The 119,335-nt window shown below is 41.7% G+C and overlaps 1 protein-coding gene across 13 annotated transcripts; it reads right to left on the bottom strand.

The window, feature by feature from the left end:
• Positions 1 to 32,562: 32,562 nt before the first annotated feature.
• adgrl3.1 (adhesion G protein-coupled receptor L3.1) lies at positions 32,563 to 114,765 on the bottom strand. Of its 13 annotated transcripts, XM_085776704.1 has the most exons (24): positions 114,600 to 114,765; positions 108,736 to 108,949; positions 95,049 to 95,158; positions 88,029 to 88,043; positions 86,105 to 86,893; positions 73,783 to 74,229; positions 72,276 to 72,379; positions 71,205 to 71,390; positions 69,407 to 69,445; positions 63,584 to 63,767; positions 59,485 to 59,607; positions 59,084 to 59,289; positions 57,318 to 57,494; positions 56,139 to 56,348; positions 50,935 to 51,155; positions 48,126 to 48,192; positions 46,925 to 47,016; positions 43,959 to 44,127; positions 41,112 to 41,291; positions 40,441 to 40,534; positions 38,004 to 38,132; positions 37,191 to 37,208; positions 36,225 to 36,533; positions 32,568 to 35,283 (listed from the first exon to the last, which is right to left on the bottom strand). In XM_085776704.1, exons 1-24 carry the CDS (start codon positions 114,757 to 114,759, stop codon positions 34,640 to 34,642), a joined length of 4,887 nt encoding a protein of 1,628 aa, XP_085632830.1. In that variant the 5' UTR covers positions 114,760 to 114,765; the 3' UTR covers positions 32,568 to 34,639. The 13 variants fall into 13 exon arrangements, with proteins under 13 accessions (XP_085632737.1, XP_085632728.1, XP_085632760.1 ...); XM_085776611.1 differs by lacking the exons at positions 95,049 to 95,158; positions 108,736 to 108,949; positions 114,600 to 114,765 and having other exon boundaries at positions 32,563 to 35,283; positions 38,004 to 38,042; positions 88,029 to 88,049; XM_085776602.1 differs by lacking the exons at positions 95,049 to 95,158; positions 108,736 to 108,949; positions 114,600 to 114,765 and having other exon boundaries at positions 32,563 to 35,283; positions 41,163 to 41,291; positions 88,029 to 88,049.
• Between the last annotated feature and the right edge of the window lie 4,570 nt (positions 114,766 to 119,335).

Below are 119,335 nucleotides of genomic sequence, written 5' to 3'. Positions count from 1 at the left end.
CCTATGAGAAAATCAAAACCAATAATGAACTGTTACCACAACCATGTGTATTACTCTTTTCACAGAGGACACAAACACAAGTCAACAAGTCTGCTGTGATAGTGCCCCATTGTTGTCCAGAAGTATTATTAAAAATCACATAGAAAAGTCCATCTTAAATGTTTAGACAAATTATATTTTAAAAGGTCAGAATGACTGAGTCATCCAAAGCGTATCACTGTTTTATTATCTGCATTGCCACATTAGGGGTACATCTAATCAGCTGTTAATAAAATGATAAATATATAAAAATCACACAGTTTCACTAAAGCCACTAAAGCCACTCATTTCCACTCATCTACTTCTATTCTGGGCCAACTCACTATCATGTTTTTGTGAATTCCTCTTATGTTCTGGATCATTGTGGCTTTCATACTCGACCAACTGGACTCTGTGGTAGCAGATGCCGTGGGAATAGTAAGGGTCAGTTATTTCTCTGTGTGTGTGTGTGTGTGTGTGTGTGTGCGTGTGCGTAGTTTTGTGTGTGCCTGCATGTTTATACTTGTCTGTGTGTGTGTTTTCTGCTTAATTTATTCAGGAATTCCCCTGATATTAGCTGGCACACATTACTTTCCCAGCCTCTCTCATAATCCTCTTCTTCTTCATAAGTGTTTCCCAGACCAAAATGGAAAACCAACTGAATAATGAAATACAATCTGATACAATACTTCACATATTTTTCCTCTTATCATCTTCACTAATGAGGCAAACAGGGTGGCTTAATAGTCAGTTTAGGTTGGACACATTGTAGATCATTTAAAGGCCATTCCTTTAGAAAACGAGACATATTCATATTCTATCTAGTATCTTTCTACTTGTTTCAATAATATTTAATAGTTACTGGGTGATGTTTTTCTATAACCCACATTGTGTATGACATATATCTCCTAGATTCATGTTCAAGCATATTCTCATATTATAAAGTATTGAGATAAAACATTTCAGCATACTACCAATCCTGTCACACCCACGAATACTGGATGTTTGTTTTTGTTGTTTGTGTACAGTAAAGTATATATTTTTTAATATTGGTATTTTTAGATTTTGTATTGTTCATTAACCTTATCTGTCATTTCTGCTAAGGTTTGATACACACAATTTAAATCATGAATAACTGATAGAGCTAATAATAAAAACTGGAATGTAGACTGGGAAAAAACAAATTAATCTTGATCCTCTACTGTATATCTGAGACCAAGCATTCTTGAGAGATATTTAAATAGTGACATCTAGCAACAAATGAAATAACCTTTAGGTCAAACTTGATTGAAGCTGTGATTCTATAAAAATGAGTTATGGATACTGGTATTTACATTTTTTTAGTCACAGAAAACTTTCTATGTTTTTAAAGTTGCATTAAAAGCTAGAAACTAGAAATGCAACATCTGGCATTAGCACCTCATAAAGTTGTTATATCATGTTTGCGACATGATATTGACTTGGAGACATCTCCGTCCACCTAATGACGGTACATCAAACATTTACCATAGAGAGACATTGCTTTAAGAGAAATGCTACTACTGTACATCCATTCTGATGTCTATCACATTGTCAAGTGGCCCTCACTCTTGTGAGGTTTGACCCGCAGTTTCCCCCACTTGAAAGGGCAACTTCGGAAAATTCATAAGGCCAAGAACAGGTGAAAAACCTTAAACACAGACACAAAAATGAAGTTCAAGGAAAATGTAACCCAAGAAATCGTAATTAATCAACATAACCTATGATTAAACTTAATTTTAAACTACTACTAAACTACGGTACTAGAAATTAATCTTGAAAACAAGTAGAAAAAACCATTTACAGCACCCAAAGTAAATGAAAGACATTTTAATGCACTGTTCAATGATGATTTTAACTTTAAAGCTATGGTCTACCATTTGGAAGATTGGTAATTATTATTAACATCGTTTATACGGCGATTATGGTCCTGTAGTCCGATCTACACAATATGAATAGCAAAAAGAACCACAAAAATCCATTCAGTCTATCAGCCGTAGGCCTGCATAGAAATTGACCAATTCTATCCATCCGTCACGGAAGGCTCCCTTTGGCTCGTACCCTCCATCCAATCCCCTCGTCTCCGCTGCTCCTCCTCGTCCCGACTCGACCCGCCTCGTCCCCACCCCCTTCCGCCTAGAAACTACAAGTAGTTTGTAACCGCCCTGAGCTGCTCAGCCACAGACACATGAACCCATGAATTCAGCGCCTGCTGGCCCCCCACCCCCGGTTGGTCTGCCACTGAAAACCCCACTAGGACTCAGAGAAGCTCAGTACAGAAGCACAGCATGTGTTGCCGCCGTTATTACTGGTACCCGTGCCGCGTCGCGTCTCCCTGCTCTTCTCCCCGACACACAGCCGCAGCTGCAGCCTGAGCGGGGTCGCTCTGCACACAGTACAGCCACACCACAGCTCCACAGAGCTATAGACCCCGGTCTTCCTGCTCCTCTCCCCCACACACAGCACCCTGTCCTGGGCCGCGTGGCGAGCAGCCTCCCTACAGCTCTGGAGCTTTCCACGGCACTGCAAATAGTTAAAGTAATAGCTACATAATGATTTATTTTTCAGAGTTATGAATAGTTTTTTTAGTGCAGAGGACAGGATCACCCACCTGAACTAATGCAAGTGTCTGTGCGAGTTGCCCGTCCCAATATGGCCGACTGTGAGCTATGCCTGTGCGTAGTCCGATCCACCCCCTTGGACACACCCAGCCTGCAGCCCTGAGCCAGAGAGGCGTGGCCCGCAGCTCAGCTCAACACAACACACATTCCTTATATTACATGTTCATGTTAGCATTCCAACATTTGCTAATCATCACAGTCATCAAGATTCCTCCCCTGTAGACCAACGCCTGTATAAACTTTCACAACAATCTATAAAGTAATTGTTGAAATTGACTGACACACCAAAGATGCCATCCCTACAGCCACACCACCAGCATTAGTAAAAAATATTGATTGAGTGCAGCTCTGAGTCATTAATATGCTGTAAAGATATGGACTGCTACATGGGCAGAGTGATGACTAAAACCCACAATATTCAGATCACCACGAGAATGGTAATGGGAACCATGTGCATGCTGTTGCATAATGAAGACAGTCATCTAAAGTTAGTGTTCTGGCCTTGCAGTCTGAATGTGGAGGATCAAGCTCTCTTCCATTTTGGGTGAGATTTAATAGTCATTATGAAGAGATGATTGCCTCTGTCCAGCGTTCCTCCCTCCTCCCACACTCCCCTTCATCCCTCTTTATTGAAGCTTCCCCAGCAAGTCGAGGACATGCAGCCGCAGATCCTTCAGGAGACGCTGCAATAACTACTCATTCACCACTGTGTAGATACGTCGTGTATATGTGTGTATATGTGTGTTAACCGGCATATGCACACACACCCACACTCCACTGTGAAAATGGATTAACACACAAATAGATAGACTCAATCACACACACACACACACACACACACACACACACACGGTTACACACAGGGTCTAAAATATCAATCCAGCTAAGTCCCAGAAATCACCAGGCACTTTGGCGTCAATGGATGACTATGTAGAAGAAAAGTGTTTGTGTATGTGCAGGCAGGAGAGGGAGAGAGGGAGATGAAGAGAGAAAGCGAGTGAGAGAGAAGCTGACAGACATTAAAAAAAGTTGTACAAAAACACTTATGGACACTTGTTCAGGTGAATCGCTTATCACTTATTTTGTGTAGGAGTGAATTTACATATCACATGTAATCTTATTACTAGTTACCAACTCCCTCCAGCTCATATTCTCCATCGCACTCTCCCTGGCCGTGTTGGGTGTGTGGTGTAGGCAGCACTGATATCTTAGTTGTGGGTATTAGTCTCTATAGAGTCTCGAGAGCTTCACCAGTAAATAAGTCACACACTGGAATTTATTTTCCAAAACTAGTCTCTTTTTTATTAATCACACCTCCTTTAATATAATGATATGATGCTCAATGGAAAAGTTTGCAGCAACAGTGTCCAAAGGTAAGAGACATTTACGATACAAAGTCAAAGTCATGATGTGATTGTGTGTGTGTCATGATGGTCAACGTTTCAATTTGTCAAAACATAAAATGGCAAATAAACTGAATCTTGAATCTTAAAAAAACTAATATGTATGACATGTTAAATCGGCAGAACAGGGAGTTTCTCCTGATGGGTTGATGCTGTTTTAATGTTTAATCCTCTGTGAAGTTAAAATATTTCCAACTTGTCAGCCCTAAAGATTCACAAAACCTTAGCATGGACACTAAACCTAAACAAAGTAAAAAAAAAAAAAATTGAAGTGTAGTCTTTTAAAATATTGACACAATTAATCCTGTTCTCTCAATTACCACAAATGTCCCGCTATGCTAGCATTTATAAACTGTAACCATAAATTAAATGTTTCATTATAAGCCAATATAGCTGTGAGGGCAGTCTTCATTATAATTGTTTTAGAAAGCCGTGTTTCATATTAGGAAAAATGTGTTGTAGTTGTACTACTCATTATCTGTACAGCAGCTTCTACTTAGGGGTGCTGACAGGAGGAGTTACAGATGTTGACACAGAAATGCAGGAAACAGAAGATGCCTTCGCCGTGTTCTTGCCCTGATTAATTTATTTCAGATATGTTGACTTGTTTATTATGACATTGTTTTCAAATCAGCTGGTGGTGAATTTACGTTATAGCCAATGTTGTTTGTGCCAAAAGAATACGACTTAGGCTACTCATTAAGATGGTATTGTGGGTATAATTTCATCTTGCACTACGTTCAAAATCTGCCTGTGACCTCCCTTCAATGTAAGCGGTAGTTTTAAGGGTTGAAAAGCACTTCCCGAGTGCTAGGGCCAAACTCGAGTGGACGTGGGTAAAATGGGACAGGGCCTTTCACACTTAAATCTCCTCAGAATTACATTATTTAATGTTTAGAAATGGCCGTTTGTCCCAGTTGTCGCGCCTCCTTCCACAATTTTCCATGAGTTGCCGCACAAGTTTATCCGAGTAGTCCTAAAGAAAACAAATTTGATTGGTCGTTATCGAGCAGGCGGGATATTCAATGTTTGGGGCAGGACCGATCTCGGTGTGTGTAGCTATGTGTGTGTGCGAGTGTGTTTAACTAACATAGCTAACTGTTAGCTAGTAGACTTGCTACATTATATATAGGCAGCTTGCTAATTTAGCTTGCGTGGCTAAGTGATGGACCGCAGGGATCTGGAGGAGGAGAGTGGAGTTTTTCTCGGACGTTTGATTGACAGATCCTGATATCATTGGTTGATGAATCGTGAGCAACGTGATGCACAATTTGTGTGCCTGCATTATCCAATGCAAAAAAAACCTACCCCACTTTCAATCTGGATTTACTCAAAAATAGAATTTAATAGTTTGGGCTGCATCGTCTGATGAGTGAGATCAAATTCAATTTTCTTTTCTGAATACCGTTAAGTAAAATGTTGCCATTTTCAAAACAACTGAAGCACAGTAACTAACCCTAATCTTAAGAACTCAATATCTGCAGATAGAAAAATTTTCCATGAAAGAGTGAGTTACATGGAAACGTTAAATTGGCAGTGAAACAGATGAGTTGTAGGCCTATGTAGTAAACATTTGTATATTCAAATGAAAATCTAAAATGTATTGATTTCTTCATGATTAAAAGACAGAATACTGAAGTGACATAATATGACAATCGCAACTTTGCAAAAATGTTGCAAATTTTTTTTTTTAATTGGACATTTTAAATGCAAATCTAATTAATCATGGCCTGTTTCAATGTATGAATGAATTAATCAATTATAGCTAAGCACTGACAAAGTTTATAAATATTTTAGTGGCACACTTAAGCCTCAATACAAATTGCCCCCAAGGGACAAAAAAGATATATGAAATTGAAATCAACCTTGGTTATTTGAAGCACTGTTGTCCACATGGTCCGCTTTAGCTCAGGAGGCTACAGGTCTCTAACTGAGTCACTGTCACAACATGTGGCAGCTGGTAGCAGAGACAAAGGTGATACTGAACAGGAGTTTTCATTTTTCTGGTCACGGAGAGAGCAAGGGAGAGAGAACACAAAACACCGGATCAAATTGGCGTGTGTGGTTTTGGTTACTTACTAAATTGCAGATGACAGACTTGTTCATTTCTGTCTTTTCTGTCTCTTCTCCCAGTTGGGAAACAGCTGATTTCTGGGGTCAGTTGTTAAGGTTGGGTTTAGATTAGAGTTAGGCTTGGAAAGGAGGTCAACCTACAGACCCCGAATGTTGATAACTGGTAACCCCGGACTCAAAGGGGAATAGCACTAGCGTTTCGCGAAAGATAATGTGTTATTTTGAGGGTGCATTCCGCTGCCCCGTATACTCGCATTAGCCTATATGGATATACGTGGCTCTCGGCTGCATCTAATTTCATCAGAAGGACTCGTAATGACACCATAGTTATCTGGATGAGTAAATGATCATATTTTATGCTAGAAATAAGGTCCAGATTGTAAAAAAATTGAAATTCCCCAAGAGGAACTATGCAAGATTTTTACCTTAATTAAATATTTGCTGGAACTGTCACATTCTGATAGTCGGACATTAAATGGGTAATTTAGGACAAAATCCAACTCCTCTGGCTCCACCTACAGCCTGTAATTGTATTTGCCAAAATCCACCGCGACAGACGATTGTCCTCGTCAGGTAGAGGGAGCAGGAGGAGCAGCCAATCGCCACTCCTACACCTCGTAGTAAACCGACGAAAGTGAAAGTAAAGTCGACTTGGTCGGACATTTCAAGACGATACACCTTCAACTCCCTCTTTTCACCTCTGTCAACCCCCTCCCTCCCTCCACACACACAGACACACACAAGAGGTTACACCCCGCCTTTCCGAAAATAGACTTCCATTCTTCATAATAGCGGGGTTTCCTATTTTTTTTATAGACCCCACTATTCTGAAAAGGCTATTGGGGAAAACCCTCCATTCCGAACACCCCCCCCCCCCCCCCCCCCTCGAACGGACAGACGGACGCAATCAGAAAGGAAATGGAGGCTGCGCATTGATCCTTTTTTCCTTTTTGGGATCAAACAGATCATGTGCATAATTAACTGCAAAACAAGCACTTCATATTAATGACATATAACGATCATTATGCTTCTAGCCTGTCTAGCCTCTACCTGGTCTTTTTTTTACTAAACTTTTCTTCATTGCCTAAACCAAAGCAATTTTTTTTTCTTTTCTCCCCCAGTCTGCTGTCAGCAGGAGCGGCGGCTGCTGATAGATAAAACTACAAAAATATACACATTGTAAAACGTTTAGGATATAATGTTATCCACCGCTACATGGATTGCCTTCCATATGGCAAAACAGCGGAAAAAAACGGCTGGACTTACATAGTTCTCCTTTAATGACAAAAATTAAACAGGGTAAACTAATAGTAGGACTGTGTGGGTGAGCTATTGCAACTTGGATTTCAAGTTTTTCTTTAACTGCATTCGTTGCTAAAGCAATTTCTGGACTCAGCTGAGCTGAACACAGCCTCTGTGCTTCAGACATGTCATACTCACAACTTCTGCCACCCAACCTCCACTCGCTTTTAACTCCTGCTTTCTAATCCCTTTCACTTTTGCTATCTTCACGCATCTGTTAGCGCAACCATCTCTTTCACTCTGTCACATGCACGCACACACACACACACACACACACACACACACACACACACACACACACACACACACACACACACACACACACACTCACAAACACTCTTTCTCTCACACGCACACACTCTTTCTCACTGTCTCATTTCCTCACACACCCCGCAATCTTTTGAAAATCACTTCCTTGATTCACATCTTTGCCCTCCCCATTTATGAGCACTTTATTGAGAAGCAGAGAGGTGGCAGAAAAACAGACATAATTGCCTAGGGTGGTGAGTTATTGGAGAATGGATGAATTGGTTTCTTCAGGGAAGAGCTGTGAGAGTGTCAAGAATAAAGGAGCCTCCTTAATAACACTGAAGGTCAGGTGCAGGGATGTTGGGGGGTGAATTCTTTATGCTGCAGCAATATGGGGGGGATGAATAAACACACATCGCATTCTTCCCCCCTCTCTGCATAAGCAATTTACCAGTGCATTTTGAGTGTGTTTGTGTGTATGCAGCGCATGGGTTTGAGTTTGGCTTAGGGTGTGTGTCAGGGCAGAGGACGGGGCAGCTGATATTGTTATTCTTCACCAGCTGGGCTTGGCTGAGTAAGGTTAGGGCTCCCTTTGATAGGGTCCTTCAAGTTCATCTCCATGGTTACAGTCACACACCCACAAGGTTGTTCCGTTTTGTTATGTGAGAAGATATTGAAAACAAAAGAAAATTGCAAGAGAGGCACAGGGAGCCGAAAAAGAGTATCAATCTGTTGATTTTTTTTTGTGTGTGTATGTGTTTCATTGTCTCAATTTAAGCTATTTCAAACCTAGGTTTAAAGTTTGAGAAAATGCATCACATACTCATTCTGCTGCCACTGCCACATTTATATGTTGGTTAGGCTACATCTGGAGCTGCAAATTGAAAACTTTTTCTTTCTTTCTTTCTTTCTTTCTTTCTTTCTTTCTTTCTTTCTTTCTTTCTTTCTTTCTTTCTTTCTTTCTTTCTTTCTTTCTTTCTTTCTTTCTTTCTTTCTTTCTTCCTTATTCATTTCCATTGAATCTTGTTCTGTTGCGTCACAATACTTGCTTTCTTGGCGGTTATTACCAATTATATTACTAGGTTAACAACCACCAAGAAGAAAAACAAAGAGAGATGTTCTTATGGGAACATTTCTTAGTGTAGTAGCACGCTATCCGAGTGTAGCCGATCTTGTATCTGGCCCTCTGCGTTGTGTTTCTCACGGCCTGCCCTAGGTGGGGTTCGAAGCCTGGTCTCCTGCACAGCAGACAAAAAAAGACAAAAAAACATAGGCAGGATCAAATGTTGGTCTTGTTCTGTTGTTCTGTTGTTCTCTTACAGGCTCCTGACTCTTTATTGCTATTAACCTGTTATCCCAGTCAATAAAGATCAATATGTATAATGTCATTTACATCAAAAGAGATGATGAGAATGTCATAAGACCAAAACCACATGTTTGTGGTTTGTCAGTCCATCCTTGAACTTTGACCTTAAATCTATTGTTTCACCTCTGTGTCCTGGTGAATATTTGTCAAGTCCTGTCAAGATTTTACAAAGATATTATGTCCACAAAAATTTGACAGACAACTGTCGAAAGTTGTAGCGGTATAAATACACGAGAGTAAGTCACAGATGCAGCGAGCAGATAATCTCTTTGGTAGCAACATAGTTACTCTCAGCAATAAAGATGCAGGGATGTTTGTATTAGTATTTGAAAAGATTTAACTTATGCTGAATAAAAATGGACTCTATGGATATTCTCATTCATCCAGGTCAGCGTTATTTCTGGGCAACAAACTGAATCGAAGGTCAGACTAGTGAGGACTCGTCGGATCGATGCGTTGCAAACTGATGAAGCCCCTTAGATAAGAGGTGAAACGCCTTCCTAAAGTCCAGTTGCCTTTGATTCAATTTTTTTGCCCAGAAAAAAAGACTCTTCTTGAAGGAGTTGACAACCCACACAGCCACAGCTGACACGACAGTGAACCTGCTGAGTGTCCTCTGATTACTAATTATTATTTTAAATTGAAAACACTAGATAGAACCTGTTCTAGGGATTGGGTAATCTGCCATGGCAAATTACAATTCAATTTTCTTTCATTGTTCTAAATAAAGCAACGAAATAAGTAAGTAAAGTGTAAAATATTCCCAATTCTTTGACTCGCTGAATAATTCTAATGTAGAAAAACAGATATTAATAGCATCTCCAAACAATCACTGTCTCAACACAGTGGTTACTGTTCTTGTTCTCATTCAGTCATTTCAGTGCAGAGTTCACATGTTGTCTGTTTGCACAGGTTTTCCACCAGATGCTCTGGTTACAGCTGATGTCCAGCAGACTCACAACAGACACCAATCTGTGAGAACCTGAATTGCTGTAAGCAATTTAAAGATGAATGGATCTGTTGTCTCTAATTAAAAATGTATAAAAAAGGATGCCCATGTTGTGTTCTTTTGAATGCCATGCAAAATTATATGGAATCTATTACTCATTTAATATCAGCTCTATGTCTATTTCTATTCCCCCCATTTTCCTCACTGAGCCTACACTCTATCAAATTAGTCAGTGCTGACAGATGGATATGCGATCAAAATAGATGTAAAGGCAGTGATCTGCACATCCAGCAAATCCTGCAGGCCAGAGACAGTCAGCACATTGCTGCCATTCTGTGGGTGGACTACATGTGACCAATCGCTAAGTGCCTGGGAGCACTGGAGTTTCGAGCTGCCAGAAGTTCTTTTTTTATTTAATTTATTGCTGTCTTTAAATTATAATGACTGTTGTAGTTGTTTCTTGTTGTTACTAAATCAATAAGGAATTACTTTATTTCATGTTCCCGTTGATCCATCTTCAGTCATCTGTCATCGGTAGCTTGTTCCGAATTTGAGAGATGGTGTAGACATGGCGGCATCTCCTCCATTGCGCAACCTGACATGAGGCATCATTCCCCTCTTCTGTTACTGCTGCTCTACCTGTTGAAAAATGGATTTCAGCCTGTTCGACAGCTGCGGAGGAATCATCCCTGTTGCCCATAGCAGGACCACACTGTCTCTGCCAATGTAACATTGACATGTTTTCTGATGAGACGATTCTGCGGATTGTATGTTGAGCTTGCTTCTGCAGATACAGGATTTTTTTTTTTTCTCACATTCGTCTGTGATAGTGACAGTCAAGAGGTGGCAGGAAATGAGAGCAGAGAGAGTGGGGGGGATTTGAACCGTGGATGCTGCAATTAAATGATCATCATCTTACCTAAACCCTGAGGCCACCAAGAAACATAGATTCATGCACAAATTCAAATGGTGACATTATGTCTGACAGTTAGGACAACAAGCCAAGTCAAATACATTTTCCTTGATGGTTTTAATTTAAAGGAAATAACTAAAGTTACTGGAAATAAAACAGCAATGCCTCATACTACAGTGTGATTATATTAATGTCAAACAATTGTTAGAGGTGTCGCTATACATTCCTCTAACTTACGTAACACACAAAATTACACCGGTAATGACTTCAGCTCAGGGCAAGTCAAGATGGTATGTTAGGATTATAACAACATGATGTAGAGTAGAGGAGTGTGTGTGTGTGTGTGTGTGTGTGTGTGTGTGTGAGAGAGAGAGAGTGAGAGAGAGAGAGAGAGAGAGAGAGAGAGAGAGGGATAGACTGTCAGAGGAAGGGATTCACAGGGACTGAAGCCTATCACAATTACATGCCTCGCAGACAGCCCCGAGACCAAGAACAGCAAGCAGCTCTTATGTTGTGTGGCTCTGAGAGTTTGGCTCTTTTTTATCTGTAGGCAAGCGACGCCTGGTGCCGTCTCTGTCTGATCCCCAGGGGGGGGGACGCGAGGCCTGACATCATTCACACAGAGAGAAACACAGCGACACCTCAGTGTACACATATACAGTCATTTAAATGCCTTTACATGCCCACACGCGTGCACATTTCCCAGCAAACTCTATAAGAGTTTCTCAGTGGGAAACTGGGACAGACTGTTCTGGCAGGGGAAAACGTCTGTGCTCAGAGAGCAAATCTAACTGTTTGGCAACCAACGAAGCGAAGGGGCAGGCTAGCATGTGCACTGGATTGGCTACACACACACACACACACACACACACACACACACAAGTGTGTATTAAAACGTAGCAGGCCATAGTGGCAGATGTAAAATGGATGACATCTGGCTGTAGCAAGGTTTTCTCTTTGTGCTCATGTTTGTCCTGAGAAATAGCAGAAGTGGCTAAATTTGGCACAAGTTCTCCAGATCCAGAGGTAAACAAAATTTCTGTCATATTGGAATATATAAGTATCGCCTTGGGGAAAAAAATAGTACCCTGACATATGGTGGATGTGAAAGAAAAGGAGAGGTGAAAAGACAATGAAAAGAAGCAAAAGTAGGCGAGCAAAAATAGGACATTGAGGAATACAGAATACAAGGTACGAGAGTAGAAAGAATTTAGAAAGGAGAGGAGGAGAAAACAGAGGAAAGGAAATGGAAACAGAAGAAAAGAGAAAAGAGAAGAGAAAAAGTTTTTTTTTTTGCTCATCTTTTCATTCAATCTCTCTTTCTATTTCTCTCCCCTACTGCCGCTCTCATGGGAACTAAGTTCTGAATTGCTTGAGCTTTTTGGAGGTGCTGTAAATGTTTACCAGTTTCTATGTGTGTGTGTGTGTTTGTGTGCGCATGTGTGTGGGCGATGTGGTAAATTGAGCACGTGTATCAGGAACAAAAGAGCAGGGAAGATCAGTGAGTCAACTATCTCCAGTGCAATGTGTGTTTTGGTGTGTTTTTGTGCATACGTGCATATGACTATGTATGTGTGCGTGTCTGTGTGACAGAGAAAGAGGGGGAATGTAATAAAAGTGTCGACCTGGGGGATTTGTCAGGGGAAACAACACAGAGTGAATCCCACTTATGTGCAACTCAATACACACTCACACGTAACTCAAACATGGCGACACACACACGCATGCACACAAACACATTGGATTATGCTGATTTTTGTAAATTCCAGGAGGCACTCAGTGATGCAAATATGCTTCTGACTGATAGATTCTGGGTTTGAGGTTAAAAAAAAAAGAGGGGGGGGGGCTCTTGATAAATAGAAAGCCTTAGTATATTTTGAAAACCAGGCTTTATAAACTGTTCGTATTCCTTTGAAGACACATGACATTGTCTGCCACACATGGCACAGGGGCAAACAAATGACATAACATTATGACAGCTCAGTGTTCACTTATTGTACAGGACCAAATGTGTGTGTTACAATATGCAAATCCTATTCAAAAGCAATAACCTGAACACGAGTGAGTCAACAGCATTATTCAGTTACTCCAGGTAGAGGGAAAGAAGAACTCTATCTACTTAGGAAGTAAAGAAGCCATTTTCTCCAAAATGGTTTATTTGCCAAGTATCAGACATATAAATACGATGCACACTTTGGCAAAAAAAATAAATAAAAGGAAATCATTTATTTTCTTACTTTTTTTCTTTCTTTTGATCCCTCTGTTTCAGAACTTTAATGAGGTGCAGCGTGGGTGCTGCTTTTCTTTCTCTCCGTCGTTCTTCCCGCCTCCCTATACACCCACTGTATTCTTTTTGTCAACATACCCCAGACCAGTAAACTGCCTCCAGTTTCCACAGGGGGTACTCAGAGCAAAATGTTATCTGTTCCTTATTGACTTGTAATGAACTGTTTTGAAAAGTCCAAGGCACAACATTAAACTGTTGCATAAAGTAAATAACCCGGGTTTATGCATGGATAGTCTAGTCAGGATAGACAATGTCTCCATTGTCACACCACCGCAAAATTATTTATTTTATTGTTTTTCTTTCTTTCTTTCTTTCTTTTTTTTATCAAAGAAGGTATTTGCGAGTTTTAACATTAGCATTAATGGCTGCTTATTGTTGCATTTACAATAGGCTACAAGAGGTTATAATTTGCCCTATAGGCTACTTCCTCAGGACAGACTTACAGACATTACAGTGACTCGTTATCGGAAAGTGACAAGACTGACCTTGTGGGGGTTAGCATGCTAACTTCCACGGAAGAGATGCGGTAGAAATAGAAGCAAACAAAAAGTGTTGCTTACCACCCACGTGGCTTGCATGAAATTGAATTTGATGTTACAGTAACATGTTCATCTTAACATGCTACATTTCCTCAAGACTGGTAAGTAAACAGAAACTAATGCTAACACCAGATTAGTAGCAAAAGCAGAATTTACGTTGGTGTGTGCCTACAGTAATACACATGTTGGATTTTTTGTTTTTTTGTTCGATATTTCTTGGTGTGTTTTTCCAGTTGCGTGATGTGCACTTCTTTTACAGTAACAGTGCTGGGATTCAATCCATGTTTATCACATTCTCCAGTGATTCAAGAGGCAGCAAGATAATTGTCACTAGTGATGAGCACACGAAACTCAGAGAGAAAAATAATGGAACGGGAAAATAAATTTACACACAACTTTGTGTTATTCACCACACTTTCCTTCTTTGAGACCAGCTGAGTGAAGTCAGATTTCAGGGGTGGAATTCCTGTATCAACATGTTTCTACATTACAGTAATTATAATATGTAGCCAACTGCACTGAGATCAACAATGACAGGGAAGGCAGCACTTTTATGTATTATTACACTTCCTGTTTGTGTGCGGGTTACTGTGTTTGTGTGTCCTGCACCAGTCACACATTAATGCAACTTCCTCTGCCAAGGATTATGAAAAGTGCCGCATCAAAAGAAAAATGCCATTATTGGTGTAAGGTTCTCATGTGACAGAAGGGATGTGGGTGTCAATATCTCAGCCTGTACTGGTGCCTTTATATATGCATGTACTGTAGGCGTACAGCCCTTCTTACCTGACTTCTCTCTCTCTCTCTCTCTCTCTTTCTCTCTGTATGTTCTATCCTCCCTCCTTTTCTCTTTAGCTATATGCAGCAAATTTCCATGGTGTAGTGCAGATAACTCAAGGTGGGAGGGAGAGTGTGGTGCTATAGGTGGGTGTTTAAGCAGGGTGGATAGCAAAGATGGAGCAAGAGAAAAAGAGAGGCAGATAGAGAGTGAGAAACAGAGGTATGGATAACATGAGAGTACTGAAGAGAGAGATTTGTGCTCAGCCATCTGTTCAGATTATCCAGTTGGTCCAGGTGTGTGTGTGTGTGTGTGTGTGTGTGTGTGTGTGTGTGTGTGTGTGTGTGTGTGTGTGTGTGTGTGTGTGTGTGTGTGCGTGCATGCATGCGTGCATGTGTGCGTGCGTGTGTCATATGCACTTATTTTAATGTTAATTTATGTTTTTGCTAATTAAGCAGCAAAATGACCGTAATTACATTATTTTTCTCAATTTATCCATGACAGTAAGATCACAGTTTATTCAAGAGAGGTATTTGCACCACTGACCCCTGGGTCTAACCTGGGTGACCATATAGGCGATTTGTTGCCACTGCCTCTACCTATTACCTCACAGAGCATCTATGATTGCGGATGACTTTTATCATTATGGATACATTGACAAACACATACTGTTGTGGAACAGCCATTGATAAAAGAAACAATAGCACAGTACTCCTCTATCAAAAAGCTGGGTTTGTGGTTACATCCACGCCGACCTTCCTCCCCCATGGTTTCATATTATACAGGAGGACAATCTGTTGGAGCAGTTGAAATAATCTGGCGAGAGAGGTTAAATAAAAGTGGATTGTTCCACTCAGCTAATAAACCATGTCAGTATCTTCTGGTCTGACTCTCAGGCTTTCCACTCCCTCAGAGGTCAGCTCTCCCTGGATAGTTTACTGCTGTTAAATGATGCAACTTTACATGTCATGCTACCAGCTGAAATGAATCAATTTTGCTGCAGCACCAGCAGCAACAGCATCTGGCAATGCTGCCTTAGACTCAAGTCACAAAGCTCTGCAGCAGCCAAAGGAATTTTCAAATTTTCAGTTTTGTTTGCTGAGAGAAAAGAAGGAGGTTAGGTGATGTTTTTATAGCAGGGGGAATCAGTGCTCATTTCCCTTTTATTACCAATAGTCTGTGTTTCTCTTAACCTTGATCACAATCATTCCCTGACCTTAACCATGTAGTAAAGTAGGATCTTTAACCCCAAATCTCTGTCAAGATATTTCCCAAAACCTATCCCAGTTGTTTTTGTGCCTAAATCTAATCATAAAACAGCGATGTTAAAGGTGTTTAGAAATGGCCGTTTGTCCTGTTTGTTGCGCCTCCTTCTACGAGTTTCCACGAGTTGCCGCACGAGTTTACCCGAGTAAGGAAAACGAATTTGATTGGTCGTTATCGAGCGGGCGGGATATTCAATGGGCGAGACCGAGCTCGGTGTGTGTGTGTGTGTGTGTCTCAGACATTTGATTGACGGATGACAGATCCAATATCAGTGGTTGATGAATCGTGAGCAGCGTGACGTATAATTTGTGCGCCTGCATTGTCCAATGCGAAAAAAAACTACCCCACTTTCATCCCAGATTTACTTTTGCACAAAGTTTGGGCTACATCGTCTGATAGATGAGTTATTACACTAATTTTATGACCCAGAGTGGAATCAAAATTTCTTTCTGCTTTAACATTTTTATCAAGCTCAAATAGATGATGCAATCCTGCCAACAAGAGGCATCAAATCTGTAAATGTTTTTGTGTCACTCTGGTGGGCAGGCAATAACAATGTAATTTTTCATTTAATTTGGAATTGTTTGTATGCTTTTTGTCGTCATTTTGTTAAGACAACTCTGGCATTGATATCAAGACCAACAGACAGTGCTGAAGCTCAGTTGATCTTTTCTTTATGTATAGGAGTTAAATGTTCTGTTTTTGTCAATGTTCCTTTGCCTGCTGGGATCTATGGCGTCTGTAGGTGTGACTCTTTCAGGCCTGAGGTGTTGTTTTGTGTGTGTTGGTGGACTGTCCAACTTAAGCTGAGACAATTTGTAGGCTGACAACAGAATGTCTGCTTTTAGCAAACGTCTGGATTCATATGGCTTTTGAGTTGTGCCAGCCACCTGGACTGTTAACCTCCACATGCCATATGTGCTACTTAACTGTTCTGTTTAGTTAAATTGAAATGGCTCATATCAGCAGCTTGGGTATAGTATTCTTTCTATATTATAATAAATGACAGTGTTTAGTTTGTGGGTAATTGAGTCCAAGGGCCAATTCCAACGATTGGCATTATTCTTTCAAGCTTTCAGAGGAGCATTATATACAGGGCATTTTCCTATCGTCTAAAATGTGTGTGACTCTAACCATCTGCAATTCAGTCAGTTTTTTTTTTTTACAAAATAAGAACATAAGAATGATTAAATAGTCAATCCAGTCCAGTTATTTCAGATAAGTATCACTTCAGGATTGTGGTCCAGTGACAAATCAAGCTTGCCAGTTTTATTTTGGCAAGTCTTTGGTAGGAGGCTCTGCCATCCAAGGTCATTTCATTTGAATCGAAGTTACAAAATATTAAGTGGGACAACTCGGTGTGGTGGAGTGAGGTCAGTGGAAGTACAGAGAAACAGAATATCAGGGAAAAGACAATCCAGACTGAACAAGTTGTTGATTCTCTTGAAAAAAAAAATTGTATTGCATGTGCTAAGACATAAACAGTTATTTTTCAAATAAGGACAGACAGTAAGATGACCAGTGGCCAAATGGACTCTTGCATATTGTTTTGGTTTGGCTTAGTTGCTTGTTGTTTCCAAAATGTGATTGTATTTTCCTTTTTTTTTTCCAAGAGAGGAGAGAGACAGGAAAGGCAGGACAACATGCAGTGATGGGCCTGGGCTGGATTAAAAGCTATGTAATGTTACTGTAGCAGTGACTCAGCTTTGCTATGTGGTACAAACTCTTTGTTATGCTCGTCATATTTTGTTTTCAAATGAATGACTTTCTAAAGTTGATGCATTGAAGTTAATGCTAGAGAAATTCCATCAACTATTAAATGTTATGAGCAACTCCCCCTTGTGTCTGAGATCACGCCCTTTTGCTCCCATTATGTGATGTGTTTACTTTGCACATTAGGAGGAGCATTTGGCACAGACCGCTTGTATCTGTCTGTTCCACCTGCCTGGCAATAAGTGCAAAGGCCGGGAAGGGTCACTTCCAATCTGAGCAGTTTTGTTCTTCACATATTTTTCACTTAGTAGCTACACTTGACAATGAAGATAATTACTACTACTAAATCTTCTTTAAAAATAACATTCATGTTTCTGTATATACTTTCAGTCAGTCTCTAAGCAACGTAGAGTTTCCAATAGTGATGTTAGGTTTTTATTTAGAATCCGAAACAATGTCGAAAACTACTATGGCAGCATTTACAGTGAAATAGCTCTTTGTACACTCTACAGTAAGACATCAGTTAAATATTTATAGAGAATTTAGAGCCATTAAAGCAAATCCACTGAGTCTTATTATATTTTCAAGTCCCCTTCTTCCTGTAAATCCTTGATTTATTTAATGCCACAGCCTAGTCTCTCTTTTTTTCCATGACTTCATTAGAAAATATGTCTGTGCATTGTGAAAGCTCATGGACAAAGAGGTGATAAAGAGGAGGTGAGAGAACATGAGGGGCAGCGTGTTATAAAACAAGGAAGAGGAAGTCCACAATTCAAGGAAAGAGCAAGGGATGATGGGGTAAAAAGGACAGGGAGAGGCGCCGTGATGTGAAAGGATGAAAGATGAGAGAAGTGGGCTGGAGACAGAGGGTTTTTCCACACATCTCCCACCAGCGGCGAGCAGATGTTGCACCCACAGGCATCCACCAGCATGGAGCCCCTGAAGCTGGCACTATACACACACACACACACACACACACACACACACACATATATGCACCTATATGTGCGCACCAGCATACATTTATATCTGACTGTGTTGCACGTAGCCATGTTGTTGAGTGAAGGCACAATGAAGTGATGAAAGCAGTCTCAAATACATTCAATAATTAACATATATACATGTCTTGTAAATTAAAGGTGCAGGTTTTATTATTTATATCCACGAAAAGGAAAAAAAAGTTTTCTTATCCACTGGCTTATAAGATAAGAGTGAGTAAGAATTTTGATGATGATGAAACTACATGGCTCTTAATGACATTCTGTATTAATTATAAAGCAAAAAGAGCCAAAGCAATAATGCAATCCATGACATAGTGTAAAACAATCTTGCTGGATTCCAAATCCAGTCCTGTAAGAGAAAATGTGGTTCTCATCCCTCTTGTTGATGATCTCATTTCTTTGGTTTCGGTCTCAGAATCAATCATTTATTGATGCTAAAATGCTGCATGAAGCTTTAGGGAAGGAAAAAAATACAAGATTGCCAACAGAATTTCACACTTACAGCAAAGCACCAGCATCTACTTTGATATCCATAAGAACATGATGACAAAAGTTGACACAGAGACGCACACACGTCATACACATATACTACAGACACACATACACATACACACACACACGTAAATGACAGCAGGGGCACCGGGTCGATGAACATGTGGCAGTAGATGAGAGACTATAAGAGTGTATGATAAATATTTGAAGCTTAGCACAGCAGATCTGTGAGCCATCAATCAATCTGTCGAAGCCATGGTGATGCTGTGTGTTTCTGAGGTTCTTTGAGTGTGTGCGCGTGTGTTAGTGTTGTTGTGGGTGTGCGCAGATGTTTGTAGGTTTGCAGAGACAGTTTACAATGAACGCGCGCGCGTGTGTGTGTGTGAAAGCTGATATTGAGAGGTTGAAATATATTTACGAGATCAAACTTCATTCACACACTTTTGAAGGCTTGAACAGAAACACACCATACAGATCTGGCAGCCTGTGTATTCGTATAACAGGCTGAATGAATCTAATGTGAAAAAAGGCCACTTTGAGGAATTACAGATGAAGGTCGACAATGCCATTAGGTCAACAGGTCACTTAGCTCGATCACTATGCTGTATTGGCTGTTTTTGTAAGCTCTTCCCCTAAGGCTGTTGTCCACCTACACTTGCTCATTACAGACACAAGCAGAAAAGGTGATTCGCATTCACAGCGGGAACAATGGCCGCACTTGCACACTGCCACAGTGTTTGAGTTAGTATTTTATGTTACTATCTATCACCATCAGGAACACTAGGCAGTCAGCCTTGTTAGCTTGGCCTAATATCATTCATGTTCAATATGTGAAAAGGTTTCACAGACCCTATGCTTTCAAAGGAGAAAATGATTTAAGTTATTAAGTTGAAAGAGAAATTCCCCCCTCTGCAGGGGGAGCTGGAGGAGAAGGCAGGCAAACAGCAAAGTCATTAGGATCTGACCCCTGAGCATCAAAGATACCTGTCCCAAGGTTAATAGAATTCCAGCCAATAATCATTAAAGTATCTTACTAAAACTGAATGTCAACATCACGATGGCAGTGCTGGAAAAGTTAAGCAATCATCAAAGTTCATAGGCGTCATCCCTCTGGGGATTGTGAATGTACACACTAATTTTCGTGGCATTTCACCCAATATTTGTTGATTTATTGCAGTTAGGACCAAATGGGCGGACTGACCGACAGACTGGCATTGATTGACACTTCCATACACACAATGCTGGTGTGGCTAGAAATGGAGGAAATCTCAGGGGAGGCAATTAAAACAGAGACACCCCACTGCTACCAACTCCCAAAGCTGAAACAGTAACCATAGGTAGAAAAAACGCAGTTAGGAGAAATCATCATAATGTTTTAACAGTACAAAAAGGACATGGAGAAAACAGAGTCAGCGTAAGCCAGCCTTAGACAAATACATATATGACAACAAAGATTTGTATGCTCTACGAGTTTATAGGCTACAGTCAATAAATGTACAACATCTGTTTGACTCATAAACACACTTGTATCCAAATATCTGTTTCCTTACTTCTATTGTTATTCAGCCCAATCTAGTGAGAGAGGATATAACAGGACAACTGTTGGTATTCAGCCCAGAAATCTGAATTCAGAGAAGTCATACTCAGCCCAACAGTCTGCTGCTCCTGACCTTCTGAGCTGAGACGGATGTCTGTCCAGACGAGAGCTGGGATCCTTTGGGTTGGATTTGTTCTGATGACGGTGCAATCCCCAGATTGTCGTACTATGCCAGGCGCTATGATTGAATCAGCAGGCATGGATGAAGGATTGTGTGTGTGTATCTGTGTGAGTGCATGTGTGTCGATGTAAGCTTACACGACCTGAGAGTAAAAATGTTGACCCTCATATTTCCCCCTGCTGATTCTTCTTCTCTTTTGGTCTTTAACTGTTAGATTTCATTTTGACAGCGATAAGCCTGATGTGTGGCAGCAGTAGAATAGAATAGAATAGAATAGAAAAATTGATTGGTACAGGTTTAAACTTTCTTTACATAAATACGTCAACATTATAACCAACACATGCCCCATTATCACATATAGAGATTAAGCAAATTAATTACATTTTAAAGTATAAATTAATTCATCATTATTTTAGTAGCTTAGCTCATTCTGGATAATTGACTTTTTCATATTAACAATACAAAAATCAAATCCAGTTAATATAGTGTATAGCGCACTTCTTTAGTGTAAGCTTCGGTAAGCCAGAAATAATAAAGATAAAATCAAGGATCTTGGGAAGTGGAATAGGCGCAGCACTAAGCTGACAGACCAATCTGCATACCTTGAGGCCTGTTACTAGAAGTATTTTATGTCCTTTTGCTTGTGATTCAAAATTTTTACCAATAATTTCCTCTTGTCGTAAATTGAATGCCACTCTGCTTCTGTGTATAACTAAAGCAAAATAGTTATTTTCCAGTTTTTATTGAATTGTAAGCGAGTTCAAGTCCAGTGAACCTTAAGTGGTACAAAAATAAGCATTTAGCTGGCCACAGTGAAAAAAGATAGAAACCGGAAAAAAAAAGAAGAAAAAGAAGCGAGAACATTTTTATAGTAAACAGGCAGACTCACAAACCCGGGGTCTGTACAAAGGCAGTAGTGGAACAAACTGTGTTACTACACCCTCTGATGCACTATATATATATCCAAATTGTGAGAAAAAGAAAAGTAACTAAAACATCCTTCAGCAAAATAATGACCTAAAACATTAAAGGAAGAGAACCAGAGGGAGAGAAACCACAAGCAAGACCAGCACAGTCCTCACACTAAAACACACTGAGGGTGGTTTGGGATGAACTGGACAGAAGGTGACGGCAAAGCAAACTAGTGCAACATGTTTGTGTAGCAGCGATAAACTGGTGTGTTTACATTAGATATAGTGATTTAAAACCTGTCAGAAACTATTCAAAATACTAAAGGCAATGATCAGGAGCTGTCTTTTAAGTTACTAGTTATATTAGTAGTAGTTACTATGTACTTTGTCTATTACTTTTTGTTGATACACTGCGCGGCACTCAGAGATGCCTGTTATCGGATGTTGGTCACTAGTGAATCATAACAATATATTGGTGAAATGACGCAGATAATGCATTATTTAGAGGCTGTATTTCGGTGCCCTGATCATTCCCATTCTATGGATATTCACCAAATGACACCAAAGTTATATGAGTGAGTAAACAACCGTATTTTATGCCAGAAATAAGGTCCAGGTTGTAAAAAAAAAAACTTGACACTTCTCCTTTTTAAGCAAAACTATTGTTTGTTCATCACAGCTTGACAGAAGTGGTGGACCCTCTTGTGAGGTAATCTGAAGAAGAATCAATCTGATAGGACTGACACTTGTTTTGAAAGGCAGAGCACTTGTCCTCTCTGGAGAAAGTCTCTCTTTTTTTCATTTGGCAACATTGTTTTCCAATAAATCAGCCCTCGTCGCCCGTCCTTGAGAGTCTCTTCTCAGTCAACCAGCCAGAAGATCAGCTCCCCCATACCATCCCTCGACATGCAGAGCTGCCATTTGTACAAAGCGATCCTCAATCAAAGGTTGCGATACCCTTGCAGATCTGAGGGTTAAGAGCGCGTGAGTGCACGTATGCGTGTGCGTGCATGAGAACGAGGGGTAATTGAGGTGCTTCATTCCCGAGTTTTGATAAGGGGACTAATGGTGCATGTGGTTGCCGTGGAAACCTTTGTTTGAACATAACAGTACAAGGATCTCCATTCCTCCACACAACACACACCCATGCCCCCCTTTCCTCCGTCTCCTGCTCCCTCTCTCTCTCTCGCTGTCATATGAGAGTGTACTTCTTGCATCAGTGATTTGAAAAGAGGCAGCATATACATAATGAAGAGTCCTTCGTTGCTACAGCCAGCTTTTTAATCCTTTTGCTGTCAGTGAGGGAGGGTTGAATATCTATCTGCCAACATACAGGAGTCTCAGGGTGTTTGAGTTAGGACAGATCTCAGGAGGCTGTTACAAGAACAAAAAAACCCCAACAACAATCAAAAAAAAGAAGGAGAAAAAAAAGCAGCAGTTCATCAAAATACATACAAATATGGACTTGGGGATTCAAACAATATTACCCCCCACACACACACACACACACACACACAGACTCACACCCATCTTCCCAGGTGCCCAGCATTCATGCTGGGAGCGTGTTGGTAAATTGTTAATATTGTGAGGTGCATTGCGGCTTATACATTTGAATGGTTCTTAAATTACATTTTAAATTTAGATGAGCTGTTTCAGTTAGCTGACAAATGCGTTGTCCTGTTCGCTGGCAGAGAGCTCGGCACACGCGGCTCAGACAGAGGCGGCGCTGGAAACAACCGTAGTAGCCAATCAAAATGCACAGATTTTTTTTTTTTTTTGGGCACCACGCCTGTGCAAGGTTTGGATGATCAGATATTGCTTTTGAGGGGTGAAAGAATACAGTGTGTGTGTGTTCGTGTGTGTGTGTGCACATGCGTCTGTCTTATGCTAAGTTTTGGGGCTGTGGAAATTAATTAACGTCCTTTCAATCAGGCACATCCATTATAACAGGTAATCATGCTAGCAAAAATTTAATCAAATTGAGTGTTTGATGACGCGTTCGCAATTTCTTCTGTAAACTCCAACATTTACACAGCCCCTTCTCACACAAAATACCTATTGGTTATTGTCAATAGTCTACTGTACCGACCCAGCACACCCACTGACTCTATGCAAATATCTTTGATCTATGCAAATAATGCAGGTACATGCAGGATGGAGATATGAGCCTGTAAATGTTTGCACCCAATATTCAACCCACATATATCACCAGCGCTGCGCCCAAACGACTGAGCCAAACAGTTTGTTTTGAGGAGGTTTGTGGAGGTGCATTCACTTATTTATCTGAGCTAATAGCTCACATTTATCTCCCGAAAACTGACTTTAGAACTGGTGATTCGATTTAGAAAGAACCAAAAATATGACCCACTTAACCTTGCACTTAAACCCTCCATCCTTACAACACGTCCTCAACTTAATACAAGGTGCTCAGGAGGGACAGAGGTTATGGGCCAACAAGAGCAGAATTGGTGAAAGAGAGGAAGACAAAACAAAAGAAATAAGTCTCACTATCTCCATCTCGCAAGGTGTCTTTCTAAAGCCATGATGTACTGTTGCCATAGCAACTGGCACTCAACATCTCCTGAAGGGTATGAGAAAAGGATTCGTGATTCATATCCAAACAACAACAGCCTGAGAATCCAAATATACTGAGGTAAACTGCCACCCCCAGACACTCAAGCTGACAGCTGTGAGGGGGAGGGGCCAAGCAGAAAACAAATAAACAAAAACACAATCAGATTCATCTGCCGTTTGTTTCGCTCTAACCACATCACTTGTGGTCACTTTTGTTTCTGGTGATTTCAGTCATGTTGACTCGTACTGACAAGCAGCATGGTGGTAAGAAGTAATAAGTTTGTCCAACCAGCAGGATGGAATAAAGTGAGACTGGCAGCTTTGCGAGTGAGTCGGTTACAGCGGTTACACACCAGATTATCTTCACATTCACCATTTGAGGGAATGGATAGAAGATATGATGGAGTACGAGGTCTACATCAGTCAGACCATGATATGCTACTACCATCCAGAGGAGTCACTGTCAGGAAAAATTGTGATCCACTGTCATGTTCTTTTACAAAACACATACAAATGCAATATGCAATGGCCGCTGTTTCACTCCACTTACATAAAAAAGTTGCAACTTTTTATATTTGTGCCAAAACCATTACCCAGAAACAACAGCCACCATTAGAGCTTCCAAAAAATGAGAAACATGACATTCACTGCCAATGAAAACATAATAAGCAAGCCAGAAGTACTTGTGATTGAACCACATTAAGCAGAGCTGAGAATGCAGTTCTGAATCATAATAACCAAGATTGGGATCTCTTCATTACCAAAAGTCTCCTGTTCTCGCACTCATATTGCAACTCGGTAGTCTTTGCCACATTTTGCCTGCTCAAGTAAGCGGCAGCAATCAAGGCCCTGCCTGCTGGGCCCACTATAAGGCAGCTGTGCCTCATTACCAATCAGAAGTAAAGGGGAGACAGGGCCCCTGGGACTCACCAGTTTGGACACTGGTGCTATGAGGAGATAAAGCAAAGAGGCGGCTCTTCCTTCCTCCTGTTTTGTCTTGTGTTTTCTGTCGGCACGTCTTTCACACCTTGCTTCTTTCTCTGCTCTGTTGCTGGTGCTTTTGTTTCTCCACATTCTTCTCTTTCTTTGTTTCTAACTTTTATTGCATTCATTCTTTTTTACATCCCTGCATTCAGATTTGACTGTTCATTCTCCACAGATAACACCAGCGTAATTGTATTTTTTCTTTTTCCCATCAAAATGGTTGCCCATGAAAAAAAAGTAAAAATCCACTACAGTCAGAAGCTGTTGTCTGTTCAATTGCAGATATGTCCTCCATCCCAGTTATTTTCAAAAATGCATGAAAAACAAGTCAAACAGTCTTGCTTCTGTTTTACCTATCATGGTGAACATGACGGGAACAGATCCTGGGGTGCACATGCAAGAAGTTCCTATTGGTTATTTCAAAAATCATAGGCGGGTAATTCTCCATCACATTTTAAATCACACCATAAAAGTAATTATTATGAATATTTAATTACCTTGTGTCAAATGTCTCTGACATGCCTTTTATGGTTTATCTTTGTTTCTTTCCCTGTTCATTTATTTATGTTTCTCACTAAGCTTTGCGAGAATAGTCTGAAAAGAGCTGTCTCAGATAGACTGGGCAGTTTACGTGCTTTGGGTGTTTATTTTGTATGTGTCCACTTTTCAGTTTGGAGCAGTAAACCCAACCAACTGAGAGCTTATTGCTTATTTGACAATGGCTGTGTGTGTGAGTGCATGTGTGTTTGTGTCTGTGTGTGTATGTCATTGAGGTCAAAAATTAGTGTATGTCACAACATAAGCAATAACAATAGCAACTAGAATGACTGCCTTGCTATTGTTATTGCCTTGTATGCTGCCGGAAAACAGCCAAGTTGCAGGAAATTCCTGAGTGGCAGCCATGAAAAATGGCCAGAAATCTTTTGACTGAACATTATGATGTCACAGTGAAGTTGACCTTTGACCGGTTGGATTTAAAAAAGTAATTTTCTTATCGTATTAGACATTTGTGTTCAATTGTATCATTATTAGCATGTCTTTTTTTTTACTAGGCCAAAAATGTGTGAGGTCGCAGAGACCTTGAACTTTGATCTCTGACCATCAAAATCGATTCAGTTCATCCTAGAGTCCACGCGAAGGTTTGAGCCTGATGAAGTGAAATTTCCTCGGAGAGTTCCTGATGTATCACAAAAATGTAAGGTCACTGTGACCTTGGTGTGACCTTGAACTGAAATGAAAACAAAAAAAATCTTTGAGAGCAAGTGAATGTTCCAAATTTGAGAAGAAATTCCCTCAAGGTCTTACTTATCACGTTCATGAGAATCAGAGAGACCTGAAAACATAATGCCTCTTGCTCTGACTGTTCCCCACAATGAGGCATAACAAACAAATTAAATAAAAGTTGAAGGAAAGTTATGAACAGTTGTACTCCAACCATTAAACACAGGAGGCAGAGCAGGTATTAACAAGAAATATAAAGAAAAATGAGGTTAGAAAATCAACTTGAAAGCAGGGGTTATCTTAGTAACAGTGTGAGGTGCTTGTGTGTGCTGCTCCTCTGATTAACAAAAGAGAATCAGCTGGATGGAAACACACTTCCTTTTCTTTTGTAAGACCAATTGCTTTTTTTCTTCTTTTTAAAAAAAATAATTATTCGTTTGGGCATTGTCTGGCCCTTAATGGGTTCACGATAAAACCAGAGCTATGTCCACTGGAAAATGTCCTTACAGACTGACTGCATGAGCTCTTGGCCAGACCTAACACTTTCACCAGATCTGTCACACTTATTATCTGTAATTTATTTTCGTTACAACTCTGGTGTCATTAGAGATCAAGAACAAGGCGGAAAAGAAAGAGTGGCAGACACACTGGTTCCATTTAGCATTTCTCTTGTGGCAGGATAAACCAAATCTTTAACCAAGACAACAGGTATAGTTAACTCAGGGGAACCTGCAAGGCATCATTGTTAACATACATTATTGGACCTTTTAGTTCCACTTATGCACAGACTATCACAGAGGTCAGATATAATTTGCAAACAAGATCTTTCTTTGGTAAGAAATTGCACAGTCAAGGTATAAAAAGCACTATGATGTCTTGCTACGGGAAAGTGTTTGAGTGTCTTGAGGGTTGACAGTACATCTTTTTCATTTGCACTGGCTTTTCGTCTTGTGCGACCACAATACATTATTAATTGAAAGTGTTTCCTCATTTCAACCTTTGCTCTGTTGTGTAGTTAAAAGTGTGCGTGATGTACACTTTTGGGGGAAAATCTAATCAGCTCTTTTTCCAGTGAAACTCGATCAAGTTAGAAGAAGTAAATTAATCCATTTCAGGGAGTAATTTGACATGGTCTGGCCTACTGTTCCAGCTCTCCACAAAAGCACACAGGCAGTAACCCTGGTTCTGTCATATACACTAGTGACAGGCCCCTGTTCCCTCTCCCAGCCATCCCGGCAATAGTCTAAATGTCAGTGTTTTCTGGGCTCCTAATGTGTTCCCAAAATAGTATCTCCATTGCTGAGCCTCCATGAAAAGGCACGCTCCAGAAAAGGCACAGAGCGTCTGACTCACAGCAGAGGCAGCAGAAACACCATGCCACCCCAAAGCCAATTAAACATGCATGGAGAGGGGTGGGGGGGGCGGTAAAGAGAGCGAGTGCGTGCATGTGTGCGTGTGTGCGTGCATGTGTGCGTGCGTGCATCTGTCTGTCTATGTGTGTGACCTCAAAAAAAAAAAAAAGCCAGTGGATGGATGGCCAGTCTCTGGTCCATCTTTCTCACTCTTCCCCCTCCTCCTCCCCACCTCTGTCGCTCTTTTGCCTATGGGGTCTTACTTTTTCCCTTTATGCCAATTAGAGTGAATTATTCAGGGTGGCCTGCGTGTACCTGTTAAGTGTTTTTCTTCCGATGACCACTCTCACGGAAAATTGAGGTGAGGGGACAATGAGAGAAGAGTGCATATGCTGCAGCAGACAGGCTGGCCAGCGCAAGCAGATGAGCTACCGTTGACACACATACACTACACACACACAAGCACACATATTGGCGGAACCCCTGTTCATTTTGATGTGTTTCCAGAGGTCAGGGCAAGGCTAGCCATTCAGAAGCTAATATGATGTGGCTTAGAGAGAAAGACTAATTAGCTTTCTCTTACAGGGAGCGTCTAATCAACTAAGGAATGGCCACATTATGATGGATGGAATTCTCTGACAATACAATTAAAATTGTGTAATTTGAAACAATAAATTCCCCAGGAATTCTAGAATGTGAGGTCATGTGTTCCATTCCATTCCATCAGAACCCAAATTAGATTCCAGAGCGGCTGGGAAATGGGCCTCTTGTGCTTTATAGTGCTCAACAGTGCAGAAGAAGGGAAATGGGATGGAAATCTTGAAATGTCATACTGTATATGGATGGGCTGATTTCCTGCATTTAATCAAATTCAAACTCCGCTTTAAATGCCATAGTTGCTTTAATTAACAGAGAGCGTGGCATAATATCGGTTTCACAATGGCGGGCTCCATGTTAGTGAGCCACTCATCCACATTCATCGCTAACACTGGATTTTCCACCAGCATACCAGGTCACATCCATCACTGAGTATTTAGGAGACTCACTGGGAGAAAGAGCACACTGATCAGCACTGAAACAAAGTCAATCAATCAGACCTTTCCTGCTTGATCAACAAAATGAAAACAATCGGCGGGACATGAGCAAACTCCATCTACTGATGCAGACTGGAAGACCTGGTTAAAAGCCCAGGAATAAGCCAATAATCAGAAGTTATTTGTAAGAATCTGTTCCGTATCCATAATATTATCTCTTAATATCTGACTGAATATTTTACACCGTGTGAGCGTGTCTCCTAATTATGTTCTATGTCATCCTGGCTTGCTTGATTTGAATTTTTATATTGCTATTTCTCAACACAGTCTTGATTATTGCAGGAACATTTCTGAACATGCACTAGTTTCAACAACTCTGAAGTATTTTAGGCGGTGAGTGGCTTTCCAGGAAGGACTCATTATTGCTCACTTCTCTGCTACCTTTTTGTAGTCCCTGTACTACGGTTGCCACATTTAGATTGACGCAGCTTGCCACAGTCATTAATTAATCATATACAATAAACAGATTGATTTCCTTTAATTTATACTCCTGCTCATCATTGCAATCCTCTGCCTTTGGTCTGTGAGCTGAATCTGGGAGACATGTCACCTTGTAAGACATACTGAATGCCTTCCCTTGAAGGAGGGAAACAGAGAGAGCGGGAAGATAACACAGCCAGGCAGCACTAACCGATCAGAGCACTCCAGCAGAGATATGACCCACATAGACCAATGCTCGTTTAATCAGCCTGCTACTGGCAGTGTAGTGGGGAGAAAAAAGGGAAAGGCAGGGAAGGAGGGACAGGGAGAGTGTAAGCGTTAGGTGGCTCTAGTTAGTTTTACAGAGAGCTAAAATACATTTATTAAAAAAAAATGCAATTTCTTTTCGCGCTTCTTTTTACACGTTTCTTCACACTATCATTCCTTCTTGCCCCCCTTTCCACCCTCCCTCTTTTTTTTTTTACTGGTCTCCCTGCCTTTTCTCATTATATTCTAACTCCCCTTTTTCTGTTATTTTCCTTTCTTTCCTTTCCATAAACCGAATCCATGATCAAAGGAGATAAGAAATGGTGAAAGTCCTCAATAATACACAGATACTGTGCAGAGATTATACCCAACTGAGTCACAAGAAGCCTTTGTGGGGGCACTGCTACAAATAAAAGGGCATATTGCAATTTCATGAAGCTTCGATATTTATCCTAGGCCAAATACTTTTTTTCTTTCTTTTTTTTTTTAAATCTTTCTTTTCACACACACAATGGAAATTCATTCATAGGTAACCCACTGACACTAAGCATCACCTTGATGTGTCATGACCAAAACCTTCATCATAAATTGCCACGTTTTCTTTCTTAAAAAAAAAAAAACCTCACCCACCACACAGCAGGAACAAATATGTAACCATGCTGAAATCAGTGTGCAAGGAAATTTATGGATGGGGGCAGATTGCAGAATTATGAAACTCTTTGTTGTTCTTGTGTCATTTGCTGATAGGCTTGTCATGTATCAGCCTTGTGACAGTCAAAAAGTATTTAGAAATAGCCAGCCCTGAGCGTCTATAGCTTTAAATCAGCAGCCAGGATACAAGGTAGGGTGTTTGCAAACAGATACTCTGTTTGTAAATTTTTTTAGATGTGTTAGATGTTACATTCAAAATAAAAAAGGATAATTAATAATCAAAAGTATGGTTATCATGTGATCTGCTTGTAACCATAGGTTGTCGAAAACACATGTCTTTCAGCTCAATGTGTGAGAGGCTCACTTACTGGTCAGGAAGTTTGGTGATAGATAATTATTACAAACCACCTGTGAAGCTCTCGCAGTCTCAGAATGGCCTCAAGCTGAAGAAATAGTCTCTTCACTCTGAGAATGATGGTTATGTGTGACCCAAAGTTCTCCACAAGCTGAGAGAAACCTGCAGCATCTTGTCAGCGCGCCAGGAGCCGCAACTGTGCTATTTTCCAGTGTAGACACATGTCATCTCTCCAGATAAGCAGCAGAGCATCACCTTGTGACTGACTACAGGCATCAGCTGAAGTGTGTCAAATGATGCAACACTGGATGACACAACACAGTGTGTGTTGCAATAATGTACCTTTCAACCAAGTTATACATGAAAACATTTTTATCTGAGATCTTTTTTTGTTTTATTTCTAGGAAACTGTCTCAGTGATGTTTTTTATGCTCCTGTTTCAATTGCTTTGTTGGTTTACTTTATTAATGCACTGATTTAACTTATTTACTTTTGCTGTTATTTTTTTATTTATTATTTATTTTAAAGTGCTGTAAGATTGATTATTGATTTATTTTTATTTAAATCTTTATTTCTGCTATTTAAGTTTTTTTTTTTTAAGTGCTTGGATTATTATTACCCTCAGGCCTTCAATTACTGTCACACAAAGGTAGCACTTGTTAAAGCAAATCAGTCAGGTGATACCATGGTACAGCCAGTCTCAAAAGGCACCGCTCAGTCCTGGCCCCCAGAGGCAAAACATGACTGGAAAAGACAACACGTCATCCTTCATCTGGGATCTACCACAACCCACCCAGAGAATGATTAAGAATGGCTATTGCTGGGCAACACTAAGCACCTGCTCCCCAAAGGATGCGCCAACTGCTACAGTAGATTAAACAGGTAGAGCTGTGGAAATGTACAAGGAACAGACTGAGTGGAAGAGGCACATATGTCAGCTATAACAGACCTACCGCACAATGCCCATGATGCCATGACGCCAAGGACTGAACGTGCAGCTGAGGGTAGAGGCTTCGACCTGGGTGTAACATCCAAAGATCAGTGGAATGGCCCGGACAGTGATAAGGCCCTGACTTTGGATTTGGATCTGGTTGCAGAACCACGCCCTGCACCAGGTGTCAGCCTGTTGGCTTGGAAGGAGCCAGCTACAGCATAAGATATGATTCTCATGTCACTGGTGTTTTTTCATTCATGCATTTTTAATTATAGCCAGCATTGTAGTCTAGAAACCCTGGCAATAAAAAGACAGAACCATTTGCCCATAGTCAACAACAGCCATAGCCAGCACCATGACAAACAGCTAGCTCCACTTAGAAAATACCTACAATATATGAACAATCTATGCTCATTAGATACTCTATGAACAAGACTTTTTAAAAATTCATCTTTCACTTTTTTCCTTCCAAATTGGACTGGCCACTTCCCTCAGACTTTGTTTCTGCTATGTAAACACCACTCTTGGCCATACCCTCAGTGTGGACAACAACCAACAGTCAATTAGCTTCATGTTCTAGTGCTAGTGCAAGGATATTATCCATCACCAGCTGGGTATCCATTAATACTGCCAACTGTTTGCAAACACCCAAACCTGCATGTTACCTTCCCCGACTTTTGTAAAAAAAAAAATTACCAACTGTCTGTATCTCTCTAATATGTCTAATCTCTTCTAATATCTTACTGTTGCTGCATCAAGATGTGAATGAATTCAGCAAATATGACATTGTTACTGATACAACTTTTTGAGCATGCATTTAAACTGAGTAGTTAATTCATTTACCATCCTATAGCCTGGACACGCAGCAAGCTGTTTTGACATGTTTACAGAGAGAAGGGCAGAATTTCATGAAAGAGAAATACAGAAATGTATCTTGTAAAATGTCTGTTCGCATCTGTACAGAGCGTAATCTCCCCCAAATAAGCAGAAATGCATATTGGAAGTCAAAACACTGCTGGGTTTAACTCTCTGTGTTTGCGTTTAATTTTGATGTAATAACTGATAGCACTCAAAGAGGCGGAAAACCGCAAAGCTATGTCAGTAATTTATTTGTTGGCAAACAACTTTCACTGTTACAACAAATATTAGTTATGAGATCATTCAACTTGGAACCCATACAAAAAGAATAAATAATTAGCAATAATATTGTTATAATAATCATGATCATAATAATTTAAAAAAAGAGAAAAAAAAACAAACAAACCCAGTGCCACGTTATTTACTCCTAAAGCCAGCTTTCTTTCCTCCAAGCTTGTTTTGCTGTCTTTAAACCAATAAACAGATAAATAAATAATTTCTCTCTCGGGGACATGGAGGGGGCTTGTGGGATACATGTGCAAGCTACTCTTCATACACTTATGAAATTTTCCTCCTAAATAAGTAAACATTGGCTTTCCACATTGGACAGTGCTGCTGTGTGCAGAGTTGTCACATATTCAGTACACATATATGGTTTAATCATGACATTTTCACAGGTAAGACCCATCCTTTTTTTCTTCAAATAGTGAAATTTAGAGAATGATATTTATTATTCTATTTTCCTGTACAGTCAGATCACAACCAGAACAGCAAGGTAATGTTAATTGGGAAAATTTGGCAATAGAGAGGATATGCTTCATAAACCATTTTTGTGTTACTCAAAATATCTGGTATCTTAATCTTTTTTTTCTCCCCTACCCAGGCTCCTCATTGCGCTTCAAGGAAGGAAATGCTTTATTCAAGAACAAATGATGATGAGACCCACTTCCAGCAAGGACTAAAATGTAGCATTTCCATAGAAACCGTCTCCCTCATAACTTAACCACTTCATTTTTCCTTCAGTTTTAAATCTACACAGTGGTAAAGTATATAGTAACAGTTGATCTGCAAAACTTAAGTGACAGTGGTGTTGCTATAAAGGGACCAGAATGAAGTGTGCATAGGGTATATGCATATTAATTAAGGAGTGCTTAACTGTCTCTGTATGTATGAAAGAGTGACATGAAAGATTGTTCCTTTACTCATTCTGTAGTCTACAAGTGACTAGCACATATCATGACGGTTCAGAACAGTTCCACAGACAAAAGGTTTGTAATGAAAAATTAAAAAATAAAAGACTTGGTCATATGCAACATTTGTATCTGTATCTGTATTCTGTACAATACATAGAAACAGTTTGTGATTTCTTCATAATTCTTTGATAACTGAAAACTTTTACAGAAGAAAGGAGAAGAAACAGAACCCATTCTTTTTTTCTTTTCTTTTTTAAAATTCAGTCTGTTGTAATATGATCTTCCTTCTTTGTTTTCAGTGAAGTACACAGTAGCCGCAGTCACTACAACTTGCAGGAATGTTACACCAGCCCGGACACAAACTCCAGTTTAGCAGATACGAACAGGAAGAGAATTCAGAACATCGGCGTGATATGGTTACAGTTTCGGTTGTCCAGTAAAATAGTTTTTTGGGGATGATCAGTAGTGAGGGCATATATCATACATCCTCCACTTGATTGGCAGGTAGTGGGGCGGGGGCCTCTTTAGGGCCAGTTTATGTCATGAACACCAGAGTTGAATATCCTGCTCTACCCTTCAGAGAGGGGGAAGCATCATCCCAGTATGTGTCTTTTAGAGTGAGACAGAGAAACAGACATACAGACAAACAGACAGGCAGCTCCTTTAACCAGAGCTGGGGGCCACGCCCCTGTAGTGGTGGTAGTGGACTATATGCTATAATCTGCTAGAGGTCCATATTGGGGAACTTGTAGGGCTACGGTCAATCCAAGATTCCAAATAAAAGTAACAGGTTGGGTAAAATTACAGAATCCCTCCTCCTTCCTTTCCTGTTCCCTCCAGGTTAGAAGTTCCATTTCTGTTTGTCCACAAAAAGTCTCTCCGAGCCGCCCTCTCAGTCTGCACCATTTATGACAATACATTCAGTCCCTGCTTTCATTTCACCTGCGGTATCTTGACCATATTGTCATGAGCCATAGTTAATGTCACACACACAGTACATCGATCAATCCGGGGCGGGCCAGCTCAGTCTGTCAGTCAGTCAACAACACAGAATGTTTTCATTGGAAGGTTGGAAATGTGAGAGTGGGCCAGGGAGGGACAGAAGTCATTTGATTGGCTCTATAGACTGGTAACCAGGTGGGAGGGGTCTATGGGCGGCTCCTCGGGCGACGAATCAGACTCCTCCTTGCTCCCAGACACCATGTATCCATCGCTGCCACCACGACCCATGTGGTAATAGCTCTGTAGCTCGTGCAGGTGATTCCTGGAGCCCAGGTTTGGCATGCTCTTATAATAGACATCATCCAGCTCTGGAGCGGTGGCACTCTTACAGGGCTGCAGCTCCCCTGAGCTGTCTTCCTCTCCGTCTGTTAAACCGTTCATCTGCCCATCCGGGAGGTCCGTCAGCACCGGCATGCTGGTGTAGAGTGAGTCTCTGTGGTTGGGTGAATGCGTGTGCTCGTCAGTGTGCTCGTTGGTCAGCAGGGGGAAGAAGCTCTCGCTGGTCTCTTGGGGAATGCGCCGTGGCCGGGAGAAGCTGTGGGGAGGGGGTGGCGGCGGAGGGTGGCTGTCCGGAGGAGGGGGTCGCGGCGGCAGGAGAGGCGCGTTGGACTCCTCTCTGATAATCTCCAAGCCCAGGTTCTCCTCATGGGGGAAGGCCGTGGGGTTGTCCAGCACCATTGGACCATTGTCCTCTTTACCGCCTCCCACACACCCACCAACTCCACTGCTGCTGCTGCTGCTGCTGCCTCCTGCCATGCTCCCTGAAAGAAGCAAGCAGGTGTAACCGTTATAGCACGCCGGTGTGATAACACGTGGCGATGATTTAAGTGCTCCAAAGTGGTGATGTCAGTGTTAAGTGGTCGAAAAATGTTATTTGACTCTTTAAAGCTGCTTTAATCAACATTTTTATATTAACAGTGGATCAAATTACAATGTGTAATGAGACAGGGGTTTGTTCGTACTGTATCATCACCTGACTCATTTACCTGCATCTCCCCTCACCTTTACAAAGGGTTTTCAGACTCTTTGATCTAACTGTTTTGGTTTTCCAGCCTGCAACTTTAGTGTTTTTTGATCAGGGAATCGCTCTCATCTCTGCCGTTTTCTGTCACAGCAGGCAGCCATTCTCAGTGAAAGGGCTCTAAAAACCCACTGTACAATACCAGACTACCCATTCTGCATCAGATGGTACTAAAGTGGACTAGTTATAGAGCCAAATATTTCTCTCAGTGAATGAAAAATACAATTTTAGTATTGGGACTTGCAGATGTTGCTGATCTGCATATTTAGCTCAGTTATACACTAACATGTTTGCCATATAAATTAAGGCAGCGATAATATTTCATTCATTCATTCATTTTTGTGTTCACAGCTCGATAGAGAAAAAATAAAATTCACTTACTGCAGCTTTAACACGTCTATATACATCATTTACACATGTAAATGTTACCCAACAGTATAATGTTGTCTGTTTTGGAGGCAGATGCCTGTGCTCCTTTCTGTGGTTTGGAAAAAAAATTAATTCTAACATAAATATGCTGCTTTCCCTAGATCCTGACCCCAAAAAACAAGTGTTAACACAGCTGACCTGCAGAAGCCAGGATCAGCTCTCTAAGGGCTGTCTTGTAATTGCACAAGAATTCCTAGTTATGTTCATTTGAAGCAGCGTCCCTGTCTGGAATGATCAAATGAAACCAGTCACCTCCGTTGGCCATGCTGCTGTTGACCAGCTTGTTCATCAGGTTATGATTGCGTTCTGTAGTGGCTCTCTCGTGGTTGTTGAGGTAAGACGGGATGTAATTGGAGGTCAGTTCCTTCAGGATCTTCTTCTCCAGGGTTGTCTCCTTGTGGTTGCCGTGGGTGCCATAGCCACCGCTACGGTCTAGAATCTGAACGCAGTCACCCAAGAAGTCGCAGTCACTGCCGGCCATGCTGTAGTTGTTGGCGTGGTTACCATTAAGAGGGAGCGTATCCATAACACTGGAGTCTCTTGCGTTGTTCAGGATGCCCTCTGAGGAGCAAATAATTAAAAAAAAGTAATAATTATTGGGATCCTTAAATAAACTAAGTGGATTTCTCAGAAGAAAGATTTTAATTATTGTTTGATATCATAGCGTGTGCTGTGAATTGAGGATTAAAAAGTAGCAATGATAATTTTCTTGGAAAGAAAAATGCTTCAAGCTTCCATAATTCATTTAAGAGAAACCTCAGAAGTACTTTCTTTTCTCAATTACTGCCAGCACTACAGCAATACAAAAAGTAGAGTTAGAGTTTCACAACAAAAATAAATGTTTTGAAGTGACACTTAAAGTAAGTGCATTGCAAGTCATTTAAAGTGTAAATATAACCCATGACCATAACCATTCCAATTCAGAGATTCAATGCTAATGCTGATTTTAAAATAAATAAATAAATAAAAACAAAACTATACAAATATTGTTCCAGAAGAAAACTTTAAAAAAGCATTCCATGGAAAATTAATCTAAAACCAAAAAGGACAAAAGGACTGAGATATTTGAGAAAAAAAGAAAAGCTTTAGCATGTCTGACAGCCAGACAATACCACTGTTTTGCTGTAGATTGGACTGAAAATGTTAGGCAGAACGCTTTGGAAGCAAGAAAAGAGAGAAGAAGTTATTGAAGTAGTTGAGTATTAATTTAGCCCATACTTGTGTCTCGGTAAGGTGCTAATGGACAGCATGAGGGAGGAGAGAGAAAGGAGAAACTGATGTGAGTTTTTTCGTATCGAGAGAAACAAATTTCAGCAGTTACAAAATCAGCAGTTGCACAGTAATTGGAGGCGTGATGAAAGCTGTTTAACAAAGAAACCCTCTCTGATTTTTGAAATCAAAGTCTGCTTTTCAGAGCCTCATTGTTAGCTGGCTATTATCTTGTAGCTTGTTATTTATGTAACACCGAGAAAACATAAAAACACACCTTACAAATTACATTTAAAAACATGGTATATCTCACAGTAAGCATGCAGCACCACAAGCAAAACACACAATTCCCAACTGACTGACACATAGACACTGGCATTCAAAACTAAGCACTGTATAAAATGTACTGCATAAAATAAAAAAATCTTTAAAAAAAACATGAACAAAAAACAAAAATTTTATGGCTCCAAAGTAGCTTATGAATAAGGTGAATTTGTAATTTGTTATGTATGTGTGCATCTTTGGAGAACAATAAATCAGCATGTGCGCAAGTCATATCATTTTGATAAATCATCAATTGAATTGCATCTGTACATTTATGTGCAGTGAGAACTGCCCAGTGGGTGTCCTTTGTGAAAGATTATTGCAGTGTGATTGATTGTTCCACTTGGGAGCCATAATAAGGCTAGATCAGATATGAAGCCAAAGGTGTATTACAGTTTAAAATGAAATAACCATGCAAAATAAATGCAATGTGCAGAAAAATAACTCTAAGCTAACTTTCCAAATGCTGTATGTTTATAAAAGAAACATCAGGCACACCTTGGGTGTTGTACATGCCCACGGCTGGGTTATTATAGACTGCCGAGTCCCCCAGGAGAGTGTTATAAGGATTGTTAGTACCATGGGGACGAAGGAGAGCATTAGTTATAAGATGATTAGCCATGGCTCCTGGTACAGGCAGATAGAGAAAGAGAGAAGAGGAGCAACAGCCAAGTCGAGAGAGAGAGAGGAAGAGAGAGGAAAAGCAACAGCCAAGTCAAGAGAGAAAGAGAGAGAAGCACTCGAGAAAAAAAAGGCAGAGCGGAGATAGAGGTTGAGGGAGGGAGCATGTAGACGTTGCACAGTGGAAGTAAGCAAGAAGGAAGTAGAGGAAGGGAGAGTGAGATGGAAAGTGAGTGTGTGGAAGAAAGAGGGAGAGAAGAGGACAAGTAAATCAAACAAGCAAACATAGTTTGAGGTGAAAGGCAAGAAAAAGCTTGACAAGTCATTCTTGCAGCCGCTGCATACAAGTCGAGAGAGGGGATGAGAGAGAGAGGGAGAGGGAGAGAGAGAGAGAGAGAGAGAGAGAGAGAGAGAGAGAGAGAGAGAGAGAGAGAAGTAGCATAGCTCGGAGAAGATTGTGCTGCAGTTCAATACGCTTGAGCAGAGAAGCATGACTACAGGATAGTTAATGGACAAAGGGGCCACAAAAAAAGTGTTGTCAGTGCATTTTCTTCCCTAGGTGGGAGACAGATCATGTACACATTAAGACACTGCGGAAAAACAGAAGACGAATGACCGTGACAGCTGCTGTACATTCCTCCTCATACTTTCATCCTCACGTTATACCTCTGCTAGTCCTAACTGTGGATCTGTGTCATATAGCTTCAGAACACAGGTTTAGAGGTTGTGGGGGTGGTGGGCTGAAACACTCAACCATCTCTGTGGTGATACTGTTTTTTTCTTCAGTAGAGAGAAAATAACACAACATTTTTAGCTGTGTAATTCCTGTGTTTGAGGACACCACAGTTCAGTTCATATTAGTAAAACTTCATTGCCATTTCCCTATCAGAGTCGAGACGCTGGCAAGCAGCCTGGACTTGGCTGACAAAATAGAGCTCTAGGTAGAATAAATTACAAAGAATGAAGAAAGTGGAACGTGGCAGAATACTGAATGATATTTGAGCATCCGCACAGACTGTTACTGAAGAAAAAAAATCTGTCTACTGGATGTTTATTTATTGTGGACAATGCACATTAATTAATATGAATATTATAAGGATTTGCACCCTTAGTCCCAACACAGTCTTAAATTAATATATTCCTTCTTCATTTTTACTTCCTCCTTATTGCAACAAGTCACCTCTCTATCAGAATATCCAGTTTATTCCACTCCATCCTTATTCACTAAGCCACGGGATGTAGTCATTTGAAATCTACTGGCTAAGTAGCTCTCTGCACCATACTTTAAAATGTGAGAGAAGGAGGAGGTAGGGGTGTCTTAAGCCTTGCCTCACTAAGTGTGTGATAATTCAGGCGCTGACACACACCGTGTCTGCTTTAGCATCAATCTGTCATGCTAACAGCTTATTAGTGGCCTGAAGGAAGCGAGGGCCACACCTCAACTTAGAGACTAACAAATGGCGGTGTATATATGTGTGTGCGTGCTCCTGTGTGTGTGTGTCAAAATGTCTAGCCATTTGGGTGTCTATGTCCTCATTACCCTAGCCCTGAGACAGCCATACTCATGGATTCCATTCTTACAGTCCATTACTGTGGCTTGCTCTGGAGGGAAGGCAATAGAAAGCTCAGAATACAGTGAAAATACAGTGATCTGAGCCTAATAGTCGTTTTGAAATTGGGTAACTACAGCAGCCTTCATATAATAAGATAAGCTCGGCTGAACACAGATTCTCAGGTGGAAAACACTGCAAAACTGTTCTCTGCTACCATACGACTGGACAAACAGTCTCACTGTAGGGTTAAGCACTGGTAGCTTCACCTGAAGTGACACACTAGTGGTGCATTCAGCTAATAACACAGAATTAATTGAATGCATACCTTAGAGGATAGTTATAATAGGTGCCACTGGAGTTCAGCTTTAGAGTCGAGCAGATGGAGGATTTCTCACCTACAAAGCCTCAAAAGGGGACTGTCCTTGGAAAAGGAAGTATAGAGGCCCTCTCTAGCACAGTTAACTCTGTACTGTATTCATAATGGGACCACAAACTGGTTGATTTTTCAGTTTTGACAGGTCGGCTCCAAACTCACTTTTCTGTAAAGTCATCCTTTGAAGCAGCAAAAAAAAAAGCAGTAAGTGATATTTACACTCCACTCCGCTAATCCTCCTCGCTCCACGAACACAGTACCATTATTAGAAGTTTGGACTCCTACCACTTTACTAAATGACAGTGTATGCTGTCTGAACCTCCCGCTATTAATAAAGTAGATATGGTGACAGTGATGAGGATGCAAATGGTAGGTATCCCGTGGTTACCTCTGTTGAGTGTGGCAGAGCTGTTGATGTCTCCAGTGATGAAGGAGGACTCCTGTTTCCTCACAGTGTCATTCCACATCCGCCTGATACGACTCTATACACAGAGGACAAGAAGCGAGAGAGAAATAGATAGGGAGGGAGAAAGAGGTGGAGAAGGCATGGGCAAAGACAAAGAGGTGCAGCAATGGTGAAGGGAAGGAAGAATAAGAATAAAGGAAGGACCAGGTATAAGGGAAAAGAGAGGGTGCAAAGACAACAAGAGCACCGTGGGGAGGAAAGAAATGATGACAAAAAAAGGGGGGGGGAAATATAGTAAGAAACATAATATACGAGGGTATGGTGTGCAAACAAAGGGTAAATTAGTGCAGGAGTGGCAGTAAAGGAAAAAGTAAAAGCAACAACCAGCAGGAGAGAAACAGATGGAGAAAAATAATCACCCATCAATTCCATTTATGCTCCATCTACCTGTGCTCAGCATCAATATGTGAGAGTGTTAGTTAGGGTTTGGGTTATCTCACTTTCAACACAAAACACACATTTTATGTAAGTCTGTAAATACAAGATCCAAAATAAAAAACTGTCTGTTTCTGTCATGGTCCACTTCTGCTTGCAACAAAACTGCTTAGAAAGTGAACAGGGATAACCCAAAACCCTCATGGCTCTGGTCTCACCTGAGAGTCTGCTGTGCTGTAGCGTCCAGGTGTGCAGGCAGGTAAGCTCACCTGTGAGCCTGTGGAGTAGCGGCCTGGAGTCCGGGAGGTGGTGGTCTTACTGGAGGAGGAGATGGAGGTCTCCACGCTCTTGCCGCTGCAGCAGTGAGTGCGTAGACATTTGCCGTACTCTTTACGCACCTGAGTAAAAGGAGGAGAGAAAGGCACATGAAGAAGAAGAAGAAGAAGGAGGAGGAGGGGGAGGAGGGGGAGGGGTGTAGGGGGGTGACTGATGTTCCACTTTGACCTTGCACATGTTGTTGAAGCATGTTTTTAAGATGACATACCAGGCACAAAAGAAAAAAAAAAACTGGAAGAGCTTAACTTGATATAGTGTCCCCCATTAACTACTTTCTCTTTTTCTTACTCAAATTCTTTGTGCAAACACTAACCCCATAAAAATGTAGACATTAAAGGATTAACTTCATAAACTTCGACATCAACATCCGATCCCAAATGTTATTACCGCCGCACATCCATCTGAAATGGACACATTCCTTAGGGAGACATACGATGCACTTGCACACACACAAAACATCTGCATTTAGATCCCAATCAAGTTAGAACAAATACGACTGTAATTGCTTTTTAACAAGCCTGTTGGACTGACAGACGTGTATTGTCACATGCTCTGTTTGAACAGCTGTGTGGTGAGTTGCTCCATGCATCTTGAGAGAAACCATGTTGGGCCGCAGCCAAAGACAACCTCAGCACTGTTCTGAGGACATCTCTCTGGATACCTGATCCCGCGGCCTAACACATACACAGACAGTGCACACTGACTGCTACACCACACACAAACGCGCGCTGCAGTTGTTTACTGGTTGTACACTTAAAACCAAAAAACTCTCTGTGGGATTGCAGCCAGACGAGAGTATTAAGCATTTGATGAATTTTCTTTCCATATCCTGCTCCTCTTGTGAACTCCCAGGCACTGACAGTGTGTGGGAGACTCTGTAAAAATATCCCAGGATGTGTAGGCCCTTCCTGGAAGCCACATATAATTCAAATTTTAAAAAGTGGTACATACTCACAAACGCCTCTAATCCTATAGGCCAAATAAACCCAAAACACACATGTATACAGTACCAGTCAAACATTTAGACACACCTTCTCATTCAATGGATTTTCTTTATTTTTATTACTTTCTACATTGTAGATTCAAACTGAAGACATCCGAACTATGAAGGAACACATATGGAATTATGTAGTAAAAACAAAAGTGTTAATTAAAACAAGAGTGTTATCTGTCGTCTGACCTAAACCAAACTGAGCTGGACCACAGACTGTGCAAAGCTGTCTTCAAAGCAAAAGGTGGCTACCTCCAAAAATCATAAATCTAAAACATATCCTTCTTTGTTTAAAGGGATAGTTCACCCTAGAATGATATTTCGCTCATTATCTACTCACCCTCATGTTGACTAAGGGCTGGAAGAATTTTCAGAGTCCACCGTCCCTTCTCTGAGTTACAGGGGGTCTTGGCGTAGCAGTGCATTTCAATGCAACGGTTGCAAAGGGACACCAGAGCTCTTCGTAAAAAAACACACACAAAAAAACATCCAAATACCTCCATGATGCTCGTATGTAATGTCCGTCTTGTGCTGAAGCCCCAAATTGCGTAATTGTCCCGAAAAAAATTAAATAAGTCTATATTTTAAGCTTGTTTGTAGCGGAAGCTTCTCGAAGCTCCTCTTCCTGGTCCGTCCAAATATTGCGTGATTTGCGCCGGCGTCAGTGCGGTTACTGCGAATCACGCGAGATTTGGACGGACCAGGAAGAGGAGCTTCGAGAAGCTTCCACTACAAACAAGCTTAAAATATAGACTTATTTAATTTTTTTTCGGGACAATTACGCAATTTGGGGCTTCAGCACAAGACGGACATTACATACGAGCATCATGGAGGTATTTGGATGTTTTTTTGTGTGTGTTTTTTTACGAAGAGCTCTGGTGTCCCTTTGCAACCGTTATATGGACATGCACTGCTACGCCAAGACCCCCTGTAACTCAGAGAAGGGACGGTGGACTCTGAGAATTCTTCCAGCCCTTAGTCAACATGAGGGTGAGTAGATAATGAGCGAAATATCATTCTAGGGTGAACTATCCCTTTAATACTTTTTGTGTTTACTACATAACTACAGTACATGTGTGTTCCTTCATAGTTCTGATGTCTTCAGTATAAATTTACAATGTAGAAAGTACTAAAAATAAAGAAAAACCATTGAATGAGAAGGTCTGTCCAAACTTTTGACTGGTAGTGTACATCTGAAGGTCATCTTTTAAAAATGAAACAAGGAGCTGTGATTCAGTGAGAACAAGGTTGATCTATTTACAGTAATCACAGAAATCATCGGAGGAGTGTTTCCATAACCAGTCCTCCTCAACATGGAAACAGGCATCTCTCTCCTCTGCATGTGTCCAAAATCTAAGACAATTGGAGCTTAATCTTATCAAAGTTTTGAAAATGCTATTTCAGGCTTGGCGACCTCGCCTGATGATAAAAAAACTTTCTTTTCTGCTGGGTGAAGACGAGCAGCTCAGTTTGTTACCTGCTGTCACACAGTGAAAAGTGAAAGAGAGTGAGCCGGTGAGAGTGAAAATATGAGAATCGAGGTGCCAGTAGGGTTACTGAATGACCAATCAAAACTGTGACAGCTCTGCAGATATTTTTGGTGTCCCCTGCTGATCAACGCCAATGCTAGCATGTCTGTGAGTTTTCTTTGTGTATGTGTCTGTGTTTGTGTTTGTATTTGTCTGCCTGTCACAGTGACTATCTATTTGTGTCCTTTATCTCTGTGTGTCTCCCTCACCTTCTTCTGCAGTATACAGTGGAAGATGAAGATAAACATGCCCTGCAGAGAGTTGAAGATGGTGAAAAGGTAGGCCATGATGACGGTGCTCTCGTTGATGTACATTAGTCCAAAAGCCCAGGTCAGGCCGAGCAAACAGAGCAGAGCTATGGCCCCAATCACCCAAGACCTGCAGGAGAAGCAAGAGAGACAACATCATTGTTTGCCACATCCCTCAATCTGCTCAAGTTATTTTACAGGTGACATTGGAAGTTGGATAGAATGAGATGCTTGTCTCTTTTCCCGGATCAGTAAAGCTATTCAGCCAAGTTTGATGCATGTGGGACTATGAGGCCGGAGAAAGGGGTTAGGGATGGTTCATTCACAGCCCAAACACTGTGGGAGTGGGATGAGGGTAACAGTGGGAGGTTTTGCTCAAAAGAATTATACTCTTAGGAAAACGGTGAGAGAAAAGAGAGAAAAGTGAACTTGCTCATCTAGATACCATCTCAAGAGAGGGAGGGAAGGTTAGAAGCTAGCTGACGTCAGCTACTAGAAGTGGGAAGGTCAGGCACGTAGAACTTCGTTCAAAGATACATCCAAAAAGTCTGTCATTCAAAGTACATGTCAAAGGGTAAAAACATTTTCACATACAGCAGTGGGTTCTGAAGTATGTTACTACAACTGTGACAGTAACTATTTAATGGAATTAAATTGGATAAAAGTTTTCAAGGCTGTGGAACTCCATTTCAAATAAAGCCTATGCAGGAATGAGTCATAAAGGCCAAATGTCAGAGTTTTGGTCATGTCGAAGCATGTGTATGGATCGTAAGTCACTGCCTGAGTGTGTGCGTGTGTGTGTGTGAGTGTGTGGCCATGCGAGTGGCTCCACTGGGCAGTAAGTAGACGGACATTACAGCCATTATAAATGACATTTCTGAGGAAAGGTCACAGTTTCGAGTTTGCCACAGCTGCGATGATGGCTGTTAATTTGATTGGCTGACTGGGTAGTGATCACCTCTTGTGTGAGGAATGGAGGAGAGGAAGGAAGGAAAACGAGGTGGAGGGTTGTGGGTGGGGCTGGGTAGGCAGAGGGGGGGATATTAGGAGAGTCAGGAGGAAGAAAGAGAGAAAGAAGAGGAGAGTAAGTGAGTGAGACTGAGGTGATTGATTCGATGTTGCCCTCTGTGGCACCATTCAGGCGAGACAGAACCTCCAATAAAGCTCGTCTGACGACCCACTTCAATAAAGGGTACACTCATCCCTCTCTTTTCCATCCCTCCATTTCACCTCTCCCTCCAGTGCTCCCTTGAGTCTCTCTCAGCTCTGTGTGCCTTCATTCACATCTCACCATTATAATATTTCAATAGCACTTTAGGTCTATAGGTCACAGGAGCTCACAAATCACACACGAACAAGTAATCCATTTTACAAGGCAGGTTAATGGTTAATTTAGGGATATGCAAAGACTCTAAGCAGCTTCGACAGACAAATACGATGACAAGCAAACCAATCAAAATGTCTCTGGGAAGGCAACAGGCATCTGATTGGAGAGTGGCCTTACCAGAGCCAATCCACAACAAAGACAACATATGAAGGCTTGGAATTAAAGAGACAAAAGAAAGCAAAAGGAAGAAAAAAATGATAAGACAAAAAGGGCATGATGATGATTAACGAGTAAATGAACCAAAATAAGACACAATTAATGAAGTGAAACAGATTGAAATCAATTCAGCCTTCAGTCAGCTCACAAAGACTTAGGAACCTTGTTAAAAAGGGGGAAAAAGATACAAAACCATTGTGTTCAAAATGGGTCTTTAATTTTATCTTTCATCTGGTTTTTTGATTACATCCCCCTGAAATGCACTGAAGCAAAAACTGTCCGCTTGTCTGAGATGCCTCCCACTTGAAGTCCTACTTAAAACTGCTGTCATGAAAGATACATTGGCAGTAATATTTCAATGATAAATCAAATGACTAAGCCATTTGGTGATTTACATTATAAATTCCGAGCCGTGCCTCAGTAAGGCGTTGAGCTCTGAGCCATGGCATATTGTTTGAATTAGGCTCAGCCTTTCGTCGTGAGCTGCACTGGAACGAGAAATAACACAATCCTGAGTAGTTAGCTTAGTGGACAGAGTTTCAGTGGTCTGCGGGAATGAAGTCATATTTCAGTGACATTCTCTGAGGGTGATATAAGTAACGGTGACATGATGAATTCAGTGAGTAGTGTCTTGAAATAATGTCAGACAAAGGTGAAATGTGCTTCATGCAAGATGCTAATGTAAAAAAAATGGCTGATAGACGATAAATTTGTAATGGATAGTTTGACATTTCGGGACATACACTTATTAGCTTTCTTGCCAGGAGTTGGATAAGAGGATCAACACCACATCCAGATGTTACAGTAAATATAAAGCTGGAACCAGCAGCCTTTGAGTGTAGCTTACAAATACGACTGGAAAAGGTTTGCCTGACTGTGCTTAAATGTAACTCAGTTAAGAGTTCACAGTCAACACGTCATACCTCGGTTGTTTTATCTAAACAAAAGCCAAGTGCAAAAATGGTGTTTTACCATTTTATACAAGGTTGTGTGCTGGGCCATGTCTGACACACCAACTCCCACAAAACCACAGCTTGCCCTTCATACATTTTGTTTCATGCACGGAATAAACAAACATGATACAATATTTGAATCTGTGAGCTTTAAAAATGTGCTGGTATGCAGATTTTGTTACTTTTGGACAAAGCCAGGGTAGGTTTTCCCCTCATCTAATCTTCATACTAAGCTAAGTGACTGCTGGCTCCGGCTACATACTTAATTTGGAGGCATGAGAGTGTTATCAGTCTATTCATCCTGACAAGAAAAGGAAATAAGTACATCTTCCAGAATGTCAAACTAGGCAAACAGGCCTGTGTAATCACATCCCCTTTCAAAATCAAGAGCTCTGGTGTGGTGGCAGAATGCTCTGCACACATGCACTTACTTGATGTTGTCCAGACATCCAGAGTCTGGTTTGAGAATGGCCGTGTGATGGAACATCTTATAAAGAGCGATGCCGAGGAAGATTACATTCAGCTGAAACACACAGACACAAACATGTACAAGTTAATATTCTGCAGCAATGAGCCTAATTAAAGGCACAATGTCACCACAACAATTCACTCACACACAGTGCATATCATTTCATTTTCCCTTCCAGCAGTAATTGGCTTGGGGACACTGTATCAGCCCACAATCAACAACCCTTTATGTGCTCGAAAAACGGCAGCATGAGCATCAGGGAAAATACAGCAGTCATTACAACCATCGAGGATCATTGTTATAATAGAAATCCAATTCTCACAGTTGCTGTCTCTTCTACTGCCCTGCCAATGCATAGATAGCGTGGTTTAATAATGACTCATCTGGGCTGTTGTGTTGAGTCTCCAAGGTTGTATATGTTACCAATGGGCATAGAGTCATAACAGTGCAGTCCCACCTGCCCTGCTCCCTCCCACAGCTTCGGTTAGATCAGTGATAGCCTGGCTGACATTTCTAAAATGAGTACAGAGCATCAGTGTACATGCTGACATTCACCTAATTGGGAACATGTCCCATAGCTTTCTTGTGTGCGTGTGCGTGTGCGTGTGCATGTGCATGTGCGTGTGTATGTAGGTATAAATACACTCATTCTATACTGTAGTGTACTTTATATATATGGTTCCCTTGTTCTTGTCTTTTTGTCTGTTCATGTTCGAGATTAAAGAGTTTTCAACCTCCAAAAAATGATCAAATTGAGATCTTGACTGTCTGTGATCTTCTTTTCACAGTGTAATAAAGTAACTAGACCAAGAGGATGTGCATTTCCTGCATCATCAAATAAAGGAACCATAACTCTGTTGAGTTCTTATCATAATCTGTGTGACGTACAACAGTCTGTGCTCTGTGCCCCACCAAAGATTTCTAGCTTGTTGGAATACAGTATGTGCCCACTTGAGGGTAAATCCATGAGTGGGAATCATTAAACTGACATTAAGTTCCTTCTGCTCGCACTTGCACTACGAATAACTCAGTGAAACCTTGTAAGAGCTTAACAAACACCTTAATGTGGCCTGTCGTTTCTGCACGAACATGTGGCAGCCTATACTACGTTCATGTAGCACTACGTCAAGTAGTGAGTGAGCATGCATGTATGTGTATCTCACCATAATGATGAGTGTGGCAGGGCCAATGAAACTCCAGATGAAGTATGTGTCCAATCGCAGCCAGCACCTAGAGAGACAGAGCGAGATAAGGAGTGAGCGAGCGGGAGAGACAGCAGGAGAGAGACATCATGCATGAGAAACAGAGGGAGGAAGAACAGGACAGAGGAAGAAGCATAGGGATTAAAAACATACTCCAGTCTCAGATGGATGTAGGGTAGCAAGGATTTACCATCAGAAGAAAGGACATGCATCACAGTTACACACACACAGAGAAAGAGTGAGAGAGAAAGAAACAAGGAGAGGAAAAAAAGCAATACATCACATGCCATACAGTAGATCAAATGCATCACGACAGAGGGAGGACAAAAGGAATTGGGGTGGAGGAAAAAGTGAAAGAGATGGAGAGGAGTGAGAAAGGTGTTGCAGGACGGGGAAAACACACTACAGTATACACACACCTGAAATATACATCACACACAGAGAGCGAGGCAGCAAGGGATGAGCACCTGTGATAAATAAACCTTTACTTCCCCCTTAGGACACAGATATATGACACGGCCACATCCTGTGGTCGCAAAAATATGACACGGCTGTGTTCATTTGAATACTGAGTTATGGATGCAGCCCTCATAGCAGGCTATTTATGGAGTCTGGGAGTGGCTGTGGTGAGGTTAAAGGAGAGAGGAGGGGCACAAACACATGCACACACACACGCACACATTTTAATATGTGCACACAAAAAAAGCACCTACACGTTCAGAGAAAGAAGCCATGCATGAATACGCATGACCATGCACACACATACACACAAACACAGGCGCAGGCAGTCTGACCACAAGGTTAGCATTGGTAAATGATGAAGTAAATGATGTACTGCTGTATGCTAAATTATATTACCCCAAACATCTTCACTCATCAATTGTGGTAAGTAGGGGTGGGATGGGAGGGGGATAAAAAGTGCCCTCCACAGAGGTCAGAGCCAAAGGGTTGCAGGAAAAAGGTGCCAGATAGAAACTGCTGGAGCAAAATGGCCGACTGATTCATGACCAGCTGCTTTTGAATTATTAATCTTTCAATTTCCACCACATTAGAGAGCCCTCCATTATGGGTCCCTGACTGTGTCACTGTATCCTCCATTAGGGCTCCTTTGCTAAGTCATAGCCACCTTCATTATGGGACGTGAAAGAGACTCAGTGCCACTGGCTAATATGGGGGAGAATGGGGTGCGTTATGTGTCAAGGTGACACAGCAGGCATGGCAGATGATACTTCCAAAGGTTTTGTCTCAACGTGTTATGTCGAACATGATAAGCAGTGCCATTTTCAAGGCTGGATTGATAAATGAGTCACACAACTGAGTTTCTACTTTTAATGAAAAGTACTTGCTGCTATGAAAATAAGCCATGAGGCACAGGACCATTAAAGGCAGGAACATTAAGTTGTTTGGGTGAAATAAAAAATTTGAAGTACAAGGATATATTCTTTGATGAGATTAATCTTTTACCCCCTCACTAAATTCAGTCTGATTTGTGCGATAGGCTTTGCATTATTCCCCAAAACACATTAATTCATTTTGCATTTTCACTGTTAAAATATAGCTATTGTCTCAAGACAAGTCCTCCAGTCTGCTGGCTAATGGCATGCAGTCTGATTATTCATCCAGAGCTTGGCATTCAGACTCTCATGTTTTAATGATCATCCCACAATGAAATATTGATCTAAGTGGCATACGGATTGGTGTGGCTTGACGGTTAAACACTGCTTAATTCAACCCTTTCCTCACCCTCAAACCTCTGCGAGGTGACGTGTAGCTGGAGGAAAACTGCAAGGTCCTATCTGCTAAAAGGCCTCAAGGAGCAGCAGAGAACGTGAGCATTTGATATGTGAATCATTTAGCAGGCCTATAGTGTCCTGTCATTTTTTTTACATTCCTTATGGAGCCGCTCATTTATTAGCAATTGAGATTTTTTTCAACACAAGTTTTTTAAATGCACCGGCCGCATGGATAACGTCCTCTTTAGTCTCGTCCAGCCACAGAATGGAGGGCAGGTCACAGACATGTATGCACATTATGCACACAATATGCATATGCACATTATGAATAAAATGTTGGTCTCTTATGGCCTCTTCTCAGAGTCACGGCATAAATGGAGTGGACAGGTCACGCATGTGAAACTTTTATTTTCACTCCTGTGCATTTGTAGGTGGCCTATTACGCATATATTTCATATGGATGAGGTGCTGGCTGCCTTTTTGTGAATTTACACTGCGTCTCCCATTGGACAAGTCAAGCATGCATGAATAAGTTACCATGTGCTTTTAATGTATGTCCCCATCCCACTCACTACTCCACACTTCCTCCAGGGGAAGTCAGCATGGATGTGTGCACACACTGAAAGACTACTCCACCACTCCTTTTTTTCCCTATCCCTCCATTCTCACACTCTGACACTTGAACCACTCCTTTCCTCCCTCTGTCTGCTCCAGCATGCACCACCTCCTTCTCTTCCGCCAGTTAAATCCTTCCATATTCACACATTGTTGCTGCTGTGCTCATGCAGACACTCTGTGGTGCATCCTCCCCTCCTTGTCCCCATACTTCCCTCCCTTCTCCTCCATCCCTCTCTGTCTCTCTCCCCTCTCAACCTCTTTGTATTAACTCTTCAGAGGTGCCACAGCTTGTAGATTCCACTGTGGCAGACGCAGCCAAAATGACAGCAGGCACTCCAGCCTCCCTCCCTTTCCTCCCCTCACCCCATCACCCAGCCTTCCTTCATGCTCCGCTCTCCTCGCCACCCCTCTATCCTTACACTCGGTCAGTGCCGTAGCTCCTGTAGTCCACTGCAGCGGAGACGGCCACTATGACAGCAGGCACTCCATATCCTGCCAGGTAGAAGTACTTAGTCCTGGAGTGTTCGCTCTCAAACACCTCTACCAGCATGATGTAGAGCTGCACCCCTTCCAGGAACATCCAGGTGAAGGCTGCCAAGAAGAAGAAATGGAGCAAGGCTGCAAAGACTGCACAGGCAATCTGGTGAGGGAAAGAAAAGATGGAGAGGATTTTAAATTACAGTAACACCACACACAATGCTGCTTAGGAAACACTTAATCTGCTGGACACTTGCACTGATGAGTCCATGGAAAAAAGACACAAACACTCCAGGCGATAACTGTATGAGTCAGAGTTTATCATATTTACATAGGGAACGAAATGTACGGGATTAAAACTGGGCTACCAATACTGGAATAGACAGGAGAGGGAGAGGATAAGGCAAGAGGAAAGGAAGAGAGGGAAGTCACAATCTCTGTACACTAAAACTGCAATTACTGGCGACAAAATGAGTCAAATTCACTTCACGATAGCAATATTAGTCAAGCTTCCTTCACACTTTGCTCCACGTCTGCATCTACAAGTCATCTAAGAAGATAAATGGGAAAATACAAGTGACAAGTTGATGCTGCAGCCTGTGCTGATTGACCACATTTCAAACAGAAGTAGTGAGCGCTTTCAAAGCCGGCTAAGAGAAAGGAGGGGTGGGACTGGGCTGGGGAGCAGGGCGAATTACTTGGCAACGCAGTTGAAAACACAAAATGATTTTTTGTCAAAGCCAAGGATGAACAAAATAAGTGGAACTGCTGCAAAAAATGACTCAGTAGTTTGGTATGAAAGAGACAAAGAGCACATAAAAATTGACACATTTTAGAGTTTGTGAAAAGCCAGTAACATAACAGTTTTTATGCTTTTAGAGCTGAACTCTGTTTTAACAAAACTGCATCATCAAAGTCAAAATACAGTTAACTTAGTTTGTTGTGGAATATAAATCATCAAATATCATATAAAAACAAACATTGTCACATTGGTAACTTGTTGGACAAAAGCAGTGGATAACCATTCACATTGAGTACTGGAAATGGATTTCAAATCACACTGTTGGAAGCTAGTGAACAGGGACGGATGAGGAGGAAGAGCGGGAGGTTTGAGCGGCAGATGATAAAATACTTAAAAAACCCTGTGGGAGATTGTCCTGAATGTAAAAAAAAATGAAAAGAGAAAAACAGAGCATCACAGGATGAGTAACAGGAAAATGAAAGAGGGGTGTCAAACCTGAAGCTGCACTGACAATTTCAGCAATAGGATAGGAAAAAAAGGAGTGCTTAAGAAAAGAAGGCAAACGAGCGGTGAGATTTGGCCTGTCACATTCATGCCAACATTGTAATCTAAAGAGTCACTCCTAAATCACTGAATGGGAGAGCTAACAGACAGACTTTCATAATGGAGGGGTTTGCAGTGAGAGACAATTACCTAACGTCTGAGAGACAATGAGTTTAGGGGGCGAGGGAGTCACTCATTTCCATTTCTAATGATCGCACAGTGTAGCTTACACACACAGGGAAGGACACGTAGACACATTGCACACACACACACACACACACACAGGTAAAAAAAAAAAAAAAAAAAAAAAAGTGGCTGATTATGCAAAGTCATTTACTTTTCCTGCTGGAATTACTGGCTTAACCGGCTCTGAGCTAAGTGACGCTGAAGATGTTAATGGAGGTCACAAATAGTCACCAGTAATTAACAGAAGAACGCCATGCATAAATACAGCAGCGCACATGCACAACAAAGGAACATGATCCTTCCTACACAAACACACACAGATGCGGTGAGATACACAAACCTCAACGTTGAAACACAGTCTATCAAATTTGCTTTGTCTCTTCATTTGCACTATGAATGTTTTCTCATTGAGAGCTCAGCGGGACGCGGCCTGAGGCGGCTCTGAGGCTTCCTGAATACTATAGGGTTGATAAACGATACAGCCGTGGGCACTTCCTCCCCCACAGACACACACTTACAATGATCCAGCCACACACACAAAAACAACATGGGATACCTTGCACTAAGATGTCTACAAACTTTACGTTGATTATATTTGGGTGACCTTGGCCAGAGGAATTAAAGAAGAATATCTCATCTCAGAATTCATTCCATTAGATGTTTGTGTTAATGCCTGCACCCAAATTAGGTTTAAGCGTCCTTATTCATGACTGGAATATTGAATGCGGACAATATGGATTATACAACATGAGCTGTGACCATGTGGACCCTGATGGTTAAGCCAAAATTGCACTGCACTGTACACCATTAGGGATGGAGCTTGATATTGGCTGGTTTGCTGATATGTAAAAATTGCTTCACAAATTGTGGCTGGGTGGTTTTAAAAACCCTCCACGCTCTCAGGGCCAGGACTATTTGTTACGGGTGTCATCAGGATCATTATAGTTAATGATGCATTTGTTTTGCTGAAAATGTACATCTCTATTCCACATCTACAAAACTCAATAGAAGAGGAACATTGCATGCTGTATGAAGTCACAGTACAGTTGATATATACTGTATATTGTTGTTAAAAAAAAAAAGAAGGTCCAATTTATAAGTTTGTCTACATTTGTATTTTATGAAGATCTAACAATCCTGAGTGACCCCTTCACAATCTACTGCTGGCTGGTTAACACGGTAACACCAAGCAAGCTGTTAACAAATGGGTTGCTTTGTTCATTGCAGAGGTTAGGTGGGTCTTTTTTTCCATATAGCTTTAGATTTTATTATTGCTCTGCTTCCTCTGATGCTACAGTATACTGTTAACTGTAAAAGCTTAGCACAGACACACCATTAACTGTAAAAGAAAGCTCCAATCTGCTAATGTTTGTGTAGTGAGAGTGAACAAACAGAAAGTAGGTGATAACTTGTACATGTTACATTACATCTAGTGGCAGCAGAGAGCAGCATCAGTGGCAACAAACGTTTGAAACCATAGATTAGATTGGAGTTCACTTGTCATGGACAGTCAGTCAGATACAGAGCCTTGAGAGGTTTGGCCGTGACTAATAACTGCTGTGCTCATAGTCTTGTAGAATATGCTACTATATGCTACTTGACATTTTGATGCACCCAGTGACATATAGCCAAAACAGACTGACACAGTGACCCAGAATAAACCCCAAGGTTGGTCTGAGTGTCAACATGAATTATTTGACCTCCTTTTACCTCTGTCATAAACTGTTTACAATTACAATGGAATTACAGATGTCAGTGAAATGATAACCATCTCCAAGCCATCTGTGTTTTACTGGAAATGTCTATGCTTCAATTATAATGTAATAAAGTCCAAGATTTGTTAGGAGGACTTCTCCATTAGTCATGCATGTATGTGCGCAACCAAGCACACCCCATGCCCCCAAGTGAGGATGTGACTGGAGAGAGTGTTTGTGGAAGGATGTTAAGTTGTGTTTTTCTGTGTCACTCGAATTACGACTGCTACTTCAGCTATGAACGAATGATGACTGTTTCTGTTAGCTGGAACAAGAAGTTCCTTGTCCTGTGTATGTGAATGAGCAAACCACTAAATTATGTGTTCTTATATTGATATTGTGACGGTTTTGTGTTATATTGTGGAGCTGGTTTGGCTAGTAAATAGGAATTGTGCAGCCATGTCAATAATTACTTAATATCCTGTTTCTGTTCATGCATACAAGTACTATAACTTTATTCCTGTTTGAATATTATACTGTGTACTTACTAATTGAAGTTATTTCTCCTAAGAAATATGATTTAGCCACACAGTTGGTGGCTCTATGATGTTATGACTAAAAGTGTGATTAGTATTTATGCTGGTAACTTTGTCAGTGTCATAACTGAGATTATTAATAACGTTAAACCTGTCTATATTATCAGGAAAACCTGGTTAAACTCATACTAATCTGATTTATGTGTATGCCTGCCTCCTGTCTCCTGTCCAGTGTGTTCTGACTGAAACCCCAGGGCGAGGGCTATCCTAAACCTTCGCAACCAGAATCCCGTACTTAACACATAAATTGTGCTTTTCATCTTTTTATTATGAGACTGCATAAAGGAATTCCACTTTTTCTTTCATTGACAATATTGAGAAAAAATATTTAAAATTCCTTTTTAAAAGAGATTTAATTCCACAATGCTCTTTGCAACATACTGCATTCATACAAGGTTATTATGCAGTTTAGTAGTGATGTGTTGACTGTGCAATCCCAGGTGAAGCCACACACACACACTTGACAGCACTCTCATGTGCACAGTCAAACACAGGTTGAACCCATATTCACAGTCGTGCCTCATATGGACTTTGTTTGTGGAAGTTGTATTATTCTACAAACACCCTCCTCACAACCAGCAGGACTCTCTGCTACAGATGCCTGAGGGACAGAGTGACTAACCAGTACAAGAACGGACGGAAGCAGAGCATAACATCCACTAAGCTAATACAAAGCTTTAATAGATTATCGAGTATATAAGAAGGTGCATATATGAACACTTTGCATGTTAAATCATTACTTCAACTGGGAATGGACAAAAGAAGAGACAAATTAGTTTTTGTACTCTAGAAATGAATTATATTTAGGTTACTATGCTGTCCGAGTCCAAAGACTAATGCTGTCATAATATTTTTTGTCTCCTTTTGTGCCCTATTTGGCAATGCATTCTAAATTTGTGTGATATGATCAAGCTAAAACAAATTGTCTAGCCCCTAAACCACTACGGCAGTGATGTCATGGAAATATGAACACATGCAGTAAAAGCAATGCCAGTAAACTTTCTGGGTCTTTCCCATCAAAAATTATGAGAACAACGTTGCATAATCCAGGCCATTTGGATAAACAGATATGATTTGTTTAGTAGTCACCCAGGAAATTTCTGTTTTTGATTTATTCCAAGAACGCTGTGTGTACCAGATCTGCTGTTTCTTAATGTGGTCAGCCACTGACAGCAAGTTAGTAAACATTTCAGGATTTACTCTGCCAAATTCATAGTATAATCAGTGCCATTGGTCGGTGGACAGTTATGCCAAGTCTGTTCAAGCACTACTTGACTAAAAAGGCACAGTTTCAAATCTATCCTATTAGCAAAATATCAAAAACACAGATATTGTATATTGTACACAGATATACATAGATAAAGAGAAAACCATGCCCTCCTTACTGGCTGATCGGCCCTGTTGATCCCGACCAGGAACAGTGACTCGGCGATGAAGAGGCTGATGCAGAGGTTTTTGTGGATGGTGTTGCGATCACTCTGCAGTCCGCGGAAGAAGCAAAAGGTGAAGATGCAGATAAGCAAGCAAACCAGCGACAACAGGATCCCCACCCATGTGATCACGTCCAGGAGCAGATCGTGCATGCTGTCTGTTTTCTGTGAGAAAAACAAGAAAAGAGAGAGGGTTTGGATTAGTTAACAGATGCTATGTCTAACCATGTTTTGCTTAGGTGTGCTAGAAACACACAAGTTGAAACACGAAAACATACTGTAGCATCAGACACACAGACAGACGACTCCCCTTCCCTGACTGATGCGAGTCTGGCTGTGTGTCGCTGAACGTTCAGGGCCACAGCGTTACGCTGCGTTGCACAGGTGTGCTGGCTCTATCCATCAGTGTCCTGCAACCTGGCAGGCAGAGCAATGTTCAACATAGCACTGCTGTGATGGATCTACTGCTCAAACCCTCACACTGTGTTCACACAGTGGCTGCCAAGCTAGGTCTGACCATGACCCCTTTAGAAGTAACACACATCCTCTGGCCCAGAGGGAGAGACTGGGTGTCACACATTATCCAGAGTTACAAGAGCCGATTTGTGAAAAGGAACTTGGTCTTAACAAAACAAAAGATGGAGACAAAAGGTACTTATCCCACACACAGCGAGACAATGAGGTTTTTTTTTTTATCCACTGCCCACTGTGGCTCATGGATATCAAAATAAATGTTTTCACTTTATGATCAGTCAAATATGATTTTAGAAATAAAATGAGACCAGCAGCTTCTGTCTCTGATTGAGGTTTTTTATGGTAAATTAAAATGTATCTGTTTTGGTAATCCACAGCTGCATATGCTGATGTTTTTTGTCAACCCCGTGTCATCATCAGGCTTGACGAATCAATTGTAAAAAATTTCTACTGCCAAGTATGATTACTCAGTACTGACGACTCTGGAGAGTCATAATCTATTTTTCAGATGTTGAAGTCTCCTTCTCTTTCGTCCTTCTCTCTTTTTTTCCCCAGGATGTGGTGACCGGCTTTGCCAGCCCCGGCTAATCAAATGACGAACAACTGACCCTTTGATATCGCCCAGCCCCTTCTGGCAGGAATGGAAGAATAAACGCCTACCTTGACCTCCACATGGGCCATAAGCACTGCAAAGCTGGTGAGGTGTGTGCAGGAGCAGGTGGTGTGCGTGCGATTGGTGGCCAGCAGACGACAGTCCTGCGTAGACCAGAATCCCATCATGGTGCGTTTGGAGTAGCTCCAGAATGAACAGTTGGGATTGAAGTTTTCTTCCGAATGCTATGGGCAAAGGAGCAGGGGGGAGGGAGGGAGAGGGAGAGAGAGAGAGAGAAGAGGAAGGGTGGGAGAGCAGGGAGACACAGAGCAGATACTTAGTCATGGGGTGGTGGGAGGTAGAACCATGAAGTGGTGGGGGAGCCAAAAAAAAAGAAGTGAGAAAAATGGTGGGAGGAATTGGTGGAGAAAGGACGGAGAGGAAGAAACACAGAGAGGGAGTCAAATACACACAAACAACAAAACAACAAACAGAAGGGACGGAGCAAAAGAATACAGCAACAAATAAACACAGAGCCATGGCAGGAGGTGACAGGGCTGTGTCCATGCTTGTTGTGTAGGAGCTGTAAACTGATGACACATTGTGCGTGTGAGTGTTTGTGTTGGGTTAGTTCTCAAAATGAGCAAGCGAAACAGTGAGGATTTCTTTACGGCCAACAAGCTGGATCACCAACTGGATCAACATTTGCTTGTTGGATGAGAGACTGAATATAAAAAAATATTGCACTGACCACAACAATAATTCATATATTTGAAGAAACATGACACAGTTTCAGCTTTATAAAACTCAGTGACTGACCATCTAGGATGAGTCAGGGCCAGTCGAGACAGTCAAGTCAAGTCTTGTCAAAGCTGGTCAAAGGTCTGATAAGCAAATTGCTTGCAGTTATTTTTAAGACTTAATGCTGTCTGAACACTGACCATAAATGACAAAGTATTTTTACATGATCTTTTCAAAGCTGTGCTTGATAAGTTTTTTTTTTTAGTTTTTTTTTTTTACATAACTACGATCAAAAACTTTCAGTACTTATGCATAATAATTGAATATTCAAGCTGTATGGCTATGTCTGTCACTGATTATTTTTTTTCCAGGTCAAAACATTAGATTGGAATATTTTTGCAGTCTGACTTGCAGTCTACTGCTCTGATTATCACCACTTACAGCTGTTATCTAATGATAGGGCTGACACTCTGTTGTTGGCAACAAACTTCATGAAACTTCATGATTTCCCTGACCCATTTATTTCCACTAAACATAGAAGTCTTTAAAATACGCCACATATAAAGTTTTTACTTTTACTTTTCTAAATGGTCTATAAGCAGCCAGATACTTTCTTTCTTTTTGCAAACAATGGTGAAAGTGCATTTGCTAGTGTTTATTAATGCACAATTACATTATTAATTTACATATGTTGTACTATAGATTTTTGATTAGCAATGGAGCTCTATCAACAGAGGAATAAAGTATTTCAAGTGTTCCTGATACAGACCATATTAGTTAATAGGAAACATTCTTGATGGCTTGGGTCATTTATGGTTCTCAAATTACACTCATTTTCTACTATTTCTGTGTTTTCTAACTCTCCTGTAATTCTAGGAACATGCACACACACACAACTCACAACTCTGTTGTGCTTTTTAGCACACCTTTTCCTAAAAACATAATAATATGGTCTTTTTATGGAGTCATTATGGGGATTTCTAATAAAGACTATCACCGTCATGATCCTCTAGCTGATTATTCGATTCCATTATCTAGCAAATTATCTTTTTTATTGTTTACAAAAAAAGTCATCACCTTGCACCTTACTTACCTGCAGGTGTTTGACAGTGAAGACCACAGGCTCAGACAAGTAAACCTTATTGCTCTCCTTGTTAATGGATGCTGTGATGACCGGGGAGTTGACAATAACAGAGTAATTAGGGTAGACTGCCTCGCTGCTCAGTCTAACGCTGGCGTTCTCTGTAGACAGGTAGGAACCCAAATTCCTGTACAGGACAAAGGCCATCCTGATCTCACCTGAGAGAGGAAATAGAGAAATACAGAAACATGAAAGAGGTGAGTTTGATAATTGTTGGCTTAAAACGTGATGACAGATATAGCCTACTAGATTGCAAGTGGCAAAAAAAAAAAAAAAGCTAAGTGGGTTGGACATAGAGAAGAAGAGAGACTTCGTGAGAGTAGGAGGAGGAGAGTGTGAGATTTCTCTTCTACCGTTTCTGCCGTGCTGTTTGAGAGTGCTGGCTGACAGCTGGATGGAGTTTCCATGTAGCTCTGACTGAGGAAATGTCAGGTCTGCAAGGTTCCCATCCGTGCTCAGCCTGGCCACCTCCAGCTCTGGAAACACACACACAAAAACACAAACACACACAGCCACAGAATAGCACCTTTAGATCTTGCTGTTTTGCAACCGCTTGTAATTACCATGTTTTCTCACTAAGTGCTTCACAGCAGAACATAGACACAAATTCTGAAGCAGTTCTGAGCATTTCCTAAACAAAGAAAATGAAAAAAGCTGACACGCACCTAAGTGAAATAACTTGGATTTTTATACTAAAACAGGCAACGATGTCTCCAGGCAACTGGTCCAACACATCGAGGTGGATAATCCAGCCTCTCTCTTGTATTGTGGGAATCTAATTTCACCATCCAGGTTCGTTAGCACAATCCTGATTACGGCTCTGTAATGTATTAGATAAAGTTTCTAATTAAAGGCTAATTATACCGTTGGTGTCTCGCTATCTTGTGCTTCTGAGTGATTTGTAGATTTAGACACTGCTTTCGTGGCGAAAAACAGCTCCCTGATCAAATAAACAACACAAGGACACGCAGAAATGGAAATGAGTGCGGTGGAGGAGGTGGAGTGGAAGAGGAAAGGCGGGTGAAAGGAAAGGAAGTTGAGAAGGTCAGGGAGAAGTGCTGGGAAGAGGTAAAAAAAAAAGAAAAAGAGAGAGAAAGAGGGTAGGCAGAAGAGCAGAATGGATGAGAGGTGGGAGACAAGGAGAGGACTTGAGTGGAGATAGGCAGAAAAGGGACTATGTTCTCTCGTAGAGCCGAAAAGATAGGACACAAAGACAGGAGACACAGGGGTATGGAAGAGAGGAGATGGAAGCAGGCTGAAGCAGGCAGACGTAAACACAGACACTGATATGCAAATACTGGCAGAAAGAAAGAGAAATACTGCTTAAGTGTCCCTCACTTGCACATGAGCCAAACTAAACATTCAAGCTATGTTCACACACACATACACACACACATTAACACAGCGACCTACCCACACACTTGCACGCACATGCACACACACATCCACACCCACCCACAGCGGCGGGGTATCAAAACACGCTGAGTCTAATCTAATTAAAGCATCCTTGTCATGACAATCCTCCTCCTAAGAAACACACTTGTTCATTATCGTTATCACACACGCACGCTGTTACCGCTGTTACCTTCAAATCACTGATTTGGTTCTAATAATAACACTGTTTATTCATCTGCCTAATACTCCACCACATAGGCACACACACGGTCTGACACAATAATATCACCCACAGAAGCTGCAGCGGCTTCTTCTAAATGCGTCACTCAAATCATTCATTCCTGTCGCTCACTCAACGTGTAAAATGCAAAAAATAAAGGTGTAGGGAGGAGAGCAGAGGGATGGAAAGGAGAGAGAGGGGAAAGTGAGGATGGTAGAGGAGAAAGAGAGAGATGAGGGGTGGTATCGGGCCAGTTATGAATAAAGGGGAGAGATAATCACGGTGGATCTGCCCACTGGATTAGCTGGAAGGGGAGATTAGCAGCACAAAAAGAAGAGGAAAGCGGAGACAAAATTTTCCACAAAAAAGATAATTTCCTGTTTTAAGTTCTTCAGAGATGTGGTACCCTACATCTCGGTGATCGTTTATGTAACCATATTTATGTGGTGCGTTCAGGAGTTTTGAAAAAAAATGGAGATACAAGTCTGAAATTATGTAAGGTAAAGAAAAAAAAAGTGTAGGAGGACAGTTGTTGGTAAGGAACTTGAGCGTGAACGAGACAAAGCCACGTTAGAAAGACTTGACTTTGTGGAAAACCCTATCCGTCTATACTGTCTGTGTCTGACAGGAACCAAACGCTGTACTGTCATCGTCACCATGTCGTATGACTTTAAATAGCTGTGATTTTCCTTGCTTACTGATGTGAAAGTGAGCAAAACAAACCCTCAGAGCATCATTTGACATTCCACCACCACCATCACCCTCAAGCACGCTCTCATGCAGTCTCATTCTCTACTCATCATCCTCAGTTCTCTCTCTTTTCCTGCTCCTCCACCATGACTTTTCATGTCTGATTGAGTGACATAAGCCCAGCGGATCCTAGTAATGGGCGAATGATGTGTGGGAAATTTTGAAATATTAAATCAAAAGCGGGGTAAACAGGAGGATAATCAAGGGAAACATAGATGCGCACAACTTGCTGGTCTGAGTGTAGATGAAATGATGGCTCACTGATATATATCGTCATCTAGAGGCATGAAAAGCAAAGAGGGGCTTTTGCTCTCCAGTATCTCTGCTTTATTCCATGGCCCAGTGATGAGAGGATCGGTGAGAGGAGATGAGAAGAGATGATGGAGGGAGGAGAAAGGGAGAGGGAGAGAAAGGGGATGTGCACAACGCCATAATAACTAGCTTTGTTCTGCTTTGTCAATTCTGCCTACAAGTGCAGGGAAGAAAAAAGGGAAAAATTATTGTCTCTGGCAAACAATTCATCCCCGCTTTAGAAACCTCAAGGGCAGTTTTCCCCCTGTATTCTGTTCGATTACGATTGGTCTCTGTGGAGTTGACCCTTCAAAACCTTTCACACAGAAACATAAACCTCTTTATTGTGATCTCTCTTTGACAGCTTGATGCATGCTCTACATAATAGAACAGACGTCGTTCATAGGTGTAAATGCATGTAGTGTATTGTACATGTTTTGCACAAACAACTGATAATCTGATAATCTGAATCTAAAGATAAAATGCATATTTTCTTTTCTTGCTTCTATACGCCATCAGGCAATTTTTTTTTTTAATCTCTGCACAAATTGCAATCCTTAAGGCTGATAATATGTGACAGCAGGATCTAAGTTACAGGTTATCGCCCCGATCCATTCATGAGGGGGAGGGCGGCTCTGCAGTTCAAACCAGATTTTGGCGTTTATGAATGAATGAATGAAGGCTTTATTCCAAACATGTGAGTGATATATAGCACATTTAAAGCACTTTGGTCGATACAACGTTTTGCATGTGGTTGCCCTTGACCCTCCTTTAATGTCTCATCAGATAACAGATTCCTGCTCTGTTAATTCAAACACACAAATTATTAATTGGACAGAATGAATCACAAAGTATTGTACTCGAATGATCAAACATTTATACCATAAACGTCTTGTCCTCTTTAACAGTCGCTCTTAAAAAGTGATAAAGTACTTCAGAGAAAATGAACAATGCTGCATTCAGTATTACACAGATGTTTGTGCAAATTTCTTTCATATTTTTTTTTATCTCATTGTTGATTACTTCATAGCCTCTGTAGCTGTTTGTTTGTCTGCTTATGTGGTTTTCATATAGAGCATTGACTATATTATTGTGCTATTCTACAGCTATTCTGTCAATATTCTTTCAGTTCACCTTGTAGCTCAGCTCCATGTGCACACAGTCTTGCATATGTTTTACTCTCATCCCTCCCAGCAATAACACAACAGCATTATTCTGCCCCATTTCCAGTCATGTCCACTCATGTCCATTCACATGTACAGCACGTTTGTGTGTGTGAGACTGCCCACATACAGGATGATGTTATTTTTTAAGGCACTGTGAAGTATACTTTGTTTCTCTTTGTATTATAAAACATAGATCTGAGGCCGCAAATTCAGTAATGCCTGCTGTCAATGTGGCCTCTTACTACAATATTACATCATATTCTTAGATCTTAAGCAGCCTTAGCTGGTTTATGTTGTAATAAGATCTGTAACAGGGTAAAGAAAAATACCTCTGTGAAATCGAAGAAGCGAAAAACAAGGGCACATTCTATCAATTATTCCCTCTATTAGTTTGTATTCAGGTGGAGGCAAACAAAACAAAAACTTTTTGGCACGTAACACTAAACCATAAATTGCACATTCACCACCTGAGACCCACCCGGTGTAGTCACAGCCTTCAACACTCTACCACTGTTCTGATCCACTGTAGCAAATAGAGGTTAAGTGCCTTGCTCGAGGGCATCTCAACAGGCTCCTTGACAGTGTGACTGAGCTCACAGGACGGGGAAGGTACCAAGAAAATGTACTCACGGATGTTGTCAGTGGTCTCCTGCACAGTGTCAGTCTTGAGGAGGTTGTCAGCTAGCATGAAAGCCCCAGTCTCCACGGTGTCAAGGAGCAGAGTGGCCGAGTGCAGCTGCTCGCTGGTGGGCAGCTCTCTCCACGCCGACTGGGCTCGTGGCTGCAGCAAATTATTCACCGTCTCCACCATAGCCTGAGGCAGCAGTATAAAACACGAGGGTCACATGGAAGGAAGAGAATGCACCAACGCCAATCATTTTCAGTCAATGAGGCTAATGTGAGAATTTATGAAAATATTAGTACAAACACCATAGCCACTGAGAACAGCAGTCTATGGGATACAACAATGAGAATGCAGTCGTTTGTCATTTATCATGTAAATCATGACAAACAAAAAAAATGTAATGCAAATGTAGCATTCCCATGCAGGCATAACAAAGACACTGGGGTTATTAAATAAAACAAAGTTATGCTTCACACTTTTTAATGTTCATTAACACCTTTTTTTCCCTCGAAAAATCTCTTTAAATAGGATGTTGTGAAAGAAAATCCATCACAGATGTTCTGAAAATCAAGCTAAGCTAATTAGCTGATTGCAATCACCATGTGTCTACACCCCCAAACCTGGTTCTTCTTCTTTCTTTTTTTTAAGCAACAGCCTTATCTTTGAGTTGGAAAACTTATGCTTGGGGGTCTGAGAAGAAATTAGAGTTTTATCAGATAATGTCTGCTGGGTCACATCCAGCCGTGCAGAACAGTTTTGAATCCAAAAATATTACCGAACTAAACGGAGAAGAGTTGGCTCGCATAGATGAAAAGTTCCCTGTGAAACAATACTTATTTTGTCTCCAGCTCACATTCCTTTATGCTCTTAAGAATTCACCTCCTCATTTTCAGACATGAACACCACACATACGCAGATACACACATCTTAAGAGACCCTGGGAGAGATAAAGAAACAGAGAGAAAAAAGAGCCAGTGGAAAGAGGGGGGGGGGAGGAAGGGGGGAGCATGGGAGAGCGATAAAACAGTCCAGTGAGCCCATGGTGACAGGCGTCCACTGGGAACAAGGGAGGCAGAAAAGCGAACACAGGTGCTATCAAACACACACATCTCACACTCGCCCGTCTGTCTCTTTATTTTCCCTTTCTCTTGCTCTGACTGTAAACCACCTTTTTCCACATGCACACTCTCATCCTTCACTCATCTCTCGCCCTCTCAATGCTTCTCTCTTTTAAGGAGGGTGGATGAGGAATTGGAAGAGCGGAATGCAGGTGCCATTATACAAGCACAAGGGGGTCTTCAGTGGGGAATTGCAGGGGCGAGGAGGAGCGGTGAGAGACATCTGTTTATTGGCATTCAAACATCAACCATTTAACTTCCTCCCTGCTCCTTTCACTCAGGCTTAGAAGAAGTGAGAGACCAGGAGGGAGGGGGGAAGACAGCAACAGCCACTGTCAAGAAGTAAACTGTGTATTTGTGTTTGTGTGTGTGTGTATGTGCACAGCGGGAAGGGAAAGCATCCTTGATAGAGAAACACTGTGGCTGATGACTCATGTGAGTGTTGATGGCATGTGCTACAAAACGTGCAGTTGGCCCCTGGAACCAGAGCTAATCCTACCTGCTTATTCACGGGGGTGTGATATCCACATGTATACGTAGATACAGTATCACACATGAAATGGGTGCTTAGTCAACAAGCTAATATGATAATATTATGTCCTCTTTTAGCACTAACAGCTAATTAGCTGGGATGCATATCGGATGAGTTTGGGAGGGCTACATGTAAACAAAAACTAATTAATCCACTGCTTCAGCAAACAACCAAAATAAGCAGGAGCGGATGTGAAGCACACGCAGCACGCAGCCTATCACGCTCTCACACATCTGCCTCCGTCTCTATGATTTCACTGACTTCGACAGAAGACTAGAAACTTTAAAAGAAAATATTGCAATATTTCAAGCTGCATTGTGGCTTTAATTATTTCTTTTCATTTCTATCTATAATACTAACATTGCATTCACGAAAGCTTTGCGCTGGGGAGGGCAAGAAACTGAATGGTCAGATGGTCAGATTCGTCAAGTAGTGGAAAATAATGAGTCACATGTCATTGAGAAATGCCAAATGTGCTCATTCTATCATCCCAGCTTCTCAAAAGTGACGATTTGTTGTTTTAATTTTTTATTTCATTTTGACTCTGCTCTATCTTATGATTTTTAAAGTGTAAAGTGTCTTTGAGCATTTGTAAAAGTGCTTACAAAAAATATATTATTATTATTATTATTATCATTTTCTCCCATTTATACAATTGTAAATTGCATGTGGGTTTTGGTCTAACATCCAACAGAAAATAAAAATAATCATCCAATTCAGCCCTTACAGAAACAAATATTTATTGGCAGTAAAACAGAAAATGAGCAAACCAGAAATACCAGTGATAGTCCTTCATTGCATAGTGAAGCTATACAGAATACGTAAGTGTGGTGGGTCTGCGTCAAACCAACAGACTGCAAATGGAGAGCAGATTTTTCTGACAAGTTAATGTATTACAGCAACGTGAGCAATTTCCTTCTTTGTCTTCTCTTCCATATTATTTTGTGCATTTGTTTGGAACCTGAATATTTGTCTGACTTGTCTTTGTCTGACAACTGGCACAATGTTTGTTGTTCTGATGAAGGAGAAATCATGACTGAAATTAGAACCAGCTTGTTCCTGAATTTCCCTCTAATTATTCTTTTTCTGATCTTAATGTATTATGTCTATGTGTGAGTATGTTTATATGCACTGACACACATGCCACACATACAGTGAGTGTGTGCCCACTTGTTTAATAAGAGAGGATGTGTGTTGCAGAGTGCACGGGATACTACTAGGCATATGTGTAGTTGAGGGTGTGCACAAGGGGCTGGGAGAAGCATTGCAGTGCATCATTCTGCTCCACTTGCTGTACAGTAGCAGTCCAGGCAACAGAGAAAGACAGAGGAGCGGATGCTCTGTCGGCGCAGCAGATATGACAGCAGTGGCACTGCCTTCCATTCACTCACGCTGCTGGTGCTGCTCCCGAATGCTCACTTTGATGTGTTTCAGATAACCCCCCTTTTTCTACTCTCATTAAACTTTTCATTGCTTTTTATTGAACTTTTGATTATCTTGCATTTTCAATTTCATATAATTTTTTCATTGAAATTTAATTCTCTGGCACAGAGATTATATCTGTAGAGGAGACAGATAGGTACGTAGAAGAAGGGGTGTGATTTCCTTGAGGTCCAGACATCTCCACATCAGAAAGTCAGAGATGGCATATACTACATGATTTTGTGTGAGTGTGAGTGAGTGGGTGGGATGGCGTGTGCGTGTGTGCTTGTATGGGTGTGCCTGTTAGCTCTGGTGCAGTTGCTGACATTTCTATCTGCACGAGTATGAGGACTTGAGGGCTAAAATGGAGACAGGTTTTTTTAGGGGTCTTCAAAGAGTGGAGAGACTCTGCAGAGACAGATAAGGGTGTCGTTTGTATGTGTATGTGTGTATGTGTGACTATGTATTATAGACACGTGCATGTGTGTGCACACAGCATGAACAAACGCACACACACACACGCACACGCACACACACAAACACACACACACACACCAGTAAATGGGGCAGAAGTGAAATGCTTTGAAGCGTTGGGGTGATCCAGCGTAAACGGCAGCAGCAAGACAGACTAGAGCCGGGCTGCTCTACTACTCCCAGCTACAGAGGGAGAACACGGGCACAAGTGCATGTGCATGGATGTACAGTAGGCCTATGTGTACACTCACGCACAATAGGACACACTTGTGTAAAGACGGAGCTGGGATGGTAAAAGTATGGAAACGGGTGAGAGAAAAGGAAAGAATGGATTTTTTTTTCTTTTACTCGCTTGGCTGAGCCCCGAGAAAGTTCATGTTTTGAAAATGTTTTCATCAGAGAAGCAGGCTTATCTGTCAGCTGTTGTTGGGTTTTGTCTTCCCTGACAGGGTGAGTTTGCAGCTAAATCAGGCTTTAAATTCACAGCATGCCATGTTCTGACCCGCCATCCATAAATAGAGGGCAAATTAGACATTGTCATTGAGCATCACTGTCTCCTCGCTGCCCTCTTTATTGTTTTTCTCGTTCTCTCACATTCCATATTTCTGTTTCTGCAACTCTTCTTGTTCTGTTTAATTTCTGCCCCCTCCCGCATCCCCACCCTCCAGCCCCACCTTACCCCCTTCCCTCTCTTTCTCAGTCTACCTTGCAGGCTCTACCTCCCTCCATCAATCCACCCTACAGCATCAAAGCCTCTCCACACCACCAACTTCATCATGAATAAATTGCCAATTTAGTATACATGAAACGAATCCCCAGTTCCCCAAACGGAGTGAGAGAGGAGGAGAGATGAAGTGAGAGGCAGAGAAAGAAAGAGAGAGAGAGAGAGAGAGACAGAGAGAGAGAATTCAATTATTTTTTGTCTCCATTAAGAACCCAAACCTCCTGCCCACTCTCCTCACTTGGCAATTAGTGCTGTAGATAATTAACGAGGAGAGGGCAGCACCACGCCACATCCCTAATCACGCACATTTCTATCTGGCAGAGTAAGGGACTGTTGGTATAATTTTGTTTCACATTACTAAGGCTAATTATATAATCGATCACTCCCAGCCCCCTACAGTATCCAAGGTGTGTGGGGGAAACATTTTGATTTGAACTTGTGTCTAGCTTTCTGAAAACCGCCACTCCTTGAAATGCATTATTTATTGGATTAACGGGACGCATCAAAAAAAGCCCGTCTGTTCTGATGTGATGGCATGAGATCATTGTTGAAAATATATTTATATATTATAAGGCGTGCGTGCGAGTGTGCATGCGGGTGTGCGTGTAAGCCCGCATATAGTCCTAAGCCATGTTCTATGATGTGACATTGCTGACTGTTGCTGACGTTAAGACTTTTCAGGGGAGAGTGGAAAAAAGCCTGCATCAGGAGAAAAAGAGCTAGCCCATCAAGGGTGTGTGTGTGTGTGTCGGGAGTGGGTGCAGAGACAGAAAAAGAGAGACTCTGCAGTCTATGTACAACACATGGATGAAGGAAGGTGGGGTCCTTTGATGCTCTGAATAATGTTTTTAGCTGACCAGAAACATGCTTAAATGATGTTAGATTTTCTCCTCACGGTGTGAGCCCATGGCGTCAACATGAACAAACATCAATACAAGCAGACCAACAAGGACGAAAAATGAATTCCAAAGCCACAAACACAAGCTGGTATTATTTTTAAGGCACTGAAGCCGTGATCAAGCAATATGCAACAGGATATCCATCATACTCAGTTCTCTCTCTCTGATAGAGCAGCAGAGAGGATATTCCACTGAATAGAGATGGATAGCGAGTCATTTGGTTCCAGGTAGGCCTGTTTACAATTCTGCAGACAGAACTGCAAAACAGATGAGTTATTATTGATATTGATCATGGCCTCTTATCTGTACCATTGATTTGTAAATGCAAAAAAAAAAAAAAAAAACTGAAAACAAAAGAATGTCAACAAACCCTTTGAGGGGAGTAAAACTTTAATTATCAGACACCAGCGACTCTGATGCTCGCTGCAGTTCAGGACCAGAACAGACCTGTTAAATGATCGACCTCCTCAAAGAGTTGGGATGCAAAGCATAAAACAAGTGATGCAGCGCAGACTTCTATGTCAAGCATTGTAATGTGTGAGCACACACAGACACACTTGCGTTACATATTAACATGCTGAGTGTGAAAAAAATGAAGAAAGAAACACTCGGGATTATGGCGTGGCGAAGTAATCAACAATACCAGGAAGCGGAAATACCTGAGTGAAAAACCTGCAGGACCTTTCTCTCTTCTGAAGCTGTAAATTCAAACAATTCAGCTGTTAGCGACATAACACCTCTCAATCATACAAACACACACATACAGTACAGTACACACTCGACGCGCACAAAGGCAGTCACACCCACTTCATTAACATCCCACAAAAAGACGGTGGCAGTTGAAATATACAGTATTGCTATTCTCCTCACTCGCCTCCTATTTTTTCATTCCATCTCCCATTACCGTCTTTCTTCCCTCTGCTTTCTCCTCTTCCCTTCCTTTTCTCATCCAGATTATTTCCATAATCTCCTCTGTTTCTCCTTTCCTTTTCCTATTCATTCTCAGTATCTACCGTCAAGTAAATTGATGGCATTTATTACTATGCAATTCGTGCATGATTGGTCATATTCGATTTCCTAAGGAAAATTAGCATAATAAGCAGGCATATTACTCAATTAGGTATATGTAATTGGGTCATTATTGAAATCAAGGAGAAAGCTTTCCCTCTTCAATTGAGGACTTTTTTTTTTTTTTTTACAAATTCAACCTTTAACAGGCCATTTGGTCAACAGCAAAACACATATTAATTGATTCCACTTACACATGTTCAAGTGTGTATTCACTCCTTTCATATTGAATTGCTCAGAAGGAGCAGAGGAGATGTAAAGAGCATGATAGAAAAGGAAGGCAGAAAATAAAGCAGACCTAGTGATTCAGACACTAAAGCTGAAAGAAAAAAGCCAGTGACTGTATAAGAGGTGGCAGCCGCTGTCAATCTGGCTGCTAAACCCCGCCTGTCACTGTTGACCTCAGCAGAGACGATCAAGAAACAGTCCGTCTTCCAGTCAGTCAGTCAATTGGCCAGCCAAGCCAGCCAGTCAGCCTTTCCCCAATGATTTAACTCACTTTAATTGAATGCCTACATGAACAAAGAAATTCTTTCCTTGTCTACCACAGTAGTAAAACAGATCCTTTGCATACTCAGGATCGAGTTTCCATTAATGTGATCCTGGCATACGCGCTCCAGCCTGCCTGTCTACGGCATCTTCATAGCGGTAGCTGTAGCTGAAGTTCGCTGAACAGCGAGCTATGACGTAAAGTGTGTCCCAATCCTGTTTTCATCTCAAGTACTGTATGTTTTAATGAGAATAACTCCCAGGGCGAGACAGAGATTTTATTAAATTTCTGGTCCTGATCTGCAAAGAGTTGAGGAACCCTGCCAAAGACTAAAAGCAGTTATCTATCACCCATAATGTTGAGCAAAACTTGTTACGAAGACTTGCACACAGAGGAGGGCAAAATAATGTCTAAAAGCAGCTATTTATCATCTGGAAATCCACAGTGTTATGTATGGCTCTTCATCAAACTCTGCACACAGAGACTTTTCTAACCCCTGAAGAATGAGTGCAAGACAAAAACACCAACCACTGATGCTATTCATCTTACAATCATCTTGAAAGAGTCCCTCTATCCGTTCCCCTTTCTCTCTCTCATCATTCTTTCTTTTCTTACTTTTCTTTGTCATTTACCCTCTCATCCTTCCCTGTTCCAGTGCCTGCAAGAAAGTCTCACTCACTCACTCACTCACTCACTCACTCACTCACTCACTCACTCACTCACTCACTCACTCACTCACTCACTCACTCACTCACTCACTCACTCACTCACTCACTCACTCACTCACTCACTCACTCACTCACTCACTCACTCACTCACTCACTCACTCACTCACTCACTCACCATGCATTAACTTCCAAATACAAGTGTGTCTTGAATCTTAAATCGTGAGGCAGTACCTTGGTGAGGCTGCGGGCAGCGCTGTCCTTGCCCCCGGGGGTGAGGTTCCTGAGCTGGACATCCAGCAGTTCAACCAGCTGGGCCATAGCCCGGACTGTGGATGTCACATCGCCAGGACGCAGAAGCCCTTTGGTCTGCTCTGCCAGCTCCCTGGCTACAATCGCTGCCGTCTCACCCGAGCGAAGCTGGGAGCCAAACACAGTGACGGGGGAACAAAGTCAAGTAAGAGGAAGATTGATGGAGGCAAAGAAGTCAGATGAGGTAAGAAGCAAAGGAAGAGGAGAAAAGGTTAGCAAAAGCATGAAGAGGAAAGCGAGAAAGAGGAATGAAAAGAGTACAGTAATAGACAAGAAATATTTAAGGACAGGAGAGTAAGGACAGTGCAGTGAGAGTTAGGAGTAGAGGAATGGAGGTGGGGGTTGCGAGTGAGGGAGGGATGTGGGACCAAAAAGAATTGAGGAAAAAAAAACGAAAAGAAAAATAGGTTAGCTGAAGGGGCAAGAGGAAACCAGTGTTTCATAAAGTGTCCTTAAAGACATTTAATAACTCTTTACAGAAACAACTCATAATTTAGCACCTCTGCTCCAATGCTGATTTCACAGGGACCATTTGCCATGTTTCATCTTTTGAAGAAAATCTCTAAAGCCTTTTGGCTCATGTGAGAACAGACACAAAGCAATAAACTGAAACAGTTGAAAGTAACAAGGCCAGCACTTTCCAGAATAGAAGTATCTTGACGAACCTGAGAAAGTAACATTTTCCATTCAAAACCAATTGATTCTATGCAGAGCAGCCTTTCATGGTGCCTGTTAACCTATTATAATGACAGCAGTGTACGACAGATGACCTTATTGGACAATATTATTCCCCCAAGGCTTTATAAAAAATCTCTCAGATCTCAAACACGAATTAGGGATAACAAATCAAGATGGATATGTGGCCTAAATCTTTCCCTGTGGTCACTGCATCTTCATGCATGAGAAATTGCTGCAGGACTATATCCATAATACAAATCCTAAAACTAGGGCTCAATAGTAGCCATGAGGGCCAGCAGCAGCTTTCAGACTTACTTTCTGCATGATGTGGTTGACCCAGGGTGACGTGCAGTTGCTGAGGTCAGGGCCTTGAGGATCCCAGTATCCCAAATGGGCCATGCACACGTATGTGGCCACGCCTGCAAAACAAGCAAAACAAACAGGGTAAGACAGCACTGACATTCACCAGGAGACACAAAGTCTCTTGAGGTGCCTGGGGTTCACTAAGCAGATTGTGTGTGCAGTGTGTGTGTGTGTGTGTGGATTCATTGCAGTTGGAGGATTGAGGAAACAGCCTTGTCATATGAGCTAACTGATTAAAACGGTAGTGTGTTGCGAGAATTTATACTACTTTACCACATTTTCACAGGGCAATACATATATTTCACTTTGTAACAGCCCCCTAAGACCTCTTAGATCCTACTCCTCTCCATCCCACTCAAAATCAAAATCAAAGGGTGGCTGAGCACGCTGTGGAAAAGTTTATCAGGTCGTCCCCATGCACTTCCACTTTGAAATTTTCGTCTTTGAGACCCATCTTTTTGAAAATGCTTTTGAGCCTTTACCGTTATCACTGGGGTAACGTGACTGCTTTCATTTTATTTAGTGTATTCCACTCACCACATTAATCTATTTATTTTCATTTCATTTTAATTATCCAACTGTTGAGGTAAGTCAAGTCAATTCATTTATGGAGCTCATTTAAAAATAACAAACTGATGAAAAATGCAATTAAACAATCAAAATTAACTGACAGTAATTACGTTTAGAAAGGCCTCTTGAAATACACTTTGGTCAGCCTTCATCAGTTTTAAATGTGCTCAATAAACATATTAACTTGACTAAAGGAATCTTTTGGGCATTGGTAAATTTCGGTACAGGCTCAGAGGATGGTTCATTTCTCAGTGTTGTTTTCAATTTTCTCAGTATGTTCTGCTATAATTTTTTTTACAACTTGGCACTGATTTCTGTTCCTCACTCCTGAACTGAGTCAGTTCTTCACAACAACTGTATGGACAGTGAATTTTTATAATAACATTATTAAGGTTCAAAGTTCAGAGCAGCCCACTCTGAGCTTCAAAGCTGCTCTTCAGAAAACTATGGGTGAGGTCACATATCTTCATCTGTTTAAATCTGCAGTCAATAGTCTCACAATATATGTATCTGGCTTCCTAAGTCGAAATGTAATAATTCTCCATAAATGATTGAACTGTTTCACAGCAGTGAAGAAGACTTGATTTCCTGGAAAAGTGTTGTTTTATCGAGGCGTGAAACAGATCCAGTATATTGAGTTTCATCATTTCCAATTCTAGTATTGGAATCTGAGCATCTCCAGATCATAACTACTGTATAGCATTGATATTTTTTTACTTTGAGAGATCGGCCCCAAAGAAGACTGCAACAGACAGTGAAGCATAAACACAAAATCCTAATTAGCAACAAAAAAACATTGAACTTTACAAAGATTTCACACAATCTTTACCCACACATTCACTGGTCCACAATGGAATTTCCCCATAATTAACCCATGCATCTTTCTTACCCAGTGTCCCTACTGGACAGGGCTGCTTGGCTGTCTGGCCTTGCTGCGTCCGGGGCCACGATATGTCGGCCGTCACCCTGGGGCTACAGAAGTCTTGTGGAGGCAGAGCAGGGGGCTGTGGGGCGGCTGGAGGGATCTGCACTGGCGGAGAGCGTCCTCCAGCTTTCTGGTTGGTGTCGGGAATCTGATTGGTGTCTGAGGACGAGCCTCCTCCAGGAATCAGGATGGGCTGACGAATCGTGGTGGTGGTTCGGTAGCGCTGTCCCGGAGAGGTGGTGAGGAGAGGCCTTGGGGTGGTGTAGTAAGGAGGGGAACGAGTGGTGGTGGTACGGCTGGTAGACGAGGAGGAAGAACCTCCACCTCCAATTGGACCTCCTCCTCCTCCACCTCCTCCTCCTCCTCCTCCCCCTCCTCGAATAGGGGGCATCATGGGAGGAGGCCGATAGTCTAAAGAGAAAAGAGAAATAACAGTGTTAGAACTGATGGAAACAGAGCACCTGAATGCAAGAGCTCAAAATTTGAGCAGAGCATCTGCTTTAGCATAAAAATATTATGGCGATCTACACAGTTACATTATCAGGGACTCATTTACACAGCACTAAATAGCTTTAACAGAGAGTAGCTCATGTTTCTAATGACACCCAGTGTCTTTCACCCTCAGTCATTCTGGTCATACAACATACAACTTATTGGGGTTTATCAGTTGCTCTCTAAATCAAAACATCTTTCCAAACAATAAAGTCAGCTATTACAGTTATATTTGTGCCGAGCGGTTCAATCATTGTACTGACGTATAAATCCAAAATCTCCAGTCATGAGCAACAATTGGATTGTCCTGCAAGTGTGCACAAGGTTGCCAGTCTTCCCTGCGGGACTGGTGCACAGTAGTGGTGCTTGCTGCCTAACCTGGCAGAAAAAAACATTCTTTCAAAATCATGCATGATTTATAAAACCATGACATCACAGCAGGCAGAAAGGCCACTTAAATGCATACGGCGCAGTCTTTTATTGTCAATATTTCATTGTAAAAAGGCTCAATTATTCACATTGACCCCGTTCAGGGGACAGAAATAAAGAATGAAGGGATGAGGTTCTAGGAAGAGAGAGGGAAAGAGCATGTGTTTGTAAAGTGTTGCAGTGTCCTCTTGTGAACATACTACAGTATACCAATGTGTCTCTCTCCATCTGTTCATTGCTTTCATTCGCATGTGGTACGAATCAATACTGCAGGATCGAAAGTTGAGTAGACGGAAATAATTATTTACACTTTTCCGTCACTTTCCCTTTAAATTATCTTATTGGCCTCAAATCGTTTGGAAGTCATTACGCGTTATATTGCATACAGGTGTAGCCCATTTTCTAAAGCTGCATCTTTTCTTAGTAACAAAGCAGGGAATAGCTTTATCTGTCACTGCGAACACTCGAATATGTAGATTACACTCAAGAACATTTTTAGAAACGTGCAATTACAGAAAACAAACCCACAACCCATGTGTTGAATTTAAACCTGCAGAGGCTCCACATCGTGCTAATTAGTGTGGTTGTGGTTAGCGCTATAGTTAATTTTTACACTTTAAACTTTATTCCTTTGCACCTGGTTAGACACAAGTACAACCGTGTGATCCTTGCTTGCAGGCCTGTACAGTTACAAACTTGCAGAAAATATTCTTTCCTTCCCTTTGGGAAATGAGTAATAGGAGTTACAGTTCCTCAGTAATCCCCAGAAGTGTTTCTGCCGAGCATTATTATGTCACAGTGAAGCTGACCTTTGACTGACTACAAAATATCATCACTGTTAAAATATAAAAGATTGTATAAAATAATTGTGGCAGATGTAATGAAAGTCTCTCTGAGAGTTCCTGATATATTGTGGTAAAAATGGAAGAAGATCAGGTCACAGTGACCTTGACCTTGGACCACTGACCACAAGAATCATTTCAAGTTTTTTTTTTTTTTCAGTCCAAGTGAATGTTTGTTACAAATTTGACAAAAAATGTTGTGCTGTGGTGTTGTTGTGGGATGCTGTGAGGTGTGAGATGTGAGATATTGTGTTCTTGAGAATGGGATGGACAGACAGTCCACTTGAAAACATAACGCCTTCAGCCACGGCAGACTTGTGACAACAGTGCTTTGTCTTCCTATTTAAAACCCATGTGTATTTCCTGCACATAAAGTAAGCACACATAAATACACATAAAGGCAAGCACATCAACAGAGGCAAACAAACATAAATATGGAGGCAACTCTTTCAGAAAGCAACTCAAATATGAACTCTCACTATTTAATGTTATGCTAGTTTTATAACAGAAATATATAATTTAGAATCTCAGGTTCTGAGTCAAGTCATTGACTGAAGAAAACCAAAATCTGAGAGTGAAATACTCTACTATTCAGAAAGGCCGAACCAGGCTGAACTTTGCCTGAAAATATTTTTCTTACCAGCTCCAATGCCAAGCAGCTACTATGAATTAGATTTCCCCTTTTCAAAAGTGTGTGCAATATATCGACATCACGCTACATGATTTCTGGGTAATGAAGTCCTTCGAGCTCTGAAAAGTTCTGCTATCGCTCAATGCCAGTTGGGGTAGCAAACAGCGAGAAGTTACCTTGTACAGCTTTAAGTCTGCCTTGATGTTAAAACTCCTTATAATTTTTGGTGCCTTTGGATTAAAAGCAGGCACTTGTGTTGCTCTGTCTAAAGGACTTGGTGCGCCTTAGGCCATAACATGTACAGTATTACATGCTGGTCATTGACATTGGAAGGACTTTTCTCAAAGGGAGCTTTCTGTGGTGCTCAAGAAAGTGATGTGATTATATGAATATTGACTGCATACGGTTAGGCTAAATTCAACATGTGCCTAATCTCCAAGAACCTGCTCTCTGCATGGTCGGATTTGTGTTTGATGTTCATTTAGTTTTTTTTCTTTGTGTGATTTAAAAAAAAAATGCAGTTCCTTCCTTGATCATGTGAAGGTGCAAGTGTGGAGAGTGAAGTGTGTGTGCATCGGTGGAAAGAATTGAGTGGGTGTTTAGTTTGTATTATTTACTGTGAACTGGAGTTGTCCCTTCCTGTGGATTTTAAGTAATTAAAGACTCTGTCGCTCTCTCTGTCTTTCTCCCCTCCTCTGTCAGTCTGTCTGGGTGACTGACAGCCATGTAGCATCCCGCTCCTCCTGTACGTTCTGTTCTCTTCCTCCACAATTCAATGGAGTGTTCCCGTACCTAAACTGTGCTGCTCCACGTTCCTGAATCACTGCCGCCCTGCCTCATGCATTCTCCACGGAACATTGCCATCAATCATGCGTGGCAGCAGTGGCCTAGGGACTAGCTGTCAATCTGCGAGTGTGTATGTGTGTACTTACGAAACAGTGTGTGTGTGTGTGTGTGTGTGTGTGTGTGTGTGTGTGTGTGTGTGTGTGTGTGTGTGTGCCTATCTGCACTCAAACGGGAAGCTCCATTAGGGGCTCTGCCACAACAATAGAAGAGTAATGGTGTGTGTGTGCGCGTGTGTGTGTGTGTGTGTGTCTGAGGTTGATGTCTGCTGTCATTTGAGTACAGGGCAGAAAACACAGGGGCTGGCAGCTTGGGGTGAGGTAACACAAAAGACTGCAAGCATCACAGACAAGGGGCCACAGCACTTCACTGCCCATGCATCTCTATCTCTCTTCTTTGCTCCTGACATTTTCCACCTGATTTGATCACTCACTTTTAACTTTTTTTTTTACGTCACTTTTTTGCCTACATAATATCCCTACCTATTTTAACTTCTAGTTCTTAATACACGCTCTCTTATGTGTACTCGCCCGTGTCTTTACTTTGTCCTCCTTTTCATTTGCTCTTTTGCAGCATTTAGATGAAAAACAAGACTTGTAAAGTGATGAATTTATCACCGACATCACAAAGATGCTGCAAAAGATGCTGTGGGGAACTACAGGAGCGTGGCATAACAGCTTCATGAAACATTTATAGAGAAAAAGGCTAGAGGTTGTACTCACGGGGACTGACATATCTCCCTGCGTTTCAGGTTAGGAAGCTGTGAGTAAATGCGTTACGACAACTTCATGATGTCAGCTAACCTAAACGTTGCGCTCTTTGCAGAGACGAATGCCACAAGAACAACCGTGTGACACAAAGCAAAGACACACTCACAAACTCAGTACAAGTTGTTCACTTAAGGATTTTTTTTACTCTGTGCCCTTCCAAACGCTTGGGGCTGACATATTTTGACAGATGTGCATAAGAAGAAAAACCAGGAATCATATTACATATATGATACGTCATGTCAACAGCCACTCTGGAGAAATCGGGAAGAAATCAAATGCTGGGCAATGATCTTAAAACCAACATCACATAACCACATTTTTAAATACAGTAACAGACTTCCAAACACATTTGGAAGTGTGGGGTGGGGGTGCACTAAATGCATGCAAGATGTAATTATTTTTTAATTTAATGAGGTTTGCTCCACTATTTCTCCAGTATTGAATTCAACAATAACCATCAAATATATAAAGAACCCTCAGCCACCAATGTTTTTCAGCTTTTAATTACAGTTTACGTGGGATAATTAATTTGAACAATATTTGTTTGTGAAACGGTAGAACAATATGAGCATATCACAATGATACAAGACCACTCATGGCTGATATGTCCCAATTCTATTCTGTTGGTTAAAATCAAGAGCAAGTTGTGTTGTTTTGTTTCTGGTTACCAAAGCCAAGAATGGACATCAATTCTCAACCTAACGTGACTGGGAAGTGTTCAAAGTGCTCAGAGAAATGGAAATATAAACATTTAAAAGTCCATAACACCTGACAACCTCCACCTGCTGGAGGAGTTACTAGGATTGATGAGTTTGCTTTGCTGCCCATTATTTTCTATTCCATTATATTCTATGTTGTTGTGTTTATTTTGCTGACCTGTAGCGAGCCCAGGGGAAGGTGAGACAATGGCAGGCTGGCAGTAAACTTGTTCCTGAGGTTGTCTATCTGACTGTCACCACACTGGAGGGGCCACAGAGATGCTGTCAGTCAGCCTGGGATGCTAGCACATGATCATCTGACATTTGACTGTGTGTGTGTGTGTGTGTTTGTGTGTGTGTGGGGCAATGTTTTTCTGTGCGGGTGAGACTGATTGTCTCTGCCTTTGCTCTGTTGCCGAGAAGGCGCCTGTTGACTTCACATTCGGTAAACAGAGGGATCGTAAATCCACAACACAAAAAGGTGGAAGGCAGGGAGGGAAAACCAACTTCCCCTGGCAACTTTCCCACATTGTCAGAAAAGCAGTGGACAAACACTGGCTCTGTGGAAGAGAGGAGGAGTGATACAGAGGCAAAGACAGAAAAGATGAGACTTAAGAAGAGAGAAGTTTCACAGAGTGAGTGTCACACAGTGTCTATTATACATCTTTAATATGCAAGATGATTAGTTTCCTGCAGTTTCCTTAAAAGTTACTTCCTCCTTGCCACTACACACAGACACACACACACACACACACACACACACACACACACACACACACACACACACACACACACCCATACACACACAGACACCATCCTGAACAGTAGGGAGGAATAGATCCAGAGGGGTAACAGCAAAATGATAATCTGACTGGAGGGCACAAAGCTTTCTAGGTTGGATAGTAGCACAGACATTGAATAGGGCTGCATACTGCGATAACGCACTGCCCCTATGGCTGGAGAGCGCACTCACACACACACACGCGCGCGCGCGCACACACACACACACACACACTTACTTTGTGCTCACTTTTGCAGCAAGCAACAGACAAGCACGCACGCATGCTGGATTGAACAGAAATTTACTTTTTACTCACTTCTGTGCAATGCAACACACACACACACAGAGAGAGCTCGTGGCGAGTGGCTCGAGCCTGCTGATAAGACAGAATGGAGCACTTCAAAGCAGTGATACTTGGAGATAGAAAACAACCTCAACTAATAGAGCCTCCCTCAAAATGGCTGCCAGGCACAACCACGTTCCACAGCTAATGTTTCACATACAGACACATCACCGCTCAGCCCTGCTGGCTTGCCAGTTGCATAATCATTTCATCCCTCCGCTGAGGTCGGAGACACCTGCGGCAAGTTTGCCAATTACATGCTTCGTTCTTAATCAGGAGAAGTTCCCTTGTTCAAAGCAAGAAAGCTAATGGGACAGGCCAATTTTTATAATTCTTTTTTTTTTTTTTTTACTTTTTAATTTTTGTTATTCTGTATAATAATGGAAGGAATCATCAGCATATTCCTTTAAAGTCCAGCTTTTGCCCTCTGCTAGTCCAGACAGGCATCAAATTTATGTCAAGCCTGCAAGGACAACAAGCATAAATATACAGCAGGCATCCAGCAAAATCCTATTACTGTGTTAGAATGAGAGTTGTAGCCTCTAGTAAGTGACCCTGTGGCTATTCAATATTTTGTTCCCCATAATTTATCACCATGCCCCATCATTTAGAGATTAAGATGGTATCCACTCCGTTGCCCTCCTGCAATTTCTTTTTTTTCATGATTCAAAAATAAAATCTGAATAGGACACAACTATGGCGACATGCGCTACTCGCTGTTTTCTTCTGTATTTACTTCCTGTGAAGCTGTGGGCTTTCCTTACACCCCTGTCGTCCTGGCTAGGCCTGCCTAATTTGGCATCTGCTGTTTGGCAGAAGGGAGGCAGTGCGGAGGCCAAATGCAAGCAGAGGCCTGGCTGGGGCAATCCAATCGATAAGGACACACTGCAGGCAAGGAACAGGTGCAACAGACTCTGTGAAGCAGAGTTCAGTCTCTGCTGAGATGGCCGTGTCGTAATCTATTTGGGGAAAAGGGAGATGGGTGGAAAGGAAGAAGGTAGAGAAACAGGCAGTGGGGGACAGAGGTGGGAGCAGGAGGGTACTGTAGACTTAAGTTGTGAAGGACACCATCTTTACTTTATTTTGATGAGACTATAGATGTATGACTTTGAAATGAGAGCCAAGAGATACATTATGAAAAGTTCTGAATCTGAGACCAACAACTTCACAATTGCTTTTTTCCATTGTTTTTATATTCTCTCCCAAAATTAGAAGTAAAACATATAAATTTCAGGTTTTCACTTTGTAAATAATCTTACAAAATACTGAGTAAAGCTGCAATATTTTTTTCCGCGGGTGAGTTCCCAGTGGTGAGAACAACTTACATGTAAGGATTTTACAAACAGTACACAACCTCACAAACACACACACAAAAAACTTGGTGCGACATAAGGGTCTCCACTCAGGTCATTAACTATTGTTATTCTCTCAGGAAATGTTGAAGAGGGGAAGGGAGGGGAGAGTAGAGAGGAGAGGAGAGGAGAGAAGAAGAGAGGGGGCAAAGACAATAGATACTCCATGCTTGACTTCCTTAGGAAATGGAACTCTGTGATTCAAGCCATTAAGAGTTCAAAGGTGAACCTTTAAATTTCCGTAAACTGACAGAGTGGCTAGTGTGGCAAGTAGAGGTCACCCCTTTATGTACCTGTGTATTTAATGGATTACAAAGAATTCCCGTGATTTATTTTGTAAATTACAACTGAGGACTTTTGACTTCTTTTTATTTAGCACTGGGTTTGTATTAATTGACTTTTCAAAAGTCTGGTAAAATGTATTCAAACAGTGACCACTAGTGTATTTGACTCTCACATACACACAGCTCTTCTCCTTTGCACTGTTCTATGTATTGATAGGAGTAGTATGTATATTTGTCATTGATCACTATTTTGTGCAACATTACTTAGAGATAGCCATACTATATATGGGTGTAAAGGGTTTGGTGGTTGATACTGATTCACTCAACTGTAGAAACAGCCCACGTGTGAAAACACTGAAATAATCTTGCACAGAAGGAATGCTCATGCATGAGTTGTTCTGATAAAGTTGAGGTCATTAATATAAAATTCTTGGGATCTATTGTAAAACAGTGTGTTATTGTTTCCTTCTGATTAACATCTATGTGCTGCAGAACAAAAATATCTCCGGGGTGGCTCGTTCCAAATTTCTTTTTATACCAATTTCAGTGTGTTGGTTTTTATCCTGGAGAATATGCAGATCAGATTATCTCACCAGAACGTCAGGACTTAAGTAGATCATCACCTTAAAGAGGCAAAGTGAAACAGCACAAGAACATTAAGTATTTGTAAGACTCTGAGCATGTGAACATTTGCACCAAAGAAGAAAGATTTGGTGGCAAAAGAAAGTGAGGAGAGAGAGAGAAAGCAAGAGTGAGACACGGACGGAAAGGCCGTGTGTACAAGATGGGATCTATTCATTTATAGCCTTGTTTGCCCCTCCCCTCCCAAAGATGCAGATAACATGAATAATTTTGCGACTTTGTTGGGAAAACTTTCCTTAGTGTGGCAGACTGGAGGTAATAAATAATTCAAATGTTTCATTGGAGCCATGCCGCTTGCGTAGGGCAAGCCTCTATAATATGCATGTAAGAAGACATGATGAAACAAGTCCATAAACAGTAGAGAGTGTTTGGGGAGTGTGGGGTAGGAGGAAAGGGTGATGCAGAGAAAAATGACTTTGACTCTGTCTTTATGAAGGCATCTATGAGCTAGGCCTCTATAATATATACATCTAAGAACACTCGATGAAATGGCCTTGTGTGATGCGGGAGAGGGGTTGGGTGCAGAAAAGGAGGACAGATTAGGCGGGAGATAAGGACGACAGAGTGAAAAACACTGAGAAACACAGAGTAAAAGAGAAAGATATATGAGGAGGGGAAATATTGAGATTCCTGCCATTGTGAATGTTTGTGTGAGAGACAGAGATAAAGAATGAGGATTTAACAGACAAAGAAGAAACACAAACAGACATGTGAAACAATAAATGTAGAGAGGCAGTGCACTTTCTTCTTAAGTACCAGGGGAAGAAGAATATGCATTTCAAAAACATCATTTTCAGCTGCATGCTGCATCAACGATATGATGGAATACAGGGAAGGAAATCTTTATATTATCTGTCGGCCTAAGGTGAACTAAACCTGATTTTTTTTCTCTCTTTTCCTTCTTCTTCGCGTTAGACATTTACATTTTTCAATACCAGGGTCAATGCCATACTTTATTCAATGCTGTATACTTTGAGGTGAAAATAAGAAAAACATCTCAAGCATCTCATCTTGAGTCATAGTACAGAATAAGTAAAGTTATGACTTATGATACATATATAAAAGTATTGACTTTGATCAAGCAGCAACCTCTATGGCGGGAAAATGAAGCCAAGATGCAAGTACCTACAGTAAAACTGCAGTTGTTTGATTGGCTGCTTGAGGGTGGTTCCAACAGTGAATCGCCACTGACTCCAAAGTTAAAATCCCCAAACTATCCAGGAACGAGCAGAAATAAACATGTTTACTGCCTGGTACAAAAACAGTTTTGGTCATATACCTAACCCTAATTAAGGGTTTGCCACGTTGAGTGACAGATGGGTGAGCGTATGGTTGCCACAAACTAGTATTCACCGAAGTCTTGGCTCCTCCTCTTGGCTCTAAACTCCAAACTGGATTAGCCAAGCGTTTGGTGAAATTGGACACTGCCAAGATGGCAGCAGTAAAGCAGCCCACTCTGAGCTACAAAACCATTCTTCAGAATCCTATGGGTGACGTCATAGAGGCTACGACCTTCATCCCATGTATAGGGTAATCTTTAAAGTGTGCCAAAGTAAAGTGTACACATTCAGATGTTTGTACATTGGCCTCTTCTAAACTGTCCAATGTTACCAAATTAGACAGACACAACACAGTAATTGGTGCTCTCCAAGTCGGACCCAAATTACACCAAGTCCAGAGTGGCCTGCCTCTGCCTCCGCCTACTCTATGGCCCATTTCCTGTCACATTTCATATCTTTTAAGAAGTCCATTTGAGCTGAAACAAAAGCAGGGCAAACATTACGCTACATCAGTAATGAGTGGAAACCCTCAGAATGGCCCCTTTCCTTGGCCTGTTTCCTGAACTGGCTACGGAAAAAGGAAAAGGAATAAAACACCAGGACTGTAACACAGCATGTCTGACTATAGTCACTATTCAATATGTGCTTGATACATTTACAGTGAATTCAAACTGCCCACTGCTTCTTTAGAGGGACTGAAGGGCCGGCTATAACAACAAAATAAAACCTCAATGAATCGACTTATCACCTCATTTTCCGAAGAATGAGGAAATCATGCAGTTCAGGTAGTTAATTTATTCCTTGTCCTCATTGAGTGAGGGAGCGGAGCGAGGAGGAGAGTACAGGAGTGAGGCGGCATTGATTGTATGTATTTATCTCCCACTGGTCAGCAGTCTGCCTTGTTGCTGTGCACTGGAGGTCATTCTCCACATTGAATCCCCATTGATCTCCTCTTTAGAGCCTCCTGAGACACCCAGAGCTCCATTATGAGAGTGATCACACTCAAGTGCACACCAATAAACACGTATGCACACTCATGAATAGAGAAACACAAACTCATACCGTTAAGTACATTAGCACACTAGCTCATTGGCATGCACATCATTATACATGCATAAACACAGACATACGCACATTCTTACAGCACAACCTCCCTTCATAGACCGACACACACACGCATCACGCACACTGATCGGTAGAAACCAAGTTTAATGCTGCTTCTCTCTATAATTCCTTGTACTGTGCCTCCTAACTGCGTGTAAGAGCATGTGTTAATTCAGACATCATTTAATAAGACACGCAGCCAGACTGCCTTGACCACTCCATAGAAAGGTGCTGAAAGGCAATTACACTGGGCAAATAGCCCTTCAGGCTCCAGGGGCCTAAGCCCTTCGAACCAGGGGAAGAGAGGAGTGGAGGGGTGAACTCAAACGTCACCCCAGAGTTTAAAGGAGAGTCGCTCTGGGTTAGACTGTTCCAAGCCTTTCATACAGAAACACAAGTCAACCTGCATCGTGTGCATTTTACAGTAAATTAAAGGGCATATCTTTCTTATTTATGTTTAATCAAACTCACCTTAATCTCCATTTTCTTTTACATCCGACCTTCCAAGTGTGAAAGTTTTGTTTCCGACTGAAAGTTCTGCCACCAACCAAATATAGAGATGACCTGAATTATATATGTGTGACTCAAATAATTAAAGAGGCAAAATTTTGAGCAGCAATAACTTACATTTAGGCCATCTCCATATTACTGGCCATGCTGCTGTGGCAAATGTATTGCCAAACAGCCTCATATTAACACAGTGGATTAATGTAAATTCAATATTCACTCTCCTTTTTGCTTTATTTATATCAAGTACTTTGGGAAATATTTTTGCTTCTGTTTGCTAACTTCGTCTGTTTGGTGCTGGGCAGGTTATGCATAGTAGCTTTATCAAAAGGTTTTTGCTAAAATCAGTTGAGTGCTGTTGCTGGGAGCAACAAGAGCGCACCAAACCAGTAGAATTCACAACACAATTGAGTCATAATTCTATGTGGGTTCATTACCACAAGCAGCCCTGTTGCACAGAGAGTTTGTGATTTATCAGTGAAATATGGAACCGCATTTCAGTCAAACAAAGGCTGAAGTGTCTTCAGATTGTCATCGTATTCATATGTCCTGTATGAAAGCGCTATTAGTTCCTCCTTTCTGCTTAAGCTCTTGGCTCCATTCACAAGGAATGAATTATGATCTCTTGAGCAGCCAAGGAAACTAAAGGCAAGGCTGGCAAGTGGTACAGTTAAAGGAAAAAGGCTTTTACAGTATGCAAGACTCAGCATAACATCAGACATTCCTCTAAAGGTAGACATCAAGGTAGTCTTTATGATGTCTCTGTGAATTACTCCTTGCTTGACTAATAAAGTACAACCATTTCCACAAATAGAAACTGTGCTGACATCTGTAATTTCAATGACACTGCTGTGCCCGGAAGTCGCTCTTTAAAGATTCTAAAGGTTTTTTGGCTTGTTTTTTTTTGACGGCTGAAAACATGCAGATACCATGGGTGGGGTGGCAGGGGGAATAGTCATAATTGAGAACCATAACAGCACAGATGGTGCATTTCTTTTTCTTCCTTTTTAAGTAATTTTCTGAATTAATTATTGGAGGAAGATTAGTAGTTGTAAGTATCCCTTATGTCACAACAAAAAAGCATTTATCATTAAAACGAAATTAAAACATGACTAATATGACAAGGTATTTCATTTGACAATAAAAAAATATATATATCACAGCGTGTCCAATAAATTTAGCAGGGAATAGTACTCTGAGTACATAGTTAGAAAGGTACTTAGTTAGAAATCATGTGGAAAAAGACATGAACAATGGGGAGGGAGGAGGAGGAAGAGGTGGGACCTACCATTGTTGCCAAAGTCCAGCGAATACTTGACCACATGGTAGTTATTCCACACGTACAGCAGGTTGTCCCTGGGGTTGTAATCCACTGCAGCGATGTACTGGTAGGAGTTGGGGAACGGTATGTTGACCGTCATCTCCTTGCTCTTATCGGTGTTGTACATGTAGTCGATTTTGTTCCCCGTCCCTTCGTTGTCGTCGTCTTCATAGACGGTTTTGATGACGTACAGGACTCCGCAGATCATGAAGGCGTTGGAGGCCGAGCGTTTGTCGTAGCTGGTGTCCCAGGAGCCTTCGATGCGCAGGGTGTAGGGGTTCAGCTGGCTCACCACGATGCGCCCGTTGTTCTGCTCTGTCGCGTAGATCACCCAAAGTCCATTCTCATCCACCGCTAGGTCGATGTCTGACTTGCCCCCCCAGCGGTAAGGTGAAGTGTCGTGGTAGTTGGCGTTGGCGATTATGGCCTCGCCGCTCTTGATGCGTGTGCGTAGGTCAAACTTTACAATGTTGCGTGTGCGCTCCTTGTTGAAGAAGAGCGCGCCATCGTACACCACAAAGCCAGTCCCATCCACGCGATGTGGGAGTTTGTAAGTGGTGGTGGGACGGCCTGCGATGAAGTCCTCCTTCGATGAGTACTCTGTCAGCGTGTCTGTGCGGTACGGCGTCCAGGGCATGTAGTAGATCTTGTCCGAGGCCTGCAAGGGGTCTTTGCACCAGGCGCCAGACTGGTGATCTGACTCGAATAGATGCTCACTTTGGTAGACTCCTCGGAGAATGCCAGGGCAGAGAAATACTGAGGAACAAATAACAACAGTTTCACATTAGATAAGCTTTTGTGCAGTTGCTGTGAAGTGTCAACTATTCTCTAAAGATTCCCTGACAGTGCGTGTGATGTTTGCCTCTTTTCATAAATGTTACACTGTGTTTTAACTTAACCTTAACCGCCAGTGAGTGACGATGACATGCTATGCTTATTGTGTTGTAATTCGGATGTTGTATGGTCCCTGTCATTCGTAGGCACAACAGCATAGCAGCATACCTCCCATTCAACAGATAATACCCTGCTCTCACAGCTGAGAGAAAATGGCACATTTTGTCCTACCCCCCTCCTCCCCGTTCCCTCTATTCCCATTTCTCCCTCCCTTCCCGACTCCTCATTAGTCTCATAGCTCTTTCTTCCTCTCTTTCCCTTCTATTTCTGTCAGAAACAACCAACTGTAGTGTACTTTTATCGCCTGCTGTTTCTCCAATTGTTACAATATTTCATTTCCCACCCCATGCTCGGTGTTCCCGGATTGGAATACTGGGGTCATGTTTTACGAGTGATGTGGGAGATGCAGTAAATTCTGGGAAGCCAGTGCGACCGGAGTCATAGGGACCTTTGTAATTTAACTGGAATGTTGTCACACACACACACACACACACACACACACACACACACAGCATATACACACACAGACGGGCCAGATGTGCATTGTGGTTTTCCCATTCATCTCAGTAATATAATTCCAGATCCCACGCGAACGCCTGGGAATATTGATTGAATTTTCATTGGCTAGTTAAAGCACTGGCATCATTTTCATATCATGGGGAAGCATTTGAAATATTAAATGTCAATGTAATTCTCCGTTCATCAGCTCATCATAAAAATGCGCTCACCCCGTGGAGAGTTTGTTAAGTGACATTCTAACATGATACCATGGAATAATATGGATCTAGAGTGTGTCTAATGAAAACCAGTGTTTCCAAATTGCCTCTATATGCTGAGATCAAGCTGTCTTAATATAGCTGCAGTGACTTTGAAAAGCGATGTCACTCTGCCACGAGGTACAAAAGGCTTCAGGCGCTGGCATCAAAAAGTGACATCCAACCCCGGCTTTTGAGCATGTGTGCATGTGTGAATGTGGGTCTGCGTGTTTCAGACTTACCTTTTTGTTCTACTTCTGCATGAGCCATAGGCAAAATATTTGAAGAAAAAAAAAAGAGGGGGAGAGAAAGAAAGAGACAAGAGACAAAAATAGATTAATGATGCAATAATAAGGAAATCATGATAATACAATCTCAGATCTCCATAATCGTTCTCATATTTCATCCTAACCTTGTGAGAGTGCCAGGATGCTCTCCATGTGTGATTGGTAATAACATTACATAAGCGTCTGAGGAGACTGCGCTGCAATGGGGAAGCTATCTGACAGTAATGCATCTCACATATGTCACACACACACACATGCACACACATATGGGGGAACAGACACAAACGTGCCATGCCGACAGACAGGGAGGGAAGAGGGATACAAAGAGTAAACACATAATACTATCTATGACATAACAAACAAAAGCGCACACACACACACACACACACACTCTGGTGGTTTACTCGGTGGTCCTATGCATGGTGAAAGACAGAATACAGCAACAGAAGATGACCTGAGATAATGAGCTCTTTAATGTATGCTAATAGCAACTGAGCAATGAAAACCAGAAAATTGATTTGATTACAGGGATTGCATTTCAGTGGACTAGCCAAAACTGCCACATTCTGACGCACAGTGGGTGAGCTAGTGCTTTGTGTATATGTCACCTACTCCGTGTGACTTTGTGTGTACAAGCAATCTGCGTGTGGAGGTGGAAGAATACTGAATGCACTGGTTTGCTTTAACCCCAACAACCGATTCCCTGTCTATTATATTCAGAGCGTTATCCTTGGAGGTGTGACGGAGGGTTGTTCGTGTCGCCCCACAATGAAATGTGCACACTTGCTCGGAGCCTCTTAAACATATGAATTCCATTCCACCTTGCTCCCCGGGGGACCGAGAGGAATGTGAACATGGCAGAAACCTAATCCTGCAGGCAGTGCCCTTGTGTCTCAAGTCCCGTTAGAGACCTGCTGAATGGAACTGGTCCCCCGAGAGGAGAGGAGAGGAGAGGAGAGGAGAGGAGAGGAGAGGAGAGGAGAGGAGAGGAGAGGAGAGGAGAGGAGAGGAGGAAAACATTTGGACTACATGTTTATATATAGCACAAATGTACTACATATTGCACAGTACATGCATAAATTCTTTAACACATTAAAGCCGAAGCTCATCACCAACCGCAGGATGTACACAAACACATGTGACACACAGACACACGTGAGTGCACACATAAACACACACACACACACACACATACACAAGCAACCATTAAATCCTAGGCTCATGAAAAATGCATGGTAACTGGTGCGGCTTAGCACAACTCCCGATAAATAAGCAATCTCTGGAAGGAGATCGTGTTAAACCTAAAACAAGCGTGGATGTGTGGTGTGTGTGTATGTGTCTGTGCGTGTGGATGTGTGTGAGAAAGTGCATGTGTGAGAGGGCTGCCACGAGTTAAGATAGAAAATGGTTCACCACAAGGAAGCAGTTCCCTTGTGAGAAAAGCTGGAAAAGAAAGCAGATAGAGTGTCTGAACAGAGGTGTGTGTGTGTGCGTGTGTGTGTGTAATGGAAGGACAGATGTCGATGTACCAAACGCACACACATGCACGCACATATAGACAATACAAAAAGACACATTGTGGTTAAGAAGACGGGGATTAATGACACCGAACAACAAGGACTGCACATCACCTGAGGCTCTGATACAACCTCCCAGACACGATACGAAAACACGCAGGGTTCAAGGTTGCAAGCAGGTAATAGATTTTAAATGAAAATGTGTGGAGGCAACAAGTATACCAAATGGCACATAAAATGTCAAACAAATGTCATTCAATTTGTATTTTTGCTCGTTGTTTCACTAGATTATCGGATGCCTCTGTTGGTGAGCTCATTGCGGGACCTTTCCTCTTTTGTTTTCTTTGAGGCATCTGTTTTTAATCTCCATGACAAGGGTAAGAAATGAAAGTTTTTCACAAATCACAGTCATTCGTCTTTCAGTGCGCAGGACTTGACAGGGTGAATATAGGTTGGTGAGACATTTGTTGAAACCTCCAGCTTTTGTCAAGGTTAGCTCAAGCATGCACAATGGCTCAAGAGATGAGAAGTCTTTTGTATTAATTCAGACACTGCGAGTGGCTATAAGAGGAGCAGAGAGAATATGGTCGATGACAACTTGCCAGAAAATGTCCTTGTTTCCACAAAAACGTCAACAAGAAAGCATCTTCTCTCAATCTTTCTCTCATAATTGAATTCTGCAGAGGTGCGGCATGTTTTATCTATCCCGTATCTTTGACTGATCATTTCGAAAACCACTAAGACCGCGCTACCAAATACTTAGCTCCACAGCTGCAGAAGACAAAGATTATTTCTTGTCAATTATGCCAAGCAAGGGCTTTGAATGAATATTAGAAAACAATAGCAGAAAAATAAGACTAACAGCAATGCCCTGTTGTGAGGATGTGTCGCCTGTCTAGTTTCACATTCATTAAAAATCATATAAATATTCATTAATATCTTCGTGAGTATCTTTTCAATTTTTGCAAATTTCTGAAATCAGATGAACAGATGTACCCCGGATGCCTTCGCTTTCTTTTTTTCCTCTTTCTTTTCATTTCTATCTCTTATACACACACACACACACACAGACTTACAGCAGCAGTGTTAATCTGGCTGTGCTGCAGTGTAAAGATAATTAGCATTTTTATTGAAAACGTATGGTTTATTAAGGAGGTATTCGTCGAGGAGGAAAGGCAGTCTGTACGCTCATGAGCATGTGTTACGGGTGTGTGCGAGTGGGGCGCGGGCACAGTATATTGTGCGTGTCTCTGCAGACAGCGAGTGGCGACAGCAGCCTCACCACTATTATCTCTGATCTCCAATCAGCTCAGCCAGGCTAAAACCCAAGGTCATTTATGGACATAGACATTTTCATCTTTCTCCCTCCATTATTTTCTCCTTTCTCTCCGTCCGCTCATCCTCACCTGCCATTCTCTTCCGTCATTTCAAGCTCTGCCTTTCTCCTTTTTCATTCTCTCCATTACGTCCTCCATATTTCTACCACTGTCTTTTATCAGTTAATTTATTCTTTCTGTTCCTCGTCTGCTGGCCTCGTCTAACCTATTTCTCTCTATCTCTGTTTCAGCTGTCGCTCTTGCTCTCTGGCTCCCTCACTCTTTCTCTCTCCTTCTGTCTTTCTGGTTCCCTTCCATATTCTCTCGCTCTCTCTGGGTAACACAAAAACGCCTGCATATGTACACACACACACACACACACACACACACACACTGACACATACATTTACTGTACATGCACATATGGAGAAACTCACAGTAAAATGCATGCACACACACACAGGAAACACAGGGGAAAATTTCTTGGCTTTGAGTGATTGTTTCCACGACAACGTGCGCACACATACACACATAAAACCTTACACACAAACAGATCTTCTCATGTCATCATGATGAAGCTATTCCAAGGGTCCAATCTGACAGAAGTCTTTAATTGGACAGACAAGAAGGTGATTTTATCTTTTAATTAGCTTTCCTACAGAGCCAAGTTCTATTGTCCAAAATAGACTGTGTGGGTATTGCATAACATATCACTGGCTTTTCTGATTAATACACTAAATGTGGTAATAGGCTAATTGCTTCATAACGGTGGTTGCCAAGCCAGGGTCTACTGCAATAAGATGAGGAAATGGATAGACCTCGTCCCAAGGGTTCTTGGCTTTTTTTTTTTTAATGAATGAACATGAATGAAACAATGCTTATCGTCATATATCTGTCTTCTGTAGCATATAGCATATTTGTAGAGATTAAACATATTCTGTGCGAGAGCTGCCTCGGAGAAACTGTCTGAACGGCAGCGTGCTAATGTATGGATATTTATAGTCTGCCTGCAGTGCGATGAGCAAGTATACACAGGTGGCTAATTACTGCCAAAGCTAGCTGGCTAGTTTGGCACACGACTGCCACACACTCATAGCACAGAAAGCTGGAGAGGGAAAGTGAGAGAGCACTTGATTTTTAGCATTGGAAAGAGGCCAAAAACCTGCAGTGCAGGGAGGAGAGATGAAGAGTTGGGAAGGTAATGCAAGCCAAAAGTCCTCAAGAAAAAAAGAATCGAGGGACAAAATCTCCCTGAAAACTGAACCGGCGTGCATAATTAAATTACCTGTTCTACAACCCACTTTGAGATTTGTTTACAGTATCTATGTAGTGGGGAAACATACCAGCCCCACCTGAATGTCAGTGAAAAGTACATCTGGAGTATGAAGCGGGGTCTCTTCGGAACTCAGCTCATTTTCTGTCTGCGCAATAAGTTTGTGATTAGCAACGGCTGGCCTCAGAGGTGATCGCTAGGGGTCAGGTGTTTACACTCAACAGTCTGCGCTACCAGCGTGCTTAATGTCACGGGAGACCTATCTGAGTTATGGATGTCCCTTGATGTTATAGTCATTTGAGTGCACTAAAACCAACACACCCTTCTAATGTAAATATGATGATTTGTTAGTTGTTGCAGTGTTTTACGGATGTCACGGTGTCACATATTTCACAGAACAGGCTCTTTTTTATTGATCTGTCTTGATTTAAGGCAACGTTTTGATAGGTATTACACCATTTAATGCCTAACAAAAAATGTATCATTCACAACAAGGCAGCTGACGGCATTGATTGTACTGTAGACGGCTGGATCTCTGGCCTGAATGTCAGGGAATACAAGCATCTTGTTCTAGGGTTTAGACATTATTTCACCTTTCAAGGAAAATTGATTTCATAAATATTTCAGCATTGCGATATGAGGGTTCTATGAAGAGTCGAGCCATGTGAAAAACTTGACGTATTCTCAAACAAAACAAGGTAAAGTGTCAAGTCAGAGTATACATGTACAAGCACTTGTTTCACCTTTATACAACATATTTTTTCGCTGCAGCGTTGTGCAACATTTCTCAAGGCTAAACACACCCACAGGAGCCAGGTAGTGTATCAGAGCGCTACCTGATCCAGCCTGAACACTTAGTCAGTACACGGAAACTGCTAATGTACTGTCAAAGCCTCTCTCTCTCTCTCTCTCCATCTTTTCCTCCAATGCTTCATACCTCTCACTCTCACTATGTCCCTCTCTCTGTTAGCTGAGCTCTTTGGTTTCAGATGTTGTCTATTTTTGCGGGACGAAACGTTACCCTGACGGACTCATTGTTTATCAGATCACCGCACAGCTCGTCTCCGCCGGCGCTCAAAGCTACTGTTTGTTCTTTACAGTGATGAAGCTATGAAATAAGCAGCGCTGTACTTTCACTCAGCCTTGTGGGGGTTTTATATCGAAGATGGAGACAGAACATGCAGACAAGTTTCAAATGAATGGATGAGACGAGAAGAAGTGAAAACACACACTGGCAAACACTCTGTTCGGATGCCTCCGTGTCAGTGTGTGCGGCGTGTGCATGTATGTGCACGCGCTTGGTGGGGCATTAAGCAGGTATCAGGTTGTGTTTCCATCTGCTCCAGAGAGGGCTCTGATAGTCCTATTATTTAATCTGCTGGTCATTCTAGACGCCAGGCAAGAGCCGTTTAGCCAGACATAATTGAATGCTTCAGTGAGGGAGATCACCTTGGCCGTCTGTATGGACCATGGTGCCAAGACTGTACACTCAGACAGTGTTAGACAAAAGAATCAAAATTTGTGTCGGTGATTTGTGAAGGAAATACGTACAAAGCCTTAAGTTCAAAACATTTCTTGAAATCCGACAAGTTGGTGGTAAAACTGCTGAATCTGACAAAGATCTCCTAAAGATGAAAGAGTTGGTGGAAAGTGTTGAATATTCAAACTGAAAAGTTAATAATAAACATGGAACAAATCCTGCTGATTATTATAATTCAAAAGAACTTAGTTTTCACTTCAAATGTATTCAGAACAGGCAAGTTTCAGGCTACGTTTTTACTACTATTTTAAGCAAAAGTGAGACTGTACTGTATGGGACTTTTATTTCACATGCACTACTTATTGAATTTAACTATACTTTATTAGTATGAACTTCAACTTTATAATTACAACAAAATCACATGTTTTCATTTAAAAGTTGTACAAATTTCAGTGTCTGGACTCGTTATGTATCAAATAAGTAATAGGTCATATTTCACTGCATTTGTAATGTAACTTAACTTAACTGGCATACAGAATTTAATGATATCTTTTTAAATTACGAATGAGCTTTCATCTGCTCGGTTGCCTTCTGGTGAGGTTGTCTATGCTGACATGTGGCAGAAATTGAAAATTTAAATATAATTTCCATGTGAACAAATTTGTTTTTATTGCCTCTTGTGATGGTAGAGTAACTAGTTAGAGGAAGCATGAAGAGAATCACTTGAGATTTGGCAATTTCATAAAACAGAATTGCATTTTAGCTTTGCCTTTGGACAAACCCTCTAGGCTGAAATGCACTGTGAAATAAACATGAAGGACAAATAAATGTCTTTAAACCACGTCTCCAACTGTTTTTATTATGCAGGAAGCAATAACCTAGATTTTTTTGGGGAAACTATGCTATTGAAAAAAAGAGAAGTTTCACAGTTTTGGGGGGATTTTTTTTTTTACAACCATGTCCCTTGAATGTTTCACTTGAGTGAGTACGACCTCCCAGTCTGTTATCACATGGTCAAAGGTCGTATCACCATCTGTCATCATTTGAGCCTCCTTCAGACTTTCCCAGAGAGCTGTGTCATCATTGTGTCCCTTAAGAACACACTCTGGCACTCAAACTACTGATGTTTATTTTTTGATTAAAACAGCATGTTGTTGCTCGCACGTCAATGTGGAAAAACTGCAGGCTTTTCACAATTTACATTCGAGAAAAGAAATATGTGTCATGATCTTAAAAGTAATTCATATATAAATGACAACAATATGTGAATGAATAATCTCACCAAAGATGAGCAACAGTGTAGTATAATATGTGATCAATATCGCCGTTACAGAGATAATAAGAGATTTTTTTTTTTTTTAAACTGAAATAATACGAAATAATACTTACTGTAAGGGACACACTCATACTGGACTTCCAGGTATTTGTATGTGCCAGGGCAGGGGTCAGGGAACACGTCAGGCCCGGCCACCACTGCACACTGGGTCCGGTTGTTGCATCTACATGGGGTGAGACGGGTAAAGAGCCAGACACATTAGTTGATTCATCCAAATCCATGTGTTATATCCTCTCGTAAAAAATTCACTGCATTCACCCAAGCACTCGAGTCATCCGTTTATAAGAACCCTTTAGACTGAGAAGAGAGCAGACAATGTGTCCTTACTGGTACACCTAGAGTGAGTGAACATTATACTAATAGAATCATTGAGATCAGCTGTACACAAGGTGATCCACACTGGCTACTAGAGCTGCTGCACAAGGACACTTGTGGTGTGTGTGTGCGTGTGTGCGAGTGTGCGCGCGCGTGTGTGTGTGTGTGTGCGTGTGTGTGTGTAGTGACACCAACAACCTATAGCTTTAAGAGTATTTTGGCCCAGACACCACATAATTAATTCTAATTATCACAGGGGCCCTCTCCTCTGACACACAAAAAGTAAGTACTGTATTTCTCACTCTTATTAACACAGGTCATGTGAGGCACCACTCTATGTGTATATAGGCTCCATTTGCCTCCCAGGGTTCGTGTTTTTCGTGCATGCATTTGTGCAGTTGTAAAATTGCATGCATGACATTTATGTGGAAGCGTTTGTAATTAAAGACGCCAACACGGCTCCTCACAACCAAAGATGATTTGTTGGTGGGACAGTTGGAGCCCGTATATTATCATGATAGATGCATGTAATAACACGAAATGCTACCCCACCCTGGAGTGCCACTTTATCTCAATGGCGCTCGCTGGTTTAAATAAATTACTGAAATAACCTGAATGAAGAATATATTATGTGCGAGCACAGGGACAAAGGACACATGAGGAGAAAAGGCTTATTTTAAGAAGGCTGATGAGCCACTTCTGCGCTCATCTGAATATTTCCTTTCAATTAGTACAACTGTTCTGTCTCTCCCTCCTTCCCTCTCCGCGCACCTGTCAAACAGGCGACATTTATATTAAAAACATTCTGATTCTTCCATTGAGATATTTTTAATGAGCATGCCAAACCCCTCAAGTCTCTTTTCTTTCAGTATCACATTCAACAATTTGCATAATGAAATATGCATGAGAGCTAATTTAATTTTTATTCAATATTCAGATATAAAGCACAGAAGGAATGTATGCTACAGAGAACTGTGACATATATCGCTGGCTATTGTTGACCAGTACGTCTGTGGTCAAGTGAGGGGTTACTGGAGTTTAAAAGGTTTAAAACTCAATGTGTTGCGATGGCTGTCATATTCTAATAACAATACCCGCCAGTCTTCTCTCCTCTCTCCCTCCCTTCTTTTTTCTCGCCTCTGTGCTTTTTAATTTCTTGCCCCGGTGCCTTCATCATCGGTCACCTGTCATCAGTGCAACTTGTGGACTGGTGGGTGGGTGGGTGGGTTGAGGGGTGGGGGTGGGAGGGACGGAAAACTGACAGGGCGCCACAACTTTGCTCACAACACCCACCGATGGACACGGCTGGCTGGCCCACAGTCACGTATCAGAACGCGAACCCCCACTGAACGGTACAAAAAACAAAAACAAAAAAAAACACTTCCCCTTGTTATGATGTCATCTCGCTGGCAGACGAGGATGAGAGCGACCTGTTTCACTCAGGACTTTGGGACTCAGGAGTGTAGCCACAGGTGTTAGTGTAGGATTAATTATATCCGCACACAAAACTTAAAGGAGACGAAACCTGAACTTTGGTCACATCAAGAAACTCCAGGGGCTTTGTTAAAGTAAAGTCACATTCCTAAAGAGTCACGGAGCAAAAAAAAAAATTGACACAACTGACACAAAAAGAGATGTTTTCCGATTCGGGCAGTGAAACCAAATGACATCTAAAAGTCACTGTATAAAGTCAACAGAAAGCATAAATAACTGAAATACAACAAATAACAAAAATGGATGAAAGGAACAGGCAGTGTTGAAGAAAAATATATGCAGATGTGTTTGAAGAGAGAAAAAAGAGAGAAAGTTTAGGTTTTGCAGAACTGTGTGCGTGTGTGTGTGTGTGTGTGTGTGTGTGTGTGTGTGTGTGTGTGTGTTCATCTCTGCTTTATGGTACTGTGAAACAGGCTCCGTTCTCGGGTCTTTCACGGCTGAGTCATAAAACACTGAAGGTTATTGACTGGTATTTTAAATAGAGGGTATAGAGCAAAGATTTGACATAATCCCTTGTGCGCTCTATCTCTCTGCTATCACTCCTTCTTTCTCTGTCTATTTTTGTCTGAGCTACCTTTCTTTTTCCTCTCCCCATACTCTGTAAGCCAAGATAATAAACCAATTTCTCTCTCAGCCTTTGTCTTCATCCTTCCAACCAAGGAATTATTCCTCTCTGTTCCTCTGTCTTTGTCTCTCATTCCCACTGTCTGTTTTTTTTTCAGTCTGTTTATCTATCTTAAACCCACTTAGCTGCAGTTTTCGAAGTCACACCCAGATATATGTGGTAGGCCTCTTATTGCTGCCTTCTTTCTCCCTCTGCCTGTCTTCTCTCCCTCCTTAATATCTTTCTCATCCCTGCCTCCCTCAGGGCGTCATCTCTAGCCTCCCTCTGTTTCTCTCTCAATCCCTCCATCCTTAGTAAAGCCTGTGCTGACGTCACCGTTCTGTCTGAGCCAGTAGTCTGAGTCAGATCCAAAAAAGTCTCCCTTATGTCCCCGGTACCTCCAGCTTCTTCTCCTTTTATTTTTTTTTATCCGTTTCCCTCGTTCCTTCTCTGCCAATGTGTTTATCCAGCAGCCTGACAGAACATAAAAACATCAGCAAAAATTCCAAATTCATGTCCGCCCTGCATCCTGACCCACCATGAATGTAGACTTCGAACATTCAAGCGACCCTTACACACACACTAACGCACACCTTTACAACCTATAAGCTTTTATTCCATACTTTTAAATACCAAAACGGCACTATAGTTTTCTTGCATGTTTTTCTCACTGTTGGCAGAAAAGCTTCTTTTTTTTAATTAGCATGGCCACATCAAAACAAGGCAGTGGCCTGGATACCGCCTTGCCTGCTGGCTTTCTTCCCTGCAATGTGCAACACACACACACACACACACACACACACAGGCACATACACACCCCCACACACACACAGAGACACAAACACACAAACAAACTATTCACTAACAAAGCTGAGCTGTAGCAGGCAGGGAAAGAGAAGCTGCGATGCTGCAGTGGGTGCTGTTGTTGTTATTGTCTCTGATGTTTTTCACTTTGTTTGGCAGACCTCCCTTCACTCCGTCTCTGTCTCCATCCCTCATATAAACATAACTGACTGACTGATGATTTGATGAGGCTGACGCTGGCTGACGGAAGAGTGTGTGCGCCTGTACGTTTGTGTGTGTCGGAGCATTCATGCACGTGTCTGCGATGCAGATGTAAAATGGAATAAATATTTTGCGAGCGTGCGTGCTGCGCAACTGTCTGCCTGCATGTGTGTGTGTGTGTGTGTGTGTGTGTGTGTGCGTACGTGCTCGAGTGCAGATGTGTTGAAGAACTATATAATTACAGAGCAAGTGAGAGCTGGGAACTAATCCTCACCAGTTGAAAGAGGTGTCTGAGAGTGAGTGACGCACAAAGCCTCGGCACAGTCCTCAGGAATCAACATTCAAATGCAGTCACACCATCCCACAATGCCGTGTGCCTCGGCTCCGACACTGTGTGAACATGCTTAACACATACAAACTTTCAGGGATGGTGTCGAATCCTCCGAGCGCACAAACAAACACTTACACATGCAGTAGTCTGCGCTGTTGGAAACTTCTCCAAACACACAAATACTCTGAGCAGAACAGAGCTGGAATATTTGGACTTGGTGGTTCAACATGCTGCTCAGGGACACATGTGGACAGGACCGAAGCACTCACTCCATAAATATTAACCAACGTGCCCGCCCATCCAGGCAACAAACCAGTGTTCATTATTAAGCAGCACAGACTTCAACATGTAACAACACCTGGACCAACCTAATGACAAGTCAGGAAATACCATTTGTTGATGGAGACCATGAGATATGGTTGAAAGCTCCAGGAAAAAAAAAACTAGTATGTAGACCGTGTGTTACAAATATATATTTTTTCAATTACTCAAACTGAGTTTGCCTCTGATGATATTTCTTAAGAGATTTAACATTTATCTTCATGAATAAATCAGTAAACAACATTGTTTGAAGACATGACGTTAACTCAGTGCAATCTCTCTTTCAAGATTTCTTGAAGCTGTCTTTAAAAAAAATGCAGCTCGTCCCTGGGGATTACTTTCTAGAGACAAATCTGCATCCACGTGCTGTTAGAAAACTAACAAGGTCACGATTTTGACAATTTCAAAAAACGCTCTAAACAAATGTTCCCATGAGGTATATCACGTTATTATTGTGACTCAATTTTGTTTCAAAAGCATTTTTTTTCCAACTTTTTTAATCATAATCTCTGGTCTCTGTACTCTGTTCTGTGGGCACTTGACTCACCCATAGCCTTGCTTTTTTTGTCGCATTTCGCCCACAAAGGTCTACTGATTGTGAGAAGTGTAGTTCATTAAAAGGCAGTTAAAATACACAAATACTTAATTAACAGCAACATAACATTGTTTTTATTAATATTATTACCTATTCGCATTAAACAATCCGCAAAAGGCTCTCTGCTGTTTTGAATATCAGGGGGATTTTGAATGAGGTTGCAGAACCCAAAAGTTGCAGTTTCACTTTCTAAAATTCAGCTGAAAGATCATCAGCAATAACAACAATCTGACCACTGAGGGCCTCTTTAGAAAACATTACCATTATTATAAACCACTGTAAAAACACAGACAGAGTTATGTTTCCAATTATGTTTCCTATTAACATAATTGTTGATTTACACATTTTCCTGGTCTTAATGGATGTTGATACTGGATAAATCTGGACAGTGTTTACAGACAATGTATTAATTTTCCAACTTACACAACTTTGGTGCAAAATGACATCTGAATTTACTTCACTACTGTTTACAACAGAGTGACTGTTTTACTGTCAAAGTACAGAAGGATTGAATGAGAGGATTTTGGACACAGCTACAGATATTTTCTTTATTTTGTTTTCTTCTTTAAAAATGTATTTTTACAATATTCAAGAACAGAGCTTACAATCCCTGTGCTGCTTTGCAACATCTTTTCTAACTACACCTTCTGCTTTCTCTTTTTGCAGCAGCGGGAACATTGATGGTGCAGAATACTGAGAAATCTCCTGGTAGAGATCGTTCTGAGAGTTGTGCGCTGGTCGGAACATGCAATATGGACTCATGGTGCGCATAATGTCACCATCTTATTTCTCTCGGCTTGTTCACCCACGCTGTGAGGTAACTTGCAGAAAACAGACCGGAAAAACATTTTCTGCTCTTGACAGCTGGACTCATACATAAACCCAGAATGAGGCAGACTAAGGGGGCAATGGTGGGGAGGGTCGGGCCAGCTCCACACTGACTGAAATCATCTGAAACTAAAATATAAAGAGGGAAGAGTGAAGGAGTTGATGTCTAACGGCACAGTCATAATGTCTTTCTCTGGTGGTCACGTGTTTGGCTTTTCTTTAATAAAAAGTATTTTTTTTGTCCATTCTCAGTGGTGTCTAGAATAAAGTGACCTTTAGAAATTGTTTCTGTGTAAATCCCAAATGTTTCCTCCGCTGTTTTCTGTTATTTCATTCTGCTGCAACTCACTTGGAAAAAAAAAACATTTAGCCAGCATCTAGTTCCACAGACAATCACAGTAAACGCAACCTGACAAGAATTATTGCCACCATAAATTACATTATGTCAGCAGGGCAAATTATGTATAACAAATTGAACGAATCCAGTATTGCAAAAATACTTGTCTCGTAAGCCTAAAAATATCTCCCATGATAAGTAAAATGACAGATTTTATGAGCTTGTAACATGTTCTCAAAAGAAATTAAATTGAAATCCCCAAAATGGGAAAAATTAAGCAGAAGGAGTTGAGCAATAGGAAAAAATATAAAATAAAATGTGGTTTGTGAAACTGACAAAAGGAAGAGAGAGAGGTGATTTTCACAGGCCTCTTTATGTCCTGCAGGAGTTGAGGGAAGCCATTTGACAGCAGACAGAGTGTAGTTACTGTATCTTGCTACAGGATAAAAAGCTGTTAGGGCTGCCCATACACTCTGCCTCTCTCTCTCTCTCTCTCTCTCTCTCTCTCTCACACACTCACACACATACACACACATACACACATACACGCGCACAGACATATGAGATTCTCCCGCTACTGGCCTCGTTTCAGCTCCCTGATGGGGTTATACACACATATAGAGTAGGCTGTTTGGAGGTGGACAAATGGAGTGATGGGAATGGATGTCGAACGGGTGAGAGCATGAAGGGATGCAGAGGAGTGAGCTAATAAGTAATTGAAGAGTGATGCAGGGTTTTATGATTGACAGAGGTAAAAGAAGAGGAGCAACACAGACAGGTGTGAGTGTGAGTGTGAGTAAATCTCTGTATATGCCTACCGTGGGGTATAGTGAAGCATGCATCACATCCTATGCTGGCACAGCCACAGCACACTTTAGAATAAGAAATGACAGGTGTGTCTCGCTCTTTTTCTCCCACACACAGACACACAAACACAAATACATTTCTTGGCGGTCCCTGCGTGTCTGTCAGCCCTCGAACAGCCTGTCAGACAAGCCACAGGTAAAATAATGTTGTTTTCCCAACTGGGAAAAAGGCTTTGAAATGTGCTGCATTATTAATATTTGGCTGGAGGATGTCACTCTCTCCCATAATTCTAATGCTGTGTGTCCAATATGCAGCTTCTGTCGAATGAACTGTACACCTGACATTCTCATGCATGGAAGATGTCAGGGACCGATAGGGAAGATCATCTGAACCCACTCGAGTCAAGCGCACTTGAACAGTTAATAAAATTTTCTTTCTGGGGCGTCGAGTGGTGCAATAGGTTAAGCAGGCGCCCCATGTGTAGGAGGCTACAGTCCTCACTGTAGGCGGCTTCGGTTCGAATCCCACATCGGGCGGCCCCTTCCTGCATGTGATTCCCCCTCTCTCTGCCTCCCCATTTGTCTCTCTCAACTGCACTGCACTATCTAATTAAAGGCAAAGAAAGCCACAAAATATACTTTAAAAAAAATGTGTTCCGTCTCCAATGCTCACTAACTGCAGTCAAGTCAATGAAATCAGCCACTCGCACCGGCACAACAGATAAAATATATTTTTAAAGAAAAAAGAAAAAACAGGTGGTTGCAAACTTGCTCTTCAGATACAGAGCTGCATGCAAATGACACCCTTTTTACACCCAGTGCAATGCCTGCGATATTATTAAGAAAACATGTGATATGAAACAGATGAATTAAATGTGAAATGTGTGAAGAACCTTGTCAGGGTGTCAACACCAAATTTAATTTCCTGAGGACAGAGTAATCCGACCTCTATATCGCTGTTGGATGTGTTTTTTTCTTATATTATTTTAGGTTTAAATGAAATGAGTGTAAATCCAAACTGGATGGAAGCTGGATATGTGATGCATGTTAATTCAGCCTTCAAAAATCACCTCTTTTTTTAATATAGCTACGTTTTATTCACAGCAAATCATATCAATAATCATTTGAATATTATTTTTTCTAGGGGAAATTATTTTTGGGGATAACAAACAGTTTTACAAGAAACAATAAGCTTAAATAATAATACTGAGTCTTATCAGACACACATTGGCTCACAAATAATGCACACAAACACTTTATGCCCTCTATCTTGCTAGCAGGCTGACAGCCAAGTACAGTTTTTGAGCTCCCCCATCTTTCCTCTACTCTCCTCATCTCTTCTCTCCTCTCCTCTCTTCTTCCACTGGTAACCATGGCAACTTCCACATCGTCCGATTCCAGGACACACTCAGGGAGTCTTCCTCCTGATTCCACCTAGCAACATTCCTCTGCTGGCATCCCTGTGTTTCTCTCTGCCTTACATCTGCCTTGTGTGTGTCTGTGCAGTTCTCTATGTGACACCTCTTCCTCCACAGTTTAATCCAAGACCACCTGCTTGCACAAACTCCAAATCCTCCTAAAAGCTAAAAGACGAGTAGCATTTCAGACAGCTGAGCTGTCTCTCCTGGTTGGTGAAAAGCACAGGAGCATGTAAGACACCATCGCCGTCAAGACGACAGAGCCACACCAAAGCGAGACGCTGTCTTGTGGGATTTAGTCAGCTTCACCTCATGATGTACAAAAAATGCATGCTGTTGTGTTCATGCATATACGTACATGAGGGGGTGGGCTACGTTTTGCATCCTGGTCGGCACTTCAATGTCAATGTCTAAGTATCAGGTCAGTCAGGAAGTCAGTCAGTGTCTATACGCGAGCGTGTCTGAGGCACTGACTCACATGTTAGTCTCTGGATGTGTCAGACTTGGTATGTGTATGGAGAGAGGGAAAGAAACAGAGCGGTCGTGTGGTGTCTAGACCATTCGCAAACCGTTCTCAGGCAGCCATGTGGCTTAGGTGCTCGGTGAGGCGTGATAACTAAGGTTAGCAGAGCTGTGGCGACAGGAGAAAAGGGTCAGACAGTGGAGACTTTGACATGTGGAAATACAGAGGTTTCAGAGGAACAACAGTTGTCAGTCAGGGTGAATGTACAGTGTATTAGCGTGTGAGTGGGTGGACGGAGGAGAATGCAGCTGTGTGTGAGGGACAAAAAAAAATTATGTGATGAACATGCATGTCCACGTCTGTCAGAATTAGTTTGTTTGTAGGTGCATCTGGATTTCTATGTTATCTCTTTATATATGCATATATCTATGTGTGTGTGTGTGTGTGTGTGTGTACATATGCATGCATGTGTGTGGGCCCTAATTACCGCACTGAGCAAGGGTGACAGTTGGGCCCCTAGGGTGCCGCAGGGCATCTCCTGTAACTGTGGTGACTATATGAGGGTAGCAGAGCGCAGGCACGTGCGCGTGCACGCACACACACACACACAGACACATTAAGTAGGACATATCCAGATATGACCTCATTCAGTGGGAAACAGGATAGTTAATGGCGGAAGAAGACAAGTAAAGAAACAGAGACAGAAAAAAGTCAGAGATAAATATAATAATATGAAATAATTGTTAATATCCTGGTGAGTCCAGCTCTACAAGACAAGACACATAAACAAGACTTGGTGCAAAACTTAATTTTACCAGATGATTTTTTTTTTTTTTTTACTTTGGGGCCACTGGGCTGGAATAATGATACAAATTGAACATTTATATAGGGTTAAAGCATTTATTTGTCTGTGTCTCTGTCGTGTGCTCTGCTTCTCTCATCTTCTACTTACGGTTTAAAGAGATGGATTAGTCTCAAATGGAGAAGACGGATAAAGTGCAGGTGTACATGAAAAAAGCGCCTACACTCCTGCACTATAACACATGTCTAGCATTAGATTGCAATGTCTGATTCAAGAGGCTTTCTATAATTCTGAGTCAAAGGGAACATACTCCAAAGGTTTCAGTCTACCGAGTGAATGGTTCAAAAACATGCCGGCTGCACTTTCCAGCGCACACACATACACACACACACGTACGATCGTATACATCCATAGATGTACGCATTTTCACACATCCACACACATAGGCGGGCACATTCACACACACAGATGCATTCACACAGTAACACACTAGCCTGGTGCTTTGAAGACTGAGACTCAGTTCTAAGGAGACAGGCTGCCAGAAGAAGTTGACCAAGCTTGGGAACTGATGAGCAGGAGTGTGTGTTTCTGTGCATGGGCGAGAGAGTGTGTGAGCATGCATGCATGAGCAAGCACGCATGTTCACGCATGCATGACTGTCTATTCATTGATGTGTGTGCACACCGGGCTGGTGCATAGTTGTGTGTTTAGAAAGATAGTGCACCTTAGATCCTTGGGGCAATTGAAGACTGGAGTTTAATCTTGAGACTAGGGATGCCTCTGCAGCCTGCAGCCCTGGCACACTTGGTCAAGAGGGGGTCAAAATATAAAATATATACTGTAAAATACAGGCAATGTGCTGCACCGCATAAACCCCTGCCTTTAAGGCGAAACCCCACCTTTCCCCTGAGCTGTGGAAAGAAAGAAAGTGAATGGAAAAACAGGAAAGGACCATGAAAACTAAAACAGATGGTGAGGGAGAAAGATGGTGACAATGAGGGTGAGAAGTAGGGAGTCAGAAGCAATTTGAGGAATGAAAACACTGAAGAATAAACTAATATTGGAGTTACAAAATTGAAGAAATCAAGAGTGTGACAGATCAGGGAATAATAAATAAACCATGCTGTTATTTAACACTTTCAAAAGCAAGGGAGAGAGACGGGAAGGTTGGGGGGTGGGAACAACTCCCTACCCTTGTCTTTCTTGTCAAAGTGATTTTCCTTTGTGTTGAGGGACCTCTTCAAGAGGGATGAGAAAGGAGAGGAAAAAGGAGAGAGCAATAGAGAGGGGAGAGAAAGAAAGGCAGAAGGGCAAACAAGGTGACAAGGTGGGAGAGGCGGTACAGAGGTGTCGGGGGAAAGTCTGTTTGAAGTCCAGAAGTAATTTTCTATCATGGAAGCTGTGGCAGGGGGAGCAGAGTTCACGTGTCTGTGTGCTGCCTACACATTCTTCAGTGTCCCCAACCCCAAGTGCCTGAATGCATGTGTGTGAGACCGAGAGAGAGAGAGAGAGAGACTCAGAGAGAGTCTGCTGAAAGGTATTCGGTCTATGAAGCACTCAACTATCAGCAAAGGACAAGGAGTGCATTGAGGAGCATCTCCGTAGAAGCCATCAAGTCACTTTTATGTCAGTACATCGTTCTAACTTGCAGACATTTTGGCTTGCAGGTCTCTCTCCCTCTGCAGAGCTAAACAACCCAAAGCTTCAAATGCCTCATGTTGTCCTGATATAACTCTCCCTGGTGACACTTTAATGTACAGTAAACTCAAGTCTAACCACACCCATAGCTGTAGCCAACAACAGCTGCTTTATCAAACACAGTGAAACCGATCCTGACTTTCTGGAAATCACATATAGAAAGCAGCAGAGGTGGACGTTTGCCTAATAAAGCAATTAAACCTGAAATCGTATGTACATTTTCCTTAATTCAATAATAAAAGTCAAACAACGAAACTAAAATGGAAGTTGAAACAAAGAATGCTCAGGAGCCATTTTGAAATAGAAGCGCTTCACTTGAAAACCTGATAAAAACGGAGTGAGTCATTGAACTGAGGCCAGTATATCGCTAAAACAGATTAAGCGTAACTTTCATGGCCACGGCTTCGTTTCCCCTTCAACCCAGTGTATCCCAATGGGGAGATAATCTGGGAAATGCAGCGATATCAGGTCCTCTCTAGGTTGCCTGAGAAGCCTTGTGAGACCCTCTGGAGATATGAGGCTTTGATATCAAGACCAATTATGTGGTATGGGCACACACACACACACAAACATATGCACGCACGCACACGCACGTGGACACGTACATAGACACACACACGCTCCCTGGCCTTGGAGAGTGGTAGAGAGGAAAACAAAGAGAGAATGTGATACTGAGGAAACACTGGGCAGGCGGAACATGCTCTGATTTTATCAGCCAGTTGAGCCGGGCTTGAAAGCCAGAGACGATACAGACATAGAGGGAATGACAGAGTGGAAACCAGACAGGCTGAAACAGACTGAAGAAGAGGGGTGTGTGAGTATTGGGAAAGAGCACTCACACAACCCCACTGCAATTTGTGCAAAAGCTTCAATAAAGCCTTCAACACGCCAGTGCACACAGCAACACACACAAGTGCGCAAACACAGACAAGTGTGCAAACACACACATTACGCATTAGGACCCAAAGATTCGCCGTGTGCATTTATGAGAAACACTGGTGCTTTTAAAACACACTCGCTGTGTGCAAGGACACATCCGAGCTGAACTGCGCTCGTGTCGGTGCACATATATGTGCAGTGACACATACAGAGATTCACTCGCAGCCTTTTTTTTTTTTTTTTTTGCAACCCAAACACACATATACTGAAAATATATGTGATAAACAGTTGTTTCCGGTCTGAGTCACCTCCAGAGAGGATCCCTCAAGATTTAGTCTGGCCTCTGGCTCTGCTAATTGGAGCTTAAAGTCTGGTGTAGCCCCTGGGCAGTGTATGCAGTGTGTGGCCCATGCTGTGTGTATCTGCGTGTGCGCATGAGTATAAATTATGGATATCAAGGCCTGTAGGAGAGTGGCCACACATGCTGCAGCTGCCACAGCGAGAGGAGAGAGCGAGCCAGGCCAAAGCAATCACAATTAGAGCGGTGCCGCCACATGACGCAGACAGGTGGTTTGACAGGGAGACAGGGGAGTCAGAGGAAGACGGCAGCAATATTGGGACAGAAAAATCTCCACATGTCCAATCCGTCTCCTCTTAAGGTCCCTGAGACTCTTACTGTGGGTCAGAGGAGGTGACTTAAGGTGCAGGGCTTTAGCCCTTAACTGTGGAACCATCTCGTACTGACTGAGATGAGACAGGATACACCATTTGGGTCTTTAAAAACTCTTTTTAAAACTTTTCAATGTTGCTACATTTCATCTTGTTGCATTTTATTTTCCCATGCAACCAATCAATACTCTCATCTAACTTGCTTCTGTTTATGATGCATTTTGTTTTCCACTTGTTTTTTATTTCACTCTTTTTTCTTTCTGTAAAACTTTTTTCAAGGAAAATGCTACATAAGTAGAGTTTATTATTATAAGTGTTATATAAACTAATGATATCTAGTAAATCTTTCAAGTTTCATGTTTAATTTGTACTGGCCCTATTGGTATCTCATAGCAGTGAACATTAAAAGTCTGTTATATGATTAAATTAAAACAGAAACCAAGCATGCATTGTAAACTTTGTTCTGTGATAAACTGCTCAATAGCTTGGAGCATTCCTCCTCTGCTATGGTTGCCGTGCAGCTGTCAAGAGAGACGGTGATCACACCGGCCAGCTGTGGAGGAAGTGCTACATGAGTAATTTCCCATTGTGGGATAATGTTCTACAGTTGTATGGCATTGTAGTGCATACAGGAACTGTGAGCAGCAGAAACGCGTGAAGTGGGTCACGGGTTACACTGGTTTCCACAGGTTTTCCATCATCCTTCTCCTCTTTTTTCCACCATTACACTGAGCCTGACAAGTATGTTGTGCTGTTGTGTCATTTCATGTTGCTGTCGTTTGCCGTCAACTTCGTGAAGCTGGGCTGACGTGCGAGTAATGCCGAACTTGACAGTGATATATCACCAGGATGAATACTAAATGAACATTTGACATTGCACACCTACAGTACTGTAGCTAGAGAGAGACATCTGTCTCTTCCTCTGTACAAATAAGTGAAGCAATTCTAAGTGTGAATCTTGTACCTTTTGCATCAAGGTGTACCATGGCACAAACTTAATCAACAGGACAACAATTTACCATTTTCACTGTGGTTGTCCAATTTTTGTTCTACAGTCCTCTAAAAAGGTGAGAACTTTCTATTTAGTTGCTCTCCAGAGGCCCAGGGCACACGGGTTTCACACTCTCACACGCGTTTGTATTTTTCCACATCGCACATACACAGTACACACTGACCTGAGTGACATGATCTTGTAGGCGTCAGGCAGGTAGCACCGCGTGTTCTCCATCTGCGCAGGGTCCGAGTCACAGATCTTGTCATCGGTGCGGCCGTAGTTGGCGCTCTCAATCATGATGACATCCGTGCCCGGGCAGCGCAGCTCGATGGGGTAGGACTCACACGACAGCTCCCTGCGAACCACTGCCATGGGAATGGGAGCACGGCCATGGGCTGGACACACACACAGAGACACAAACACACACATTGGTCCAAAGAAGTTGTTTGATACAACAACAAGTGAATACTTATTTGTAAGAATGTCTTCAGAAATATGGAGGTCTAAAGCACAGGCTGTTTTCACTGTATTTGTATCCTTGTCACATAGACTAATTATACACACTATAGCAAAACAATAGCATCACATGAGATTTTTCATCAGTGCATGTCCACTGTTGCAAGTGAGCTGACTTGATAATTACTGTTTTGCAGTGAGCAGTTTTAGACATCATTCTAGGTAGAGAGTAAGTGCCAGACAATTTCAACAGGCATTTAGTGCTGCGGAGATTATTCATAGATGGTAATGTCTAATTATTCTCAGAAGTTGCAAATTTGATGCATATATCCGCCCTTACTGTACTGAAATAGGAAACATGTCATTAATTCCAATGAGATTGAAGCCACTGATCTGTCCCAGATCTTTTTAGTGCCGTTGCTTTTCTTCCTGCCTCGTTTAATGAGTGGAATTGATGAAGCCTCTTGGATAGTGAAACTTCAATCAAGTTTCCACTGTCTTATTTAAGTCTAGATATCCTTCGACCTGAATCCTGAAATTCTGTAAAGAATAGTGCTTTGAGGACATTCAAGCTCTTCCTCCGAGATGCCCCCACCTTGCTGCTGCTGCTGTCGCACTCCAGACTTTTCTCACAGCGGGTATTTTGGCCAGTCATCGCATAAGGAAAGCGAGGGTGAGACGCATTTTGATAACAACACCTCAGCTCCATGAAGCGTCCCAACATAAGCTGTGAGCCAGCATGCAAAACACAAGGACCCTCAGACTCGCTCACCTACAGTGTATGCAAATTGTTTTTAGTGTTATCAATGAATTACACCTGTGTTGTTCCTGCTGTGGCAAAGTCAAAATATCTGCCAGCACTATAATGTGGCATTGATCTTGTGTGGTCTGTTTAACTCCTAATGTGTTTATTGAATATTTTTCATATAGTATACTTTAAGTTAAATAAACACACACTTGACTTGAGTTAATCAATTAAATAAACACATAACCAAATCTATCACAGGTGTTTGTATTACTTACTGTTTTTTTTTACATTTATCATTATGTTGCAAGATGATGGAGTCTTGTTTTTTTTTCCTAACGTCTGATAACAATCACTGAATCTATCAAAATCAGCGCGCATGTATTATCTCATCTATCTAACAAGTGTTGTCAGTCTAGCTGCAGACAACTACTTTGTCATTCAAAAAACTTCCTTGTGTCCTTGTGCTATAATTATGTGTTTACTAACACACCAGATGCGTACAGTATTATCTTGTGGTTATAGGGCTGGGTGCTGTGATATCAGTGGTGTGGGGCTGGATGTTCCTAGGGATTTGGGTTGCTGTGGTGCAGCTTGGATGTTGTTATTCTCTCTTCTTTAAGAGCAGCAATCCCCTGGGAGCATCAGCCATCATCCCTTGATAGATAGGTTATCGGCTGAGAGGTGTTCACCGGTGTTGTTCACTTCTGTCAGTATCTCCTGGCTCGACTGCGACTGTGATGTAGATGTTATTGTTGCTTAATTTCACACGGCTTCATATTGGCTTCACAGTGCTACCCCTCTGCCCACGGACCGCATCGGAGAATTCTAGCTGTATCTGGTGCAATATACATAACTTGCTTTGTCCCAGTTGAATAAACAAATAATACACACTATATTAAATCTGAATCTGTGGAGCTAGAGGTCCAGTAATTGTGACTTGTCGTCCCATGTCACATGTTTTTATTAAAGGATGTACTCTTCACACACCAAAACATTTCTTAAAGCACATGTAAACATACAGTACACGTGCACGTATGAACCCTGCGCCATGAACAGACATATATACCTGTACTTCAAACGCAGCCCACGACATCCCTGAAAGGCTAGGCACAGCAGCACCACCTCCCCTTGCTCTCCCTGTCACGGTAACCATAGCAACCCTCTCCTCCCTCCCTTGGCTCCCTCATTGGCTGGTGGAGCGTCATGGTTACACGAATGCCGCAAAGAATCTGAATGAGCTCAATGACACTCTGCCCGGGCTCAACTTAATACTGCCCTTCACCACATCTCACACAAGCACGCACACACGCACACGCACACACACACACACACACACACAAACACACACATGCATACAAATGCTCGGAGTGATGGCATGTGGAGGCAGAAATTCACAGCCTGTGTAGCTAATATCTTGTGTGGTAGTTGGCCCCTGAGGGCACCACATTGATAATGGCAGGCGCTAGCTTAGAGATAAGACTGATATATAAGTGACATTTACTGAAAATGTCCTTTCTAATGAACACACACACACACACGTTCACACACGTATATCACCTCAGGCTATGATTAGACCTTAAGCACACATTCAGACAGAATGTGTGTCTCAGTAGAAGCTGAGGATTTGAGGGACCTCATGCCTTTTTTTTGTGTGCGTGTGAGACAGGAGTGCTTAGGGCAGTGGGTCATTACGGTGTTAATATGAGTGTTAGTTTATTAGTTTTTCAATGGCTGCATCATGTCCACCTCAGTGAGCATGAATGTAAATTTTGAAGACAGGGTTAATTGAAGCGTACGAGGATCAATACACAGTATTGTAAGGCAGCTGTCTAGACTGGCTTTGGATCAGATGTCTTACAGTGTTGCCTTACAGGGTTCCTACTGGGCATAAAGACAGCATTATGATACAAACAAATACACACACACTCACTCACTCACACACAATTTAAATGAGTGGTCTATCTGTATTCCAATTAAAAGCCACTCTGCCTTCATAAGCAGCAGTAAATGCTCTGACTCTCGCACACTATGCTGTCTCGTTTGTCACTTTTTAATTCATCTATTTATATCAGCAGCCTCACCTATAAAACTGCACTGTGTTAAAACCTGCCTCCAAAGAACTTACTACGCACATATTTCTGTCACTTCTTTCACAAACAAACACGAGCAGTCTTACAGACACATGATACACACTTACACTTGGACACATACAGTACATGCCGGTGTCTGGCCCTCCGTCTCTGCACACATCCAATAACGTGTGAGCTGGCAAGTGCATGTTAATGTGTCTGTCATTAGTTGTGTAAGTGGTGACAGAAACTTGGCAGCCATGGACAGTACAGACAATCTTATTCAGACACTCTCATTGCCTCAGGGGGCTGAAACAAAAGGATATCGATTTTTACATTTGGGCCAAGAACAAGAGAGTGGCGAAAGAGGTGGATAGACGGAAAGAAGGAGAAGGAGAGGGTGAGAGAGAAGAAGGGAGAGATTTAAAAGGTGATCTCTCACTTGAACTGCCAAAGTGTTTGGCCACTGATGGTGTTTGAAATGTGGGTCATCCGAGTTGGAGCAAAAACAACACGTTTTAAAAGTGCAAAGGAGATTCTGGAGGATGTGGCTTATTGTCGATAAATCCCATGAAAAGATCAAAAACGAATCTACGAATCTACGGATCTACGAAACAAGTACCGCCTTATAGCTAAATCCTGATATAGCTTCTTTTTTTCCCCTCCGTGTCTGTATTGTTATCCAAAAGCAGTTTAAGTCAAATATAGATCACTTCTCACCGAATAAAGGCTTGTTGGCGGTGTTGTGATGTATGATATGAAAACCATCTGCACAATCCAGCCTGTGCAATTTTAGGGAACATTTTCCCTTTGGATTCGTCAAGAAGTTGCCCTATTAAATGAATATTGCACAGATCAGATAAGACTGGTGGGCAGATGTTTTTCATACCGTTGTTCAAAATAAAATCCCCCCAAAAAAAGTTTCACTGAGTGACACATTTCTTCACCAGGGTGACCATGAGCATTTTATTTTATACAATGTATTTCATGATATTCACAAAATTATATGTTTGCCACTTGTTTTCAAGGATTTATGTTAGAACAAAAAGCCATGGGCGTGGGTGCCACTGACAAAGTACCGTATGGTACTACTAACAGAGTGTAGGCTGCTGTATCTTCATGGCAGTTGTTGACAATAAAAAATAAGAACAGCCCTAACCTTCCTTTGATGATCACTTATCAGTTTGCCTGATGTCTTCTGCAGTAATGCTTATTGTATGATTGTAGCATTTCACCAGCATCAGCATCCAGCTACATGATCAACAAGTCCACTCTGTCAGGTTAAACCGTGTTCATGCCAGAAATATTCTCTAAACCCTGGTGATATTTGTCCAGAAATTCACGCTTTACTTTTCTTTTTTATGTCTCAACATAACCCCGAAATAATGACAAGACACGGCTCGGTGGAGAAGATGGAGTGCTTGCTGCTGTGTGTCCTCAAGCTAAACTGTCTTTGTTTCAACTAATCCTTGCTAAGTATAAACAGCCTGATTTGCATATGTCGACTTATTCTTTAGACATTGATGCAAATACCTTTGACTGAAACTCATCTCTTGGTGCTAAAGCAAAGCCCTCTGTGTTTGTGTGTCTAAGTGGCTGCCTGTGAACACTTGCCGTGTGTGCTTGAGTATGTTTATGCCTGCCTGTTTTTTTAAGGAGGATCTCTGTCCATGTGGGTGTGCGGTATTTCAGTGTTTAAAGTATATCATATGCATGCAAGCATGTCAGCAGTCAGGTGTGTGTGTGTGCGTTAAGTGTGTTTGGGTGTCTGTTTGTGTGACTGCGTGTGTGTCTGTGTGTGTGTGTGTCTGCACATGTGCAGCAGTTTTTCCTCACAACAGTGTGATTGACAGCAGCCATTAATAGGATTAAGTCCAAGTGGGCCAGAGCTCCCTCTAGGAGTCTTCAAAGCCCACCATCACAGGGGAGAGGAGGAAACATACAGACAACCTACTGGGGCTGCATCTGCACTGTGCGTGTGCATGTGGGTGTGTGTGTAAGAAACAGAGAGACAGAGAGAGAGAGAGAGAGAGAGAGAGAGAGAGAGAGAGAGAGAGAGAAATCTGTAAATGAGGAAGACTAAGTGGGCGTTTCCTTAGTATTGCAGCCGCAGTGTTTCTAGCATTTGCTTGGGTGTGTGGGGTTTTGTAGTTGTGGGCATATAAAGGAAATGTGGACATATGGAAGCAAAATTATACATAAATGTTTTTGTAAGTGCACACACGAGTGCAAGCGTGCACCGATGTGTCCAGTGTAGACTATAATGTAGTGCAACTATCAGTATTTACATTAGTGCAGGAGGAAAGCCCGTCTACCACGGTAGATTCTGGTTGTAAGAGAAGCACAGGTGTTACTAATGACATTCTGTTGTGTGTCCCAGTGTGACAGTGAGTCAGCACGCTCCCTTCCAGGACCTTGAAACTGAAACAGCTAAATGGGATTCAGCCATCAGCCATTTTATTGTTTCCACTTATTGTGACATGTGTTGTTTGTTTTTTTTTGTTTAGTTTTTTAAATCTGTGATTTCTGTGCAACTTCAGAGTGAGGACAGGAGTGTCTGAATGCAGTCACCTCAGGGAGCTAATGATAAACTAGACGTTAATTGTCCGTAAATACCTCTAAAGGCTACACTTTAAACCACAATGTGTTTGTTGCCGCTTGAAAAATACAACCTCTGTGACACAGCATCAAAAAAAGAAAAGAAAATAGGTTTCAGTCTGTGTTGCATGAGAGTGTCCTCGATGTTAATACGTGTGTGGACTTGTAGCTTACCAATGACAATCGGGGCAAACAAGGTCGAGACGAAGAGCAGGCATCTGAACCACATGACGTCTGAGGTTGACTTGGAAGTAAATAAGGAGGTACTTCCTGCTGAGCCCAGACGGTCTTGTGGTGAGCTGTTTCTCTCACAGCTCAGTGTTCCTGACACCATACAGGCCTGCCAAAAAAAAGACACACACAGATAGGATTTGCTCACTTGGGTGCCATATCTGTACAAGTTAAAATGCCTTATCTCTATGTATTAGACAAACATTACCTGCATCTGTATCACACGCATATTAAAAAGTAACCACCCACCACCCCACCCTACCCCAAATCCTTCTTCGCTGATGCAAGTATCATCATTACACTTTGACTTCTATGTGCTAATAAGTTGAAATGTCAAAGTATAAAACAGTATCCCCGTGTGCTTACTACCAACCAATCAGCAGAATTCTTTAATAATGCATCTATGTCAAGTATTCTTAAGTTTTTGCCTTCAGATTTTTATTGATACACAGCTTTAACAACAAACCACTCTTACAGCAGCAAAGGACAAGGTTTCCCTGACTCTTTTATGCTGCTTCCTTATGGCATATTGATGCCTTAACTAACAGCACTTTACTTAGGTCAATGTAGTTTCCTAGAATGACACGGTGGTCAATAATTATCTTAAATGATGCTAAGAAAAATGGCTAAGAGCATGGCATAATTAACAGGCAATATGTAACTCTTATGGTTGTATTAAATTCATGAGTGCACATATAGCAAACACTGTCCAATAAAGTATGTAACCTACAGCAGTTGCTGTACTTTTCCTTATTCTGTATGCATTTGTTTGAGTCACAACTAAGTAGTTCATTCACATCAATTATTAAGCTGCAAAGGCCTCAAATGATCTTGCATTACTATTTCTACGGGAATTGAGAGTTGTTCTGATTTTGCAGCTGCAATACAGCTGGAATAACGGTGAATTGATATTGTATATGAAGCACTAACAAGACCAGAAAACTAGACAGATATGCCGAATAATCCATGAACAACAAATTGGAGAAGGAAGTGCAAGCCTAAATGCTAAATGTTGACCTTGAAGAAAATAAAAACAGACAAACATAATATAACAAGCTTAATCTTTGCATAATGACACTGCTGTCTGTATTAGGATTCACTTCGCTTGGTATTCCACATCAGCATCAAAGTGTGAAATGTATTGATGTTCCAATCTAATTGTTCATTTCATGCTCTATCAGCGATAAACAATTAATAAGAGGATGGTCTCTGAGATTAGTTACAGCAGTGACAGACTGGTAAGCATCATTTCTCCATCCTTTTTTAAAACTGATTAAGCTGACCACTATTGTTCAATCACTCGCCCACTTGCTCATCCAACAACTAATTCGATCGCTTTCCTCCTACGGCCCCAAATTCACTTTATTTATTTTTTGGTCACGAGTCTCACGACAAATGTTTACCCATTTCCTGTGTGCACTTGTACACATTTTTAAGACTGTGGTCCTTATGCAATCGTCGTAGTTGATGTCAAGTAAACATCATTTTTCATACAAGCAGATTAAATGTTACAGACTTATTTTGCACATAAATGTTTGCTGCTCCTGAGGGAATTCATGCCAAGCGCAAAATCAACAGGTCTGTCGAGTTTGCGAGTGTGTGTGTGTGCATGTGTGTGTGACTGAGAGAGGGAGAGAGACTGCAGAAATCAGCAGACAGTTGGGGACAGATGGAGTGAAGCAGACAGCCAGAGCCATGGGAAATACATCATGTGTAACAGAGACTATTGATCAGTGTGACCATATCATTTTTGCCCAGCAGAGACTAAGACAATAGCCAGCTATCTGCGTCATGCCATGCTGTGAAGGCAAGTAGCTGCTTTGGCGCAGCATCTGCCTTAGATATTTTTGGATAGCTATGACTACTGTTACAAGAAGACTAGATTTTTTTTTTTTTTTTTTGGTACAGAAGCTGTCAGCACGCCTCAGACCCCTTTCTAACCACCAGAGATATACTACATATGTATAGTCCATAGCATCCTTTGAACATGCACAGTGACAAAAAGCCTCATGCTGCAGTCAGGACGGACAGATATACCCTGGGGCGCATGCACTCTGCAGAATCCCAATGCTGGGAGCAGACCAGTACCAGAGACCAGCAGAGAACTGTGTAGTCATCTTGGGGGTATTAACTAGCTATGTTTCTTTTGGTATGTCAAAATAAATCCTTGAAATTGAAAATTATTTTAAAATTACTGTGATAAAAAAGAAAAACTAATTTTACCGACATTGGAATGATTGTAGTGGGAAATTCTATTTGAATTCCAGCATAAAATAGCCAAACATTATATCCAGTCACTCAATTTGTTCTGGACTTTGATCATATTTTATGTTTTTATTTCTGACGAGTTGAAGCTTTTTCTCTCTCTCTCTCTCTCTACGCACTGGAGGGCAATTCTTGTGGTTCTTATTAAAAAAAAGTCTTATTCACTGACACAAATCTATACTATTCCGCAAGTGTAAAGGTCATTGCCTGAAAAGGGAGGAATGCATGTTTTAACCACCATTTCTCCTGACAATGACCTGAGGATGTGAGAAATATCATGGAGATGCGGCACAGCTGCCGAAGCAGACATTTTTTCATTTTTTATGTGACCTCTATTTAACCAGGCTGGTCTCTAGATTCCACGCTCTATTTTTCCAATAAAGTGATGGTCAAAATGGCAGAGCAGTTTTGTTAGGCAAAATAAAACAGAACCAACACAGAAAGATTTTATGTTTAACTTTCAAAAATATCAGGTGGCACAACTGGAGAGCGATTTCACATCTACTAACGGTTCCTGACAAATCTCTAATGGTGCTAAAGTGATAGAATCACAATAGAGTCCTGTGCTTTCTTCTTGCCCCCGATTAAACTACTCAACAAGCTGCCCCGTTTTGATTGATTGGTCCCTAACTCGGTTGAACATGAGCAATCTGACCAGCTGTCCCCAGCTAGACACAGGAGGCATACACTGACATATGGCCGGACGCCACCAGCCACAGCATTCCACTGTTCCATAATTCAAGAGCTATTCCATCACGCCGTATGCTCCAGCACCATCTCACCCATCAGTTAATTAACCCTCTCATTTCCACAGTGCTGTTACAGACAATAGTTGTGTGACAGCCTAGAGCAGTCCAGTATCCAAACTCCAATCACTCAAGTTATGTTCATAATTCAGCAGGGCTGCATACTCCCATATGTTCATGATAATGATGTTAAAATATGTTCCATTGACAGAGCCCACAATGCATGATCGCCCCGAGCACTTGCCTGTTTCTGCAACACGGTGCTTTTCATTATCTTAATGCGTCTATTGGTTAATATATTGTGAATAAACAGGCAGTAATGGCGCTAATTATCAGAACATATGTGATGTGTTTACACCCTGAATTCACCAGTTGATCGTGCACATAAGGTTTGGCGAACATCATATGCCCCATCTGAATCCACTCACTGTTAAAATGATGAAATTATTGAGTCATATATTTTAAATGAACTTGGTATTTCCTATCCTGAGCTGGTGATATCTCAGTGGAGCTCCTGCCTGGCATAAGCAGCATCTGCATAAAACTGAGCAAAACATCAACTAATAAGCAGGATCAGACCAAAACAAATAGCCGCCCCTGAATCCAACTCCTTTGATTTACCTGCTGTTTCTATCCATCTCTGCCCCAGTTTTATCTACTCAGTAGACATCTATTAATGTTTCCAGAAATAAAACATACGTTAAAATTTTGTTTCTTTGAGCTTATCTGCAGCAAACACTGCTGTTCTAGTTCATATTTAGTGTGATTTTACTGAACCGAGTTAACTGTTTCTCAACAGGAACCCATTACTTAGTGTACCGCTAGGACAATCTGCTGCCCAGCAGTGTTGCATGCATAAGTGACTTGGTTTCATTGTCCTTTATTTTCCTGCCCTGAATCTTTATTTCCTACAGGGTCGGAATTAGCAGAGCTGTTGCTGGGGCCACTACACTCAGACTATATTGCATGCATCCATGAACTAATTGATGTTGGGCTGATTCTGTATACCGAGGCAGCCTGACCCTGTGTGTGTGTGTGTGTCAAGCGCGTGTGTGTGTGTGTATGTGTGCCTGTGTGTGTATAGTCCCTTAACGAGAGTCCTGCCTGTCACAGCACTCCTCATTCGGGGATTCTCTCTTTCACTAATGAGTGCTGACCGGACTGGGCTACCTTGTCAACACACGTCACACACACACACACACACATGTGCACACCCATTTGCACATACACACATGCTTATCACTAGGAGACCAGATGCCCTACTCCCTCAGCCTCCAGGCAGAGAGTCTCAAATGTGCCCATGCTGGGTTTATAGTGTACCCAAAAAGAATACTAGGAGGGTGTGTGTGTGTGTGTGTGTGTGTGTGTGTGTGAGTCACATTAGGAAAAGCTGTCAACGCAGTCGATTTTAGTTTTAGCAAAAAAAAAAAAAAGCAGAAAAGTGTAATTGCTACACAAATTGTAGTATTTTGTAGTCCATGTGCAACTGTATGTACATGTTGTCCCTAATTAGAGTGGAAGCAAACCAGGAGAGATTGTTCAGTTTTGACAGTTTTGGAAGCAAACATGTTCATCATTAGTAAAACCCCTCAATCTGAAGAAATGATTAGTTAAAATATTTGTTGACAAAATACAGACAGCGAGCATTTGATGTGTTTGTCCAAAAAA

The sequence above is a fragment of the Trachurus japonicus genome, chromosome 1, assembly GCF_045865225.1.
Source record: "Trachurus japonicus isolate A0001 chromosome 1, Traja_1.0".
In the NCBI taxonomy this organism is placed as follows: domain Eukaryota; kingdom Metazoa; phylum Chordata; class Actinopteri; order Carangiformes; family Carangidae; genus Trachurus; species Trachurus japonicus.
Note: the sequence above shows the minus strand (reverse complement) of the source record. Positions and strands in the feature narration are given on the sequence as shown.

Bases quoted from the DNA above. Each gene is read 5' to 3' on its own strand.
- adgrl3.1 (XM_085776704.1), bottom strand. From the start codon at position 114,759: ATGGTGTCAGGAACACTGAGCTGTGAGAGAAACAGCTCACCACAAGAC. The intron at 63,768-69,406 runs GTATTTCCGCTT...CTGCTGCCTCAG, and splicing joins CCTGCAGGTTTTTCACTCAG to GCTATGGTGGAGACGGTGAA. The intron at 57,495-59,083 runs GTAAGTAAGGTG...CTTTGCCCATAG, and splicing joins TCACTGTCAAACACCTGCAG to CATTCGGAAGAAAACTTCAA.